This window comes from Mytilus edulis, chromosome 10 (assembly GCF_963676685.1).
Source record: "Mytilus edulis chromosome 10, xbMytEdul2.2, whole genome shotgun sequence".
Lineage (NCBI taxonomy): Eukaryota > Metazoa > Mollusca > Bivalvia > Mytilida > Mytilidae > Mytilus > Mytilus edulis.
Genome location: NC_092353.1, coordinates 51,753,573 through 51,894,898, shown reverse-complemented (window position 1 = coordinate 51,894,898; position 141,326 = coordinate 51,753,573). Strand labels below are relative to the sequence as shown.

General features: G+C 32.1%; 4 protein-coding genes across 4 annotated transcripts; 3 read left to right on the top strand and 1 right to left on the bottom strand.

Annotated features, from left to right (window-relative positions):
• Positions 1-5,727: 5,727 nt before the first annotated feature.
• On the bottom strand, positions 5,728-6,213 carry LOC139492821 (protein mab-21-like). The gene has a single exon (XM_071280974.1). It carries the CDS (start codon positions 6,211-6,213, stop codon positions 5,728-5,730), a length of 486 nt encoding a protein of 161 aa, XP_071137075.1.
• A 22,443-nt stretch (positions 6,214-28,656) lies between these two features.
• On the top strand, positions 28,657-29,796 carry LOC139492820 (protein mab-21-like 3). The gene has a single exon (XM_071280973.1). It carries the CDS (start codon positions 28,657-28,659, stop codon positions 29,794-29,796), a length of 1,140 nt encoding a protein of 379 aa, XP_071137074.1.
• A 14,500-nt stretch (positions 29,797-44,296) lies between these two features.
• Positions 44,297-63,785, top strand: LOC139491452 (serine-rich adhesin for platelets-like). The gene is made up of 4 exons (XM_071279153.1): positions 44,297-44,409; positions 45,912-45,972; positions 55,035-56,574; positions 58,361-63,785. Exons 3-4 carry the CDS (start codon positions 55,058-55,060, stop codon positions 62,739-62,741), a joined length of 5,898 nt encoding a protein of 1,965 aa, XP_071135254.1. The 5' UTR covers positions 44,297-44,409; positions 45,912-45,972; positions 55,035-55,057; the 3' UTR covers positions 62,742-63,785.
• Positions 63,786-68,112: 4,327 nt separating this feature from the next.
• On the top strand, positions 68,113-97,196 carry LOC139491451 (peptidyl-prolyl cis-trans isomerase-like 4). Its single transcript, XM_071279152.1, has 13 exons — positions 68,113-68,297; positions 69,013-69,080; positions 69,791-69,855; positions 70,275-70,392; positions 70,785-70,927; positions 71,589-71,685; positions 72,316-72,432; positions 73,423-73,547; positions 75,408-75,474; positions 76,143-76,254; positions 78,299-78,377; positions 79,097-79,196; positions 96,169-97,196. The coding sequence occupies exons 1-13, from the start codon at positions 68,228-68,230 to the stop codon at positions 97,102-97,104; spliced, it is 2,097 nt and encodes a 698-aa protein (XP_071135253.1). The 5' UTR covers positions 68,113-68,227; the 3' UTR covers positions 97,105-97,196.
• Positions 97,197-141,326: the final 44,130 nt, after the last annotated feature.

Sequence of the window (141,326 nt, the reverse complement as noted above, 5' to 3'; positions counted from 1 at the left end):
CTAAGTGAGAGCTTTTGTTATTACTTGGTGTTCGTCGTCAGGCGTCGTACATAATATAAACAAAATCAGCTCATCTGAAACCAATGGAAGCCATACTTCTTTAAATTCCATGTCATTTAACCTTGCATGTCGTCCAAGCTAATAGTGGAATATCACGAAGTGGTTAAAGAGATGAAATGAAGAAAAAGGGAAATAACACTTTCATTGCGTTGATGGACTCTCAGTTCTTCGGTACTGACATGATTTTCAACAGAACTTTTTAAAATTGTTTAAGATTTACTCCTCAAAAATGGAATTTAAAATTGATTTATAAGGAATGGCTGTAATATTTTTCCGGTCTATTCGAAATAGTGTAAAATATATGTTGTACACTTTTAAATAACCCGCGGGAATTCAGTGTGTACTACATTTTTTATGTTATTTCTTCATAGACAGATCAAATATTACAGTCATTCCGTAAGTAAATTTGATATTACTAAACATCATGTTTTATATTTTTATATTTACAAAAAAACACAAACCGATTTCGGTCATAGCAAATACATAGACAAAACTAACATGGAAAACTTGACAATAATAATATACATGTTAAAAACAGGTTTTGGATTTCTTTCCCTCAGTTCTAATGACTTTGATGAAACAAAATAATATTTTTTTATCATTTGGTGTTGATGCATTAATTTTTAGTATAATCAAGAGTTTATCAGTTAAGTTAGTGTAATAAAATTGACATATATATCTGTAATATTTTACAAAGATTTCCCGTTTAAAGAAAAATATGCAATTCATCGTGTGATAATTTCGTTTCTTGGTATTTTTGTAAATCGTACAGTTTTTATTGAAAGACGATGTTCGCTTATTCTAGATTTTGTTAGCATTTTTCTTGTTTCTTTTTATGGGTGTCATTAGATTTAAGAAATTTATTTATTATATACTTAGTAGTAAATACAGATGAATTGTATGTGTAATACAATCAATGGCAAGCGTGCTGTATCAGCCACCCGTGATGATATCGATATCAGCACGGTTGCAAAAGCTTTATCACACCTTTAATCTGAATGACGTCACGTCATCTATTGCAGTTACTGTTTCAAAGGCTGTTTATCAAAACCCTAATCTGTATGACGTCATGTCAAACCTCTATCTGTATGACGTCATTTCAAACCTCCTTATCTGTATGACGTCATGTCACATAAAAAAACATCTACTTGAGGTATATGTATATAATAAAGTGTATATGATATGGCTTTTTCAATATCACACACCGTATCAACCTCAACCAATATAATCCCTCGAGCAGAGCTCTTGGGATTATATTGGTGTCTCGGGTTGATACGGATGCGATATTGAAAAAGCCATATGATATTCTCTATATATTTATCTTTTTCAATCAAGCCACTTATGTGATCATCAATAAGAGTTTGAAAATACATTTGTAGTTAATATAAACTTTGTTGTTGAGTTTTTAACTTTTTAGTCTGTTTTAAAGTTACACTTTCTCCAATAAGTTGGATGTCAATATTTATTTCTTGTGACACATTTTTTGCAAAAGTATACCAAGAGTATGTTCCTTCAGTATCTTAATTTTTAGTTAGTTTAAAGGCTTCATTCAGAAATGCTGAATTTAGAAGTGGGTTTAGATTTTCATTATTTAATCTAGATAGTTACATCATAGTTTGGATTTTTTGAAACGTTTCTAATGGCAGAAGTCCTATTTCATTTCTAACAGCTAGATTTGTTGAGCTTCTTTGTGTTCCCAGTTCTTGTTTAACAGGTTGCAGCTGTGTTTTTTCTAATAAAGTTTTATCAATGAAATGAATAACATCTGGTGTTGAGCTATGTTTGTTAGCTCGCAGATTTAGCTCTATAAAATTGAATATAACACATTTCACTATTATATGTTAGTATAGGTTTAACCAATGTTTCAAAAAGGTTGCAAGACACTCTCACAGAAAAATTGTCCAAAGCCTGATGAGTAAGAATTGCATCTGTTCATATCAGGTTTTTTTTATGATTATTTTTTCTACATGCCATTTTATGTCATGGTCCAGTGACTTGCAATTAATTACCAATTTTTTTAACATTAAGTTTTTGTCTGTTATTGTTTGATGGGCACCATTTACAATAGACAACGATATTTTCTATAAACTTTCTGGAAGGCCTTATCTATTTTGTTTGGTAAATCATATCAGAAGTTACGGGTCCGGTTGTACAATAATTACGTGAGTTTTGGCCAATGGACATGCATACTTGCTTTAATTGAAAAAAAAAGTTTCTATTTTTATTCGGTATTACCCGTTTTAACTGATAAGTTTTTCAGTTACTCCTTTATATATTTAGAGATTTGTTCTGTTCGGGATATTTGTTTTAGGAAGTTATGACCATGGGACGTCTAATAACATTTTCCGTATTTTTTCCTGTATCGTCTTATCGATAAAATATTCAGAGATTTCATAAATACTCACAAACCATCATTAAGTATCGTACTGGTTTACCGATTTGTGCTGAAGTTTGAAAAAATACTTCGAAAAATCGGTTTCCGCTTTGATTTCTGTATTGCTTGAATCTTGAATCAAGCCCAAACAAAATCTAGTCTCAACCATTGAATCGTTTTCAATAATAATTGTTTTGCAAAAATGTGTGCGGTGGACACCCTTTATGTTTTTTTCCCAAACAAACAGGGATTTGTTTGCAATGTGGCCAAACTTTATGATTGGGAAGTATGATGACTGTGTCGATTGTCCCTGATACTGATTGACACCTTGGACGAACGATTTTTTTCATTTCGGTCAGAAAGCTGCTAAAAATTAATGTTTAACCATCATCCGTTGTTCAATGTTTAAATTTCAATCACAGTAATTTTTTTTCTTCTTCAGAACTATCGTCTTTATCAAGGCAGACTTCTACCCTGAGAGAACCACCAACCGTTGACATGATAGCTGGCAATCCATATTGTCTTGAAGGATTATGTACCCTTGTGTTGATTCAATGCTAAACATATGGAAATTTTATAGAAAATCCACAGTCTTTATCCCTGTACTCTCATATTTGGCAATTTGATGACTGATAGACATAGGATTATTGCATGCACTGCTAGCATTGATTTCCTTAAAACAAGTTTATTAATGTAGTTATTGGTAAAACAAAATTAAAATATTGACCAAATCAAGTACACCTTTTAGGGTGCGCTCGACTTAAGTGACTCAGCACAAGGTATTTTGGAATTAACAGGTTTTTAAGAAATTTTTGTAAAAAATAAACAATAGCACATCATAGAAAATTAAGTTAGTAGTCTATGTTTCAAATTTTATAACAAAAATCTCTGTATTAAAGGCTGTGGATTTTCTATAAACATCTTAGTTTATTTGCCACAAAGTACTCTTTTAAATGCAATGAAACAGTAAATAATAATGCTTTGCATCAAGTTTCCCCTTTGTATATGTACAAAATGGTCTATCTCTATTATTTATTATATCTGGAGTTTTGATACAATTGAAGTTCGAAAAGCTCGTAGAAAAATGGCTACAGAAGGGGTCATAAACCTTAATCGTATGTATATATTTGTCGGAAAGATATTGCTACATTTGTGTTTATTATGTAAGGTTGATGTGGACCCTTAGGCTAAACTAGCTGCGCTTTCATCGCAAAATTTACTTTGAGTACATCGGTATCAAAAGTACCAGGATTATAATTTAATACGCCTACATAAGACTCATCAGTGACGCTCAGATCAAAATAGTTAGAAAGCAAAACATGTACAAAGTTGAAGAGCATTGAGGACCTAACATTCCAAAAAGTTGTGCCAAATACGGCTAAGGTAATCTATGCCTTGGATAAGAAAATCCTTAGTTATTCGAAAAATACAAAGTTTTGAAAACAGGAAATTTGTAAAAATGACCACATTATTGATATACATGTCAACACCGAAATGTTGACTACAGGGCTGGTGATATCCTCGGGGACGAAACGTCCACCAGCAGTGGCTTCGACCCAGTGGTGTAAATAGTTATCAAAGGTACCATGATTATAATTTAGTACGCCAGACGATCGTTTCGTCTACATAAGACTCATCAGTGACGCTCATATTTAAATATTTATAGAGCAAAACAAGTTCAAAGATGAAGAGCATTGAGGGTCCAAAATTTCCGAAACGTAGTGCCAAATACGGCTAAGGTTATCTATGCCTGGGATAACAGATCCAGAACTTTTCATAAAAGGAAAAAAGGGGGGGGGGGGGGTTGACTGACCTTACGGGGGCCGCTCCAGTCATACTTTAGTGGTTCCTTATATAATCAACCAAGTTTTTCCCACGAAAATCCGGCTATGATATTAATCGAACAACAGTAAAACTTTTGTATTCTTTTCCGTATGAAGTGCTTACGTTTTGATGATGTTAAGGCCCTGTTATAGTTTACTATGATAGATTTATGTTGTCTCATTTGCACTCATACCACAAATTTATATATCTATATAAATATCAAAATGATAGACAGAAAATAATACGTTTAAAAAATTTACAAGCGTTGATATTTATTACAATACTATTTTTGACAACATTTCTACTCTATAAAGTTATCATTTCAAATATATATCTAAGACAGATATATATTGACATTATATAGTTATTTCTCTCATCATACATTTCACTTATACTGTTTGAAATGTTAGTTTTATATCACGTACATTCTTCACATGTAAGTGTAAATTCATTTTTTTCAATGAACATTGAATTAAAACAAACTATGATGTAATTTTCTTTGTGCTTCTCCGTTATCTTGGTGATAGTAATCGTTTAGTTTTTTTAAAGGTACATTGATCTTTCCAATCATGAATGACATTCCATTATGGGTGAAGCATTTTTAATTTTGAAACAAATTATCATTAAATGCTTGATAGATTCATAAACATTTTATATTAAACAGTCTTATATATATGAGTTTGAAATTTGTAATCAAAATCCTACAGAAGACTTTAGGGCCTGTATACCAATAGGGTACATTTCAAATTCAGGTAATATACATACTGCCTTTGCGTTTAACGTTAAGGTGATTTTTTCACAAATTTGATTGGCAGTTTAACTGATTCCATTGATAGATATTGAGTTTCAAGATTTATAGTGTTCTACGCAATATTAAGTGACCAAAATAGGGTGATATTGGGCTACACAAGAATAAAAAAGTTTAATATGGGAAACAAATCCATCTCCTCTGAATAAAGCTTTATCTTTACAAAATAATGCCTCTGTGCAGCATTCAATTAATGCATTGTTCAAAATAAACCTGTCTTTAGTAAGCGATGAAGGGCTTATACCGTATTTTGTTGCAAGTCTTTTAGATGTTTAGACATATATAAATATTTGTCATATACACACATATTTTTATGGAAAATTCAATCCAATCTTTGATGGGAATGGTCATTTTGTGATCATAAACATCTGTGTTGTGTTAAGATATATTAATGTCATAAATTGAATCATTCATTATTTGATAAAGGACAAATTATAATTCATTCAATGAATTTCTTTGCGTCTCATTTCTCCATCTTTACAAACGGAGAAAGCCTAAGTTTGTTGACAAAAATATATACTTAAAAGTCGTTACAGATTTATACAGACACTACTATAGGAAACAAAAAATAGTTGTTTATCCTTTGGAAGTTTGTCACAGTTCATAATACTTCACAATACTTTCGACCTTTTCTTACATTATAGAAAAAGCTGTAGGTGTTCTATAATTTTTCCTTAACATCATTTGTAAACTTGTCTAATTTTCTTGCAGCACGATTAAGTGCTCCAGTATCCTTATTTTTAAAAAGATTCATTGACCTGTTGAAATACTGCGGTAAATTCTTTTCTGTTAAATGTTTGAGTAGTCGCTCACACATACGCATGATTCGTTTACCCATTAATTTCCTTTCCCACTGCCAGTCCATTGGTAGACGTTCACATTCGAGGAACAATATGTTTTTTAAATGATATGATGTAAGACCATCTGGATTTTCAGCTTCATCACCCCAGAAAAAATCTCGGAGGCCTTTCATAATTCTCAGAGATCTTCTCCTCAATGTTCCAGACCCTTTTTTGTCAATATCTACAAGAAGTTCTCTTTCGCAGATGGCAAATGAAGGCTTCCAGTAAAGTCGATCGGATGTAACTAAGTTTACTTTGATATCTTTTAATTGTAGATTTTTCTGGCGCTGGCCACTAAGCTCCATGTTGAGGCCATTCGAACTCATCTTAAAACGGCAGTCTCATATTGACCATTGGCGCCAAATCTACACTAAGATCGTCTGCATAGCGCTGTTTAACGATGAAAGTCACAGCTGGTGAGTCGGATAAATATTCAACTTCAACCTTTTGGCCAATTAGGGAATTCTTGGTCAAGTATTCAACATTATCGCGTACCAGCTTCTCGAAATGTCTTTAGGCCCTTTCCATCCTAGTAGCAAGTCTGTTATTAGAAAAAAAAGTTTTAAAAAAAGGCAAGGAAGGTATTTGTACCAAGAAACTAAGACAAGCGTGCCAAATTTTTTGTATTCACGGGGTCACTTTCAGAATTTTTTGACACTATCTTATTGCTGAGACAAAATTTTACATATCTACTATTCTTACAAGTTGATAAAATACCTTTCTAAAAGGCATCGAGTAGTTTGCAGTATCATAAATGGAAGCCATCATTTGATTTTGTGTTCTATGTGGTTTTTTTTAGATGGTTTCTATTGTTTCCTTCCATATAAACATCATACAATCATACATAGGAAATAACGTGTATTACCGACACTAATCGTGCAATGCAGATTCAACACTAATATTATGCAACATGAATGTGTAAAAATAAATGTATCCATTTTGACCATCGTTAGTGTTCTCGTTTGAATTGTTCTGCATTCGTCATTTCGGGGTCTTTTATATCCTACTATGCGGTATAGGTTTTGCTTCATCGTACATCTTAAAAATATCAATTAGAAATATTATCTTAAAATGTTTATGAAACAGCCTTTAACTAATATTTTCTAAATAAAATCGAAAAAATATATTGTTATGATGTTATTGAAATATTCATTAGATATTACCATTTTTATATTTTTAATTAGGACAAGCAAATTATATTGATGTTACATCAAAAAGATATTTTATTTTACATTAAACCTATGCTTTACATAGATATTAATCAAAAATGTTTTATAAATATTTCTTTTAAACATCTAAAAAATATATATATTGTTATAAAGTTCACCTCACTTTATTACCGTATCATCTGTTACAGTAATTATAATTGACAGATCAGCAACTCTCACATGTCTGCACATTCTTAAATAAACATGTAGTTTTAATAGATCAATTGAAGTTCTTATACACATGTTGTCATTCTGTAGTCTGACCATCAAACGATGTACTTGTTAATAAATTAGTTATAGAAACTGGATTGTATTATTACATAGCAAATATATTACACATTTTGGCGACGAGGAAAAAACTGGATATTAAAATAAATGTGAATTTCTACAAGTGACAATGCCGAGTTACGGGAAATTAGACTCTTTTGATGAATCCGAAGATTGGACACAATATGTAGAACGTATGGAACATTATTTTAATGCTAATGAGATAGACGAAGAAGACCAGAAAAGGGATATTTTCTTAAGTGTATGTGGGAAGAATACCTACAAATTAATAAGGGATTTATTAGCACCAGCCAAACCAGGAACGAAATCACTGACCGATTTAACAAAACTAGTGAAGGACCACCGAGATCCAGTACCATCAGAAATCATTCAGAGATTTAAATTTAACAGTAGGACAAGACACAGCGATGAGTCGGTGAGGACATTTATTGCAGCACTAAGAAGTCTGACAGAACACTGTAATTATGGTGACACGTTAAACGCGATGTTACGTGACAGGTTAGTCGTCGGGATAAAGAGTGACCGCATACAGAGGAGACTGTTAGCAGAGCCGAATTTAACATTTGAAAAGGCATTGGAAATTGCTACCGCTATGGAGACTGCAGAGAAGAATGCACAGGACATCCAAGCGAGTGGGACAAATGGAACATTTCAGAAACAAATCAACAAAGTTTCAAAATCATATACAAGAAACAACTCTGGAAATTCGAAACAAGGAGATTGTTACCGGTGTGGAGGAAATCACTTAGCCGCTGAATGCAGGTTCAAGGATGCAAAATGCCACAGTTGTAAAAAGAAAGGACATATCGCAAAGAAATGCCGTGACAAATCTGCCAATGGGAATTTAAGTGAAAATCACAGAGAGTTTAAATCACGTTTTAAACCACGTGCTCATTTCATGGAGCAGGATGAAAGTAGTGAAAGTGAAAATGAAGTTTACTCAGTTTTTCATTTTGGAAATAAATCTAATGAGGCATACAAAGTGCAAATCAATGTAAATGAATGTGAAATAGCCATGGAAATAGATACCGGAGCGTCAGTTTCTATCATGAGCGAGGATACTTACAAGGAATACAAGTCGAAATTCAGAATCGAACCGACAAGTGCTAAACTCCGAACATATATGGGAGAGCAGATTCCTGTAATAGGACGTGCAATCGTCAATGTCAATTACAAAAAGGAAAGCGCAAAATTACCATTACTGATAGTGAAGCGTAAAGGTCCGAATTTACTTGGCAGAGACTGGTTGAACAAACTCCAACTGGATTGGAAGGATATTTTCTCCGTCGTTGGAAGTGATAATCAATCGAGGGATTTAAATGTGATCTTGGAAGCAAATAAGGAGGTTTTCAAAGATGAACTTGGAACTGTAAAAGGCATGAAAGCCAAGATTTATGTCGATGAGAGTGCCGTACCAAAATATTTCAAGGCTCGACCTTTGCCGTATGCGTTGAAGGAGAAAGTGGAGAAGGAACTTGAACGTCTTGAGAAGGAGGGTAAGATTCAGCAAGTGGAATTTTCCGACTGGGCCGCTCCGATAGTACCCGTAGTTAAAGAGAACGGATCTATTAGAATTTGTGGTGACTACAAGGTAACCGTTAATGCCGTTTCAAAGTTAGACAATTATCCGATTCCTAAAACAGAGGATTTATACGCAACGCTTGGAGGAGGACAAGAATATACAAAATTGGATTTAAACCAAGCATATCAACAAATTGAACTTGATGAGGACAGTAAAAGGTATGTGACTATAAACACGCACAAGGGTTTATTCAGATACAATAGACTTCCTTATGGTGTAGCGTCCAGCCCAGGTATTTTTCAAAGAACACTTGAAAATGTAGTTCAAGGTATAGCCAATGTTTTGGTTCGAGTAGATGATATACTGATAACGGGTAAAACAAGAGAGGAACATCTAAATACTCTTTCTGAGGTTTTGTCTAGATTTAAGAGAATCGGAATTCGGTTAAAGAAACAAAAGTGTGTGTTCATGGCCGAAGAAGTTGTTTATTTGGGATTTAAAATAAACAAACACGGAATCTATCCAGTGGAGAGTAAAGTTGAGGCGATCGATAAAGCACCAAGTCCGACAAACGTGACAGAACTGAAAGCTTATCTTGGAATGCTGAACTATTACAATAGATTCTTAGCGAATTTGTCTCACTTGTTAAAGCCGCTACATGTACTTCTACAGAAAGACACAAAATGGAGTTGGGGAAAAGAACAGGAAAAAGCGTTCATAGAGTCAAAACAGCTGTTGAAATCCGCATCAGTACTTGTACATTTCGATCCGAAAAAGAAATTAATATTAGCATGTGATGCATCACCATATGGATTAGGCGCCGTACTTTCGCATAAAATGGACGACGGCAGCGACAAACCAATAGCTTATACATCTCGAACACTTACATCAGCAGAGAAAAATTATTCCGTTCTTGAGAAGGAGAGTCTAGCCATAATATTTGGTATCAAGAAATTTCATCAATATTTGTATGGACACCCCGTTACAATCATAACCGATCACAAGCCGCTCATGGGTTTATTTCGAGAAGATAAACCTATACCTACAATGGCCGCATCTCGAATTCAAAGGTGGGCACTGACTTTAGCTGCATATGAGTACAAGATTGTATACAAAGAAGGAATGAAGAAAATCAAAGAAGGAAATATCCAGGAAAAGTTGAACCGTTTTCTTTTCAACTACCGTATTACGCCACAAACAACGACAGGACTGGCACCGTCAGAATTGCTAATGAAAAGGAAACTCAAGTCACGTCTAGATTTAGTTTTTCCAAATATCGAGAAGCGAGTTCAGGAGAGACAACAAAAACAGAAACATTATCACGATAAGAAATCTGTGAACAGACAAATTAATGTAGGACAGGGAGTATTTGCCCGAAATTTCGCAATTGGTTCAAAGATTAAATGGATTCCAGGAGAAGTTATAAAACAATCAGAACCACTTTCATTTCATATTAAATTGCAAGATGGACGTGTCATTCGTAGACATATTGACCACATCAGAGTACGAAACTTCGATTGCACAAACAACGAAAATGAAGAAAAATGTGACAATGAAAGTGATTTGTTTGAGCCAGAAATAACTATACCGATAAGTACTCCTGAGACCGAGCAACCGCAAATCGAGAAACCGTCAAACATGACTGAACAAATGGAACCACGCTATCCGAAGAGAATAAGAAAAGAACCATCGCATTTAAAGGATTTTGTGTTGAAATAAATGGTTGATTTATAAAGAGGCATAATAATCCTCACAACCGTTTGAAGTGCATTAAGTACTTCGCAGTGCATGTGTGTACATATCAATTAGTGTAAGAAATAACAACAAGACCAGTGCGAACATTTTTTTTTTTATTTTCATAGTAGGACATTATAGTTTCAGTGCAGACAAACTTTAACGAATGAATCGTTGTGATCTGACATTTTTATTTGTTTCAAACTGATATGGACTTATCAATCAGTAGCCGTGAAAAGACATTAATTTTCTGTAATTGAGTTAATTTGTTTTTAATTTGTTTTTATCTAAGGCCGGAGAAGTGTTATAAAGTTCACCTCACTTTATTACCGTATCATCTGTTACAGTAATTATAATTGACAGATCAGCAACTCTCACATGTCTGCACATTCTTAAATAAACATGTAATTTAATAGATCAATTGAAGTTCTTATACACATGTTGTCATTCTGTAGTCTGAACATCAAACGATGTACTTGTTAATAAATTAGTTATAGAAACTGGATTGTATTATTACATAGCAAATATATTACATATATTATATGTTATATAAAAATGTCCATCAGATATTGATTGAATATTGCAAAGAAATATCTCCTCGGCATACAATTGTTCTCATTTATAAAACTGTCTATTTAATGTTTTAAAAACATCAGCAAAGAATATTTATCTATTTATTTTAAAAAATATTTACAAAAAATGTGTTTACATTAGCAATCAAACATTGGGATGAAATATTATTGTTAAAATATCATTCAAGACATGCATAATTTCTAATGTAAAAAAAATGTCTATAAAATATTTTTTGGTAAATATTTTTGACAAACATATATATAACCAGTCAATAATATCATGAAAATATTATGTGTTAGCTGGGAGGACACCTTTAACTTAAACCAAGAAATAAGTTATAGCCGAAGTACATTACATATTATGTGCTATATGAGCTTCGTGTCGATAACTTTGATTGTTCTTCTTTTGAAGCCTTTGTTTTAAAAAAAAGTTAAAACGTTAAAACGTTAACTAAAGTTTGTTCAAGGTTTTTATATAGAGAAAAACACAATACACTAGGTACTATACCAATAGTTGTACATCGTTTTGAACTTTGCTTCAATTCCTAATACTTCAAATTACTGGTAAGTATTTGTAAGATATAGGAAACGTTGTCGTATTTCCTTAGGACAATGTAAAAACTTGTTTAGCTTTCTAGCAGCACGATTGGGTGTGATATGTTTAATGCAGCAACATGTAAAACGCTGATATGAATTTAATGAACCAGGATAAGACAAAGGAGGTAAAGTAAAATAGTATCCAAGGAGAAATCAAAAAGAATCATTTCCTGCTGCATGACTAAGACGCCGACCATTTTCTTGTGTAGGATTAGTGGTCTCGGGACACACATTTGTTCGATTCTATTCAAAAAAAAAATTCCAATCACATTCAGGAGCCAAAAAGTTTTATCTAAAATGAAAGTGGTATTTATCTTTTTATAATTTTCAATAGAAACTGACCATTTATTTAAAAAAAAAATGCCTCCTCCCCAACACACATAAACCATGCATTTCATAAAATGTTATTGTATTTCTGTCATTTTAGACTTACTAAATACAACAAAACTAATGTATAAACATACAAATGTATAAACATATTAATGTGCAAATATAAAAATGTATAAACATACAAATCTTTGTATATATTTCTCGTTTCAGTTGCTAAATAATGAATAAAGAATGAAGGAGGGGTACTTTATAAACTAGTGTAGAAAGAGGGTTGCTGATATATAGAACTGTCATAGAGAAACATGGCTTACAAATCAAAGAATAAAAACACAGAAATGGAGTCTCCTCCTTGCCTTCCCCTCCAAAAATATAATAATAGTAAAGCAGACAAATTTTGCGGCGCCTCCTGTCATTATCATAAGAAATGTACCATGCTATCGATAATAGTATATATTCCTGGTATCTATGATGAGTTTATTTATATATACAAATGTTGCCTAATGTTCATGTCAGCTAAATTTCGATTTACAAGTATTTATTTGAAGAATACATTTTTCAATTAACATAAATTAAAGACGCTCATTGACACATTACAAAATTCGAACGACAATATACATATCACAAATGTACAAATTACGAAAGTACATATCATAAATGTACAAAATTACGAAAGTACATCTCACAAGTGTATCAATGAATAACGGAAATTCAAAATTAGAAGTTTGAATAGTTCGACTTGCAATTCACACACATTTAATTGTCGAATTGCAAAGTTGGAATTTCAAAATTACCGAGCTACATACACACAAAATAATTGTTAAGTTGGAATTATGGCACATATGGCTTTCCATACAACTTTTGCGTGCCTCGCAAATACCATGTATCCGAATTTTTGATCTATCAACAAACATGGCCGCCATGGCTAAAAATAGAACATAGGGGTCAAATGCAGTTTTTGGCTTATATCTCAGAAACTAAAGCATTCAGGCCGTACATTGACCTATAATGGTTTACTTTTATAAATTGTTATTTGGATAGAGAGTTGTCTCATTGGCACTCACACCACACCTTCCTATATCTATAGAGCAAATCTGACATGGGGTTACGATGTTCAAAATGTGAAGATCTATCAGCACTGAAATTTTCAGACAAACCGAACAACCCATTGTTGGGTTGCTACAACTAAATTGGTTGTTTTAAGAAAATTATTTTTTGGTTATTATCTTGAATATTAATGAAGATAAAGATAAACTATAAACAGCAAAAATGTTCAGCAAACATATACCTACAAAAAGTTATATGACCAAAATTGTCAATTGACCTTTAAAGGAGTTATTGCCCTTTAAGGACAATTTCACACACGTTGTTTTATGTTTTGTAACTTTAAAAATCTTCTCAAATGAATCTAGTATCAATTTGTATGTCATTGCCTTGTACGTCAAGAAACAAAGACACTATGGCTAAAATGGAACATATGGATAACAAGAACTATCTTTAAAAAAGATATCCGACGTATTTAAATTTGAGTATATGTTTAAAACTGTCATTCCGATAAACTCCAGAAGCACAAAGATACCATTTAAATAGCGTTTTTCCTGTTTGTGTTCAGTATTCTCGGTCCTCGTATCTTTCTGTTTACATTCACCAAAACCCCGCGGAAATCTCACATGTGTAGGTGCGTTCTAAAAGTCATGTACGTTCTTACAACAAAGTTTACATTAAAAATTATATAATTGTCCCGAATAAACAGCTGTAACGGATGCAAAGAGCTATTGGAGAAACAATTATTTTAATAAAAATATAAATCTTTGTAAGATCTAGTTCAAATATTTATAGTTTTTCACTTGCTTTCCATCACGATATAATTAACGAGACGTTTTTTCAAACACAACCAAATCACCCACCATGACAGCATTTTGTCCAATCACAGAAAGGATTTTCGAGCATGCGTATTCTGTTGCCATAGTGAAGCGTCCTTAAGTTCAAAGGGCACAAACCGAAACTAATACCGACTACGTCGGAAAAGCAAAAATAATCGTTGATGAAAAATTTAAGCAAAAAAAAAGTGTGCGATTCAGGCTCTTGAGAGCCATTTGTTTCCTAGTAATAGACTTTATTCTTCACTAACAAACTGTTATCACAGTCTCGCCTTTTTGTAATTTTGATTACTAGTATGCCGCAAATGTTGTTTTTTTTTGTTTTTTTTCCAACGTAACAATATCTTTATTGCATATTTGCTGTAACAATTTACTAAGTTTACAGCTTTAACTTAGTATCCCTCATGTTAGCTTACCTAATAGTTAAGGGAAGCACTATTTGGCAAGGTATTATTTATTCATAATATTAGTATTCATAACATAAAATATGCCGCAAATGTTGATATTTAAATAGCAATACTTTAACATGTCTCATAAGTTATGCAAATATTCAAAATTAATGAACTATGACTGAGGTACATAGTTAAACAATCTCCATGTAAATAAGATGTGCCAAAGATAATACAAATGCATACCGAATACCATTGACTTATTATAAGTCGTTCCCTTCAAACAAACCTTAACACAAACATTAACGTGTAAACTATGTAAAAGTTTCAAAGTCAATGAGCCATGAAGAGGGTTGGGGCTATATAATCCTCATGGAAACGATATTGCAAATGCCAATAAATTTGCATAACAAATATCATTGACTTAACATTAGCCGTTCATCTTAAACTGATTTAATCACAAACTAATACATGTAAACTAAGCAAACGTTTCTAAGTCGATAGACCATGACTAAGGGGCGGGGAAAAATATTTTCCATGGTAATTCATTAAGATGTGTAAATGCTTATACAACTCAAATGATTACCAATTAACATTTACCTACCCTAAATGGTTCCCCTTAAGCTGACCTAATCACTAACTGATACAAGTCAAATGAGCAAACATTTAAAAGTCAATAGATCTCGACTAAAAGGGCGGAGCCAAAAAATCTCCACAGAAATGAGAAGTGCCAATGCTTTTACAAATACATACCAAATGTTATTGACTTACCATTAGAGTTTTCCCAATTACAAACTAATACATGTTAAATACGCAAAAGTTTCAAAGTCAATAGACATTGACTGAGGGGGCAGAGCCAGATAATCTCTATGGAAATGAGATGTGCTTATGCTAATACAACTGCATATCAATTTGACAAATATGATTGACCTACAACTTGTGGTTCACCACACCATACACTAGGACTTATCACAAACTAATACATTGTTGACGACACTGTCGCTGCCGACGCCGGAAACAGCATACATATGTCTCTCTTTTTGACCCCGTCAAGGCGAGACAAAAAAAAGTTTCAATGATGTGTTTAGGTAGAAGCTGTAATACCGTTTAGTGTGGTTTGATTACATAATAAATTTGAACATGATTTTGTAGAAATGAATACACGAATCTAAGTATAAGAAGTGTTATCAAATTAAAATTAATGTTTATTGGAACCACAGACATATATATTCCAAGAATTAAATATTGATACATGTTTTAACTTAAAACTAGTACTATTGGGAATTATCTGTGTATCATGTATATGTACATGTGAACGCACTCATTCATCTAACAATGCGGATTTAAATTGAAAGTTTCAGAAATTAATCATGAAAACGTGGAATTAAATGGACAGTAAATGAAGAAGAAAAAAGTAAGTGTTGTGAATGAAATAGTTGAAGACATCCTTATACATGTATGTGAACGAATTGGGTCCAAGGTTTAAAGGGGAATCAGAGGAAGTTTGAAGTTTTTATTCCTTCACAAAGGTTGCCAAGGCCGACGAATTTGACGAAGCAGGGTAGGAAGTATATTAATCAAGCGGCGTTTTATAAAACGGACAGTAAACAAGCATTGTATCGTCTTACTTTCCATTGCCAGTATTTCCAATGAAATACACTTTACATGTAGACACATCTGTCAATCAAGTATGACTAAACTAGAGTGAAGGATTTGCAAGTTAGACAGACATGCATTGTATTGTGTCAGTTAAAGTGAAAAGGCATTTCAGAAAGCTCGTAGTTCACGGGGTGGAGAATAACAAATTTAACGGACTCGCCGGCTATGAGTTTCACAGTTAAGCAGTGTAATAGAGTTGATGTTAATGTAAATTTGGCTGCAATGATCAATGTGAAGCTACCATTTAAAGATGAAATCGATTTGCCCTATAATGATGCTCAATGACCATTGTAGAAACAGTTCATCAAATTACAGATGTTCGGTGTTAATATGGTTACTTCCGATCCTGTGTTCTGGAAATTATCACTTGCCATTTACAAAAGAGCACTCCTGGTAGAGAGAGATAGGAATGAATCTTGAACATGAAAGATGACGTCTCTTAGAATCATGAAAAGACTTATAAAGATCGAGATGGACTTACATCCAATCATTTGAAAAATTTATGATTTTGAGAATGTGAAAGACTGCCAAATTATTATCAGTAGAATATGGTGAACGAATTATTGGTATGTGTGAGCATCTCCTCGTTAATTTATCTGCTAACCACTTGCCACAGTTTTTCAACAGGCGAAAAAATCTTTTTGAAAATAAGAAGGATCACGGGGCGCTGGAACTTGTTGCCAGAAACTTTTACCAGTTTTTGCATTGTCTTGAGAATTATTTATAGAAAAAACAAAAACTGTTTCTATATAAACTGACACAAGATTAAGTTCCAAACGATATACAATTATTACGGTTACAATATAATGTTGGTTCTTAATAAATCCGAAACATCAACAATGGCTTGCTCTATCAATCAGGGGAAACAGTTGATACATTCACTAATTGACACCCATAAATGCTGCTGCTTTGAGAACAACGAGTTATAAGAAAACAAAACAAACTTTTAAATTATACAAACGCTTTCTAATTTCTAATGACAACAATTTCCACAAAATACGCTCAACCTGAATATTAATCGACTCTTATGATTTTGGTAGTTTATTTGACCGATTGGTGCATATTTCATATACAAAGAGCTTTACACTGAGAGATTAAAAAAAAATCCAAAGCCCTATGTATATATATATATATATATGGATAAAAAACGTCTGCAAAATTCGCACTATCCTAACAGACTTCAATCATAAACAGGCATTAGCTTTGAGATATGAAAAAAATATAATATAATTTTGTTTTGGTTCAATCAATAGTCAAAATGAAATAATGAAATAATGATACGCTTTTAGCAGTCAAAAGTAAAATCACAAAAATACTGAACTCCGATGAAAATTGAAAACGAAAAGTCCCTAAACAAAGGGCAAACCAAAAGCTCAAACGCATCAAACGAATGGATAACAATGCAACTGTCATATTGCTAACTTGGTACAGGCATTTTCTTGTGTAGAAAATGGTGAATTGAACCTGGTTTCATAGCTAGCTAAACCTTTCATTTGTATGACAGCCGCATCAAATTCCATTACATTGTCAACGATGTGTGAACAAAACAAACAGACATAATAGGTAAAAATGTTAAAAAAAAAACATCTAGAAGTACAGCAGTCAACATTGTGTTATAATCGTGATCACTATAAAAAAAAATATGACATAGGAATAAAACAAAATTCTGGGTCACGTTGGCGCAGGCACTAAAAAAATATAAAAAATAGTTGTAAAATCACCTGCAAAATGAATAATAATTACAATATTTGAATAATAACAGAAAGTTAACCCCCTCACCTCACCCAGTTGCGAAAATTAGTGGTTTTGAAGTTCATCCAAACAAACTTCAAACGTCAGGGAATGTTTTAACATAATAAGTAGCTTTCCAAAACAGAATTCGAAAAATGAGAAAGTAGGGGGCCAAAAACAGGTATCATCGTACCTTGTCCTTTAACAACCTTGTTCATGGCTTTTTTTATTATAAGATTTTATTTATCTATGTTAAATCCACCAATAAAGGAGCGATTTAAAACACCAGGACCGAATCCCAACCATGACGGGTTCAATGTTGTAAAAATAAGTAAAGAAGCATCGCTGATGAATTATTCACTTGAACTTTGTTAGATACTAGTATACATTGTTGTAAATCAAACATGAGAATTCGGATCCAATCGTTAAACATGATTTGGACAGCTAATGTCCCTTCTTAACCTTCAAATTTGTACGATGTCAACAATTGGTGAAGGAGCGGAAGGAGGGGTGACATGAAAATGAAAAAGGGGACTGGCGAACTCCTACACTATTAAAAAGTAAAATCACAAAAATACTGAACTCATAGGAGAATCCAATCGGAAAGTCCATAATCACATGGCAAAATCAAATGACAAAACACATAAAAAACGAATGGACAAGAACTGTCATATTCCTGACTTGGTACAGGCATTTTCAAATGTAGAAAAAGGTGGATTAAACCTGGTTTTAAACAGGTCGGGACCACTACCTTATATGGAAATGCATAAATTAGCATACTTATGTTCTCGCACATGTAATTGTTTATTTACACGTGACGCAATTTATTTTTACCTAGGTTTTTGACCAATCCACTAAATGAGTCACAATGCATGATGGACTACTACGTGTTTACAATCAACCAAGAACACGTGTTATTTACTGAAATACAACACATTTTTTCGTGCAATGCGGGATTCACAATTTCGCTTAGTTTTTCATTTTGTGTATCCTCATTTATAGTTCGTGATATAAAGTATTACTTCCATGCTCAGATTAACGAAGAGTTGTTTCTATGTGAAGAAAAAAGGGTTTGAATTACCCGATATATAGCCATTAATTAACATGTTTGATGATGGCACAGAGATTTCATGTATTTGTCCACTGAAGCAACGAAACAACATCGAAAAAACAAAATTACCCATGAGACAAACTTACTGGTGTAAAGTAAGCCGTCGATAACAGCCGGTGCTTATATTCAAGAGTACAGCAATGTTCGTATAGATAATTAAAGGCAAATGTGGGATCCTTGAATTTTGTGTTCATAAAAAAGGCGAAGAAATATTTACATACATGGCAGTGTTAACAAAATTTATAAGTATTTTTGTTGGTCACATTTCAGTATATGGGACTTCCAAACTGTTCCCTTTTTTTTAAGGTAGTGAAGTCAGCAACTGTAGTTTCAGTTTGTTCGTTTTTTAACGAGCTCGGACATTTGCCAAATTGAATAAAATCATTACAGCTGATTTCTTAAACCTGCAAAGTAAAACTTTGGTTGGCTTGCTTGCTTTGTTTGTATAGTTGTTCATACAAGCTTTGAAAATAAGATTGACATCTTTAAACAATATATATATATAGGCATAGTTTAACTTGTATATTTTATATTTTGTACAATATACAAATGTACAAACAAGCAAGCAAGCTAACCAAAGTTTTGCTCCACATGCATAAAAAATAAGCTGTAATAATTTTATCAATATGAATGTGCGACAAGATGGAAAATTTTATATGTTTTGTGAAAATTGCAGCGTTGGATCTATAATAAAAAAAAAGGAGATGTGGTATGATTGCCAATGAGACAGCTGTCCACAAGAGACCAACATGACACAGAAATTAACATTTATAGATCACCGTACGACCTTCAACAATGAGCAAAGCCCATACCGCATAGTCAGCTATAAAAGTCCCCGATATGACAATGTAAAACAATTCAAACAAGAAAACTAACGGCCTTAATTATATAAAAAAAAAAATGAACGAAAAACAAATATGTAACACATAAACAAACGACAACCACTGAAATACAGGCTCCTATACAATATATATTTTTTTTTTGATGGGATAGATTTCTTGTCCTTTTATATATTTAATTGGGCCGTTTTTTTTTGTTTGTTTTTTTTTTGTTTGTTTGGATTGTTTTACACAAGTACTTTTAGAGTCATTAATAGCTTACTTTTCAGCATTGGACCTATGACCGCTTACTTTACTAAATTATGTCTTTGTTGGAAAGATGTCTCATTTGGCACTCATACCTCATCTTCTTATTTCTATATACAAAGCACGTTTTAGAAAAAAAATAATAGGTAATATGGCACCCACTATGATCCAGAGACTTTTAATATTGGAGATATTTTACATATGTCAACAGGACAGCAGCCGAACGATAAAAAAACCTCTGAGGTATATTTTGTGATAAAATTAGCAACAAACGGATATTATCGATGGATGAATTTTAACTATAAAAAATGTATTGAGCTATATACCGTACCCGCTCAGTGGCGGATCCAGGGGGCGGGGTTCCGGGGGATGGACCCCCTTTTTTTGGACGATCAGTGCAATTGGATGGGGACATGTAGTTGGAACCCCTCCCCTTTTGTCCAGGGTTAGGACCCCCTTTTTAAAATGGCTGGACCCGCCCCTGCCGCTTTTATAACACTTCTTTTTAGCATACTGAATATTATGATGTTCTTACTATTAGTTCAGGTCCTGATAAAAAAAAAATACACATTCAGTACAGAAAGAAGTGTTTCAATGAAAGTTTCGTGTTTTTCTAGGCAGAAATGATTTTGCAATGACATTATACAGGTTTAAAAGAGCTCTAATGATTTTCTTACTGGACAGTGGTCACTTCATTGGATATTTCACTGTGTCATGTCGTGAAATTAATGCAGGTTCAATTTATAACAATGCACAAAACCGGTTCAACTACTTTTGCAAGGCGAAAAAGAAAGTCGAATCGTGAAGCCAATAAACAATATTTTTTTAATCTGAGCATGCAAATTGAAGATTACGTTATTTATCCTGCAATTGGGTGTCCTACTATACAGATACAGCCCTACAGATATCGCTATGCTGTATCTGTATACTATACAGATATCGCTTTAAAACTCCGCCCACTGCCGGACTGAGTATTGTTTGAACCTTTGTGACCTCAGAATGTGTATTCCAGTTACATTCCAATGACGATGACAATTGTCCATTTCAAAACTTGAATGTGTATGATTGTGTTACAAAACCAACCATGTCAATTTCAGCATGCATGTTTAGTGAATGTCAAGTCCGAAGCGTAGGACAACTCGTACACTTCTGTTTTAAATTTGACAATGTTTTGTTATTTGTTTTTACTGTTGAAATTAGTTGTTATGTTAAAATAGATAATTATTCACCTTGAGCGATGTATTATTGTTGACTATTCGAGATCATTTTTTTTGCGAACCCGTCTTCAGCGTAATGTGTGATTTTGATATTACTACGCGGGCCTCAAGGGATTACAAATCGAAAATAAATGCTAAATATGTTAGTTTTTGTGTCTTTCAAAACACAAACAATATACAGAATTAATTGCAGGATAAAGACAATAACTGTTTAGTGTCTTTAAATATCAGCTGTATTTGTACTCGGCTCGAAACAGGTGTAGTAGCTCGCTAAAAGCTCGCATACACCTTGTTTCCTAGCCTCGTACAAATACAGCTGATATTTAAAGACACTAAACAGTTATTGTCTATATATTTTACATTAAATATATTTGCAAAATAAAAACTTGGGTAATGAGAGTCCCAGACAATATATTAATTGACTGTTTTCCCACTAATTCCACGTGTTTTAAGTAGTAGTTTACTCGTAGTAGCCCACAATGCATTGTAGTTCATTGAATCGATTGGTCAGTTTTTCAAGGCCATATTGGCCTTGTGTTTTGGAAATTACTATGCAAATATATTCTGACGTCAGAAAATCTAGAGTTCTCGACCTGTTAAAGCGCTAAATCACTCACTTTGATGACAGTCTCATCAAATTTCGTTATATTTACAATGATGCGTGAACTAAACAGACATAATAAATAAAATAGTCAAAATATGGGTACAGCAGTCATCATCGTGTAACATTTTTAAAAGGAACAATTTAACAGAACACAAAACACATCTATCTACAAACACATTCATTGAAACTATAGGGTAAATTCCTTAAAGATCGCCAATGATACAATTCCTTACCAGACACCAAATGTCAAAGAGGTTAACAACTAAAGGTCACCGTAGGCCTTCACGATAAAAAGCCCATTCCGCATAGTAAGCTATAAAAGGTCCCAACTGTAGAATGTTGGACAATTTCAACCAGAACACTAACGATAGTCAAATGGGATTCATTTATTATAATTTTCTATTTTGCATAACTTGCATAACGCAATTAGTTTTAGTCATGCTGACATTAATTTTTTTATATGATGTGTATACATGGTAATGTTTATATGACATCATCTGTCAATATAAATTCGAAATGGAAGAAAAAAAAATCTGCTTCTGTAAAAGTAAAATCACCAAAAACTGGCATAACAAAGGCTGACGTACATTTATGATACTGCAAACAACTCCATGCCTTTTGAGGCTTGTTTAGGGGGGGTATCAATATCCCATATCCCATTAAGTTTTTATCCCAATATCCCGTATCCCTATAATGTTTACCCCTAATATCCCAATAAATATTTTTTACAAATATCCCATATCCCTAAAACTATTTTGAAATATCCCAAAAAATCATTATAAATTCATTCCCAAGCCAATTTTTTTCCTCATCATCACAACGTCAACAATTTTGACTCTGGGAAAACAAACTGTGTTGAAGGAGATTTAGTGTATACTTCTAGTGCTAAATAAGAATATACAATGTATGTGTCAAAAAGAAGAAGTGTTCCATCTTAGAGCCTTGTATAACAATCTCTTTTATGTGATGTTAAACGATAAATTTAGTGTAAGGGGTCTAATTTCAGACTTTTTTTAATTGGTCAAACCGTGATGCATATGACTGTAAAATATAATTTTAAAAGCATTCTTCTTTCATTGATAAGAAACTTCATCCTACACGTTAACCTATGTTGGAAAGAACAGAAGGACTCAACCCTGTCTCTTGTCCAAGATTGCTCTGACATCCAACGGCTGTTTTGCCAGACAAGCTGGAATGTAGGACGTCTGATCACGTCCATATCAAAAAGTGGATATTTAGCATGCAAGTTCAATAACTCAAAATTTAACACAAGAAAGCTTTCTGCTAATGTACCTACATTACACTTAACTGAAAATTGCAATATTTTTACAGCAGGCAAAATTTGCACAGCCCTTGTTTTGCAAAGAAATAAGACAACATTTGACTCTGTGATCTTGACCTTTATGAATTACATAGATCCCAATATTTTTGTTACTTTTTTTTAAATTTCCATCCTCACAACACCAGTAATAGAAAGAAAATATATTAATTTACATTGATTATTTAGTAATTATTCGTTATTAACATAGTTTATACAGCGAAATATCTACTTTTTGCTATGGGACGTGCTCTGACGTCCCTCGGCCCCAGCTTGTCTGGCAAAACCAGGGTTGGCAAAGTATTACCCACCCGGGAATTCCCGGGCGGGAAAACCCGGTTTTTCCCGGGCTGGGCAATACTCCCAGAAATGGGTAATAGTGGGCATTACTGGGCAATATGATTTTTTAAGCTTATTTTAACACAAAATAATAAAGACTTGTTATAGTTTCATAGTATAACAGCTATATATATACTTTTTTTTACAGATAACCATTGACTGTTATTTCTAGAAAATTCAATTTCATTCTCTTCTCTATTAATTTTATATGTAGGCAGAATACAAGATTTGCACATTTAAAGATACCTTTTAATTACCAAGTATTGTTTCAATAATCCAAACTTTGAAAAATGCATTTTATTGCAGTGTTAAAGTGAATTGTTAATTTTAATTATTATACATTCATATTGCTAAGTAAACACCCTACAGGGTCATGCCATTAACACTTATAAAATTGAAAAGACTGATTTTTGTTACATAAACAAATCTGTGTTCTAATCTGAATAATTACTTATTAATTAGGGACACTACATATACATTATTTAAATGTGATGTTTCTTTATTACATGTAATTCTTAATTTTTAATAGGAGCTATATTCATTTGAAAAAAAAATTATTTATTTGCTATCTATTTACAGTTTGCCAATTTAGACAAATGCTAAACAAACAAAATAGGGTATAAATATCTTATTAAATGTATTGTAGTGTGTTTATCACTGAATCCTCTTTAAAAATTCAGAAAAATATTTTATATTACCCAGCATTGCCCAGTTTTACCCATTAAAACCCAGTAAAACCCGGGTTTTCCCAGTATTTCCCACTGGGCTGGGCAATACTCATAAAACCCGGGTTTTTCCCAACCCTGGGCAAAACAGCCGTTGCACATCAGAACAATTTGTGAAACGTGGAGACCTCTGAAGATCCTCGCCACGCCACGTAAAAAATAAGAGGTATAAAATATCCTGTAATCATATAAAGCATCAAAACAAATGAAAACATTGACAACAATAAGGCTTAACTCATCAGATGGATACATCTAACAAAAATCTATGAGGGGGAGGACAGGGGTAAGGGAGACAGGGAGAAAGGGGATAGGAGAAAGGAGAAAGGGGGTGGGAGAAAGGAGAAAGGGAGTAGGAGAAAGGAGAGGAAGGCTGGGAGAAAGGAGAAAACGTTGGAGAAAGGAGAAAAAAAAATATCTCTCCTTTTAAAATTTTTTCTAATATTTCAAGAAAAAATATCTCAAAAGGAGATGTTTTATTCTAATGGGAGAAAGGAGAACGGGGTAGGAGAAAGGAGAAGAGGGGTGGGAGAAGGGAGAAGGGTACCCCCTGTCCTCCCCCTCATCTATGATTATTTCAAGAAAATTATCAATGCATATGAGCATATAACATAAAAAAAGATGTGGTATGATTGCCAATGAGACAACTCTTCACAAGAGACCACGTGACACAGAAATAAACAACTATAGGTCAAAGTACGACCTTCAACAATGAGCAAAGCTCATACCTCATAGTTAGCTATAAAAAGACCTGAAATGACAAATGTAGAACAATTCAACCTAACGGCCTAATTTATGTATAAAAAAATGATAAAAAACAAATATGTAACACAGTGTAGCAGACAGAGTTATTAGTTAATTTTTAGCTCCCTTTGGTAAAACTCTAAATTTCATATTTGATGTATTTCATTGTTAATTAATTTACATGAAGCTTATTAGGGATATATTTGTTAAATTACATAGCTTTTGCTATTTGAATTCATTGGTTAAAGATATTTATTTATATTGTTAAGTTAAATATTTGCATCGTCGCAAAACCTTTGATTACCTTCTGCGAAAGATGATGTATTTCATTGTTAATTAATTTACATGAAGCTTATTAAGGATATATTTGTTAAATTACATAGCTTTTGCTATTTGAATTCATTGGTTAAAGATATTTATTTATATTGTTAAGTTAAATATTTGCATCGTCGCAAAACCTTTGATTACCTTCTGCGAAAGACTTATATATTTTAGATAATTGATTTGAAACCATTATGTTGAATTATCTAGGGACTGACATTCAGTCCAATCAAGGAAAGCCAGGCTTTCCAACCACCGTTTAGGTTAGTGCATTAGCCAGACTTGGGGTAATTGTAATTGTAATCGTTAATCAGCTGTAATTGATTACAATTTTTCAAGTAATCAGTGTAATCATTAATCAGCTAAAAATCTGATTACATGTTATTTAATTTAATCAATTACTTTTCAAAATACCCTGTAATTATGATTACTTTTGGATTACATTCTGATTACAATGAAAAAAAATCTAAAATTGTGTTTTTGGTCATTAAATGAACCTCAATGTTATTCATATTTGATAAATTTTTAACATACTAAAATGGTTTGGTTACTTTAAGCATGTCTACTTAAGTAAAAAATAAACTGTTACAGTATTGAAAAGTCATCTTTAGCCTAAGCAGAGACATATAATACAATTATATACCTTTTATCTTGGTAAAAGATATTGTACATGCATGTATATTCATCGTTTTATAATGATCTTCATATTAATATGTTGATAATAACTGTTATTGTTCAGGTAATACTTTTCTTTAACCCTGAATTATAATCTTTTGTTAATTTTTGTGATATTTGTCAACTTTGAATTGACAGGAAGGAGACTAATTAAGGTTTGTTTTTATTGCAATTACCAATTGAGTATAGCTGTAGGGAAATATATATGATAAAAGATAAATCAGACATGAAAATTTATCTAATTAGCACAAACTAAATTAAAAGTTGGACAAATATGTTGATTAGAATTTTAAAAAATTTGACTGGGCATGTAAAACGAATGATTTTTAGTACTTGCATATTGTTTACAATTTGGTTAAACATTTTTATTAAAACATAGTTTTAACCAGTAACTTTATTTCATCCATATTTAAACTTCCATAAACTGCAACTTGGAATACATATAAATTATGAAAGAGGTCAGAAGACAAACAAAAAACTCTTATGATATATCTTTATTAAATTTAATTCAAAATAATTCAGAGATCATTGGTGATAAAGTGTAATGTATATATATGTAGTTAAATTTGGTGTTTATTACAATAGATGAAGTTTAATTTGAAGTTATCATTTTATAATTGAACCAAATAAAATACTTTCTCAAAAATGCTATAGTTATATTGAACGTTTATCATTCACACCATTCAAAATGTTTTGTTTTTAAATTCATTGTAATCAGATGTAATCATGATTACTTTGCCAATGTAATCATTAATTTAATCAGATACTTTCAGAAATGATGTAATCATTAATTTAATTTAATCGTACAAATGACAAAGTAATTGTAATTTAATCAATTACATTGAAAGTAATCGGACTCATCTCTGGCATTAGCTACATGCCTCCTTAGTACGGGTTAATTTGAAGTCATTGAATGCTCCATTTCTACATTTTGGCATTATAAGACAAAAGTTGCATTTTGTTAATTAAATTATGTATTGTTTTCAGTTTTTGGTTTTCATTTACTTAGATATATTATAGCGCATCACTTTTGGCATCAGTCGCTTTCCGCACACATCAGTTTACAAACTAGAATTAGCTGTGGTCCGCATCCCCGAATCTTAGGCAGAATTGTTCCTGCTACAACAGCAACAAACGACAACCACTGAATTAAAGACTCTTGACTTTGGACAGGCACATACATACAGAATGTGGCGAGGCTAAACATGTTAGCGGGATCCCAACCCTCCCCTTAACATGGGACAGTGGTGTAACAGTACAACATAAGAACGAACTATACAAATCAGTTGAAAAAGGCTTAACTCATCAGATTGATACAAATAGAAATACATCTAAACAAAAACAGAGAGTGGACGTGACCGAGTACTTGTACATCCCATCAACAAAAAGACATTAAGTACATATCTGAGAGTACTTGCAGTTACTGACAGCTAGTTCAAAGCCAATTAAAACTAATAAAAAGTAATGCATCTGAGACTAAATTATCAATCATTACACATCCAACATCCAATGGCACGGTAAACAACATCTCCGTAAAAATGAGGATGTGCTATCCCGTTTGAAATAATTTTTTTACAGGTAGAACCAAACTTCAAAACCAAATCTAGAATTTAGTAAAGATTTTAAGTGATTTGTGGTAACTAAATTCCTGACTTAATATTATTTACCAGTAATACATAGATTTCGTTCATTAAAATCCAAATCGTCACAACAGGCATGGACATAGCGGAGGTGTTGTGATATACAAACACTGTAAGATAGTGCAAAAGGAACATCACCATCCAAAAAAGGAAAATTAACAATAAGGAACGAAGTATGGAAAGCAAAACAAATACTTTTAAAAGTATCAGTACATATGAGCATATAAATATCGAAAATAGATCAATACTTTTCGCTTGGGTTTGGATGACTTTTAAATAAAACGACCATTAACTCAATTAAAATCAACAAAGCACTAAAATGACCTTTAATATTAAACTTTTTGGGGCAATTTTATCAAGTGAGATGTAAATATTTCTGTACTTAACTTTTAAATTCCACTTATTTTTTTTCATGTTAAAAATTCAATATCCTTATAAATGCATCAATATCCCATATCCCATTTACTTTTAGGACAAATATCCCATATCCCTAAAATTAAAATGGCAAATATCCCGTATACCAATATACCCTATACAAGCCTCCCTTTTGGAAAGGTTATTTATTTACTTTTTTTTGTATGTCAAATATGTTAAATTTAACCTCATTTATTTTCAGCAATACGCAAGTGTCAATAATTTTCTGAATATGACCGCATGAATACATAAAAAAATAGATAAACAAAATACTCTTTTTAATTATTTTGTTTTTAATTTGCATGCGTGACTGAGTTGCTGCATTCAAATACCTTTTTACCTGATTTACCATTTGTTAATTATAGACTGGCTTCTACTAGGATATAAAATATGCATGATATGTGGGGATTTCCTCGTTTATCAATTGTCGTGTACTATCGATTATTGATAAGGATTTGTTATTGAAAGTTAGGAATAAAACCAAGTATCAAGTCGTCTATTTTCATTTACCTTATAATTGTGTAAACAAAATCCTTCTTTTGGAGATAAAAAAGGCAAGATTTCGAACACGTATTCACTTCCGGACGAGTGCAACATGTGCAAGTGAGAACATTCTGTTCTTGATAAGTTAGCGCACCCTTTAGTTACACAATGGCAAGAAGTAATGGGGATTTATATAGAAAGTTCCAAGCATTTTATCACGAAAATGTTCAAATGAACAGAGAAGAAACCAAGATAAATAAAAATGTTGTGAGGAACGTTGTTGAAAAAATCATTGGACATGTGAACGGACAAGATTCCAGATTTCAAAAGGAACCGGAAGGAGTTGGGAGCTTTTATTCATTAACAAAGGTTTCGCAGGCAAATGAATTTGACTACAGCATTCTCTATGATACTGATATTGTGCAGAGTTGGAGACACGTGAACCAACCTGCCTTTTATACTATGGACGCTGTTAAGAAAATAATCGTCAGTTCACAATATCCATTGGAAATTTTGCCATTGGAATACACTCTTAGATCCCAATACAAAGGGCCTTACAATGTGACGAAACGTGGTTGTCTAGTGCCTCTTAAAGTTAAAAGGCATTTCAGGGAACTTGTATGTAATGCCATTGATTACTGGACCAAGAAACCAAAACCTGATGAAAGAATTGAAATTGAAAATTTATCCGACTCACCAGCTGTGACCTTCACCGTTAAACAGCGTGATGGAAATGACTTAGATGTCGATATGGCTCCAATGATCAATGTACAGCTGCCATTTAAAGACGACTTTAGATGGCCTAAGAATGGAGCTAAATGGCCATCTCCAGAAAAAGTTCAACAAATTGAAAGTATGGGAGTAAACTTAGTAACGTCGGATCCACTGTACTGGAAGCTGTCATTTGCCATTTGTGAAAAGGAACTTCTCGTAGATATTGACAAGAAAGGATCATGCAGGCGGAGATCTCTTAGAATAATGAAAAGTCTTCGAGAACTTATCTGGTGTCCAGGCGATGAAGCTGAAAATCCGTATGGTCTTACTTCTTATCATTTAAAAAACATATTATTCCTCGAATGTGAACGACTTCCTATGGACTGGCAGTGGGAAATGGAATTGTTGGATATACGAATTATCGGTATGTGTAATCAACTACTCGATCATTTATCCAAAAAACATTTGCAACAGTATTTCAATAGGTCAATGAATCTCTTCGAAAATAAAGTTGATAGAACACTTAATCGTGCTGCCAGAAAGCTAAACAAGTTTTTACATTGTCCTGAGGAACACCTAGAACGTTTTCTGTAACTTACAAAAACGTATTAGCAATGTGAAGTATTCTAAACTTCAACAGAGATCCAAACGATATACAGATATTGCAAGTACCTCGTGTACAATTTTTACTCTATTTAAAACCTGGAACAAATTTTAGTAGACATTTTTACTATTTTTGTAAACAAAGACTTTTCAAAGGATGAACAATCAGAGATATCGACACGAAGCTCATATAGATAACATAAACTCATGGTTTATAGAAACGTAATGATGTTTGTACATCATCAGCACTGAAAGAAAAGACATGCACTTGTGACCAGACTTGGGGTTTATGTAATTTTTTAATTATTAATCAGTTGTGAATGTTCACAAATTTTCAAGTAATCATTGTAATCATTAATCAGCCAAAAATCTAATTACATGTAATTCAATTTCATCAATTATTTAAAAAAAAAATGTAATCCTGATTAATTGGATATAGGAAGATGTGGTGTGAGTGCCAATGAGACAACTCTCCATACAAATAACAATTTAAAAAGTAAACCATTATAGGTTAAAGTACGGCCTTCAACACGGAGCCTTAGCTCACACCGAACAACAAGCTATAAAGGGCCCCAAAATTACTAGTGTAAAATCATTCAAACGGGAAAACCAACGGTCTAATCTATATAAACAAAACGAGAAACGAGAAACACGTATATATTACATAAACAAACGACAACTACTGTACATCAGATTCCTGACTTAGGAATTGTTTATTACAATGACAATAAAATAAGACTGTGTTTATGGTCAATGTATGTTACAAATAGGTATAGGAAGATGTGGTGTGAGTGCCAATGAGACAACTCTCCATCCAAATAACAATTTAAAAAAAGTAAACCATTATAGGTCAATGTACGGCCTTCAACACGGAGCCTTGGCTCTCACCGAACAACAAGCTATAAAGGGCCCCAACATTACTAGTGTAAAACCATTCAAACGGGAAAATCAACGTTCTAATCTATATAAAAAAAACGAGAAACGAGAAACACGTATAAATTACATAAACAAACGACAACTACTATACATCAGATTCCTGACTTAGGACAGGTGCAAACATTTGCAGCGGGATTACACGTTTTAATGGATCCAAACCTTCTCCCTTTTTCTGAAACAATAGCATAACATCACAACATAGAAAACACACGATAAAATATCAATTGGCAGGCCTAACTCAATCAAAAAACGTAAATTAATACACTATGAACGAATAAATTTGATCGGCGATATCTGAATGCAAATGTGTAGCTAATAAAATATTAGGGACAAACATTCAAGGCCAAAAACCAAACAAAGCCATGGCAAGACACCACTGCGAAATATTTAACCCTTCGAAAATATTCACTTTAGAAAAAAAACGGTTTAGTAATACAGGTAAATCTTGAAGTTTATACAAATTTAGTAAGAAGAAGTGAAAATTTATATAAAATAACAAAAAAGCATTATAACCAGTATAAACAGATCGAATTAACAAGAAAATACGATTTGAGAGTACTCGCAGTTACTGACAGCTAGTTAAAAGCCAAAAACAATTAGTAATAAAAAAACCATGCATCAGAGACTAAAATCAACTAGAACATACGTCATGAACAGTCCGAGAAGACATGACTTGTGCAATGCCAAAAATAAATGTATCGACAGGTAGTAGGATAGTGAGGAGCGACTTCTATAGAGATAAAAATTAACGTGTCTGTGTCCCTATACATCCCGCCTCAAAAGAAGATACCATTTAGTTATGTTTTAATTTGCTAATGACAAAATCGATATTAGTGCCAATGTAAACTATATTCAGAGATCTAATTACAATTTTGGTACGATAACCCTTACTTATAAGTTTGTTTAAAGGTTCGATGAGTATACACGGATCACGTAGTGATTTCCTCGCTTTAAGTACAATATTACCATAAAATTTAGGATGTGAAATACCATTTTTAGTAAGTTTTATACAGGTATAGCCAAATTTACTAATCAAATCTTTGTATCTATGAAATGATGAAAGAATTTAGTAAAAGTTTTAAGTTATTTATGGTATCGAAATCCCTGACACAACAATTTCCCAGTGATGCATTGATTACGTTCGTTAAAATCTATGACATCAGAACACACACGGGCAACCCGAACGAGTTGGGATATATAAACATCGTATGATGGAACCAAAGGCACATCGCCGTCTAAAAAAGAAAAATTAACAATAGGAAATTAAAAATCGTCTCTTTTGTCGTAAATTTTAGTATGAAGTTTCCCGTTTGAAATTGAAATGTCTAAATCTAGTAAAGGACAACTGCTGCTGTTTATGTTAGATTTAGTTAAAGTAAGTTCTTTTGGGTAAATTTCTGAAGTATATTTAGAGAACTCTGGATTATTCAACGAAAAAATATCATCCAGATAACGGTAGGTATTTTTGAATGTATCAACCATATATAACAATGATGGGTCTTTACTGAGTTTGGTCATAAACTGAGATTCATAGCAATATAGAAATAAATCTGCTATTAAAGGGGCACAGTTAGTGTCCATAGGAATACCTACTACCTGACGATACACTTTATCGCCGAAACGTACATAAATATTATCTAGCAGAAAATTTAAAGCTTCAATCATATCCTCACATTTCCAGTAAGTGTATCTAGCATACTTTCCTTTTTCGTTACAGAAAAAGGCTTTAAACGAGTTACAGCAAATAAAATTACAATGGGATTTTTCGAAAGACCATTTTATCAAATACAAAAACTTTTTCTTTATAAGATTGTGTGGAAGTGTAGTGTACAGAGTGGAAAAATCATAACTGTCAACAAAATTGTAAGGACCATCGAAAGCATGTATTTTATCTAAATCCTCTAAAGAATTTTTAACACTCCAAAAATAATTAATACCATTATTTTCATAAGCTTTATTACAAAAGTTAATAATCAGTTATAGTAGTAAGGGAGGTAGTTAGAAGCACTGATAGATTAGTAGTAGAACACTTACTCGAAGCGGAGATGAAACGGAATTTAAATGTTGTTTTTTTTGTAATTTCGATAACCAGTACATGGTAGGGACTTTCAAATGTTCGGAAGATGCTTTAAGCTGGGTAGTGGCAGTGGTATGATTGTTAACGATTTGACTCTCTGTGGTGCGCACTGACCTGAAGGTAGAAGAATTGATGATTTCGTTTTGAAGAACTTCCGTGTAGTATATGCGTCACACCACCACTACATTATTGGCTGCCTAGTCTGTCGGTACGAACACAAACCGCTCTGCGAGTACCTTGAGTTCGTTTTTTTTTATTCTAGAAATAGGAATATCATGGTTCCTATTTCAGAATTGTTTTCTAAATGAGATATTCGAATATTAACAGTATTCATAATTTTATTCAAATAACTGTCTAAAGATTTTTTATCAGATTTTTCACGTTTGCACCAATTTTTACAGTAGGCAGACAGAGCGTCTTTAAAGGGAAATCACACTATTTATACTACTAATAATGATTTATTGAAATTTTGCATGCAGACAGATCATACTTATTACAACATTTTAGGCGGAAAAAAATTTGGGGTCACCGATGTTGTTATCGAGATATGACGTCATCAAAAAGTAAAGAATCGCGTTATAACGAAATATAGAAATAGCGCTCTAAGTTGCTAATTGAAGGCGAAATTATTGAAAAACGATCTTTAACTGGTAAAACTAAAACATTCAATTGTAACTTTTACCTTATGCACATTTATTTTTCTCAGTTTCCTTATTTTTCAAGGCCTTTGAACATTTCCCGCCATTTTTAATTTCTATTTATTATAGATTTTTCTTGAAATAAAAAAAATCTACTAATGTTTTTTCCATCAAACTTCTGCATAAGTTGCAGCTTCAGGGGAGATTTTAAAAGCATAACTAAAAAAGGGGGGTCACCGATGTTTTAAATCCGCTAAAACGGAAATAATCTTATTATCGATTTTTGGCGGGAACTATATAACAAACGCTGAGAGAACGACGTTGCTAACATAGGAGCATTTCTTGCAATGCTTGGAACTATTGGGTTGACGTAAACCTTTTCACTACAAAATATAATAACATTTTTTCAAGGTATTTCGATTATTAATTGATATTTTTATCAATCTAATGAAACGTTTTAACATTACATACAGTCTATTATAAAGTAATTGTCAAAGTTGAAGTCATCTGAATTTTTTAATTGCATTTGTTGTATAGGGAAAACGAATGTCTGCCTCATGCCGTATTAAAAATAATTTACGGATCCGGATTTACAGATTTAGAATCTTCTACTTCAGAATACTGAGGGTATCCGGGCTGAAAAGTAACACGTTCCATTTAGACTACAAACAGAATAAATTCACTAACTTGTCCATTCGCACAAGATAAAACCTGAAATGCTGTATTAAAAAGCCACAAACTCGGCACTTTTAAAAAAAGCCCTTAACGACACCATTTTCGGAAGAAATTTAAAATTGGTTAACATTTCCGTAATTACATAACGCTCCATAATCGCACCAACGTCAGTTCGACTTTCAGTGAAATTTTGAGTTAAAGTTCGAGTTTTATTTTGATTTCGAACATTTATTCCAGTACGAGTTCTAATCAAAGCTCGACTTACACTTAAAAACTTCCGAGTTATACTGTTAGATAGAGTAAAAATTCTCGTAAGAGTTAAAATTTTGAGATCCGATGAAATTAAGAGTAAATTACTAAGATTGCAGTTTCTAGTTTTCTGTGGGTGCACGTCTTTTTCTTTAAATGTATATTCTTTTATTACATTTATCTTTTATTACGGTATATGTACTTTTTTTTGCCAATACTGATTAATCATAGTTAATTTAAAAATAACTGATTGAATCTGTGTGCCAATTTAATCACTCTCTGCTATATCATATTGGGCATTTTTTTTTTCTCTCAAAAGAACCGAAGAATCAAGAGCTAATCAGCTACCTTTGTATTAAAACAACTGGTTGACCTTTTCAGTCATGGTCGGAATCCGACAATCTCACTGTGTCACTGTCTACAGCCAAGTGATCTGAACACGAACCTACATCTGAACTATTATTACTTGTTTTGGGTATTTCTTTTTCTCCATTGTTTTCTTGAATTTTGCCAAACTTTCAGTTGCAAATATTACATAAACATCAGCACAAAACATTTGTCTATATGAGTGGAATATTCTTTCACCAGACGGACCATTAATGTGTTTGTTACTATTTAGCAGTACTCTTAAGACGTGTAACTCTACATAAATACATGTGTGTGTGTGTGTGTGTTAAATATTTCTATTGATGTAGTCTAAGACTTTTAAAGCCAAATGTATAGTACGTGTTAAATTTGTATACGCTCGTTTACGGGACATATTATGGTATATCGTTGTCCGTCTGCCCGTCCGTCGTCATCATGTCGAACGCTTTAACCAATTGACATAAAACTTTGGTGAATTGTTTATATCTATTGACGTGAGCTCCCTTTCGTTTTTTATGAATTTTAGATTTTATGTTTCCGAGTTATAGGGTTTTATTCATTATAAAAGGGGGATTTTCCGTTTTCGGACAACAACTCAATATTGCTTTCAGCAGTTCTCATGAAACTTTGGTGTCATATTTCGCACAATAGTTTTTTATGACCTTCGACCACATATATTTTGTGTCAGAAACCTCTATTATGTCAAAAATTTGATGATCACAATCCAAACTCAGACAGTATCAAGCTTGAATATTGTGTCCAAACGTGCCCAAACTGTTCATGGTTCAACATCTGCGGGCGTATCAGGCTGCTCTCAGTGAAGCATTTTATTGTTGTTGTAGTTAATCAATAGTACCAAAATATAAAACTAGGCATAGTGTTTGATATTCCCAGATTATTTGACGTCTATAGCGGCCTTATTTTTAACTTGCTGGTCCTACAGTGCGTCAACGACAGTTTAAAGAAATACAACAAAATATGATTTATTTTTGTGCCAAAATTATGTTAGCCGTTAGCCTGAACAAACTTTAAGCATTAAAGAAAGATTGAGCAACATGTACAATATAATACGGTGCTAAATTTTCTTTGACTTCGACAGCCAGCAACCGATGTAAAGTTTTGGATGATTTTCAACTAGCGTTATCTTATTAACGTTTAATATATCAATAGACATGATTAATAGATACGAATAACTCATTTCCATGCTCCCCCTCCCCCCCCCCACAAAAAAAAGAAGAAAAAAAAAAGTAAGAGGCGTAAGATGTCAAAGGAACATTTGGGAACGATGGAAGACACTTTGATAATTTCTGTCGTCACATGTGAAATAAATAACGATTTCAAATAGCACTTCAAACATAATTTACGTCCAGTTGCAAGTTTAATGCATATTCAGAACTAGAACATATTAATTTTGACCCTGCTTTGTATTTACCCGATAGGCTGAGCCAGATAAATACAAATATGAAATGAGATTTTGGATGAATTATTTATACATGTAGCATAGAAGACTATAGTTATGACGTTTCCGCCATGTGATATGAAAAAAAATGAAAGTCGAAACTCATTGTTCTTTTTTACAACACTCTGATGAAAAGAAAACTACAGATTCCAGAAGCTATACGCTAACATGCTGTTACTCTTGATCTATTAATATCCCCCTCCCCCTCCCTTCCCCCCGGAAATATACACTGAACCCTACATACCGCATCGCGACGATACGCTGCCGAAAAAAAGTATATGTTACCGACTTTGTTTTCGAGAAAATGGTTCGAGAGGGTACTAAATTATATTGAATATGCTATGAATTTCCAACGTTATTAGTGTTGATTATGCATGATGATTATGTGTTTTGAATTGATATGTTCTTTTTATCATAAGGGTCTGGATAGAGGGTCATTCATTTATTAATATTTAGTTTGTGTTACCAATATTTTTTATTCTTTATATTTTAGCACCTCATCATTCTCTTATCTTTTCTTCTTTTTTTTGCAATTTATTCTGCAGTATTAACCATTATTCTGTATTCCGTAAACCCCAATACAATCAGACCCTTCCTTATGGAAATGTATTTTTAATCTAATTATCACAGTTGTGAAAAACATGATATGTTCATTATCATTTTCCTGCTTTAGTGGAACGTCCCTTTGAGCGGCACACTATTTTATAAATTAGCAGCCTTTGCGACGGACTCGAAAACGGCGACGTCATAATACAGTCACGACACTATAGCGGCGCCGAGAGCGATGCGTATAAACAATAGTGTGATTTCCCTTTAATGACCTGACGACACTGTTTCCAATCTATTATAGATGGAGGACGGTATTTCGGTCCTTTCTTTGGAAAAGTTATGACCTCACGGTCTTCGACGATGTTGAGGTCTCCTGTAATAACATGACTACAGGGAACATATTTAAAACTAGAAGTTTCGCAATCTCAAGTGGAAGGAACATTATTTTCTATATTGACGTCTGTTGCAATTGACGTATAATAAAAAATCAAATTTCTGCTCGTTTTTTTATAAGAAATAATAGCTTGTTCTATATTATTTAATATGGAGGTATTAAGCTATAGACAGAAGAGTCATTGAATATTCTAGACAAGTTAATAAAATCAATACCTATATTTATGTATTTTAATTTAAGAAAATGGCGTTTATGATTTTCAGGTTTATCAGTACTAGGAAATAGCCTGTGATGAAAAAAGGCTGTAATAATATGGGTGTATTCATAAAACGGGTTAAAAAAAGAAATTTTATCACACTCCAGAAAAATAGCAAACAATTTACTTATAGGTATCTGACCCAGTTTGCATAATACTTGATGTCTGCCATTATTCTTTATTATAGATAACAGATCAGCAAGTGAATAATTAATACAATGTTTTATGCGTTGATTACGGTTTTTGCGTTTACCATGAGACCTATTATTTCTAAGTTGTTTATCAACAATATTAATGACATCGATAGAAGTTTTAGATATGTTCCCTTGCCCTAATATTTTATCATTTAGACCGAGAGGTCAAGCCTTTTTATCCAAAACAATTCGCGCATTTCGCGTGATTTTTCAAATTGCTTGTGCGATTCTCCTGGTTGTTTCTGGACGTTTTCGAGGGGTTGGAATTTTATATATTTCAGATTATGATTATGCTTATCTAAATGCTGATATATACTAAACTTTTGAACTACTTGGGTCTACGAAAGCGGTAGAGATGTTCTTGATTTCTTCTGTAATACTCTCGTCCCGCCTGTCCCACATATTGAATACCACACTTAGGTTGGGTTCAAGTTACCACATGTATTAGGTTTTGATGTATGTCTTAAATAACATTTTTGTTAATCATTTTGTTTATTAAATAATTAGCATGTTAAAATATTTTTGTCTATTTTTAGCAAGTTACTCCATTAAAAAATAAACTGTTATGGTATTGGAAGGGCCACAGGTTGTTTGCGCTTTTTTACCAGTTAAACGATAGCACATTTGCGCTACAAACACTATGGACATTTGCGCTTTTAATTTTGATTCACCTGTATTAAATTGACCGGACATTTGCGCTTTTTTACCTGTAAAACGATAGGACATTTGCGCTTCAAATACTATGAACATTTGCGCTTTTAATTTTGATTCACCTGTATTAGATTGACCGGACATTTGCGCTTTTAAACTATATAGTCGTCTACCTGTAATTTTAATGAGAAGTAAGCATTACGTAAATAAATTTAACTTATATTTGTCATTAGTACGACAAATGGTTCAGACTCCTTCCATGCCCACTTCAATGGACAGTTCTACTCGACTCGTCCTGCTATTTTTATCTATTTGAAGAGTATCATTCAACCACAGTCTGTGGATAACATTAATATTCACAGACACCCCTGTCAAGAATGGAGAAAGAGAAACTTGATTATTTACTTGAAATGTTGGCGAAATACCAGTCAGTGATTTTTTTAAACTTTTTACCATAAAGAAAATATGACTTTAACTCTGCCAAGTCAAACATGCTGGTCCCAAGGCCGGAAGTCATAATAACAAAATATTGCACAAGCGCAAATGTCCTATGTAAAAAGTGCTTATGTGCTTTTTAAAAAAGCGCAAATGTCCTATGATTTAAAGCGCAAGTGTCAACAAAAATAAACGCAAATGACCTATAAAAAAGCGCAAACGTCCAGCGCCGATTGGAAGTCATTATTAGCCAAAGTAAATTTAAAGATAGTGTATTTTCACAATTTAAAGATGTGCATTGAAAAAAATAGGCAGGACAGGAGTTTAGAGTAAGAAAAAGTCAGGATGAGACACTTGCAAAAAAAAAAGTCAGGACGACAATTTAGGTAAAAAAAAGTCAGGATAAACTAAAAAAAAAAGGCAGGACCGAACAGAGTGAAAAATAAAAAGGCAGGGCAAAATTTTTCATCCTAGCCCCCCCCCCCCCCCATAAAAATCAAATGGTAGCTCCCTAACTGTTATACACAGGTAATACTTTTCTTTAACCCCTGCCCTATAATCCTTTGTTAATATTGTGGATATTGTCGCCTTTGAATTTTTATATAAGTTTTCATATTACCGACTTTTGACTCCGGATTGTATAATTTTTCAACAGGTTATGATTTCTGTGGTTGATGTAAAGACAACCAAAATAAGCAAAATCAAACATATATATAATCGGTGTAATTTGAGGGGAAAGTTTACTATTTTCTGATGATATTGTCGTGTAAAGAAAGCGTTAAGCAGCAATATATACAAGATAAAAGATAAATCAGACATGTAAAAATTTATCTAATTAACACAAACAAAATAAGCTTTAGTGATTGTATATATTTACTTAAACTTTCAGGAATTATGCATAATAACTAGAAAAATGTCAGGGATTATACATAACACAGCAGTTCCAAAAGGAATTAAAAAATGGGTCTGACAAATACAGACGATGCTATACCACTGTGTAGACAGCCACATACGGGGTGTCGGCTATGCATGACACGGGCGGCGGTTTTGAAGCGGAGAAAAACGATCACGGCAAGTTCAAGTATCAAAATTTTATTTTTGAGAATTGTTAGTACCGAATAATATACATATATTGCACGGAAAGAGGCTTCATATATGCAATTTTTATGATAAAATACTACTTTTGACGATTTTTCCATTGTTGTTAATATGGACAAGTCAAATATTGTTCATTTTAGAACACAATCTGTGCCACAAACAGATTTTGAATTTATGTTAAACGGAAACCAGTTAGATAGTGTATCAAAATATATGTATCTGGCAAAATTGAGAATGGAAATTGGGAATGTGTCAAAGAGACAACAACCCGACTATAGAACAGACACCAACCGAAGGCCACCAATGGGTCTTCAATGCAGCGAGAAACTCACGCACACGGAGGCGTCCATTAGCTGGCCCTTAAACAAACAGTATACTGGTTCAGTGATAATGGATGTCATACTAAATCCCGAATTATACACAAGAAACTAAAATTAAAAATCACACAAGACTAACAAAAGGCCAGAGGCGCCTGACTTAAGACAGGCGCAAAAATGCGACGGGGTTAAACATGTTTTTTGAGATCTCAACCCTTCACCTATACCTCTAGCCAATGTTGAATAAAGAAACACATAGCAATACGCACAGCAAAACTCAGTTCAAAAGAAGTCAGAGTCCGATGTCAAAATAGGTAACAAAAGAAACTAAGCAGAATGACAATCGGGTACATAAATGAACAAAGAACTACTAGAAGTTACTGACATGCCAGCTCAAGACCTCAATTAAACTGATTGAAAGATTATGTCTTCATCATATGAAATTCAAGTATGAAAGTTTGTATTATATATATATAATTTTTTCTCTTTACTCTCCTGTAAATATTTCTCTCATTCAAACATTGCTAATCAAACCATGGTTTGTTCCCATTTTTGACCGATTTTTTTCCCTGTACGACTTTGTTATAGCATTATATTTACCTAGAACATTATCTGCAGCATTAAAAATATGCTGTTAATAATTTTTATGTCCCATTTATGGGCATTATGTTTTCTGGTCTGTACGTCTGTACGTCCGTTCGTTCGTCCGTTCGTCCCGGTTCAGGTAAAAGTTTTTGGTCGACTTAGTTTTTGATGAAGTTGAAGTCCAATCAAACTGAAACTTGGTATACATGTTCCCTATGATATGATCTTTCTAATTTTAATACCATTTTCACGGTCCACTGAACATAGAAAATGATAGTGCGGATGGAGCATCCGTGTAATTGGGACACATTCTTGTTTTTGACTATTTCACAGTATTGTACAATAGCACGGTATTGCAAAATAGCTAGCACAGTATTGTGCAATAGCAAGAAATCTTCAATTGAAAATTCATACAAATCTCTTAACCAATTTCAATTGGATTATTGAAAGTCTTTATTTTTATTTTTTTTACCTTGTATTACTGTTTTGGATATTGGGGCCCATTATTAAATATGTCTACATTGAGGTCCAAAGGGTCCAATGTTAAACTTTGTTTGATTTCATCAAAAACTGATTGCGGCTGTATGATATGCTGAATCTTATTGTGCATTTAGATTTTTGATTATGGGCTGTTTTCAAATTTGTCCATTTTAAGGTTTGAAGAGTCCAAAATTAACCTTTGCCAGTTCTTAGATTCCTTTTGTTTTTCTCTATTGTATTAAAAAAATATTGATGTGAACAATTTGAGGCTAGTTAAATATTAGAGAATTTTGAAATAATGAACTAATTTTACAAAAGGTAATATATATTTTTTATTTACTTCCTATAGAAGTTTATTAAAAAACAAAAAACGGATGGAATGCAAAGAAAACTTACTCACATTACAATAATTTAAACGACTATGTTTTTCATGTTAAACATGCACATCCGGTTTTCCCGTTTAAATCGTTTTACACTAGTAATTTTTTGGGCCTTTATAGCTTGCTGTTCGATGCGAGTCAAGGCTCCGTGTTGAAGGCCGTACCTTGACCTATATTTTTTTACTTTTATAAATTGTTACTTTGATGGAGAGTTGTCTCATTGGCACTCATAACACATCTCTCTTTACCTGTTTTAACTTATTAACCGGATTTGTAATAACATGAGCAACACGACGCATGCCAGATGTGGAGCAGGATCTGCTTACCCTTCCGGAGCACCTAAGATCACCCCGGATTTTGGTTGGGTTAATGTTGCTTTGTATTTAGTACTATTATTTGTCTCTCTGTTTTTTTTTAATTTTTAGCCATGGCCAGTGGCGGATCAAGAAATTTTCATAAGTGGGGGCCCACTGACTGACCTAAGAGGGGGGCCGCTCCAGTCACGCTTCAGTAATTCCTTATATAAGCAACCAAATTTTTTCCCAAAAAGGGGGGGCCCGGGCCCCCTGCCCCCCCTAAATCCGCCTCTGATGGCGTTGGCAGTTTCTCTTTGAAAGAAATAAGTAGATATGTTTATACTTTCAACTATGAACCATGCTTGAATGATCAAGACACATAGTACATGTATCACATATTTTATATATAAATAATAACAAAAAAGTTATCAACAGCCTACCTCTGCAACTATACATTTTCACTAAATAGTACTGAAAAGGACTGAAGAAGATTGACAGGAATTGCCCAACCTTTTTAACAGTGCCATAGAGAAACAAGTATCAACATCCGCCTGCTCCGAAAATAAATGCTGACAATGAATTTTTAGATGCTACGTAAACAATACCTCGAGGTCAATAATTTTTTTGTGTTTTTTTATTTTTATTTTATAGATATTTTGGTCTTTGGTTTTCTTTTCTTCTTTTTGTTTACCTTGCTGTACCAAAGCTGGTTTAGATTCTGGAATTTTTAACATTATTAATTTGATCATGTTGATATTGATCGTACAATGTATATTATTACTGCATGGGTTCCGTATCTTAACAGTTAAGAACAGACAAGAATTTGGGAAGTTGATTTCAGAATTAGCACTACATGCAGTCGATCCGCTGATCATGATAGCAAAGGAGTAGGTTCAGTAAGACCCCTTTTTAGCCTCAAAATATAGCGGTTTTAGAAAATTGTGAAAATGTTATCGTTTAGATATTTATTGCAAAGTAGAATGCTTCTGCTACATAAATATGGGCTGTTTTTGACAAAACAATGCACATATATCGGGTACTATCATCATTAAGTCATGCTAAATTACTGAAATCTTCACAATTGTAGCATTCTAGTTAAATTTTAGACGGTTTCCGTCTGAAATGAAAGTGGCCGCATTCGTGTTCATTCATAATATTGAAATGTAAGTTGTATTTGATGATAATACATAATATATATAAAGGTTGAGGATGAACACGGATGCGGCCAATTTCATTTTTGACAAAAATCATCTGAAAAGTGACGATTTTTGGCATATTTGACAGATTTGGTCGGGTTGTTGTCTATTTGACACATTCCCCATTTCCATTCTCAATTTTATTTTCATATTTAAGCTTGAATCGGGGCATTTTAAATGACTTATTAAGTTAAAATCTTCCCCATTAACTAATTGAATCAATTGAAATAGACACTTAAGTGTTTAGAAAGTGTCTAAAATCTTTCGTTAGATGAACTTGAAAATTGAGGCCGAAATCGGCCATTACCGGACCTACTCCTTTAAGTATTATATATAATACCCAATAAATGTTAGCTTATCAAGGAAGAAAAAGAAACCTTTAAAACATTTAAAGATGGGGTTAGAAACTATTTTGAACAATTTCATACGTAAGTATACTTGTAGTCGTTAATTAAACTATAAAGAAACCCGATAAAATAATCGAAAACATTATAGTGACCAAATTCACACATCAAATAACAATTAAAAATAGAGTAACAAAACAAATACCAATCCGACATGCGTTAATTTGCATAACTATTCATAGTGGAATGGGGGGGGGGGGGGGGGGGGGGGTGTCTGTTATTCTGTAAACATTTAATTTTCACCCCTTTTTTCTCTAATCTTCAAAAAATTAACCACTTTTTTCTCTAATCTTCAAAAAATTAACCCCATTTTTTCTCTAATCTTTATTTTTTTGCCCGTTATTCTCTAATCTTCAATTTTTAAGGGCATTATTCTTTAATCATTTAACCCCATCCAAACCCTCATAGTAAAGAACTTGATAATATCATGTGCCCAATAAATAACAATTAATATAGAAATAAATCTTAGAGTAATATACATACTTAAAGTTTGGATTTGTTTCGTATTTTACATATTTTATCTAACTAGTATAAGATATTTTATTATTCAAGAAAAAAATACAACACTTAATACATCCTCTTTGGTTGTTGTATGATTAAATACAACAGGAAGTTGTGATGAATAAATAACTGCTCCCTACATGAAAAATAACCTGAAAATTGTTTTCTTCCGCAATTTATCAAGGAAATCAACATATCGTAAAACTTAATATGTAATCAATTCTATTCTAACTTCATTGTAGTGTGAAAACACTTCCAACTCAGCTTAGATGATCTAATTCTATGACATCTAAGTCAATAAGATTCTTGTAAATCTATTCGGAACACTCTTCACTCTGAAAAAAGGGAGATAATCAACACGAAGTTCCGGAATATTGCATTGTGGATAATTATGAAGTCGCAGTCGCAAGAAATATCAAATGCATTTAATTTAAAGCATAACTGTTGAAATTTCTGCACAATATCAGAGTAAATATAGTATTTATTTAAATGTCAATGTTTTTATACGGAAAATAAGGTAAAACGATTAAACATTTCCCTAATAATCTGTATATCATTTTGAACGGTCAAAAGGTAAATGTAATAACCGGAACTGTTTACGTCTAATGGAGAAATGCGTATTACATTTTATGTATATATATATATGTTTTACCTTTAACATGTTTAAACTCCTAATTTGATTAAATAAAAAAAAAATCTCGACGTATTACAATTTAATTAAAAAAAAATACAGTATGTTTTGAATTTTACGAACTTTAACCAAGGATTTGTATAGTACAAATCCTTGCTTTAACATATATAAATAATACCAGAGACATATAATACATGTATTATATGTCTCTGATAATACTTACATGATACATGTATATGTATGCATGTTCAAATTTAATGTGTTGATCTGATCCATATTTATAAATACAATTTTATCGTGCTTAAAAGCTTCTATAAATGGAGTGCTAAAAATATGCATCAAACATTGATATATTTGTATTTGGTTAAACTTTTTTTTAATTCACTGAACAGAGTGAGTATTTGTATGTTCATGATATTAGTACATGACTCTGTTTTGCATTGGAACTTACTACCAAATGCTGCCGTGAACTGTAAAACTGGAAAGTTTTAAGGCAGTTATATCGCGCGACTAGACATCAGTGGCGCACACACATTTCCTGGATAAGTTTTACTCAGTATTTTGAGTTTATTTCCAGTACTATACAGATACAGATACTCTGTTTTGCACAGTCGGAGACGCATGATATTTACGAATATGTCTCTGGTACAATCATCTCATCTGTGTCAAAGATGATATATTCTTTTCCAGCTATGGTGTTAACCACTCATCTATTGTGGAAGCGTAATCTTTAACCGATAGTAATTTGTTTTTTATTCTTTTTTCCTTAAGATACATTTACGTGTTTTTGGGAGAAGTTGAGCATAAGATAGTGAAACATAACTTGTTTTAGTTTGGAGAGGGGGAGGGATACGACATTGATTGTCGAAAATCATTGTTTTTGTTTGATTTTATAAAAAACGAATATGTATCTGTTACAATCATCTCATCTATTGTGGAAGCGTAATCTTTAACCGATAGTCATCTTAAGATGCATTTACGTGTTTTCGTGAGAAGTTGAGCATTAGATAGTGAAACATAACTTGTTTTAGTTTGGGGGGGGGGGGGGGGGGTACGACATTGATTGTCGAAAATCATTGTTTCTGTTTGATTTTATAAATAAAAACTAGTTTTTCAGTTAAAAACGAAATGCAAAAAAAAACGTGATTGTCCAGAGAATTCACCTTCAAAGATAAATGATCGGTGCATGCCTTAAACTACACATGTAACTTCAGAATAAGAAACGAAAACAAAGTATTGCCTCCAAAATAATTTAGAAAAAAAATCAAATGACTAAAGAAGGATATTATTATTTTTTATGAGATAACTTTACAATTTACATAATAACTATATTTTGCAGATAAAACAAGTGACAGTTTCTTTTGGAAAGGTTACTACAGAAACCGTTTGTCATGTTTATTGTAAGTATGGTTATCTCTCAATCTTTGGTCGTAATTTTTCGACTCATATCTTTTGTCAAAGTAATCGAGTGCTCCTATTGTTGTCGGACAAAGAAAAAATAGAAACTTTATTAGATGCCCCTTTAGTTCAGTGGTGGATCCAGAGGGGGGGGGGGGGTCCGGGGGTTGGAACCCCCCTTTTTCGGCCGATCAATGCATTTGAATGGGGACATATAGTTGGACCCCCCCCCCTTTATCCTGGGTTGGGAACCCCCCTGTTTAAAATGGCTGGATCCGCACCTGTAGTTACCTTTCATAATTGAACATTCTACTTAGTTGTATTCTTCTATAACAATTGATAGTTTTAGCTTGCTCTAAAGTCTGGTGGACTTTTTAGGGTTTTATAGGGCAATGACAAGTCTCTGAAAGGCAATACATGTGTGTTTAATATGAAAATGACTTGTAAATATAATTCGGTTTTTTTTAGCAAATATATTTTTCTGGATGTCTATAGATGGTGTGTATTTCGTGTTTATACAAAATGTTGCAAATTCACTGTTTTTTATAGAAGTTTTTTTTTTATAGATAAGTAGATGTGATATGAGTGCCAATGAGACAACACGCCACCCAAGTAACACTATAAATAAAATATTAACAATTATAGATCAAAATACGGCCTTCAACACAGAGCCTTGGGTAACACCGAACAGCAAGCTATAAAGGGCACTAAAATGACTAACGCAAAACGATTCAAAAACAGGAAACCCAACTGTCTAATCTATATAAAAAACGAGAAACACTTATGAACCTCACCAACAAAGGACAACTACTGAACAACTAATTGTGTTGTATATTAAATAAATCATGTTGCTGTTACTTAATTTCGGTCCCATTATAAACACATCTTTGCAAAAGTTTAAAATGTAACTTTTACACACACGAAATCATGATCATGATGATCAGAAAGATTGTTCTTGGAACATATTAGATTATTTTGAAAATTATTGTAAGGATGCCGTACATCTAGAACATTCCAAAAATATAATTTGAATTTGCCATCTCGCTCTCGTTTTCCGCTTACCTGCAATTTGTGCTATTATCATCACTAAGCATCCATCATTCGCCTTTTATTAGAATTTCCTCTGGAATTACGGGCACAAAACAGAACCAAACTTAGCCACAATAATCCTCGATATCTAACGGTTAGAAATCAGTCCAGTGATCCGGCATGCAAACCAACATGACCTCAAATACATAAAATAGAACAGCAGATTTGAAATGCAAATTTGTATTCTGGATTAATAATACGCAAACCGTTTAAAATAGGGAAAATCTCACGATGTAGTAATTTTTGGAATGCCGAGACCATTTTTTTTTTATCACAGATTGCGTAAATTCGTAATAATAGATTAACTTGGTAATAAAATTTTTTTTTAAATCCTGACCAATATTTTCATGAACGGTATAATTGGTTACAAGAATTATAATAAGTTATCAAGACATCTAAACTTTGGAACTAGTTATCACTCATTTTTATATGACCTCAAAAATTGAAAATTTTTTGGTCGTATATTGGTATCACGTTGGCGTCGTCGTCGTCGTCGTCGTCGTCCGAATACTTTTGGTTTTCGCACTGTAACTTTAGTTTAAGTAAAATAAAAATCTATGAAATTTAAACACAAGGTTTATGACCACAAGAGGAAGGTTGGGATTGATTTTGGGAGTTTTGGTCCTAACAGTTTAGGAATTAGGGGCCAAAAAGGGTCCAAATAAGCATTTTCTTGGTTTTCGCACTATAACTTTAGTTTAAGTAAAAAGAAATCTTAACAAATTTTGACACAAGGTTTATGACCACAAAAAAAAAGGTTGGGATTGATTTTGGGAGTTTTGGTTCCAACAGTTTAGGAATTAGGGGCAAAAAAAGGGCCCAAATAAGCAATATTCTTGGTTTTCTCACAATAACCATGATAACTTTATTAAACTTTGTTTGATTTCAACAAAAATTGAATAATTGGGGTTTTTTGATTTGCCAAATCTAACTGTGTATGTAGATTCTTGTTTTTTAGCTCACCTGACCTGAAAGGTCAAGTGAGCTTTTCTCATCACTTGGCGTCCGTCGTCCGTAAACTTTTACAAAAATCTTCTCCTCTGAAACTACTGGGCCAAATTTAACCAAACTTGGCCACAATCATCCTTGGGGTATCTAGTTTTAATAATGTGTCCAATGACCTGGCCATCAAACCAAGATGGCCGCCATGGCTAAAAATAGAACACAGGGGTAAAATGCAGTTTTTGGCTTATAACTCAAAAACCAAAGCATTTAGAGCAAATCTGACGTGGGGTAAAATTGGTCAAGATCTATCTGCCCTGTAATTTTCAGATGAATCGGACAAGCTGTTGTTGGGTTGCTGCCCCTGAATTGGTAATTGTAAGGAAATTTTGCAGTTTTTGGTTATTATCTTGAATACTATTATAGATAGAGATAAACTGTAAAGAGCAATAATGTTCAGCAAAGTAAGATCTACAAATAAGTCAACATGACCAAAATTGTCAGAGAACTCCTTAAGGAGTTATTGTCCTTTATAGTCAATATTGAACAACTTTTCGTCATTTTTGTAACTTGTACAAAAATCTTCTTTTCTAAAACTATGGGCTAAATTTAACCAAACTTGGCCACAATCATTACTAGGGTATCTATTTTAAAAAAGTGTCTAATGACCCTGCCTGCCAACCAAGATGGCCAACATCAGTAAATACAGTAACAGGTGAGCGACGCAGGCTCTTGAGAGCCTCTAGTTTTGGTCCCATTTTCAAATTGGTCTACATTAAGGTCCAAAGGGTCCAAAATTAAACTTAGTTTGATTTTAACAAAAATTGTATCCTTTGGGTTCTTTGATATGCTGAATCTAAAAATGTACTTAGATTTTTTATTATTGGCCCAGTTTTCAAGTTGGTCCAAATTGGGGTCAAAAATTAAACTTTTTTTTGGTTTGATTTCATTAAAAATTGAATAATTGGGGTTCTTTGATATGCCAAATCTAACTGTATGTAGATTCTTAATTTTTGGTCCCGTTTTCAAATTGGTCTGCATTAAGGTCCAAAGGGTCCAAAATTAAACCAAGTTTGATTTTAACAAAAATTGATTCTTGGGCTTTTTTGATATGCTGAATCTAAACATGTACTTAGATTTTTGATTATGGGCCCAGTTTTCAGGTTGGTTTAAATTAGGATCCAAAATTATTATATTAAGTATTGTGCAATAGCAAGAAATTTTCAATTGCACAGTATTCAGCAATAGCAAGAAATCTTCAATTACACAGTATTGTGCAATAGCAAGAAATTTTCAATTGCACAGTATTGCGCAATAGCAAGAAATCTAGAATTGCACAGTATTGTGCAATAGCAAGTTTTTTTCAATTGCACAGTATTGCGCAATAGCAAGAAATATCTAATTGCACAATATTGCGCAATAGCAAGAAATATCTAATTGCACAATATTGCGCAATAGCAAGAAATTTTCAATTGGAGTTATCTTTCTTTGTCCAGAATAGTAGTTGAATCAACTTAAATCATTGTTTTATACAATATACAATGTTTATCATATACTTAGAGAAAATAACATATGATTTTTACAGTATGATAATAGCATTAAATTAACGTAAATTCCATATTTTTCCGAAATAGTGTTTAACGGGTTGATATGAAAAATTTATCACAGGATTCGATTATTATCACATGCCTTTCCCTAATGTTATTACATGACATTCCAGCGATACTTGGCAAATTCCGGAAGATACACCTCAATGGTAATTTTTCAATGAAAAACATTACAAAGTAGGGTACAAAAAAATAATTGGATAGTGGAAAGTATATTGTGTAAAATGAAAAAAAAAACACCAAAAAACAACAACAAACATAGGATAAAATAAATGCATTTTTACAAGTTTCAAACATAATTTAAAAGAAAGTTACTTTAAATATGTTTACTTTTTCAAACAGTGTTCATTGTGTATATTGTTGAATTATTTTTTTATCGTCCATAATAAAATATATCATACTGCTTTTTTTTTCTCTGTTGAGGCATATGCTAGAAAGATTTCATATCGAATTTACTACATTTGGGGTCCGACGTCCATGAACTTTCCACTCTTTGAACTTCTTTTTCAGAACCACGTAAAAGGATCTGTAAATTTTATCTATAATTTTCCTCCATTGTTGAAGCATATGATAAAAAGATCATAACATGTCATTTTTCATATCGCATGAATTATCAGCCCCGGTCAATATCAGCCCTCTAGCCATGCGGCTCTTGGACTGATATTAAACCTAGGGCTGATAATACATGCGATGTGAAAATTGCCATGTAATAATCTGATAATATTCACTTTTACTACCAACTGATAAATTAAAACAATCTTAACCATTCAGTGATAACAAGCACTTTTTTTACATTTTAATATTTTATGATGTATTTAAATGAGTAGTTATTGTTGCAAACTCCATTAGAAATTTGAATTGAGATCAGTTTTGGAATAAAGGAAAGGGGCATGTGAAAAAAAAATTGGGTGTGGGGGGGGGGGGGGGGGGGTGTTGGGGGTGTTCAATTGTTCTCATTTCAGATTTCAGATTTCATAGATAAAAAGAAAATTTCTTCAAACATTTTTTTGAGAGGATAAAACAGCATAGTGAATTGCGCAAAGGCAAAAAAAAAAAAAAAATTAAGTTCATTAGATCACATTCATTCTGTGTCAGAAACCTATGCTGTGTCAACTATTTAATCACAATCCAAATTTAGAGCTGAATCCAGCTTGAATGTTGTGTCCATACTTGCCCCAAATGTTCAAGATTCAACCTCTGCGGTCGTATAAAGCTGCGCCCTGCGGAGCATCTGGTTGTTATTCGTTATCAAGGATTAAATCTTTCAAATTTCGAGTCAAATCTGTGATAGCAAAGTCCCTTCTATTTTAAATTTATTTTCTATTTGAAATTAAAGAAATTGTACTTACATTTTATTTTTTATTTCGTAAATCAGGGATTAAAAAAAAAAACCCAAAAAACCTTTTTATTGAATATAATCAATACGAAAAAAATCTCGTTATTAAGGGTTAAATTCTTTATAACGAAGCAGAGGTTTATGAACAGAGACTTCTGTTATTCATGATTACAGATGCAAATTCTTACTTGTCAGATTCAGATTCGATAGTTTATTAAAGTCTCACCACTTGTATAACATTATACATTCCAATATACATATAAAACATTGCGTATATATGTATATTGTGCCACGAATGATTGCAATTAGTTATCACTTGACTACGAATCTGTGGAACTAGACTTATTTATCACAGATTTATGTAATTCGGATTAAATAAATTATTATAAATTGTCGTAGTAGTCTAAATCTGTGTATATAAATATTGAAGTTTTTTTTTTCGTGATTTCGAATTCAAATAACATTTTTGGAAGTCGTAAATGTCCTTCCTTATAATTTGTTAGTCTACAATTGTAGAAATTTTTAATTGTATCACCTTATAAATAAATTTGGTGTTTTAACTGTCTTCTGATTGGTTAAAATTATTAGTTTTATTTTCAATGTTGTCAATTTTGTTGGCGACACGCCCACTTTGACGTTGTGTATTCATACGCCAACATGTGTGTACGTTGTTATTGTTAATATACATAATATAAAAAGTTCTTTGAGCCGTTTTTTTGATAGAAATTTATTTATAATGAATAGCAATAATTTATTTTGATTTTATTGAACCATAAAACTAATTTTTGACTCTTCACATTTTACATAATCCGCTTCGCGGATTATTCACTGTGAAGAGTCAAAAATTAGTTTTATGGTTCAATAAATTCAAAATAGATAATAGCCATTCATTAAATAAAATTCGTAATCACTGATGTTTGAAATATAGTAATTTCAAATTATAATTTGTGATAACGCATTTCGAGATCTCTCATCCAGACCAGATATTACGAATGTAATTATTAATTCGTAAACATGAATTCTATAACCTTGTGATAATAAACATAAATTCTAAAGTTAAGAATTTACGGATCAGCGAAACGAATCTACAATATGAATGAAAAGTGGCATTAAAAAAAATCTTATTGAATGCACATAAACAAGTGTGCTAGTTTAAACATATTTATTTACAGTGAATTGGGAAACAAATTATTGAGAGTGCTGCCTTGTAACGGCATTAGCCTGCTTTCAAATGTGTTGTTCCTACTGCACAAGTCACATGTGGTATTATCAATAGTAGACGTCCGTCCGCCTGTCCTTCCTGATTAATCAGCATATTCTTTTCTCCCTATCCGAAAATTTTATTTGTCAATTTTTACCCTTTTGGCTCACCGGGAACCAAAGGGCTCAATGTGAACGTATGCCATCACTTGGCGTCTGTCGTCGTCCGTCGTCGTAAACTATTTAAAATACTTCTCCTTTGAAACTACGTGGGCTTCGAACTTTAACTTAATGTTCCTTAGGGTATTTAGTTTACAAATTAATTGTATTCAATATTTTGACCCATCGACAAACATGGCCGCCATGACTTAAAGAAGAACATAGGGGTCAATTGCAGTTTTTGCTTTTAAATCAAAAACTAAAGCTTTTAGAGCAAATTTGACAGGAGTGATACGGATTGTTTGCTCTAAATTTATCAGCCCTGAAATTTTCAGACCAATCGAACAACCCATTGTTGGGTTGCTGCCACTAAATTGGTAGTTTTAAGGAAATTTTGCAGTTTGTTGTTATTATCTTGAATATTATTATAGATAAATATTAACTGTAAACAGCAATAGTGTTCAGCAAAGTACAATCTACAAAAAGGTATGACCAAATTTGTCAATTGACCCCTTGAGGAGTTATTGCCCTTTAAAGACAATTTTACACAATTTGTCCATCAAATTTGCTAACATTTAAAAATCTTCTCTTAAACAATTGTGCCTAATACTTTTAATAAATGTTCCTGTTAAACTATTGCACTATTTCCATCCACTATGACGTGCAAACAGCGTTTTAGTTCTTCTGAACATGCGGGTCCACTTGGTATCCGTCAACGTAAACCTTTTCAAAAATGTTCTCTGAAACCATTTGCCCAAATTTCAATAATAAGTTGGCTGACTAACTCTAATGTCTCTAGTACAAAGGTACTAAGTCTTTATTTTGGTTCTAATCAATCAACCAGCATGTCAACTTTGTATAAAAAGGTGCCACGAGGGTTAAATTCAAGTAAATACTAGTATATTTTGCATCTTAACAATCAACAAAGACGATACAATCTGACGGCTAAAGATTATTAAGATCTCTACTTTTCATGCAGTTTACCTCAACCACATTTTATGAAACTAATACACAATACTTATTACAAAAAACTCAGTTCAAGTACAAATGGCATCACTTTAACCGTTCTGCAGCTAAGTCCCTTTATAACTTCACATAAGAACGCGGTGGCATCATCTTTGTCCCATGAACACATTCCCTTTTTCTTTTTGGAATATTTTGCTTTCCTTGCAAATTTTCTTTGTAATCATATTGGTAAATATGAAACGTAATCAGATCAACTGATTAGCAAATTCTGGCAAAGAATCCGCGTGACAAAAATCCCAACTTGACTTCATGTATGAGTTAATTAATCAAATGAAAAATTTCCCAAATATGTAGATGTTAAAGGTATATTTAGAATTTCCAGTTTGAAAAATAGTAAATATAACACATGCACATGTTAAGGGTTTGCATTATAAAAGAGGGGCGAAAGATACCAATGGCAAAGTGAAATTCAAACAAACAAGCCGAAAATAAACTGATGTCAACGTCATGGCAAAATCCCCACCCAAATGACAAACATTAGTACAAAACATAACATAGAAAACTAAAGACTATGAAAGACGAACCCCGCCAAATCCTGGGAAGTTCTCATGTGCTCAAGAATGGCAAGCAGATCCTGATCGGCATATAAAACCCGTCTTGTTGCTCAAGTACAAACCCGTTGAATGAAAATATAATGTCTAGTTTGTATACCAAATGAGATATCGTATATCCTTGCGATTCGATATCCGAGAGTTCCTTTAAGGCAACCCCTTAAAAATCTAAAAAAAAGAAAGTAACAAGAAACTAAAATTAGATGCGAATTTCATGCGTACAAACCCAAATAAAAAATGAAACAGGATTCGCCGGGTGCCTGGAATGGATAGGTTTTGTTTTATTGTCGAGCCTGCGACTTTTGTCGCAGAAAGCTCAACATTTATATAGGGATAGTGATCCGGCGGCGGCAACGTAAGCCAACTTCTTTAAAGCTTTATATTTTAGAAAGTGGAAGACCTGGATGCTTCATACTGTGTATATAGATGCCTCATGTTACGAAGTTTCTGTCAGTCACATGTCCATTGTCCTTGATCTCATTTTCATGGTTCAGTGACTACTTGAAAAAGTTAAGATTTTTTGTAATGTTAAATTCTCTCTTATTATAAGTAATTGGATAACTATATTTGGTATGTGCGTACCTTTCAAGGTCATCATGCTCGTCAGACAGTTTTCTCATGACCTCGACCTCATTCCATGGATAAGTGAACAAGGTTAAGTTTTGGTGGTCAAGTCCATATCTGAAATACTATAAGCAATACAATGTAGGTCTAGTATATTCGGTATATGGAAGGACTGTAATGTGTACATGTCCATCTCGCAGGTGTCATCTGACCTTGACCTCATTTCATGGTTTAGTGCTCAAAGTTAAGTTTTTGAGTTTTTCTAATAAGATATGCAATAGGTCAACTATATTTGTTGTATGGAAGAATTGATAGCTGTACACGTCTGCCTGGCGTGTTTCATTTGACGTTGACCTCATGTTCATGGTTCATTGATCAATGTTTAGTTTTCTTGGTTAATGTTAAGTTTATGTGACAGTGTTGTAATAAAGCTTTATATGTTATAGGACTATCAACATAATATTAATGATCATTAGTAAAGAAGGCGAGACTTTTAAGCGTGTGCACTCTTGTTTACTTCAGTCTAACGAGTCAAATATTATACATATATATTACCTGGTTAATTATTTACCAATATTCTATAATTTCAGACTACCTTATAATAGCCATAAAAATGGAGGAAAGTGTGGTGTTGTTAGAAAAGACCCCAGTCCATCACTCATCTGAAGATGGCCCACCATCAATGCAAGCAGATTCAGACAAAATTGGCATAATATTAAGTTCGGCTAAGACAACTTCTTCGCATCCGGCTATTCGGAACTCGACTTCATCTACAGAGTTACCTAACCTTGCGGATATGGATTCAATCCCGGATGTTTGTCTTGTTGGTTCCACAGCTACAGTAACACTAAGTTCGTCATCACAAACATCGACAGATCAAAGTAATATAAACATGATAAAAGGATCTGCAACAAAATCTGAAACTTTACCAGCATCAGCTCATGTGTTATCATCCGTCAGTGGTAAGGCAGACGATCTGCCCGTTACTTCTACGTCAACAGGGATAAATAATGTGACGATTCCGAAAAAAGCCACATGTCACAATGAAGCATCTGTCAGTGGTAAGGCAGGTGATCTGACAGTTACTTCTAAGTCATCAGGGATAAATAATTTGCCGATTCCGAAAAGAACCACATGTCAAAAAGAAGCATCTAAACACCCACCAGTTGGATTGTCACTGGCTGTTATGTCTAGTTCTTCTTCTGGCGAATATATCTCGCGGAAAACACGTACATTTGCACCACCAGGATCATCACTGATTTCATCTACCAAACACAGCCCAAAAGGTAGTTTGACATCAGTAATTTCATCAAATATTTCATCTACACAACAAGGCTCATTGGTACCAGCAGGATCATCAAGTATTTCGTCTACCACAGGTACTTTGGCATCAATAACTCCATCAAATACTTCCTCTACACAACAAGGTTCAGTGGTATCAGCAGGATCATCAAGTATTTCATCTACCAAACACAGCCCAATAGGTAATTTGACATCAATAATTCCATCAACAGAACATTTCTCATCAGGTTTATTGGTATCAGCAGTTTCATCAAGTATTTCATCTACCAAACACAGCACACATGGTACTTTGACATCAATAATTCCATCAAATATTGCATCTACAGAACAAGGTTCATCAGGTTCATTAGTATCAGCAGTTTCATCAAGTATTCCATCCACCGAACATTTGACCAAAACCGAGGAAAACATTATGTTATCTACTGAAACTGAAAAATTATCTAGTTCACAAAATCCGACTTCTTATAAAAAGGAACATTGTTATACAAAATCTAGCCCAGAAACAATGTCAAATGCTAATGCTATGGAAACAGAAACAACAGTTGAAGTGGATACTACCAAAAGAGACGTTGAATTTGTAAGTGAAGAGAACGAACATTTTGCCCCAAGTCACGTGCAACTTGACAATAGTCAACCCTCGACACCAACATCTTTAGATTCCATAATGTCGTTCTCTTTGTCAAATAATGACAGTAATGATGGATCCTTTTATATGGAGGTGGATGTCATTGACAATGAAAGAAATGATGACAGGGAAAACAATGACAGGGATGATGCAGATGGAAGTCACCTTTCTGCTGAGTTGAAGACAAAATTGAGTAAAAGCAGGTATACATGATATCAATATATATATTTGTACGAAACACACGATTTTTAACAATGCTCATCAGATAAGTTCGAAACATACTCGGAAATTCAAATTTACTCCAAATCAATTAGAGCACAAATCAAAAGTGCATGACAAGAAAAAATCAACCTAACACTGTCCTTTTGAGTTATAACTTTTACATACAAAGTACATCATTTCTTCTTGAGTTTTGCTACTTACGTTAGTTGGAACATCCTGAAACAGACACTCGACACTCAATGTATAGAGGACAAACTTAGTTCCACGAGTTCCAAACAAATGAGAACAGGCTCTTTGTCAAAGTCTCTGTTTTGCATGTTTTCAAGTTTCAAAGCGATGGAAACAGGTCTTTAAAAAAATGGACACATTACTTTATTACTCTATAAATGTCAGTCCGAAGCGCTTTTCTGGATAAACCTTTATCATGGACGTTCTTATTTATAAATCTGTATATTTGAAATCAAAGGCTGCATACAAACAGAAATAATGGGGGATCTATATGACCAAAACGGATCAAAACCTTATAATAAAATCAAATTAAGGCCAACTTTGCCTGTTGGAGTTAAAACCTTAGCTTCTTAATATTTTTTAAGTTCATGACTGGACAATTAAGATAACGTTTTGGAATGCATATTTATTATGACCTCTTAAAGGGGTGTTAGCTGACAAATTCATATTCACCGATTTGTCTCAAATTCTCATATTTGATTTATAACATAATAAAATGTATATCCAAGTTCCAATAATTTTGAAATTAACAATTAACAATGCATGCGCATGTAGTCGACAATATATATCAGCATTTCGTGTATTATAGTCCACACGCTATATCTAAGTAACCATCGAAATGACATCCGAAGACATCCAACAGTCACATAACCCGATATAACTAGAAATTGTTTGAAATAGATTGAAACAACGTGCGATTGGATTGTTCTACATGTTCTATGTCTGTTTGGTTTCATGATAGGAGTAAATAAAATAAGTGAATCATCGTTTGCCTGTACCAAGACAGGAATATAACAGTTGGTATCCATTAGTTTTATGTGTTTGAGCTTTCGATTTGGTCATTTGATCAGAGATTTTCCGTTTTGAATTTCCTTGGGAGTTCGGTATTTTTGTTATTTTACGTTTTACGTATATAATAGATATAGGAAGATGTGGTGTGAGTGCCAATGAGACAACTCTCCATACAAATAACAATTTAAAAAGTAAACCATTATAGGTTAAAGTACGGCCTTCAACACGGAGCCTTGGCTCACACCGAACAACAAGCTATAAAGGGCCCCAAAATTACTAGTGTAAAACCATTCAAACGGGAAAACCAACGGTCTAATCTATATAAACAAAACGAGAAACGAGAAACACATATATATTACATAAACAAACGACAACTACTGTACATCAGATTCCTGACTTAGGACAGGTGCAAACATTTGCAGCGGGATTAAACGTTTTAATGGATCTAAACCTTCTCCCTTTTTCTGAAACAATAGCATAACATCACAACAAAGAAAAACATACGATAAAATATCAATTGGCAGACTTAACTCAATCAAAAAACGTATGATTAAACAATGAACGAATAAATTTGATCTGCGATATCTGAATACAAATGCACAGTTAATTAAATATTAGAGACAAACATTCATGACCAAAAAGCTAACAAACAGTTTAATTCAAACACAGGACATGACTGAGACATGACAACAGTGTAAAAACAAAAAACAAATCAATTAAAATAAACCAAACTTTGTTTTTTTTCAGCGATTCGTTTGTATTGCCACCAGCACAAAGTATGGAAAAGGACAAAATATCGACAGAGCTAAGCAGGTCGAAATTTTCTGTTGACGAGCCTATAGAACGAAAATCAATTAATAATGACAAAGATACACATAAAGATCAGTCAGAGGAAGCTTCAAATAGTACCGATTTTTATCTTAGATTTCCTGAAATTACGAAGCAGCTTGCTTGCAAGTTTCCATCTCTACCACATACCGACAAAAGTTGTGATGAGAAACAATCACCAGAAACACTAACACAAAACACATCTGCCGAATCAAACTTAGATGGAAGGGAGACCAGCACAGCAATAAAACAAAAAAACAATGACACAAACCACGCTCCAGGTGGTACAATATCACCAGAAAAAGTCAAAGTTGCTGTAGAAATATCATCCAAAAGAAGAAAAGATAACAACAGTCAAAGTAATGTAACTGGCAGGGTACAAAATGAAATCTGTATTCAGAAGGACGATGAAATTAATCATGGAGTTGGAAGTTCTGACATCGAGGAACTGAATGAGAACCAGTTATCTAAATCAGAAACTACCGTCAGTTTTACTAATCCAACACCTGTCTTTCTATTTGCTAACAAGAATAACAAAAAGTTTTACCAGACAGATATAAATGAATCAATAACACCAAAAGATTACGAAGACAGTCCAGTCTTTTCTCTTTGCACGGATTCAACTGCCAAAAAAGATCTTCAAACAAGACCTGGCTCAAAGACGAAAACAATAGCAACGTTGAAGAAAGTGTCCAAGTCATTAAGTAGCACAACGGATGTATCTACAGACAAAACAAAACGACCGAACACTACAGAAAAAACAACTGCAATCAAAAGCAACAACTCGAGTTCAATTTCGTTGATAAAAATTCACCACACAACTAGTCCAGTAGACCCAAATATTGTCGTTTTGCGTCCAACCTCCGTAGTTTCATCGACACAGACAACTTTGGTAGGTAATTCAGGAACACAAACCCCCCGTTTAATTGGAAACGCGTCAGTGTATCCTACCTGTGCTACAAGTTTGTTGAAATCGTTTGCTTCTGATTCTCTGAAGATATGCAACACTGATAATTCTGTAGGACAGTCTTCAAAACGTTCCGAAACCTCCAACGTCAACAATATTACGGCAAGTAGCAATCGCCCAATGCATTCTGGGAAATACAATAATAATCTCTTTAGGAACAAAAATGCAATTCCAGAAATTATTGTTAATATTTCGATGAATTCTACAAACGCTGGAACTATAGTAACATCAAATTCTTGTGGAGCACAAAATCTCAAGAATACTGACAGTAAACCAACTATCGCTGCTGCTGGTCATACGAGGCCGAATCTCTCAACACTACTATCAACAAAGCTGAATGTCAAAACTGCTATGCCCTCTCAAGTGAATGTATCAACTACAGTGCCGACGAAACACAATGTTGCAACTGCAGTGCCGACGAAACCGAATGTAGCAATTTCAGTGCCGTCTAAGGTGAATGTTTCGACTGTAGCGCCGAAGAAGCTGACTGCTGTAACTGCAATACCCTCTGACGTGAAAGTATCAACCGCATTGCCGACAAACCTAAATGTTCCAACTGCAGTGAGGACAGAGATCAAGCGAACATTACGACCAATGTTAATACCAACTTCTTCGTCAAATCCAAACGCAAACAATGTACAGTTATTTAAGTGTGAACTCCCAAAAGTCAATATTGTGACAGACAATGATGTTACCAACAAAAAAACTGTTGAAAATAAGACACTATGCTATAAACATAGTTCGACAGTCAGAAATCCAGTCTATACCAATGTCACCTCATCGGGACCTTATCATTGCCAGTTAGTAAACACGGGAACACACCCGCGTGTCAGTTTTAGCGATGTTAACAACGCTGAAAAAGTTACAAATCCTAACCAAAATCCATTAGTAATTACTGTGTATCCAACAAATTATAGTTTGTCATCTGCATTGGTACCATCATCGAAAAGTGTTCAAGATAAAACTGTTCCAGCTAAAACTGTTCCAGCTAAAAGTGTTCCAGCTAAAAGTGTTCCGGCTAAAACTGTTCCAGCTAAAACTGTTCAGGGAAAAATGTTGATGCAAACTGGAAAGTCTGCACTAGAATCTCCGACAGTTAACACTGCTGTGCGTAAATTGACAAGCCAAATAACAAGCTTTCAGATACGTCCATCTAACAATATGGGCAGTCAGATACGTCCATCTAACAATATGGGCAGTCAGATACGTCCATCTAACATTATAAGCAGTAGTAATGCATCGTTACAAAATTTCGGCAAACTAGTTTCTGTCCTTCCAAAAACCGTGCACAAACAAACAGCAACAGCGTCTGCTGAAAGTGTTCTCGAGAACACGAGAGAAGAACTTGAACAAAAATTACTAGAAATTTTAAACAAGACAAGTGATAAACCGGATGTTTTCAACCATACCAACACAAAGCTAGTAAGTTCACAAAAACAAATGTTATCGACAGCTAATCATCCTACAAAATGTGTTGTAAAAGAAACTTCTCCAGGTTATACCATTATCCCACCAACTATAACTGTCCCACCTAAAGAAGTCATTGTGCGGCCGCCCATTATTGTTAAGGTCATTAATCATGTTAATACGCAATCTAACAATTCGGTATCTATACTTCCAAAAGCAGGTGGATTACATCCTCAAAATACGACAATGAAAAAAACGACTTTTGTTTCGCCATTAAAAACATTTACCGTAAGTGATGCATTGAAACAATCGATTGGTTGTTCTTCTGCTAGACCGTTGAAAACGACAACTGTGACACAGCAACTTCCTGAGATGTACATCCGTTCTAATAAACAACCAACGGCATCTGAACAAAATAATTATTCAAAAACAACACTGGTGAGTCAAGATGTTCATTATTATGTTGAGAATGATTCGACATCAGTAGACCCACGTGATCCATTAAATCAACAGAATAGAGGTAATCTATCTGTCAAATTCCCTTTGATTTCGAAAGATGGCGAAATCATCAACTTGAGTAAAGTTAATGCGGCGTCTCAATTTAGTGTGCCAATTATCGGATCACATAGCAAAGGCATAAGTACCGTTAGTCGTTTACCTACTTCTCTTCCTACGGTGGAAACATCCAACATAGATTATGAGGCAAACTGCGAAGAAAATACAGAAAGTTCCGGAATTTTAATCGATTCTGTTTATTCGCTTTTGCAGAATGATCCTGAGACACCAAATGAACTTTCAAGGGAGGTAATTTGGCCTAAAGTCGATAAAGAACAGATTAGATACTTTGCTTATCAGTTTGATTGTAATGTTCAACGCGCAAACGTGAGATTAGATAAAGAAACTAAAGAAGATGATCGGCTCAGAGAACCTTGTTTTGTTGTTCTCAAGAGCTCAAACGACGGATCGACAGCTATTGATTCACGGTGTTCTCTGAAATGTAGGAGACCTTTTGTAAAAAGATTAAGTGAAAGAATTGTTCGAAAAGGATTGAAATCTAATAAAATATGTGTAAGAAAGAATATTTATAGATCGGCAAAAAGACTGCAAAAGAAGTCATCTCCATGTAAATCTGGTAAAAATACACAAAACGCCAAGTCTTTATCTCTTCAACCTAATGCTATTTCTTCTGCACAAAAAAGTGCAATTGTTCCACCAATATCGGTGACAAACACACCTGGAAGAATGTTGCCAAATCCACTTAACACAGATGCCACAGTTCCACTTAACACAGTTGCCACAGTTGATAAAACGATCACCGATAAACATGGCAACAAATTTATGATGATAAAGCTAGGCAGTAAAACTATTCTAATCCCAACTATCAATAAAGCTGATAAACCCAAAGCTTACGTTCTAGAATGTGACCCGAAAACATCGCTAAGTGAAGCCATCAAACTAGTAACAAAACAGCATATGGCCTCTTTTCCTGATAAAACAAATACATCCATTTTATCATTAGCCAGCTCAAAACCGTCGGCGACTGTTACTAGACAAACGCCTTATACTTCTAGCGTGGCAACCTCATCATTTGCGGGTTGGGCTTCCACTTCAACTACTTCTGCGCATACGATATTACCAATGAACAGAGTGAAAAGCGAACCTGTTACTGCAGGATACGGAGATGAACAAGAAAATGACGATTACGTTGTAACAGTTAAAACTGAACCCGGAATTTCTAGCGATAGAGATGAATCAAAAGATAATGACAGTGGTCCTTCAAAAAGCAAAATTGCCAGAACAGAAGATGCTGTAAAGACTGAAAGTGCACCTGAAAGAATAAAACGTTTAAGGGATGAACTGAAGACTCAAGAAAAAGCTTTAGAGGAAGTCAGACGCAAAAGAAAACTAGACACGTCTCTTTTGTAATAAATTTATATAAATAATTTCTCCACCAAGCTACGAGTCGACAGATATAAACTCGAAAATGAGAAAAAAAGAAGATAATTTTCATAATGTTCATTGAGTAAATATATCGGGATCAATGAAACATTTTCAATACCTAGATACAGTTTTTTACTTGCCAGTAAAATGTTATTGGCATTTTTTTTTTACGATGGCCTCAAAGTGAAACCAAGATTGTTTCTAATGAAAGACATTCTTTATCAAGCAAAACACGGTTTACGATATTATTCATAGGCGATATTTTAGGAGCCTAACAATTTATTGGTTTAAAAGTGGCGTACATTTATCATAAGGAAAGGTATTCTAGTATTTGAAATTACGGGGATTAGCAAAATACAAAGGTTAGAGCGGAATGTGTTGTAAATATTAATTTGTGCAATTTCTCACTGTTCATTTTTTTTAATTTGAATGTTTTTTTCCCCAATTGTTTTAATTTTTTTATGTATTTTAAATATTGGTCTGAATAAATGTGACTATATGAAAGTCAAGTGAGATTTCGTTTGAAAGAGACTTATAAGTACCGCTTTTTAAAAACCCCAATTTAAAGATCAGTGTGTGTAGTAGTTTTTGTCGCTCCTATAATTAATAAGATCAAATGAGTTTTGAGACTTGTCAAATGATTGAAAGATATTTTATCGAACAATGCCCGTACTTTACAACTACTTTTCTATTTTTGCTTCACCCATAAAGAGGTAGTGATAATGGCCGAGAAGTCGCGACTGGTGTTCAGTCGAGGTCTGAAGAATATCTGTCAATCGAGTATGACCAAAAGAGCTCGATCGTTTAATGTTAATATCGCGATAACAGGTGATCAGCAGTACCATCTATTTATACAGTACTGTATGTATTTATAGCGGTTCTTAGTGAAAAAAGTATGAAAAGGTTGAGTAAAAGGTGAATGCGGTCAATATTCTTAACTGTCATTCAATGTTGTACAATATAAAAAGCCTAGATCAGTTTATTTAAGTTTTTGTTTTATAAATAAATTATTTTTCCCAGTGTTAACAATTGTCTCAAAGAGTGACATGTTACAAAGAAAACACCATTACTTCAAATTACTGCTTCAGTAGCAAAAAATCACTAATAGAATTGGTTGATGAAAAAACCAAAACAGAACACAGCACACATATAATAGCTGGTGTTAACAGAAAATTATGCCAACATAACAAAATCGACAGTCTGGAAAAGTACCATCACGTAGATAAAACTCTTCGTTTATAACAATATATTACTAAAATAAAATTGAGAATGGAAATTGGGAATGTGTCAAAGAGACAACAACCCCCGACCATAGAACAGACAACATCAGAAGGTCACCAATGGGTCTTTAATGCAGCCTGAAACTCCCGCACCCGGAGGCGTCCTTCAGCTGGCCCCTTAACAAATATTTATACTAGTGCAGTGATAATGAACGCCATTCTAAACTCCAAATTGTACACAAGATACTAAACTTAAAAATAATACAAGACTAACAAAGACCAGAGGCTCCTGACTTGGGACAGGCGCAAAAAAGCGGCGGAGTTAAACATGTTTATGAGATCTCAACCCTCCCCCTATACATCTAGCCAATGTAGAAAGGTAAACGTATAACAATTCGCACATTAAAATTCAGTTCAAGAGAAGTCTGAGTCTGATGTCAGAAGATGTAACCAAAGAAAATAATCAAAAGACAATAATACATAAATAACAACGGAATACTAGCAGTTAACTGACATGCCAGCTCCAGACTTCAATTAAACTGATTGAAAAATTATTTCTTCATCATATGAATATCAGGCACAATCCTTCCCGTTAGGGGTTTAGTATCATACCATCATAACATACATGAGAAGAACATAACCAGTGACTGAGTCATGCCAACAACTGGTTTTTAGATAAATGTGTTTAGTTCCGATGCAAAGACCCTATAAGTGAATCAATATTAACGCCAACATATATGCAATATTTAGTGACCTGACAACAGTATCGTAACTATATCCCTTCTTACTAAGCCTATTTAAAGGTTTTGTTAGCCTCTGAGGTGAATACTGGTATTTTTGTGCTTTATAAAGAATATTTCCATAAAAAAATTGTATGTGATATATCTGAACGTATAAGAAGTCTGCATGTGGAGCTATATTTACGAATGATGTCCTTATACCGATGATGCAATTTAGAAAATGTTTGAAAAAGTTTGTGATATCGAAACCCATGCTGTAAAAAAAAATCAGTAATACATAAATGTCTCTCGTTAAAATCTAAAACATTGTTACATATTACACGAGCGAATCGTATAAGTTGGAGATATTTAAACACCGTAAGACGGTGGCAAGAGAACGTCACCATCTACAAATGGATAATTAACGATAGGAAATGAAAAATCATCCCTTTTATCATAAATTTCATATACACTATTCATATATAAAAACAAACACAAAATATTAATAAAGCTGTTAATTATCAAAAATAGTGCACGACCAAACCCAGTGTTCCTGTTATCAGACCATATGAAGAATCCGGCAGTATTCTACTAGCAATACATTACAAGAAGGAGGAAGATACCAAAGGAAGAGTGAAAACTCATACTAGTAAGTCGAAGATATTCCGTAAAATTCATAGTACAAACGACCAACGGAAGAAAGAAATATAACAGTATACAATAAAATTGAGAGTGGAAATGGGGAATGTGTCAAATAGACAGCAACCCGGCCAAACAGCAAAGAAAAAAACAAACAAAAAACCAAAAGGACACCAAGGGCCTTTAACACAGCAAGACAATCCCGAACCTGAATGCGTGCTTCGGTTACTCCGGGAGGGTAAGCATATTCTGCTCCGCATGTGGAATCCGTCGTGTTGCTCAAGGTACAAATGTAAGTACACTTTTGTGGTTGTCTCGTGTGTAAACCATAACTTCTCTAATCATTAGCAGATTACTTTATTACCCAACCGGTAAAAACAAGTTTTTATGAGCAACATGGAGTTCATTTGTAAAATTCAAATATGGTAGACTGTCAAATTTTTCAACTTAAAAAATAAATAATTGAGAGCACATCTTTTTGTAGATCAGTGAAATTCCAAAGGTTAGATGTCGTCTTCAAGATATGATTATTTAGAGAAACAGATTCCAACATCGAATCTTGTGCGAAACAATTTCTACAATATATAGGCAGTTACAATTGAAATCCCTCGATAAACATCGAAATTTAAATTTGAAAATAGATTTGTCGGAAGCAGAGAAATGGTACTGAGAGTTCTAGAAATAAGAAATTTTGATGCTTGAACTTACCTTCTTACTTTTTCGTCGCTTCAAAATTGCCACCCCATGTCAAACATAGCCGACACCCCGCATGTGGCGTTATACACGGTGGTGTATATTTCTTTTGGTGTTTCGGAGAAGTCGGAGACTGTTGGTGCATGGTTGGTGATATCTTTCCTAATTGGGGGAATTCCTGTTCTTTAAGAATTATGTAGTATTTGTGTGATAGTACTGTGTAGTCATGCATTGGATTAACAGATAAGAGAATGGTTACCAAAAAGAATAATGTTATGCTAAAATAGATAAATATTTTTGTCCATCTGATGAGTTAAGCCTTTTTCAACTGATTTTTATAGTTCGCTCTTATGTTATACTGTATTATACCACTGTCCTGCAGGTTAGGGGGAGGGTTGGGATCCCGCTAACATGTTTAACCCCGCCACATTATTTATGTATGTGCCTGTCCCAAGTCAGGAGCCTGTAATTCAGTGGTTGTTGTTTGTTTCTGTTACATATTTGTTTTTGGTTCAATTTTTTTTACATAAATAAGGCCGTTAGTTTTCTCGTTTGAATTGTTTTACATTGTCTTATCGGGGCCTTTTATAGCTGACTATGCGGTATTGGCTTTGCTCATTGTTGAAGGCCGTACGGTGACCTATAGTTGTTAATGTCTGTGTTATTTTGGTCTTTTGTGGACAGTTGTCTCATTGGTAATCATACCACATCTTCTTTTTTATAAGGTAGAGAATATTTGACAAAAATTATAAATGATAGAAAATAATACACGGGGAAATGAAGCACAGAACAACTTAACAGTGGAACCTTACCCGAGTGAATCAATTCTTCTATGGTCGCATGCCAACAATTGACCGTAATCTTATCATAAGATGTCAGAATCTTTTACTAATAAGGGCCAATAAGATAAGATAAAATAATTTTATTAACCAATCGTGGTGCCCAAAATTTGAGCTATACAATAAAATGAATTACAAAATAAAGCACAGAAAATGATTAGAAATTCTAAATGATTTAAAGTATAATTAAACTAAAAAATATGAATACACATTCACACCAAGTAACCTTGTTATAAACCAAGTTATTGACAAAACATAAAATTCTTTTCGGTGCCACTGTGACCTGGAGAAATTACATAATTTTTATAGTTCTAGGTCAATACGGTCAAATCATACACTATAACTACCAATCATGCCTAAAGTCCGTAAAATCTGACAAGGTCAAAGATGAAGCTAGTTATATACATCCTTGACCCCCTGCTGTTACACAAATAAGTTGATTTTAATAGCGCGCAAAAATGACTTAAGCCCTCAAAATCCTAGCTTAAGCCCTGCTTATGTCAAGACCTGTCCAGTTCGTTTTGGTCAACCTTAAAATGCATGACCACCGTCGAATTTTTTAAGATTTTCAAATAAAACTTTATCACAATATTGAACATCCAGAAGCCTTTTCAGATTATCCATAATTGATAGAATGGTAAATGCTTAACTTCCCGCACAGGAACTTGAGAATAATATTTGGGAGAGACCTGGCAAGTTTCAGTATACACACAAATTTTAAAATGACCCTTGCAAATAATGCCGGGCAAAACTTCAAAATTGAAACTTAAGCAATATGAAATTCCAGAAAAAATAGCGAGTGTTATCACATGTTCAGAAAAGAATGTATATCAATAACTGCCGATGATAAATAACCCAGGTACTTAGCATCTTTTGGCGTGTCCAAAAATGTTGAACGATGCCATCATTGTGAATAGTTTTGTAGTTAAAGGAACCTATTAAATCTGATTCCCCGAATTTGAAGAACAGACGCTAGAATTTGAGTTAGAGAAAAATATGATGGAGATAAATTAAAAGTTATAATTTTTTTCTTATTTTTTATGTAGGTACTGATCTATTAAAGTTTGAAATAAATGGAAATAAGTTAGTACCAAACTACATCTTTGTAAAATGTTTTCAATCTTATCAATAATAATGTAAATTGAAACTAAGCAAATTACAGCTTTTTCGTCTGTTGGGCGGGTCTCAGTTTTATTTACACAAAAAAAAAACTAAATACGGAAATTGCTTTTCCGGAATACGGTCCGATATTACATACATAAGTGTATTTCCGGTAAAAACTTTCAACAACGTTTTTCACTAAAAATGTTAAAAATGATAAAGAGAATAAAGTAACAAGATAACAGAACTAAAGTCTCACCATGTCTGTGATAATAGAGACATCTCTTGGAGATTTTACGATCGACCTGTTCACTGACGAAAGGCCAAAATGTAATTAGTTATTTAAACATCAGATTTAATACTGTAAACACAACCTTTACACAAGTTTGACTCGTCACTGAAATAGAGATCTCAGCTTTTCACAAGAAAATAATTAAATTTTTGAATTAAACAAATAAACAGTTTCATTTCCTCATTTCAGTTCAGAATGTGAAATTGAATGTCAAGGTGCCAAGCTATTTATAAATACTACCACTGCCACTGGAAATCTTACAATTTTTTTAGACACTTCTGTTTTTCAGCAAACTATATATATATGAGCTGCGTCGGATAGAAATCGACCTTATGCAAGTGTACGTAGATATGTAAATGCATAAGACCGGTTGATTTTGGAACATTCATATACGAAATATAATAAAATAAATGATAAAGTTTTGTCTGTTTTTAGGCATTCGATAAATAACTCAACTATAGCACAAAGCCCTAGACTTTCTGTTGAACTTCTTTTCAAAACCAAATAGGTTAACCATGTATTGTGTAGATTTGCATACGGTCGATTTCTATCCGACGCGGCTCATATGTTATTTTAACTTTCAAAAGCTTAAACAAAATTGATAAATAAAAATTCCAAAGTTAATAGATTATGAGCACATTATCATGTTTATTAAACCCTAATTAGAAGTCATTCTTTGTATATTGCAATCTTTTAATTTAAACATGTTGAATTTATGTCTAAAAAGAAAATAATTTTAATTTTTCGTTGCAGGTTGTAAAAATTTCCTGAAGTTATGCAAGGTCAAGTATTATAACTTTTGCCTATTCCATTCTGTTCAGGTATGTACAAATGTATGCTATAGTAACATAAATGTGTTCTGTTAGTACTCTTGGCTTAAAAATATTAAACTTCTATTCTGATATGACAGGGAAAAGTAACTTCTCCTATTCTGATGTGACAGGGAAAAGTAACTTCTCCTATTCTGATGTGACAGGGAAAAGTTACTTCTCCTATTCTTATGTGACAGGGAAAAGTAACTTCTCCTATTCTGATGTGACAGGGAAAAGTCACTTCTCCTATTCTGATGTGACAGTGAAAAGTAACTTCTCTCTTAGGCCTGGAGCCAGAAATGTCTCAAAAAGCAATTAATATATTAAAAATTGTAAATTTATGCCTATTTAATTTTTTATAGCATTTTTATCTTAATGTGTGAATTTGATGTCATATTATTATGAGACAGAAAATAGGAAAATGTTTTCTACAGCATTTGAATAGAAAATAACAGTCAGATGGACAACGTATGTTGCTTAAGATATACTTGATATTGGTCAATACATTGCTTATCTAAAAAAGGAATGTGGTAAAAAGAAACTTACTTGCTTATAAAATAAACAAACTGTGAAATATAATGATTCATCATGTTCGTTTATTCCTTATATCAACTGCAATGTTAAGATTGTATACATACATGTACTGAGAGACAAATTTTAAGAGAAAAGTTTATTTTACATGAAAACAAAAAAATAAATGCAAGTTATGCTTATTTCAGAGAAATTTCATAGCTCAGACTGGTGATCCCGATGGAAATGGTAGAGGGGGAGAATCTATTTATGGGTAGGTTTTCGTTTTCTTTAATTGCATTTATATCCTTCCAATCAAATGTATGAGTAAAGGAGAAGAATACCCTGTCTTTGTTCATTGGATTTACAGTAGAAACATTGTTAAACATTTTTAAACAGAGGTTATCAATTAGATTCTGCTGAACAGTTTCTTGTGAAGTTCTAAATATTCAAATTATATTAAAAGTACATATAAATATGTGTGTTTTAGAGGTTCTCAAAACATAGTATCTTTTTACTAAAAACCAACAAATCAAGTCAAATCAATTTATTTGAAAAAACTGGTAAAAGAAATTACATGATTAATATCTGAATTTTTAAGATTTTTTTTTTCAAATTCAAAACAATGTTGAAAAATGTATTTTGAAAATCATCAATTATTTCAGTAGTTATTTATTTCCTATATCTTTGTAGAACTTTATATGGAGAGCAAGCAAGATACTTTGATTGGGAGTTTGTGCCTAAAATAAAACATGTAAAACGAGGTCTTGTTTCTATGGTAAACAATGGCAACAATATGCATGGATCACAGGTAATCATTTTTTTAGCTTTACAGACAGTACTGGTACACATTATTAAGTAACGGAATACAAAAGCTCTGAAATAACCATTATATAAAAGGAACAGTCACTTTCATTCAGTGTGAAAGTTCCTGCGACATAAAGAGACAGAATTTGAAGAGAATTTTAAATTCAAACATATAACATGTATAACAATCATAACTTTATAAACCAAATATACAAAAAATTAAACAGATTTGAAAACATTAAAAAAAACTGAAGGAAAAAAATCAAATGAAGGGGTGTTTTTCAGTTTACTTTTTAATACATTTCAAGTTTTTTGTAAACAATGAATTCATACAAGGTTTTGTTAGAGCTGTTTACAAGTTATTTGTATATCATGTCCATTTTATGTTTTTTACAGTTTTTCCTGACTCTTGGTGATTCGTTGGACTACTTAGATGGTGTACATACAGTTATTGGTGAGATCACCGAAGGGTTAGAGGTCATCCAAAAGTTAAATGAAGCATATTGTGATGAAAAGTTCAAACCATTTAGGGATATCAGGTAGAATATATTTTAATGAACAAATAAAAGATTTTTTATACAGTTCATTTATAAAAGTATCACAAAAACTGAGCACCAACAATTTGTTTTTGCAACTTTGGCGAGTATCATTATCCTAATACAGGCCAGGAAATCCTACTTTCTAACCTCTTCTTTTTGCAGATTATATCCCCATAATGCCATTTGAAAATTTTGAATTATTTCCCTTAGGTCACACAATAATATACAATTACTGTCTTTTGGTGAGGTAAATGTGTGGTTTAATTGACTTTTGAAATCTGACATTCACTTTCGGCCAAAGTGGTTTCATTGACTTTTGATAAACTTATATTCACTGAGGCATCTCTTCGAGCTATCCATTAAGGTGTGACCGAGGCTTAAGGAACAACTATTATTATTATTATTATTACAAGGCAGTTTTTAATAGCACATTATATAACACTACAGTTACTCAAAGCCCTTTACATGTTAAAAAACATGTTCTTATAAAAAATATGAAATTTGTTGGAAATAATATTACAGAATATTTATTCCACTAGAAACTTCTAGTTCATGATAATATGCCTCAATTCTACAGTTTTTACAATAATGTAAACATCACAATCATAACACACCATTAATATAAGTAATGATCTATAAGTTTGAATTATGATTATTCCAGAATACACCACACTATCATATTAGAAGATCCTTTTGAAGATCCACCAGGCTTAGATATGCCAGACAGATCTCCTTCTCCCCCTCCAGCAGTTATTGAGGTAAGACTTCTCCCCCAAACATTGTTTCTCTGAGATATATGAAAGACATCTGCTTCCTCCACTTCAACTGATATTAAGGTTATACATCTGTCCCAGCAGTTTTATTTGAAAAATTCATAAACTGATCCTTCTCTATAAACAAAAAAAGTTGGAATATGATTTCCTATACTAAAGGATTTTGCTTATATATTATTTGGAGTTGGTACATGTACATGTATCTGACACATGTTTTCCTGGAAAGACAGATAACATTTATTGAAAATATAGATTAAAAAACACATTTTGATCAATTATTATAGCTTTTAATGTTGATAGTTGTTAGTGGAAAATTCCTCAATTTAAGAATTCTGCAATTTGTAAATAAAATAAAAGGTTTTAAACATTGCAAACTTTTTTGTTTACATTTTTACATCGTCTGGTCTTTTGTTTTAAAGATCTAGTATACTGTTTTCCATAAAACACAAAGAAGTCTTTTAATTAAAAATTATATAAATCAAAAACAGATGCAACAGATGAAACAAAGCAAGCTTAACTTTATCACGACATAATTTTAGTGAAGGATCGTTTTTACAATTTGTTTGACAAAAACAATAATAAAATAGTACTAATTAAAATTTTTATGTTTTACAGCGTGCACGTTTAGCTGCTGATGCTGAAATTGATGACTTGGAAGGAATGACAGAAGAAGAAATAAGAGAAATTATGGAAGAGAGAGAAGAAAAAGCTAATGCCCAGTTATTAGAAATGGTAAGACATTATTTCCTTATTCGTGGCCTCAAACGGAAATGAAGTATTTATGAACGAACACATATCTATCGGAAACAGCTCGCCTAGACAAGTGCAGCAAAGTTTTATTTTTCTTATAACACAACTGTCCTCAATCACTTTGTCAGCACACTAAGACTGCTACAGCATACATGTCTTACAAACATACATGTATCTACAATGAAAAATAATGAAATAGAATCTTTCATATCACAAAACAATATTTACATAATGTTCTTTTTAAGATCTGCATAAAAAACGTAATGTGTTTATAATGATTATAAATTAATACAAAACATGTTCACAAGGGGGAAGGAAGGGGAAACTTTACTGCACTAAGACTGAGCTTCAAATGGTCAAGCTATGAAATCTTATTTTAAATGTAAACTTTTACCGTGAATGACCAGTCCATGCTATATATACAAAGAACTTTAAACTGTTAACTTTGTTAAGGTGACTTATTGTTATGCTAAAATGATTTTAATATTATTGTAAACATGAACACATGTTCCCAATATAACAACAAACCCATGTGCTATTGATAGTTAATAAATACATAGTATATAGTGTGTCAGAATATATTTTGGCAACATAGGTAAATAAGCTTATCATAGATACAATGCTTACAACATTAGACATGCATTTAACCTACTAGACTCAATAGTGATACTCAAATTAAAAAAAGTAAAAAGGCAAAATAAAGACAAAATTTGGAGAGGATTGAGGACTAAACCAGATACTTTTCTTCTAAATTTTTTTTTTAATGCTGTAAGCAGGGCATTTTATTTTAGGAATTTAAGAATGTGCTCATATTAGAGAACAAAAAAGTTGTGAATGTCAGGTTAATTTATTTTTCGCAGTATTTTTCTACTTGTGTAACTTTAAAAAATTAATAGAATGAGCTGTATAAATTTTTTTTTTCTACAGATATTTTACTTGTTCTTTACACCAATACACATTTTATTTTAATAGATAGGAGATTTACCTTCTACAGATATCACAGCACCTGAAAACATTCTGTTTGTTTGTAAACTAAACTCTGTCACTACAGATGAAGATCTGGAAATCATATTTTCAAGATTTGGTACAATAAAAAGGTAATTTATATCTATAATCAGATAATAACAGCACAATTTATGCTTTTTAACCAGATTTTTGTGACAAAAATGTCGGTTATTGATTTGGGGATGTACGGCGGGCGGCCGGGCGGGCGGGCGGCAATCAAATGTTGTCCGTGCATTAACTCATGAACCGTTCAACCAAAGCTTTTAAAATTTTAATATGTTATTACTGACAACTATACGAAGGTCAAGTTCAATAATGGCGATTTTGACTTTTACCGTTCAGGAGTTATGGTTCTTGAAAGATTGAAAAATGGAGTTGTCCGTGCATTTACGCATGAACTGTTCTACCAAAGCTTCCCAAATTTTAATATGTTGTTACTAATGAAAGAATGGAGGTCAAGTTCAATAATGACGAATTTGACTTTTACCGTTCAGGAGTTATGGTTCTTGAAAGATTGAAAAATGGAGTTTCCAGTCGTGTCCGTGCATTTATGCATGAACTGTTCTACCAAAGCTTCCGAAATTTTAATATGCTGTTACTGATAACAAAATGGAGGTCAAGTTCAATAATGACGATTTTGACTTTTACCGTTCAGGAGTTATGGTTCTTGAAAGATTGAAAAATGGTTTTTCCCGTCGTGTCCGTGCATTTTCTCATGAACCATTCAACCAAAGCTTTTGAAATTTTAATATGTTGTTACTGATGACAAAATAGAGGTCAAGTTCAATAATGACGATTTTGACTTTTACCGTTCAGGAGTTATGGTTCTTGAAAGATCGTAAAATGGCGTTTCCATTCAGGTTGTTGCATTTACTCATGAACCATTCAATCTAAGCTTTTCAAATTTTAATATGCTGATACTGATGACAAAATGGAGGTCAAATTTGATATTGACGATTTTCACTTTCACCATTCATCAGTAATGGTTCTTGTGATATTGCCAGGACACAAATAAATGTTAATAAATCCGGTTTGCTGTCGTTGTGACAGCCTCTTGTTAATGTTGATTTTGAAATTGTTAAAAAGCATGTGCTGATCCTGCTGCAATGTATAAAGTGATAGCAAAGAAATTTATTAAAATGTATAACTTAATATGTGCACTTAAAAAAAATCAAGTTTCGCTGTCATTTTTAGACTTATGTAGTTCAGAGACATTATAGAATCCACTATGATGCAATTAATAAACTCAAAATGACAATATGGTCACTATAAGTCCTGTAAATTCATAAAGTATTATTGCATAATCCTATATATATGCATAAGACATATAAAACACAATATATTTATTAACTAAAATGTTTTTGCTTAGAAAAACGTTGTTTGGTAGAAACATTCAATAATACTAGCAATATCTCTTTTTATGCTCCATTTATGGGCATTATGTTTTCTGGTCTGTGTGTCTGTTCGTCTGTTCCTTGGTCCATCCCTTCTTTCTTCTGTCCATTCGTCCGTCCTGCTTCAGGTTAAAGTTTTTGGTTGAGGTAGTTTTTGAAGAACTTGAAGTCCAATCAACTTGAAACTTAGTATTGTGTTCCTTATGATATGGTCTTTCTAATTTTAATGCCAAATTAGACTTTTTACCTTATTTTCACTGTCCACTAAACATAGAAAATGATAATGCGGATGGGGCATCCTTGTACTTGGGACACATTCTTGTTTACCTGTAGGTTTATATGATAATAGAAATATAACATTGCCAATGACTTGAACTATTTACCCTAACAAGTCGTAATTGTCTTGACACAAATTTGTTCAATTATGAAATTAATCCTTTAACTTTTCAAATGAGGAGTGGATCTTACCTAATAAACACATGAGTAAAGCGATGGCAATAAGTTTTCAAGAATTCTAGTTAAATTCAGGCTGTAATATTTGATATTTATGTTTTTCAGCTGTGAAGTGATCAGAGATCAGAAAACAGGAGAGTCCCTACAGTATGCCTTTATTGAATTTGAAAAGGTATTAATTCTAACATAAAACTAGAGATTCTCTATACATGTATTAAAGTTGGAGTTGGCGTTAGGGGGGAGGGCAAAATGATCAGCTTGTAGTCTGAATGGTTTATATTGTTCCTTGCATTTGATAAGATTATAGTCATTATAAGCATTTGCATTTATTATTTTTACCAAAAAATGATATAAATGGTAGTGGACACGGATAAGACTTGAAAAAAAGAGCATAGAGCTAAGTCCCAATGAGCGTTTTTTGTCTTCTGTGTTTTCATGTCATGTACAATATGAACTTGATTTGAAGACAGGAACTCAATAACAGGAACAACCAAAAGACATCAAGGTCAAGCTCAACATACAGTCTATAACAACTTGAACAATATGTCCTTTATAGTTCAGTCTTTAGTAGTTAAATATAAAGCAACCAGAAACTATCAAATCCTAGTACTCAAGAGAGTAAAATATTTGAAGTTACCATTTAAGAAACTCGTTGATAAGGTTCCTTGCTTAAGCTGTTTTTTTATTCAATTGTGACCCTGTGTAAAGGTATGTTTTTTTTGTATTGCATATGAACCGTCAAGGAAGATAAGTTATTGTAACTTTGTAACTAAGTTATTACCCACTTTGTATAAAGAATTTATTATTATTGATATAAAGAGAAATAAAACATTTTTTTAGAAAAAAGATTGTGAGAGTGCGTACTTTAAGATGGATAATGTACTGATTGATGATAGGAGAATTCATGTAGACTTCAGTCAGTCTGTCTCCAAGGTCAAATGGAAAGGAAAAGGTAAGGGCTATTCCATAAATAAATGTAGGAGGGGGGGGGTTGGAAGGCACATTGGATTAATAATACATGGGTGATGGGTATCAGAGCAACTTTTCACACTATAATGCACTATATTTCTCAATGACAATTGTCTGGGTGGCAGGTGCTGACAAAAACTGCCTTCCAACCCCCCATACATTTTTTTCTGGGATAGCCCTAATAAATTTAAATGGCACAAAATAAATAGAGATTCTTCTGTTATATTTAGGTATATTGTAGTAATTAGCCAAACAAATATATTTTTTTGGGGTGACATGTCTTACATTGTGAATGGTAGAATTCAAATCCTATGAACAGTCTTCATTTATTTTTGCAATAATTTAAATTGGTGACATTTCTGAGTTAACAGATATATATATATATATATATATGATATTTACAATGGAAGTGGCAATGAATGCATATAAGACTATGCAGTGTTCCAGCTAGCATGAAATGGAGGGGCGCCGCGCCCCGCCCCCGAAATTTTGCGCCCCTCTGCCTTTTTTAAGCGCCCCTGCGCCCCTCTGTGCCCTTTTGAAAAAAAGTTTAAAAAACGATCTTTTTTCCTCATATCGTCGCCATTTTGTTGAGTTCTTTATACACACACTTCATTAAGACAACAGATTAAAATTGTTGACACTTTTTACCTGATTATAATCACCTATTTGATTAGAGTCAATTACTTAATCAGGTGAAATTTACGACCCTGTCTAATCCGGTTACCCTGAAGCACCAAACATCGAAGGTAAATGAATTGATTATTTTAACACCTGACGATGCAAAATATAATTTATAAAATAAATGTGAACGGTGTTCATTTCTATTGTATTTATTATTTATTATGTCATTTAAAAAGAATCATTCCAATAGGTCAAAACGCAAAATGCATGAAACATGATGTAACTTTGACCTCCGTAGCAGAGTTCAAAAAATTTAAGGGTCACTGAATATTCACAATTCAGATCGTTTTTGTTCTGATGTTTTTATTTTTGAAACTGATCTTTCAAACTAGTTTTAATCCAGAAGAAAGTAAAAACATTGCTTGACTGTACCTTAAGTTGAATATCTATATCCAAATTAAATTAATTAAAACTAATCCATGATCACAAATTGAATGCTTTGTTTACAATTGTTGAAAGCCATGTGCTTTTTGGCGGGAAAATTCGGGAAACCCCTTATTAACAGGAAACATTTACATTTAATGTGTCTCATAAGCCAAATGATATGGCTGGGTATTGATTGTTCTATGTATGTTTTAATATTGTTGTATGATATGTATGTCAATCAATATGTGACACAATAATAAAATAGATTATTATTATTATTATTATTATAGACAGTAGGAATTTCATTTTGGAAATCATTTTGATTACAACTGCTAAGATTTATTCATGAAAAATTATAATAATTTCTTGGGGTGAAACTGATAATACTTTTTTTATTAAAATAAATTTACATCTAGGGGTATTGTTTTTTTTTCAATAATATTACAAATATATATAAAGTTCACCAGTCTGAAAATACATGGTTAAATGGATTTTAATTCTGAAAAACTCATGTTTATTTAATTCCTTTATTATTTCCATCATAATAAGAAACAAGCTACATGTATAAGGTATTTCAAACATATATGTTTGGCTTTTATATAAGAACATTCAAGACTATTAATATGTATGTGCCTGCAGTAAAAACAAACCTGGTAAGGCCTAAAAAAATTCTACAGGGCCCTTAAAAAAACTTTAAAAATAATTCTACAAAACAACGCAGCGCATTGCGTTGCAAATTCATCTTAGACCCACCATGCATCAAGAAATATGTCTTTATGTGGTAATATTAAGTATTTGATTTTTTTCAGTGAGAACGCGCTAAAGTGCCCTTTTTAAAAACGCGCCCCTCTATTTTCAAATCCTAGCTGGAACACTGCTATGCTAATAAATTGTCTTCGTAGTTAAAGAATTTGTAACATTTTTAAAAAACATCCAAAGAGTAATTGCTATAACAGTTTGTTCATTCTCTCTTTCAGGTAAAGGTGTGGAAACAATAAAAGAAGATCCAAAGAAACCAAAATATACAATTAAAGATAAATCACAGAGACAAGACAAGTATCCTTTCAAGTCAAGAATATGGCAGTTGTTGTTCATTCGTTTTTTTTATGTGTTTTGTCATTTGATTTTGCCATGTGATTAGGGACTTTTCGATTTGATTTTCCTCTGAGTTCAGTATTTTTGTGATATTACTTTTTTCTGTTTCATGTTCCTTGGGTTTTTGTGGTGTTTTTTTTCTGTACATGTAGTGATTTTGTATCATGGATGAATACCACAAATCCTATCATAAAGTTAGAAGGTCAATTTCAACAAAAATGGATTTTTTTGTATACCTTCACCCGAAGAAATTATGCAATTACAAACATCCCAATATGACAGACTCAAATTCATGTAAATTTTATAAGGCCGATTTCTCCACTTTATCAGCTTATTTTCAGATTTTGTATTATGCCAAGAAACATTTTTATAAGCATCACTATTGAATGTTTTTTTTTCTTCTAAATGATGGAACAGCAACTAGAAGAAAGAAAATCGAGATACAAAAGTCAAATCCTAGATTTCAAATGATCATTGATGAAGATGTAACAAAGGAGGTTGTATTAGATTATTTTCTAGTAACCTCCTTGTGTAAGCTAAAAGTATGCAAACATGCATTATTATTCCAATTTTGGGAAAATACTTTAATAATGTGTCAATCCTTAGGATGAAAACTATTTAGTAGAATTAACAAGATACAAAGGAACATATTGTACATATTTATCTTTAACAATCCACAGTAACTATGAACTGGTATTTGAAGAAAATGGTGATAACAAGAGTTCTAAGAAGAAACATAAGGACAAGTCACATGACCGAGAAGATGATTACAGGAATAAGGTATATGAATTAAATGGGTAGTCTATAGATTATAGTTTGTGGGAGACAATTTCAACAAAACTAATGGCACAAAAACTAGGACCAAAGTGTATTTGGGTTAATTAGTCTTTTATACTAAATCAGTTGTTAGTTATGTTAATGTCTTTGATTTTTGTCGAGCCTTCGACTTTAGTCAAAAAAGCGAGACTAAGCGATCCTACATTCCGTCGGCGACGGTGGCGGCAGCGGCGGCCACAAATATTCACTCTGTGGTTAAAGTTTTTGAAATTTTAATAACTTTCTTAAACTATACTGAATTTCTACCAAACTTGGACAGAAGCTTGTTTATGATCATAAGAAATTATCCAGAAGTAAATTTTGTAAAAATAAAATTCCATTTTTTTCGTATTTTACTTATAAATGGACTTAGTTTTTCTTCGAGGAAACATTACATTCACTCTGTGGTTAAAGTTTTTAAAATTTTAATAACTTTCATAAACTATCCTTGATTTGTACCAAACTTGGACAGAAGCTTGTTTATGATCATAAGATAGTATCAAGAAGAAAATTTTGTAAAAATAAATTTCCACTTTTCCGTATTTTACTTATATTGAAGTTATAAATGGACTTTTTATAATGTTCTTAAACTATCCTGGATTTCTACCAAACTTAGACAAAAGCTTGTTTCTGATCATAAGAATATTCAAATTAAATTTTGTGATAAAAAAAAATCACTTTTTCCGTATGTTACTTGTAAATGGACTTAGTTTTTCTTTCAGTTAACATTACATACAGTCTGCAGTATAAGTTTATAAAACATTTATTAGATTCATAACTATCCTGGATTTTTTTACCAAACTTGGAAGCTTCTTTCAATCAAAAGACAGTATCAAGAGGGAAATTTTTATTGATGTTTTTCCTCGTTTTTGTTGAGTCTGCGATTAACAGCAAAAGTAGGCGAGACACTGGGTTCCGTGGAACCCTTACAAATTTTTTTCTAAACAAAATGTTGTGTGGCCCAACTTATCTGAAAAGGCAATAAATAGAATCAAAATGAGTTACTTCCCCTTTATTCATTAACATGCTTATGTTTTTAAGAAAATACTAAAATCCCTTATAAAATTCCCTTTTAATGAGGTTGTTGTCATACAAAAGCATACAGTACTCAAATTTTATCAAATGACTTGGATATTGTTTGTATGACATTTGAATTATGTTTATATCCTCAATATTTTGAAAGCCTCGGTGGCCGAGTGGTTTTAGTAGTTCTACTATTGTAATCACTAGCCAGTCAGCACTGGGGTTCTGAGAACAAACCCTGCATGTGTACCTGCACTTGACTTAAATTTTAATTTACTAGGATTGTCAGTCTTCCAATCAAAGGTCAGTGGTTTTCTCTGGGCATTCTGGCTTTCTCCACCCATAAAAACTTACCGCCACGAAATAGCCCAAACATGGCACTAAAAAATGTCATTTAAACTCCAATCAATCTGTGTAAATATTTTGAAAATAAAGTTTCATGCCACTTTGACATCTTGTTGTATAATGTTTTTTTTTAATTTTTGTCTATTGATTTATAAAAAATGGTGAAATACCAATCTTTGTTCAATTTCAATGTGCAATAAATTACTAAAAGTACAAAAGTTAATGTCTTCTTATGATTAGAACAGAACATACTATGAGTAATTTATTTATATTATTGTTCAAGATTAATAAATTATAAATGCTTATTAAAATCCTCATTAAAGTCTTTATTAATTAAAGTGTATGGAAAGATATGTTAACATGGATTGAAGTTAATTTTGCTCTTCCTCATGTGCTGATTTATTTCGTCAACAAAAACTAATGAAATAACAAATGGTTCATTTATTGTAGAAAAACAAGTTTTAATTTGCATATTTAAAACTTGTTTCAGGAACAAATTATAGATTTATCCATAAAATTTATTTTAATTGGTATTCAAATCAACAATATTCACACACTTCCTTACTTATAAATATTGTTTTGTACAAAAACACATTGCAATGTTACATGAGACTTATTTTCTTATTTTCTAGTTTAGGGAATATTATTTTAGTTTTTAGGGAAGATGAAATTTTAAATGAAAAATTATTTCAACTATCATGCATTCACAACTGCTAAATTTACATATGGTATTTGCATTAGAAGAAAACTTTATTAGTTATTTATTGGTAAGCTATATATCAAGATATATTTTATTTAGATAGCCAAACAACTTAAAAACCACAAAAGATATCTAAGGAATATTTTGTGAAAATGAATATTTTATTTGTCAGAAAAAAAAAATGAGTTACTGCCCTTCTTCCAGGATATTCTGATAGGAATATTTATAGAGTAGCCTTGTGAACATTGGAAAATATGATTAAATGGAGATACAAGGTCTGACTGTACTCTAACATATTACTCAAAGCACTAAACCATTAACTCAAGATTGTATTTAAATATTAAGTTTTGAAATTATGTATTTATATTTTCTAAAGACATTTCATGCTGCAACTGTACCTCTCTGTCAAATTTTATGGAAAGTTTATTCATTTATGTACTATTAAAAACAACTTGCTGTGTCCTAGATCTTGAAAAATTGTTGGTTCAATGACTGACAAAAATGCCAATACTTCCATCATTCAATATTATAAAAATGAGTTATATTTATGCCAGCCTATGATAGTAAATTAGTCCATAAGTTTTTGGTTAATGTTAAATACTATAAATGAAGTAAAATCATAGGTTTATTACTTTTAAATTACATGTTTATGCCAAGATAAGGTTTTTGAGCTAGCATTTTATTTTGTAATATTAATAAATCAAAACTGGTTATCAGCAGAATCATTAAAGTCTTTGTAAATCATATTGCATGTAATAATATGTAGACATGGATTGGGCTTTTCTGCATTTTTCGTCTATTTATACAAAACAAAAATAATAAAGTATCAAATGATTCATTTATTGTAGAAAAAGAACAAGTCTTTATTTGCATATTTAAAACATGTTTTAGGAATGAATTATTGCAATATTTACAAAATGCGATTAAATCGATGATAATTTTCATATTAAATGCATATTTTACATAAAATTTACAGATGTGCATTAGATAAAAGATTACATCAGTTTTGTATGGAATATGGGTAATATAATCTGTTAAACTGACTGTTAAACTAAATGCATTTTGAACATTTGCATATTACTGCAAATTAATGTCATGAATGTAAGGTTTTATTAATGGGAAAAATTTAACATTATACATCAATTTCTGAAAATACATCATCACAAACTGATGAAATATGGGAGAAAGGGGGAATTTAGAGTGAGAATTATTTCAACACATCTTTTGGACCACCATGCATGCAATGTTTTTCAATAAACTTAAACTGATTTTTTTACACCAGTGGTTGATTTTAAACTGAGAATTTAACTTAATATTTCAGTCAGAATATTTGTAAACAAATGTAAGGAAATTACTTCAAATTCCCTTTTAATGAGGTTGTTGTCATACAAAAGCATACAGTACTCAAATTTTATCAAATGACTTGGATATTGTTTGTATGACATTTGAATTATGTTTATATCCTCAATATTTTGAAAGCCTCGGTGGCCGAGTGGTTTTAGTAGTTCTACTATTGTAATCACTAGCCAGTCAGCACTGGGGTTCTGAGAACAAACCCTGCATGTGTACCTGCACTTGACTTAAATTTTAATTTACTAGGATTGTCAGTCTTCCAATCAAAGGTCAGTGGTTTTCTCTGGGCATTCTGGCTTTCTCCACCCATAAAAACTTACCGCCACGAAATAGCCCAAACATGGCACTAAAAAATGTCATTTAAACTCCAATCAATCTGTGTAAATATTTTGAAAATAAAGTTTCATGCCACTTTGACATCTTGTTGTATAATGTTTTTTTTTAATTTTTGTCTATTGATTTATAAAAAATGGTGAAATACCAATCTTTGTTCAATTTCAATGTGCAATAAATTACTAAAAGTACAAAAGTTAATGTCTTCTTATGATTAGAACAGAACATACTATGAGTAATTTATTTATATTATTGTTCAAGATTAATAAATTATAAATGCTTATTAAAATCCTCATTAAAGTCTTTATTAATTAAAGTGTATGGAAAGATATGTTAACATGGATTGAAGTTAATTTTGCTCTTCCTCATGTGCTGATTTATTTCGTCAACAAAAACTAATGAAATAACAAATGGTTCATTTATTGTAGAAAAACAAGTTTTAATTTGCATATTTAAAACTTGTTTCAGGAACAAATTATAGATTTATCCATAAAATTTATTTTAATTGGTATTCAAATCAACAATATTCACACACTTCCTTACTTATAAATATTGTTTTGTACAAAAACACATTGCAATGTTACATGAGACTTATTTTCTTATTTTCTAGTTTAGGGAATATTATTTTAGTTTTTAGGGAAGATGAAATTTTAAATGAAAAATTATTTCAACTATCATGCATTCACAACTGCTAAATTTACATATGGTATTTGCATTAGAAGAAAACTTTATTAGTTATTTATTGGTAAGCTATATATCAAGATATATTTTATTTAGATAGCCAAACAACTTAAAAACCACAAAAGATATCTAAGGAATATTTTGTGAAAATGAATATTTTATTTGTCAGAAAAAAAAAATGAGTTACTGCCCTTCTTCCAGGATATTCTGATAGGAATATTTATAGAGTAGCCTTGTGAACATTGGAAAATATGATTAAATGGAGATACAAGGTCTGACTGTACTCTAACATATTACTCAAAGCACTAAACCATTAACTCAAGATTGTATTTAAATATTAAGTTTTGAAATTATGTATTTATATTTTCTAAAGACATTTCATGCTGCAACTGTACCTCTCTGTCAAATTTTATGGAAAGTTTATTCATTTATGTACTATTAAAAACAACTTGCTGTGTCCTAGATCTTGAAAAATTGTTGGTTCAATGACTGACAAAAATGCCAATACTTCCATCATTCAATATTATAAAAATGAGTTATATTTATGCCAGCCTATGATAGTAAATTAGTCCATAAGTTTTTGGTTAATGTTAAATACTATAAATGAAGTAAAATCATAGGTTTATTACTTTTAAATTACATGTTTATGCCAAGATAAGGTTTTTGAGCTAGCATTTTATTTTGTAATATTAATAAATCAAAACTGGTTATCAGCAGAATCATTAAAGTCTTTGTAAATCATATTGCATGTAATAATATGTAGACATGGATTGGGCTTTTCTGCATTTTTCGTCTATTTATACAAAACAAAAATAATAAAGTATCAAATGATTCATTTATTGTAGAAAAAGAACAAGTCTTTATTTGCATATTTAAAACATGTTTTAGGAATGAATTATTGCAATATTTACAAAATGCGATTAAATCGATGATAATTTTCATATTAAATGCATATTTTACATAAAATTTACAGATGTGCATTAGATAAAAGATTACATCAGTTTTGTATGGAATATGGGTAATATAATCTGTTAAACTGACTGTTAAACTAAATGCATTTTGAACATTTGCATATTACTGCAAATTAATGTCATGAATGTAAGGTTTTATTAATGGGAAAAATTTAACATTATACATCAATTTCTGAAAATACATCATCACAAACTGATGAAATATGGGAGAAAGGGGGAATTTAGAGTGAGAATTATTTCAACACATCTTTTGGACCACCATGCATGCAATGTTTTTCAATAAACTTAAACTGATTTTTTTTACACCAGTGGTTGATTTTAAACTGAGAATTTAACTTAATATTTCAGTCAGAATATTTGTAAACAAATGTAAGGAAATTACTTCAAATAGGAATAAAGGATGATTGTAGGTAGTCACAGAAAACAGCTAGAGTATACATGTAAAAGAATACCAAGAGGCATAAAATAGTATTATATCTTGTTTTTGCCTAACTTGAATATTTTAAAAGATAAAGAATAAAAATGAGTTACTTCCCTTTATCCATGAAGTGTCCAATATTAGTGAAGTTGTTTAGATGCTTACAATACTCAAACTTAAAACCTTTCTTCGAATGTTAATCATTGGTTCAAGATATTATTTTGACATTAGATTAGGTTATTTATAAAGTGATGTTTTCCATTTTACTTATGCCAGTTTTACATTTTTGTGTCATTTGAAAAAGTTGTTAAATTTGAATTACAAAAATGCATACTAGGGTTTGTTAAATTCCAATGTCCAATACATTACAATACGTACCAAAGTTCATGTCTCCAAATAATTAGAACAGAACAGAAAATAAGTTGGGGGTCATTCATAATTGTCATCGAAACATACACTTTTTCAGACCCCCACCCTCCCCCAAAAAGTGTACATCAACAATTTTCAGATTTCATGCCAAGAATCAATCATTCTTAATAAAAAGAAGATAAAGTCTATTATAGTTTAGTTTGATATAGAAATTTGCATTGAAAATGAACTGAAACATATCTGACTGTTTTATTTGATAAAAAAAATAAAGTGCACTGTAAAAATGTTGAATTTTTAACCCCCTCCCCCAAGTGTATTTTTTATACACTTTGGAAAATGGTTAACAATTATGGATGACCCCTTTAGTAATTTATTTTATTTTTATTACATAATTGTTAATAAATTAGATGTGCTAATAGAAGCCCTATTAAAGTATTTGTAAATCATATTCTATATAATAACATCTAGACATAGATTGTGTTCTTCCTCATCTGTTGATTTATTTATTCAAAACAAAAAGTAATAAACATCAAATGATTCATTTAATTTATTTTATGAAAGCGACAAGTTTAAATTTGCATATTTGAACCAAGTATCAGGATCAAATCAATGCTATTGTAAATTTTGAAATTATTGTGAGGTTATTATTGAGGATAAAGTGACTGGGTGGGTATTCTTATAAACTTGCATTCTGATTTTCTAGAAATAAAAAAAAAAAAAAATCTTGCATTTTTGTCTATTCTTAAAAATCTCAATATATTTTCGAATTTATAGTGTCTATCACAAGCCTGTCTTCTCTTTGTAGGTGGTTTTATTTATATTTCAGTCTTGATGATATTAGAATTAAAGAACTGTTGCATGCTGATTCTTTTGCTTGAAAGTTATCTGTAATCAGCTTATTGGTTTCTTCTGTCCACAGGGGCCTCGGTGGCAAAGTGGTATCAGTAGTTCTACTACTGTAATGAATGCAATAATCACTAGTCAGTCTTCACTGAGGTTGTGAGTTCGAACCCTCTCTTTGTGGGTGCACTTGACTTCAATCTCAATTGACTGTGATTGTCAGTTTTCCTATCGCAGGTCTGTGATTTTCTCCAGGCACTCCCGGCTTCCTCCACTGACGCCACAAAATAGCCCCAAAATGGTGGTTAAAAGTGGTGTTAAAATACCAACAATCAATCAATCAATCTGCTGTCTACATGATATTTCCTTTAGTAATTAATTATCCAGTGGCACAATGTAGAATAAATTCTCCCTCATTTTTATCCAGGAGGCCCTCTTTTACTAGGCCTTCTTATTGTAATAATGTTAATAAATGTATTTACACTTTTGGTATTTAGCTGTATTTTGCCTCGGAATGACCTGATATCACCTCCGAATAACCTTTTGACTTCAAGCAACAATCACTTTTTAGTTGTGACGTCAAATATTTTGATTATGAAGTCAAAGTTTATGGGAACGTGTGTGATGTTATGTAATGGCGAACAAAATTTGCATACAAGTGTAAATACGTCTATTTGTACTTGTCCTGCAAATGCATGAAATATTTGTAGCTGGACATTAAGCAAGCAACAATCAATGGTATTTTCATTCCCATTATTATAAATTCATATAGAAATCTAGAACTATAACTGGTTTTAATTTGCATATTAGAAAGTTGCATCAGAAACAAATCATGATCATATTATAGATAACATTCAATGATTTTACTTTTAAATTTGCAGATGAGCAGATTAAATCAGTTTTACACACTATTTAAGTACTAATATTTGCTAAACAGACTGTTAATGCATTTGATTTTTTTGCATATCATTGTCAACAAGATATAAATATGACATTTTTAGTTTAGATCAGGATGCATTAATTTCTGAAAATGCAGTACTAAAAACTAATTGATTTAGAGTTTAAATTAGAAATATTTTTCTAAAATAAACTGAACAAACGGCTAAATTATGTATGTGATGTTTAAGCATGTTAAAGGGGAAGATATGATAATACCCTTTTTTTGGCCCCTTGAATTACAAAAAAGACTGCAAACTAATGTTAGTTCAGCTTCTTTGTTACAAAAACTACCAAAGTTTAGGTCTTCTTATTATTACATAGAACTGAAATTGATTGTCAGATTCATTTATTTTATTTTGTAATATTAATAAATAAGAATTGCTGATAAAAATCACCATTAAAGTCTTTATTAAATATATTGTATATAAGGATGTATATATATGTAGACATTGATTGTAGGTCACTGTGAATAAATAAATTTATTTATATTTTTATTTTATTTTTTAAGATTGATGAATAAGAGTACAAATCAAAATGCCATTAATGTCTATATTTAATTGTATGCTGTGTAGTAATATGTAGACATGCATTGTCTATTTCAATGTACTCTAAGTTCCTCATGCCATGCTTTATTTATTAAAAACAAAAACTAATGAAATATCACTTGATTCATTGAATGTTGAAAAACAACAAGCTTTAATTTGCATATTTGCACTTGTTTAAAGAGAAAATCAAGGCCATATTTACACATCTTTTTGGTTTTTTGTAGAGGCCCATGTAATTCAGTCTTGAAAGTAGATTTTTGAACTCTTTGTCTATTTTTTTTATGCCCCTACCAGCGTGCAATTAGTTTCCGTTCTCTAACTTAAGTTTACCTCAACCAGATGTCATGAAACTTAATATACACAATGCTTATTTAAGGGCCTTGGTGGCCAAGTGATCTAAGTAGATCTTCTACTGTAATCACAGCCAGTCAACACTGAGGTTGTGAGTTTGAACCCTGCTCGTGCGGGATGTACTAGACTCCAATCTTAATTGACTAGGATTGTCAGTTTTCCAATGGAAGGTCAGTGGTTTCTCTGGATACTCTGACTTCCTCCACCTATAAAAACTGACGGCCAAATGTGGCACTTAAAAGTGGTGTTAAAACACCAACAATCAATCGCAATGCTTATTACAACAACACAGATCACATTTGAATTTGGGTGGTGTCACTTTTAGCTTTCTAGAGGTAAGCCCCTTTACAAATAGAAAAATTGCTGAATTTTACGATTCATTCTCTGACTCAACTTTGCCTCAACCAAATGTTATGAAACTTATACCCATTGCTTATCACCACATAACTCATATCATGACAAATTCAGTTAGCGTCATGTTCACTTCTTGTTGTGTTATGTCCTTTTGTAATGTTATATATAATTGTGGGCATCAGCTGTGCTCCCATCCTCCATTTTTTTCATCTATTTTATTTGTTTGGTTCCTCTTTGTATTTTCTTCTGTTTTTCAAACTGCAGAAATAAAACAGTTTTAATTGGCATATTTTAAACTTGCAGTTTCAGAAACTTGTTTGAATTGTTATACATTTTGTTATTTTTGGTCTTTTATCACTTACCCAATGTAGTATAAACTATAATTGTCTCATTTGCAATCTTACCTCATCTAGTTATGTTTATATGGTCATATTTATAAATCAAATTCAAATAAAGGATAACATTTTTCTTCAAATTCAATGTAGTAGATCATGCTTCGATAACAGAGATTAAATCAGTATTACACATTAGCTAGAAATAAAATCTTTTAATGACTGTATATGCATTCGAAAATCTGCATATAACCATAAAACAAGAAATTAATGTAATAATATTAATAATTACAGGGTGCATTAATTACTGTAGATTCATTACTAGCTCACCTGGCCTGAAGGGCCAAGTGAGCTTTTCTTATCACTTGGCGTCCAACGTCCTGCGTCCGTAAGATTTTACAAAAATCTTCTCCTCTGAAACTACTGGGCCAAATTTAACAAAACTTGGCCACAATCATCATGTGGGTATCTTGTTTAAAAAATGTGTCTGATGACCCTGCCAACCAACCACCATGGCTAAAAATAGAACATAGGGGGTAAAATGTAGATTTTGGCTTATATCTCTGAAACCAAAGCATTTAAAGCAAATCTGACTTGGGAGTAAAATTGTTTATCAGGTCAAGATCTGTCTGCCCTGAAATTTTCAGACAAATTGGACAACCCATTGTTGGGTTGCTGCCCCCAAATTAGTAATATTAAGGAAATTTTGCAGTTTTCGGTTATTATATTGAATATTATAAAAGATAGAGATATTAAACTGTAGATAGCAAAATGTTCAGCAAAGTAAGATCTACAAATAAGTCAACATGACCAAAATTGTCAGTTGACCCCTTTAGGAGTTATTGCTCTTTATAGATAATTTTTAACCAGTTTTCCAACATTTTAGTAATCTTTTAAAAAAATCTTCTCCTCTGAAACTACTGTCCAAATTTAACCAAACTTGGCCACAATCATCTTTTGGGTATCTTGTTAAAAAAATGTGTCTGATGACACCACTCACCAACCAAGATGGCCAACATGGCTAAAAATTAGTATTGTCAACGGTTAACCGGTTAACTGTTCGAACAACCGAATACAGAATACCAAAAACGCTAAACCGGTTAACTGGACTTTTTTTTCAATTTTAATATATTTGATATAAATTTGTATTGAAATCATTAAATAGTGTTTTCTTTAAAAATTGTTGTCGTGTTTTAATTTGGCAGATCAATTGTCAAGTCGTTGATTGGTATTGTTAATCCAAAAATATAAAATTAAATAGAACTTGTCTCTCAGCTTTGGCAAGATCTTAAGGAAACATAATTAGTTTCATGTTTTTAACACTAATTTTTTATATATATATAATCATTAATACGATTAATTTTTATACGACCGCAAAATTTGAAAAAAATTTCGTCGTATATTGCTATCACGTTGGCGTCGTCGTCTAAGTCGTCGTCGTCCGAATACTTTTAGTTTTCGCACTCTAACTTTAGTAAAAGTGAATGGAAATCTATGAAATTTTAACACAAGGTTTATGACCACAAAAGGAAGGTTGGTATTGATTTTGGGAGTTTTGGTCCCAACATTTTAGGAATTAGGGGCCAAAAAGGGCCCAAATAAGCATTTTCTTGGTTTTCGCACTATAACTTTAGTTTAAGTTAATAGAAATCTATGAAATTTTGACACAAGGTTTATGACCACAAAAAAACGGTTGGGATTGATTTTGGGAGTTTTGGTTTCAAGTTTAGGAATTAGGGGCCAAAAAAGGGCCCAAATAAGCATTATTCTTGGTTTTCGCACAATAACTTTAGTTTAAGTAAATAGAAATCTATGAAATTTAAACACAAGGTTTATGACCATAAAAGGAAGGTTGGTATTGATTTTGGGAGTTTTGGTCCCAACAGAATAAGGGGCTCAAAGGGTCCAAAATTAAACTTTGTTTGATTTCATCAAAATTGAATAATTGGGGTTCTTTGATATGCCGAATCTAATTGTCATGACTGTGTATGTAGATTCTTAACTTTTGGTCCCGTTTTCAAATTGGTCTACATTAAGGTCCAAAGGGTCCAAAATTAAACTTAGTTTGATTTTGACAAAAAATGAATCAGTTAGGTTCTTTGATATGCTGAATCTAAAAATGTACTTAGATTCTTGATTATTGGCCCAGTTTTCAAGTTGGTCCAAATCGGGGTCCAAACTTAAACTTTGTTTGATTTCATCAAAAATTGAATAAATGGGGTTCTTTGATATACCAAATCTAACTGTGTATGTAGATTCTTCATTTTTATACGACCGCAAAATTTGAAAAATTTTTCGTCGTATATTGCTATCACGTTGGCGTCGGCGTCATCGTCGTCGTCGTCGTCCGGCGTCCGAATACTTTTAGTTTTCGCACTCTAACTTTAGTAAAAGTGAATGGAAATCTATGAAATTTTAACACAAGGTTTATGACCACAAAAGGAAGGTTGGTATTGATTTTGGGAGTTTTGGTCCCAACATTTTAGGAATTAGGGGCCAAAAAGGGCCCAAATAAGCATTTTCTTGGTTTTCGCACTATAACTTTAGTTTAAGTTAATAGAAATCTATGAAATTTTGACACAAGGTTTATGACCACAAAAGAACGGTTGGGATTGATTTTGGGAGTTTAGGTTTCAACAGTTTAGGAATTAGGGGCCAAAAAAGGACCCTAATAAGCATTATTCTTGGTTTTCGCACAATAACTTTAGTTTAAGTAAATAGAAATCAATGAAATTTAAACACAATGTTAATGACTACAAAAGGAAGGTTGGTATTGATTTTGGGAGTTTAGGTCCCAACAGTTTAGGAATTAGGGGCCAAAAAGGGACCCAAATAAGCATTTTTCTTGGTTTTCGCACCATAACGTTAGTATAAGTAAATAGAAATCTATGAAATTTAAACACAAGGTTTATGACCATAAAAGGAAGGTTGGTATTGATTTTGGGAGTTTTGGTCCCAACAGAATAAGGGGCCCAAAGGGTCCAAAATTAAACTTTGTTTGATTTCATCAAAATTGAATAATTGGGGTTCTTTGATATGCCGAATCTAATTGTCATGACTGTGTATGTAGATTCTTAACTTTTGGTCCCGTTTTCAAATTGGTCTACATTAAGGTCCAAAGGGTCCAAAATTAAACTTAGTTTGATTTTGACAAAAAATGAATCAGTTAGGTTCTTTGATATGCTGAATCTAAAAATGTACTTAGATTCTTGATTATTGGCCTAGTTTTCAAGTTGGTCCAAATCGGGGTCCAAAATTAAACTTTGTTTGATTTCATCAAAAATTGAATAAATGGGGTTCTTTGATATACCAAATCTAACTGTGTATGAAGATTCTTCATTTTTGGTCCTGTTTTCAAATTGGTCTACACTAAAGTCCAAAGGGTCCAAAATTAAACTTAGTCTGATTTTAACAAAAATTGAAATCTTGGGGTTCTTTGATAAGCTGAATCCAAAAATGTACTTAGATTTTTTATTATGGGCCCAGTTTTCAAGTTGGTCCAAATCAGGATCTAAAATTATTATATTAAGTATTGTGCAATAGCAAGTCTTTTCAATTGCACAGTATTGCGCAATGGCAAGAAATATCTAATTGCACAATATTGTGAAATAGCAATTTTTTTTTTAATTAGAGTTATCTTTCTTTGTCCAGAATAGTAAGCAAGAAATATCTAATTGCAAAATATTGTGCAATAGCAAGATTTTTTTTAATTGGAGTTATCTTTCTTTGTCCAGAATCAACTTAAATCTTTGTTATATACAATATACAATGTATATTCACTTTTTACTACCAACTGATAAATTAAAATAATCTTTACCATTCAATGATAACAAGCAGTTTTTTTACATCTTATTTCCTTATCTTATCTAAAATGTTTTTAGATAATGTATGTTGGACATTTGCCAGACATGACTATGATGTCATTTTCTATTTTTATTTGCCAATAACTTTATGTAAATAACTTCATTGGAAATTTGCATAATATAAAATGTTGCTGATGAAGTTTTTTTTATTGTTTTATACAATAAACAATGTATATTCACTTTTACTACCAACCAATCTTTACCATTCAGTGATAACAAGCACTTTATATTACATTTTAATATTTTATGATGTATTTAAAAGAGTAGTTATTGTTGCAAACTCCATTAGAAATTTGAATTGATATCAGTTTTGGAAAAAGGGAAACAGGGATGTGAAAAAAAGGGGGGGGGGGGTTAAAATTTTCTCATTTCAGATTTCATAAATAAAAAGAAAATTTCTTCAAACATTTTTTTGAGAGGATTAATATTCAACAGCATAGTGAATTGCTAAAAGGCAAAAACAAACTTTTAAGTTCATAAGACCACATTCATTCTGTGTCAGAAACCTATGCTGTGTCAACTATTTCATTTTAGATTTAAAAAGTTTGAAGAAGAAATCTTTAATTGTAAAATTTGTAAAATCTTGACATTTGTTTTGTGTTAAAAAAAACACCATGTAATGTCAAAAATTTGATCACAATCCAAATTCAGAGCTGTATCACGCTAGAATGTTTTGTCCATACTTGCCCCAACTGTTCAGGGTTCGACCTCTGCGGTCGTATAAAGCTGCGCCCTGCGGAGCACCTGGTTGGTCCTGTTTTCAAATTGGTCTACACTAAAGTCCAAAGGGTCCAAAATTAAACTTAGTCTGATTTTAACAAAAATTGAAATCTTAAGGTTCTTTGATATGCTGAATCCAAAAATGTACTTAGATTTTTTATTATGGGCCCAGTTTTCAAGTTGGTCCAAATCAGGATCTAAAATTATTATATTAAGTATTGTGCAATAGTAAGTCTTTTCAATTGCACAGTATTGCGCAATGGCAAGAAATATCTAATTGCACAATATTGTGAAATAGCAAATTTTTTTTAAATTAGAGTTATCTTTCTTTGTCCAGAATAGTAAGCAAGAAATATCTAATTGCAAAATATTGTGCAATAGCAAGATTTTTTTTAATTGGAGTTATCTTTCTTTGTCCAGAATCAACTTAAATCTTTGTTATGTACAATATACAATGTATATTCACTTTTTACTACCAACTGATAAATTAAAATAATCTTTACCATTCAGTGATAACAAGCAGTTTTTTCACATTTTAATATTTTATGATGTATTTAAATGAGTAGTTATTGTTGCAAACTCCATTAGAAAGTTTTAATTGAGATTAGTTTTGGAATAAGGGAAAGGGGGATGTGATTAAAAAAATTGGGTTCAATTTTTCTCATTTGAAATTTCATAAATAAAAAAGAAAATTTCTTCAAACATTTTTTTGAGAGGATTAATATTCAACAGCATAGTGAATTGCTCTAAGAGAAAACAAAAATTTTAAGTTCATTAGAACACATTCATTCTGTGTCAGAAACCTATGCTGTGTCAACTATTTAATCACAATCCAAATTTAGAGCTGAATCCAGCTTGAATGTTGTGTCCATACTTGCCCCAACCGTTCAGGGTTCAACCTCTGCGGTCGTATAAAGCTTCGCCCTGCGGAGCATCTGGTTATGATTTACTTCATTATTTCATTTTTGATCTTATATTATGTAGACCTACCACATCTGAATGTGCAATCTCAGTCGTGCAAGTCTTTGTCATACTTTAAACTAAATGCTAACTCAAAAACTAAAAAGCAAACTAACGTGAATGTAATCAATGTATACTTGATCGTACGAATATCAGGATTAATCAATTTTAATTGAAACACCTCACATTATTTTGGGAGACAACAAGAAAAAATGGAAGAATCCTCGGTTTCAGACATATTCAATTCTACGAGATCAAGACATGTTTTTTTTATTTTTCAATTTGAAGTTAGTACAAACACCAAAATTGATACTGTGTATTTGATTATTAAAAGTCAAACTTCCACAGGAATCTTCACAGACAAGCCTTATAAAACCAAAGGCCAAACTTCCGTAAATGTATGATTTGGATGGAATGTAGTCACATTGACACTTATACCACATCTTCTTATATCGATGGGTACTGTACATGTTGATAAGACCTTAAAACATTAACTTATACTACCGGTTAACCGGTTAATCGGTCGAAGGATTATACGAGTAACTGGTTAGGCCAAAGTGTACGATTTGACAACACTACTAAAAATAGAACATAGGGGTAAAATGTAGATGTTGCCTTATATCTCTAAAACCAAAGCATTTAGAGCAAATCTGACCAGGAATAAAAATGTTTATCAGGTTAAGATCTATTTGCTCTGAAATTTTCAGATGTATCAGACAACCCCTTGTTGGGTTGATGCCCCTGTATTGGTCATTTTAAGGAAATTTTGCCGTTTTTGATTATTATCTTGAATATAATTATAGATGAAATAAACTGTAAACAGTAATAATGTTCACCAAAGTAAGATTTACAAAAAAAGTCAGCATGATCAACGTGGTCAATTGACCCCTTAAGGAGATGTTGCCCTTTATAGTCAATTTTTAACAATTTTCATAAATTTTACAAAAGACTTTAACTACTGGACCAAGTTTAATATAGATAGAGATTATTGTAAGCAGCAAGAATGTTCAATAAAGTAAGATCTACAAACACATCACTATCACCTAAGCACAATTTTGTCATGAATCCATCGGTGTCCTTTGTTTATGATCGGCACATAGACCAAGGTTAGCAACACAGGCTCTTTAGAGCCTCTAGTTATTTCTTCAATACAGATTTTTATGGATTTAGTGGATAAAGGTGAAACTATTTTCAACAAAAAAACAAATTTTCTATAGGCTTATATACAGATATTGGTGGTGAAATCAAATATCCACAGAAAGACATGTATTTCTGAATCCCTAGTATGTAAATTGGTATCAACAAAAATGAATGAGTCTTCAGTTGTTAAACCATTTTTTGCCTGACATTAACCTTAAATTGGAAATCCCGAGATGTCACGAACTTGCAAGCATAACAAACTTACAAGCATAACAAACTTACAAAGATCAACAATAGCAGGGGAAGACAAACACAACACATTTGGGGCGTTAGCCCAGTTGTCCGTCCGAGCTATGTCCCTTGGAAACATTAATTCTATGGAAAGTTGTATCCTTAGTTCTCTCAAATTTTACAATTATTGCCATAATTTTAAGAAGTTTATATCATATTCATGTGTTTGAGCACTGTCTTGAAGAAGTTCAAAAAATTTGTGTCAAAAAGTATTTTCAAAATATTTATGGTCTTTAAGTTTGGAAACATTAATTATAAGGAAAGTTGCATTGTTATGTGTAATGTGGCTGGTGGACATTGTACCGTAACTTCCCTCTGTTGTCTTATATGAGCAAGTTTCAAACCATGTTTTGAATCAGTTTTGTTAACATTCATTTAAAATAAACTTTTATCTTTTGTTTATTGCAGAAAAACTACAGAAGTAGATCAAGAAGTCCTGATAGAAGAAAATACAGGTCACCAGAGAGAAAGAGAAGAGATGAAAGAGTAAGAAGCAAGGACAGGCGCAACAGGTATTCTCCTCAAAGATCTAGAGGAGATAGGTATAGGCAGAGGTCACCACCTAGAAGGCAAAGGTCACCACCTAGAGGGAGGGGAGACAACTACTTTACACCTCCAAGAAATTGGGATGATAGGAACTCTCCTCCCAGGCAGAGAGAAAGACAGACGGACAGACATAGGTCACCAGCACCCAGGGATAGAGGAAAGGAAGAGAGGAGTAAAAGCAGATTATCAGAAGTTAGGGACAAAAAGACAAACAAGAAAAAATATGAAAGTTCTGATAACGAATCATTAGATAGACAGAAGGACAGAAAGAAAAAGAGACATGCTAGTAGTTCTGATGATGAATCGAGAGATAGACAGAAAATTAAAAAGAAAAAGAGACATTCGGTTACTTCTGATGATGAATCATTAGAAAGAGAGAAAAGTAAAAAGAAGAAAAGAGTTTCAGTGAGTTCTGATGATGATGAAAGAAAGAAGAGCAAAAAGAAGAAAACTAAAAAAAATGACAGTTCAGATGAAGATGAACATATTCATAGAAAGAAGAAAAATAAAAAGGATCAGTTTTCAGATGATAGTGATGACAAGGAGAGTAAGAGTAGAAAGAAAAAGAGAAAGAAGAAAAAATATGATAGTAGCTCTGAGGAAGAACCAGTTAAACATTCCAAGAAAAAACAATATCTAACAAATTCAAAATCTGATAGTGAATCGCCTCATAATGATAGAAAGTACAGCTCTGATAGATATCAGTCAAAATCAGTAAAAGACTATAGAGAGAGTGATGAAAGAAGAGACAATCATAGAAAGAGAGAAAGAGATGAATATAAGGAAAAAAGAAGGTAGCATTTGATCTTGTTGTTTGATTGTGGCAGCTGTTTATAGAGTTAATCCTACATAAAAAGAAAAATGCAATAAAATAAAATATTAAACATAAATACAGATATTATTTCATATTTAATATGGATTATATGTGTTTAATGCATGTCAAATCTCCTCCCACTTTAGAAGAGAGATTTAAACGTTGTTTTATACCTATACACTTGGTCTGACCTTTTAAACATGTAAGAAAAGTATATAAATCAGCATCTATAAGGGGAGGTTCCGATAGCAGTAAAACTTGGTTCAACCCACCACTTTCTTTTGAAGTGTCATTACCATGTCAGAAATATGTCAGTTGATCACTAACTAATTCTGTGAATAGTTTACAAAAATTTCCCCCAAATTTGCCAGTTAAAATTGACAGATTTTCATTACTTATCTTGAAATATACTGTACTTTATTATCCAGACGTAATTCATCTTGCATAATCTTCAATTTACAAAGTTATTTTTCTGTTCTATGCATGTTCATATATTGGTATATAATGGATTGATCTAAATTAACAGTGTAGGTTTTGAGTAGTAAGATGTCAGAGGCCCAGGAGACCAAAATCTTTAAATTATTAACCAATTTCATTCCTGTTCCAGAGTTCTTGAAATCTTTTGAGTCCTTCAGGGAAATATGCGGGTTTTCACTATTATTTCTGTTGAAAAATACTGAAATTCTGTCGGTCCTTTGCAAATTTTGGTCGAAACCTTAGGACCACCACTTTTTGAGAACTCTGCTGTTCTTGGTCTTAGAATCTCATATTTCAAATACTCTTATATGAACTAACAACATGATGTTATTACCCATGTTTGTATAAGAAGTGAGAGCCTCATGTTTCAATTAATAGATGATCTTCATTACTTAAATTAGAAAATATAACATGTTGATATGAGATACATCTGTTGGTAAACTATCAGACTGTACTAAATAATCTACCCAGTTGACAATAAAATTGAGAAAGGAAATGGGGAATGTGTCAAAGCGACAACAACCCGACCATAGAGCAGACAAAATACATGATTTTAACTATCCACAGAGGTTTAAATGAAGTGGATGTAAGTAATAATAGGTAGCTACAGCTTCAACAATATAAAAATCCCTAAACAAGAAAAACATGAAACAATTTAATTGAGAAAACCAACTGCCTACTTTTATCAACTTACGACTGACAAGAACCAATAACAACCACATAAATACAGGTCCTGACTTGGGACAGGCACATAAAGAATAAGGCAGGGTTTAACATGAAGGCACCAACCTTCCCTAACCTGGGTCAGTGGTGTAACAATACAACATAGTAACTAACTACAAAAACCAGTTGGAAATGGCTGAACTCATCAAATCGATACAAAGCAGGAAAAACTTCTAGCAAAAACACAGAACGATGTGGGAGGGAATTTCAACATCCCTTTTAACAAAAAAGAAAACTCAGTTACTGACAGCTAGTTTAAACCCAATATAATGTATATAGGACTAAATATCAATCATTATGCATCAAACATCCAATGGATTTAGTGCAAAGACGTCATTTTGTAGTAAGGAGAAAACATGACCTTGTGCAATGCTTTTAAATTTGCAGTAATTTTTGGGCCAAATAAGGGCCTTGTCCCCCCTACTCCTTTAAAGGTATCAACATATTGTAGAATTGAATTTTCATATGTGTATTGCAATAATATTCAATTATGGATTTAAGTTTAAGAAAGTCAATATTTATACCAATAAAAACAATGTTCAATAATTTTATTAATTAGTATAGGGTTGAATTGGCAACCTTTTAGAAAAGTATTTGACAAGATAAAACAGGATTTCTGTTATATGAGATCGGTGTAAGTCTCGTTGAGACAGCTATCCCGCACTACATTTCAAAGAAAGGCGTCTGAAGGTCATGAAATAGTGGTCAACAAGTCAATAGACATGTGCTTTATTAAATCTTGCGGTTGTAAACAAAGTCATAAACATTTCGCCAGGTATAATTTAGTAATTAGCGGATCATATCAATACGAACAAAATAATATACAATCGATCTTCAAAAAAGGCAGGGCGCTCTGGAAACTAAGAAAGGGCACAGGGCGGCACTCCAGAAAGGGCGGGTGCCGCGCCCTCTGAAAACGGCCTAGCTGGAACACTGATTTAATATATATCAATGTACAATGTATTACATGAGATATTTGCAACTGGATTTTGAATTAAACAAGTTTAAAATCTAATTTCCAAAATGTCAAAAAATTAAATATTCGAGCCAATCAAACAATACAAACAATTTGATCGCATGTAGGATGATTAGCAATACCTCAGGCTTTTATCAGAGTGAATGGTTGCAAAACACATTATTGTATAGGATATATATGATAGATAAGATCTGTACTGAATCAGCTGACAACAAAAAAATGTTGTTTGTTTGCTGTCAATCAGTTACAAAGAATTAATTTTTCACATTTTTGAGCTATTAGTAACACGTGAGAACTAGACAAATCGTGTTGTTTCAGTACAAAAGAGGTTGAATTTACATAAAAATCAAAATTTCATTATTATAGATATTCATGAAATATCTGCCTCTGGATCATATATTTTAAAAGCAATAATTTATCAGTAAATCAAACCTAACATATTTTAGATAAGTACTAGTAACCGATTCGTTTAAATTTCAAAATCATAAGGCTTTAAATTTGTTTCAACTTTAGTGTTAAATTAAGACAATTAGAAAGAAGACACGGAGGATACCAAAGGGAGACAAAATCAGATCCTTCTCAACATGTGCACCACTCGTGTCACGTTAAATCCGAATCCTTCTCAACATGTGCACCACTCGTGTCACGTTAAATCCGAATCCTTCTCAACATGTGCACCACTCGTGTCACGTTAAATCCGAATCCTTCTCAACATGTGCACCACTCGTGTCACGTTAAATCCGAATCCTTCTCAACATGTGCACCACTCGTGTCACGTTAAAGCAGATCCTGATCATTATGTGGCACCCCTCGTGTCCCGTTCAAGCAGATCCAACATGTGGCACCCCTCGCGTCACGTTAAAGCAGATCCTACTCAACATGTGGCACCCCTCTTGTAACGTAAAATAAGATTATGTTCAACATGTGGAACCAAGCAAGTCCTGCTCAACATGTGGCACCCCTCATGTTGCTCTAAGTTTCATTCAGTGATGTCAAGTGATGTCACTTTCAAGGGAAATAAAAGAGGACGAAAGAATGCATGGGTGAGGTGATTCATTTCGTGTAAAATAAATCAGACTCTGTTAGAATCAGATAGTTATCCACACGACCCCACGGCGCTATCAATATTAGTACAAAAAATAAGTCAAAAGTACCCTATTGATGATAAACATGAAGGGGGTTTATAATCTCATATGGATATTTTTACTAAGTCAATTTTGTATAGACAAGTAGGCATGCTGGGGAAAATGTAAGAACATTTCAAGTAAATGCAGTTGACATTAATTATGATGTGAAATATTACACTTGATTTCGTTTCTTGTCAACATGATAGTTATAAATATAAACGTCGGATTTAATTAAATTTTTTGATAAAAAAATTGTTTAATAAAATAATTAATGTTTTTAAATTAAGATTTTCCGTAATCTATTTACTGTTGAAACCTGGCTTATAATGGTTCGGTCGTTAGGCCGAACACACGTTTAGAAGTTTCATATACTGGTTAACAATAAATTATGATTCACCAAAAGAATTTCTTAATGCGTTATTAATTGGCTCATCTCATATGTACTTTTGTGTAAATAAAGAGATGTACAAATATTAAGTTATATTTTTTGCATATGAATACAAGCCAGACGGGGATTGTCTAGGATAAGTCAATAAGTCTCAAATTCGTTTGACAGCCTCATTATTTATGTGTTCATTTTAACAATTAATTTTAAATTAATTTCAAAACCTTGTGTCACATAGACTCGGATTTGATTCCTCAGAAAAATAAATTCATAAAAGGTATAGTTTTACATTTAAAAAAATGTCCATTAAACATGCTAACGTATTGAGGTTAGCCTATTTCACGAAATATTGCTGAAGATGCTTACCACAAATGCGCACTTGTCCTGAATATTCATGAACTATTTGTCACTTTACATTAAGCAACCAACATGCAATCAATTGATCAAGCTCTCATTAGTTAAGTTAAAGTTTCATTCCAAAATTGCACCACTTCCTCGCCTCTGTGTATGGAAATATATGAACATCACGAAAATAAAACTTAGAAGATTCCCATGTCTACGAACTTCTTGTATAAGTATTGCAGATTTCAAATTTAAATTCAACTTTTTCTAAAAAAAAAAAATAAGGATGAAAAATTTAAATTAAAAAGAAAGATGCGAAGTTTTATATATAAATTACTTTAGATCAATAAATTTTATGAGAAAAGAAATACAAAGATTGATAATTAATTTGTCGAGACTTTAAAACTTTTAAAATAGTTTTTCCCCCCTCAGAATAATTTTAAAGGAATCATGTTTGAGGAATAGGACAAATGAGTAATTTATGTTGGTGCATCGCAGATATTTACATGTTGTTTACCTGTCTTAAATCCCTACAAAGGTCATATATTCAAGTGATCCCCTTTCATGTGACATAAAAACACCGGAAATATTTTTATTTGATATACCTTTCCGAGTTTTATTGGTTTCCCATGAAGGGAGTAAAATGCAGCGTACATAAAACGCGATCATCCCCTCGTTTATTTGTCGTCAGTGACATTTTTATATCGTACGTTTTGCATTTATTTCAATTTATATTAAAATTTATTAAATTGAATGCTTTAAAAAGCAGTATATGTCAGTTACAGTTCCTTTAAGGAGGAAGAATTCGAATTTCGATGGAATTTGTGATTTAAATTCAATTGAAATGTTTCAATTTAAGTAACAAAATGACTGTCATGTTTGAATTAATTTGTAAAAAAAGAATAGAGTTTTTTGTCAAGTTCGTTCTTGATTTGTGACCCACAACGCGATGGTATTGTATGGAGAATACAGATGTACAGTTGAATTTGAATTTAATTGTATTTTAGATAATCGAAATGCTTGTAATTGTATAATTAAATGTTTAATCTTTGGCTATATGTGTGACCTCTTTGTGATTCCTTTTATCTGTTGAACAATAGTGGTTTGACGTTTCAAAGTATTCTACTATGTTGAGAAACAGTGTTATCATTGGTACATTTTTATTGACTTCGTATTTCATTCAATTTGTATTTTACTATTTAAGGATCAAAGTCGGTTAAAGAAGTTTTAAATTAATTGTACAGACGATTTATGTTTACAGACTATATTCAATTTGTGACCCTAACATGCTTATACAGAGCTTTGCGATAGAACCCTAACATGCGCATGGAACCAATTTTCTCAGTTGGGATAAACCTAGTATACAAAAGAACTTGGTGTTACCAGTACCTTTCTTGACCTTAATTTGGACGTCGGTACATTCACGGCGTGGTTGTCAAGACATGTTGTTTTGTTTATAATAGCAATGTTGTACCAGAAGATCTATAGGCATGTTACTGGTTGTAAGCATGCATTTTATGGGATAATATGTCAATCTTATCTTCACAGACTTTAGCGGTTTAACTGTTGAGTCCATGGCATGTTTGAGTTACACAGAATTTGATATATATGTGAAATTAATACTGTGCGTACATGACTACTAAGTACCTAGTAAGTGATGGCACCGTAAATTCAAGCAAATGTAATAACCTCATTATTATAAAACAATTTGCGAAAATAGCGAATTGTGTAATCATAATTTATTGCCTAAATCGGATTATTTTTAATTAGAATAGTTTCATATAGAACTTTACAGTAATGACAATTTATTATGTCCATGGATAAGAAAAAAAATTCTTGTAACATTGAATAGACTCATTTTTTTAGCATATAGATCTATATAGATGGTGAAAAAATGAAACAGATTGACCTTTTTAATGGGTGTCGACATGAGTAGAGGGAGATAACTCCTTTAATCCCGGGCTAATCTATACTCAGTGCGTTTGTAATGGTAGTTTCGTCAATTTCATTTTAAAAGCATTCGCGAATCACGCGACTCTGATTTAAAATAATTTGTATTAATTAGAAACTTAAAATATTTTTGTTGAAATTGCTGATGCAATTTATCAGTGATTTCTTTACGTTCTGTCCCCTTAATCTAGGTCACTCTCCATAATAAAATATAATATGATCCCTAATAAAAATCATGTATATGACAGATGTCATGAAACTGGATACATGTCGGTTTTTTCTAAAAAGGAAACTGTGGTGTCACGTTGCTAATTAATGGTGATACATGTACATGAAGTTCAGTAAGCAGCAAACTCGACTATTGTAATACGAAAAAGTATTTTGTAATTGTAGATGATATCTAAAGGAAATTGTATACAAAGACCACACATTAGAAATTGACAATAATATATGACATAGCAAAATTCATTTTCTTTTTCCATCATTTAAAAACGAGTATAAGAAACTCGATATGTATTCTTTTAGGCAGTTTTCGATGCGTAAACGTAACTTGCTTGCTAATGGCATAAACTATGCACTTTTACAATATTAAAATTGAGAATGGAAATGGGGAATGTGCCAAAGAGACAACAACCCGACCATAGAAAAAAACAGCAGCAGAAGGTCACCAACAGGTCTTCAATGTAGCGAGAAATTCCCGCACCCGGAGGCGTCCTTCAGCTGGCCCCTAAACAAATATATACTAGTTCAGTGATAATGAACGCCATACTAATTTCCAAATTGTACACAAGAAACTAAAATCAAAATAATACAACACTAACAAAGGCCAGAGGCTCCTGACTTTGGACAGGCGCAAAAATGCGGCGGGGTTAAACATGTTTGTGAGATCTCAACCCCCCCCCCCCCCTATACCTCTAGCCAATGTAGAAAAGTAAACGCATAACAAGACGCACATTAAAATTTAGTTCAAGAGAAGTCCGAGTCTGATGTAACCAAAGAAAATAAACAAAATGACAATAATACATAGATAACAACAGACTACTAGCAGTTCACTGACATGCCAGCTCCAGACTTCAATTAAACTGACTGAAAGATTATGATTTCATCATATGAACATCAGGCACAATCCTTCCCGCTAGGGGTTTAGTATCATACCATCATAACATATATGAGAAGAACATAACCCGTGTCATGCCAACAACTGGTTTTTGAATAAATGTGTGTAGTTCCGATGCAAAGACCCTATAAGTGAATCAATATTAACGCCAAAATATGAAATCTTTAATGACCTGACAACAGTATCGTAACTATATCCCTTCTTAATAAGTCTATTCAAAGGTTTTGTTAGTTTTTGAGGTTAATACTGACACCTGTGTGCTTTGTAAAGAATATTTCCATAAAAAAAATTGGATGTGAAATACCTGAACGTAAAAGAAGTCTGCATGTTGAGCTATATTTACAAATGATGACCTTATACCGATGATAAAATTTAGTAAATGTTTTGACTAGTTTGTGATATCCAAAACCCTGGTGTAATAATTTTTCAGTAATACATAAATTTCTCTCGCTAAAATCTAAAACATTGTTACATACACGAGCAAATCGTACAAGTTGAGATATATAAACACCGTAAGATGGTGACAAGGGAACGTCACCATCTAAAAATGGATAATTAACGACAGGAAATGAAAAATCATCTCTTTTATCATAAATTTTAGTATTCAGCTTTCCGTTAGTGATATAGATATCAAGATCGAGGAAAGAGTAGTGGTCATTGTTAGTGTTAGCTTTATTTAAAATAAGTTCAACAGGATAAATTTCTTTAATATACATACTGAAGTCGTCATTATTGAGAGCCAAAATATCATCCAAATATGTAAAAGTATTATTTAGTTTGTTTATCAGATGTTGTTTCGATGGGTCTTTGCTTATTTTTGTCATAAATTGTAACTCATAGCAATACAAAAACAGGTCCGCAATAAGTGGTGCACAGTTAGTCCCCATTGGAATTCCGATAATCTGACGATATACGGAATCCCCAAAGCGAACAAAAATGTTATCTAGTAAAAATTCAAGGGCGTATATAGTATCAAAGCATGTCCAATTGACATAGTTTTTTTTGTTTATTGCTACTAAAAAATGACCTAAAAGAGTTTGAACATATATATTCACATTCTGATTTTTTAAATGCCCATTTAATTAGGTGTGTGAATTTTTTCTTAATGAGAATGTGAGGCAATTGGGTATACAGGGTAGAAAAATCAAAACTTTGAACAGATTCAAAATCACCAATATAAGCATGCAATTTATCAAGTTCTTGACACTCCAAAAGTAATTAATTCCACTATTTTCGAAGGCCTTATTTGAACAATTTATTATCAGGTTTTTAATTGTACCAAGTGTGCTGGTAAGAAGAATAGACAATTTAGTAGTGGATCAATGGCTTGAAGACGAAATAAATCTATATTTGTAAGGTGTTTTGTGTAGCTTCGGAAGCCAATACATAGTTGGGACTTTCATTGTATTTGGCTCTGCGTGTAAAGCGGTAGCTAAAAGTTTATGTTTGTTACAGATGTCGTTTTCTGAAAATGGAGTCAGTTGGAATGTTGGTGAATTGGTGATTTCTTTTTTCAGAACCTCAATGTAAAATTTACGTCAAACAATAATAATATTATTAGCAGCTTTATCGGCCGGGACAAAAACAAATTTCTTGGCTAGTTCTTTTAGTTTATGTTTGATACGAGAAATAGGTTTATCATATTCTCTATTTTCGCTGGAAGCCAAGTCGTAAGTAACAACACTGATGACGGCAACTAAGGCAATACAAAACAAACTACAAATAGGCCGTACGGTGACCTATAGTTGTTAATGTCTGTGTCATTTTGGTCTATTGTGGATATTTGTCTCATTGGCATTCATACCACATCTTCTTTTTTATACAAATAGTTATCAAAGGTACGCCAGACGCGTTTCGTCTACACAAGACGCATCAGTGACGCTCATATCAAAATATTTATAAAGCCAAACAAGTTCAAAGATAGCCAAACCCTAAACCTTTGTAGAGAAAGTTTTGAAAATAGAACTTCAAACATCATATGAGGACTTGTCTTCAATCACAGGGGAAAAAAACCAATGCGATGAAATATTAATATAAAGACCAATATGGTAGCGAATCTAAAGTCGTTTAACTATTTGTAAAACATTTCTACTTTCGCATTACTCTGTTTACGGAGATTGTCAAGTTGTTATGAATAGGATTTCCACAAATTTCCTCACTCATATTTAAATTCATTAACTGATAATTTAACCAAAACATATTAATAGATAATTGCCACTTGCAATAGACGAAAGTCCATTATCAACAACATGAACCACATTTATATCAACCCCTTATTAAATCCTATCATATAAATGCAGTAGTATACAGTGTGATTTCCTTGTATGAGACATATCTTGGTTCCAATCCATGGAGAGCCAAACCTAAGACTTGAAACTTTGGGTTTGCTGCTTTACTGCTATGCATTTGACATTTGGGGTAAGAGCAAATGTGCTGTCTCAAAGTCGGAATATTCTGTTAGGATATTATAACATGTCTCCCTGATGACGCTTTCATTGTTAAGTAGAAATGTAACATATTAAAATCCGATAAGTGTTAAGGTCTAGTACAAATCAGGGTTTATACTTATATTGTACAAACTTTTTCTCATCTTGTCTGAAGTAATATTTGTCGCTGGACGTTCAATTCATGATCATCAGCATTATAATACTAATTTGTATACGTAAATTTTATGATACTATAGAGCTTACAATATCAAGATTACAAAACATAAAGGAGGTTGCATAACACTTTGTAAAACATGTTGCGTAGTTTTACACAAATCTACATAATGGACCATACAAACTTCAATGCTCACGAAACATGTTTTTGCATGAGCTACAATTAGCACTCGAGAACAGGCGTTTTGAGAATTATACATATGTATATGATTAAACTGAAATGTTAGGTATACAGAAATGCAACCACAATTTTAAACAGCACAAAATTCAAAAATAGACAAGTGTCTCTACAATTCGCAAAGTATTTAAAGGCTTAAAAACAAAAACTGACCAAAAGGTGTTTAAATGAATGTTTAAATAAAATACATAAAATTACAAAAGTAAAAAACATGTATATTTGGGTCTGTTTAGTGTACATATTTTCGCTGTCCTAGTACACATTTTTAATGAGGGGGCCATCTGAAGTTCGCCTACAGATGCGGAATTTTTCTCGCTATGTTGAAGACCCATTGGTTGCCTTGTCACTGGACGTTCTATTCATGATCATCAGCATTATCATACTAATTTTCATACGTAAATTTTATGATACTATAGCGCTTACAATATCAAGATTACAAAACATAAAGGAGGTTGCATAACACTTTGTAAAACATGTTGCGTAGTTTTACACAAATCTACATAATGGACCATACAAACTTCAATGCTCACGAAACATGTTTTTGCATGTGCTACAATTAGCACTCGAGAACAGGCGTTTTGAGAATTATACATATGTATATGAATAAACTGAAATGTTAGGTATACAGAAATGCAACCACAATTTTAAACAGCACAAAATTCAAAAATAGACAAGTGTCTCTACAATTCGCAAAGTATTTAAAGGCTTAAAAACAAAAACTGACCAAAAGGTGTTTAAATGAATGTTTAAATAAAATACATAAAATTACAAAAGTAAAAAACATGTATATTTGGGTCTGTTTAGTGTACATATTTTCGCTGTCCTAGTACACATTTTTAATGAGGGGGCCATCTGAAGTTCGCCTACAGATGCGGAATTTTTCTCGCTATGTTGAAGACCCATTGGTTGCCTTGTCACTGGACGTTCTATTCATGATCATCAGCATTATCATACTAATTTTCATACGTATATTTTATGATACTATAGCGCTTACAATATCAAGATTACAAAACATAAAGGAGGTTGCATAACACTTTGTCAAACATGTTGCGTAGTATTTTCTGCTCATTGGTGGGGATAATGTCTCTTAGACACATTTCACGTTTCCATTCTCTTTTTTTTATTATCATAAAAACAAACAAATATTTTTGAGTTTTTTTTATTGTGACAATACCTTTTAGATGAGCGTTATGTAATAGTCATAAGTACTAACTATATCACACTATTTCTACGCACCTATAAAATTTAAAGGATACAAAGACTACCTTAAATGTTGGTTAGTACATGATACCACCCCAACCACAAATGTTTACTCTGTCAAAAAACAGCAGGCCTTTACCAACGACCAATCAAAACTATTGAATATTCAAATCACGTAACGCTTTTACGTAGTTCCTCTAATTTGGCGGCTAGCATTTTTATATATTACAGTCTATTTTCTACCATGTCAAATCTAAATTACTTTTTTCATTGGCATCTTTAATTAAATTAACAAAACAGTTTCTTATGAAGAGGACATTGCAGTGCCAATTATTAAACTGCCCTTGGGGGATTATTATTGAAATACACATTGGTAAATATAATGATTTTTATGTGCAAATGTCATGGTAAAACGCGCAACTTATATGCAACGGAAGCGGGTATTATCATTGTTTCTTTTAAAACTGCTGTCTTTTTGACAATCTACAAATAACGAAAGAACCGTTTTTATAATTTTGTTTGCTTAAATATGACTACTAGTACTTGTATACGCATACACAACGAATGGTTATTTGTTTCAATGTTTCAACTTCTCGGATACTTTCTTACAGAAACGACGTGTCAAATATCCTTCTTTATCACAATCGAGGAAGAGAAAATGATTGTGGCTTCGATTGAGTGTTGAGTGTAGATCATATTAAATGTCATCTACGATACAGATATTCCATAACTGTTAACCAAATTATGATGGCGTCTTCAAAACTTGAAGATATGAATCCATTCTTACCACTTTGGAACAAAGGCATCAACCGTCTATCAGCTTTATCCCTAGATAAACGTATCAATTTTTTTTTTATCAAAAATTCTATTTTATCCTTTGACACATCGACAAAATTTGATGTTGTTTACGGTTACATATATTTCATAACAAGATGGAATAAAAATACATCATTTTACCTGCTTTAGATATGCACTCATATCTACATTGGGAACAAAATAATTAAGTATTTTGGTATTTGCTTTTTCCGTAGTTACATTTGATGTTTGCATATTTTTACACCATAATCTGTGCAATATGAATTTATTTTTGATGTGCGAGCAATATGACATTTATACCAATGAATTTTGCATTTTAAACAGATTTAATCGATTCAAAAACTTATCAGCCTATGTCAGATGGTTTCAGATTACTCAGTTTGTTTAAACGATCGTGAAATACTGAAGATCTATGGCAGCCTAGAACATGAATTAAATGCTGTAGATTAACATTGGCTATATTAAATTAGATATTGATTTGTTATTTTCCAATTGTATTCGAATTCAGAGATCAAAAGCAACATGAATTTTCACATAGTATAAAAGGATGTTTTTTGCCAGGGAGCTTTTAAGTACATCATAAAATCACAAAATATAACAGGCTGAATTTAGTACACCAGACATGCATTTCGGTTAGATAAGAATTATCAATGGCGATTGAATTTAGACGGTCGAAATGCAAAAACAAACAAGAACTTTAAGCAGCAAATTAAACCAAGACTTTAAAACAAAGTTCAAGGCCATTTGTTGAACTCGAGATGTCTGTGATGTTTTGTGGCCTTTTGGTTGATATAACATTCCTTTTTCAAAATATAAATTCAGTTTTTGGAATTTGGGTTCTCAAAGCTCTTCATTTTGTACTTGTTTTGCTCTATAACTATTTTGATCTGAGCGTCACTGATGAGTCTTATGTAGACGAAACGCGCGTCTGGTACTTTTGATAACTACTGTAAATTAAAACCCATTTACACCATGACAACAAAACTTTAACTGGATATACTAGTACTTGTTAATTAATAAGAAACATTACAGCATAATGACATAGGTAAAAAGTGAAGAAATGCATTACTCATTAAAGCATTTGTTATTATTCCTACAATGTACAGTTTTATTATTTTTGAACATACAATCGATAAATCAGAAATTGCACTTTTCGTTATTTAATTTTTTTTTATCTCCGACTTAACTTTTAGTAAGTCTTTCCTTTTCTGTTATACTTTCCTTTTGAAGTCATAGAAATTGAAGACATTTATGTACTTACAAATTTGCATTTTGCAATTGATGTCAAAATCGACCAATGATCCAATTATTCACTTCAAGCTGGCTTTGAGTTTCTTTTTATTGAGCTACCGACTATTATTTTTAGAAATTTAATGCTGACCATAATAACAAGAAGAAAGGAATTTCTTGACAAATAAATATATGTAATCAGAGAAATAATGAACTCATTTGGCTGCTCTGTTTTAATCCTGTACACTACATTTGTTTGTTTGGCTGAATTGTGTGATGAGCCAATATGATAATCCTTGTATTTCAAACAGAAGGAATAAAGCCTATAAGATTGAAGTCAGTCAACTGTAAAACTAAAATATTCTCTTTTGGTATTTATAAAAGTAAAGAAGATATTATATATATAAGTTGTGTGTTCATGTAGTCACAGGAGACAATGCCTTGATAATTTATAAACTATAATACATGATAATATTAAATAATGACAGTACTAGTATTTAAAATGAACGTTCATGACATCCCCATTGTTTTCTTATTTTTTAATCTGTCTTTTATAAAGGCAACAGTAGTATACTTCCGTTCGAAAGTCATAAATCGATTGAGAGAAACACAATTTCGGGAAAAAAATTAAAACCGAGGGCAGCACACCAACCTCATGGGGATAACAACGGAACAACAAAAACAATGAAATAGAAGAACAAAAACAAACATCAATAGACATAGAAACAAACAACGGCCATACTCTTAACTTGGTACAGAACATTTTAAGAAAATTGGTGGGTTAAACCTGGTTAATGGCTAGACAAATCTCCCGCTTATAAGACAAGTTAAAAAAACTAAATGACAACACTATGTGTCACTGAAAGGAATACAATACAAACAAACACAAAATCACTCACCACACAGAGAAACGCATAAACAAATAACACAATAGTCGTTCCAAAAATGCAAACCACAGAATAACAATGCATATCGTCTATCTCCTTTTTAACACTTTCAAAGCTGTTTTATGTAATAAACATATTATCGGAAGAGAACATTACTTCAAATATATTACTCTATTTGTGTCTTCTCTTTAAATCAAACATTCAAGATATAAAAATCTGTCTATGCCAAAAATGTAGCTTGTTAGAAAGCATAATTTCTTTATTTAGAGTCTATCCAGCATGCTGTTATTTACCAAATTTTTGACCCTTCATCTCTGAAGAATAAAACATTGTAATGATTGTCTATTTGGTCTGATCCTGGATATACATTAGCAAAACCGAAACATTTGAACGTATGTGCTCTGGTTTGTATACACAATGCCAATGTAGACGAACTTAAAAATATCCCTTTCGTATAGGGGTACAACATGTATAATAAAAGTTATCACTGGAACATATATTTTATTAAGATTTGATGTTGGTGCAATCGAATTGTGTTTTCCTTATTTTTACATAAGGTTTTTCGTTCGAAAAACTATTCTTTTGACGTATAAAAAATATGACATTTATATTAATGAATTTTACATTTTATACATTAGAATGGACACAAAAATGTTATCAGTTAGTGTCATATTGCTAAGTTTGTTTGAACAACCTGACAATTTATAAACCAATCAAGATATATGACAGCTTAGAATATGAGTTGAACTCATTAGGAAAAGAACGGGTATTTGTATTTGATTGGTATTGCTTTATCCCTAACTTACACTTGGTTTGCTATTATATGACTTGTGTTTGCTTTGTAGTTCACGACTCTCATCATGTTAGTGTGAGCTTTTTCTTTAAAATCATATGGCATCTGTCATCTCTGGTTAACCGTCTCAGCAAAAACTTCCACTTAAACAACTGGTAAAATTTCAACTTTAAATGGCATTTATCAACGAAAGTCTGTAAATTCAAAGCACATTCTTTCAGTCTGCTTTGCTCAACACGAACACATGCATTTCAAGTAAATTACTAGCCTCACAATGACAATAAGCTGTGTATATACTTGTACACAGTTTTTTCATTGTTTTGTGGTCCCAGTCTTTGTGCATTGTCTTCAGTTATTTATAATTTAGTATGTGTTTATGCTGTAATAGAACCTATTCTAATGTTTGTTTTTTTTGCGATAAAATTTTTTACCTGCACAAATGAGGTATTAAACGTTCTCAATAATCTCCATGCTTACAAATAGTCCACTGAGAATTTTTCTATAATAGTACATTGAATTATTCAGATGCCCTATCCTAATTTAACATTATGAATGCATGATTTGTAAAGTTAGTATTACATATTTTATCAGTCTTTTTCCGTCTATTTGTTTATTCTTGCAATATACTATTCTTTTCGAAAGCTCTTTATTTTAAGCTGACGAAAAACTATTCGTAATTCATTAATATAAAAAAGATGATGTGGTATGATTGCCAATGAGACAACTATCCACAAAAGACCAAAATGACACAGACATTAACAACTATAGGTCACCGTACGGCCTTCAACAATGAGCAAAGACCATACCGCATAGTCAGCTATAAAAGGCCCCGATAAGACAATGTAAAACAATTCAAACGAGAAAACTAACGGCCTCATTTGTGTAAAACAAATGAACGAAAATCAATATGTAACACATAAACAAACGACAACCACTGAATTACAGGCTCCTGACTTGGGACAGGCACATACATAAATAATGTGGCGGGGTTAAACATGTTAGCGGGATCTCAACCCTCCCCCTAATCTGGGACAGTGGTACAACAGTACAACATAAGAACGAACTTTAAAAATCAGTTGAAAAAGGCTTAACTCATCAGATGGACAAATAATAAACTTACCGATTTGTATGTTTGAAAGACAAAATTGTGTTTATTTTTAAAACTACCAAAAATTTCTTGAAATATGTGAATCTTCAGTTTTTACTTCGAGTTAATATTATTCACTTTCACTATATTTCTCTCATTTTTGCAGACAGTTTGTTTATTAGTTTGTGTTGTTCTCTGCCATATTACGTATTTAGCTGGAACCTTTTCATCAAACAGAAAAAAACTATGTAATATAAATATCATTTTATAAATGGCGTTTCTCTACTTTAAAGACTATTTTTCATGTAGACCTTTTGTATACTATTTATGTATATGAGTGAGTTATGGATTCTTTAGATAAAAAAACAAATATGAGCATCAAAATTCGAAACGATTACTTCTCATATAAAAATATAAAACTGTGATGTTGTCACATTGACAACCATACACCATGGTAAACCAATATTTACATGTAAGCAATCCATACTACGTATACAGTCAGCTTTCAGGGGACACAACAAGACAAAATTTGAAACAATTCAAACAAAAAAAAAATTTAACGGCTTAACAAAAATCCAAAATGGCAGGTGGCGACCAACGAAATGCAACCCGTATTATGGCTACGATGAATGAAACACATATAACGTCATTTGCGATAAAGGTGTAATACCACAACTGATTTTCCCCTATTAGTCTTTGTTAAATTTGCACTTTTCCAAAAAATGTGCAGAATTTATCTATGTTTAAAATAAAGAAATACTTGGCACGAGTGAATTTTTATCCTGTCCAGAACTATAGAAAAAAATAACATATTATTTCATTGCATATAAGAAAGTAACCATCACTGGAAATTAACCAATCAAATTTCCCAATTATCTAACCTGTGTACAAGCTTTAGTAACCATGTAACCTCGATTCTCCAAATATTCTATATAAACATCAAATAACAAAATAATGGTGCTTTGAAATACCCAAGAGATATTTTTATGACCTATTTTCGTGTACAGCCGGTTGTGGCGTACCATGATTTGGTGGTATTACATCTAAAGATATTCCGAAACGTCTTATCAAATCATTGTGGAGTCCGTCAGAAGTAAAGTTATAACTTCGACTTTACCACTGCATGACCTAAGCAGCCACTGTATATACTGATAAACTGATCAACTGTTAGAGACATATACTAGAATTTCTTAAAAAAAGGTTGTGAATTTGCTACGAAAACATAAACTATGATGGTTTATAATTAAAAAAATTATGCCTTTAATGCTTCAACATAATTTGATTGTTTTGAAGGTGAACATATTTCATATTCAGAAGGTGAAAAATACACTTATATCTACCATTGGAACAAAATAGTTTAGTAGATTTGGTATTTATTTTATTCGTGGTTCCATTTGGTGTTAACTTATTTTAACATCTGAATCAGTCCAAAGTGAATTTATTTTTGATGTGCGAGTAAAATGACATTTATATCAATGAATTTTGCATTTAAGAGATTTAATTAATTCAACAGCTTATCAACCAATGTCAGATGGTTTCAAATTACTCAGTTTGTTCAAACGATCGTGAAATATTGATGATCTATAGCAAACTAGAACATGAATTAAATGTATTGAATGGAGATTGGCTATATCAAATTAGATATTGATTTGTTATTCTAATACAGACATAAAAAGAAATAAGTTTTGAAATTGTCAATGCTCTTCAACTTTGTACTTGTTTGGCTTTCTTTACTATTTTGACTTGAGCGTCACTGGTGGGTCTTATGTAGACGAGACGCACGTATGGTATATCAAATTATTAGCATGGTACCTTTGATAGCTATTAGCATGTCGAAATGTCCTATTGTAATGTTTATTTGTGTATTTATTATCTGTCCTGATAGTTCTTAGATTGTTTGTGTACTGTAGTCCTGTCATGTAATGTTGTCATTATTGTGTTATATTTAACATTGTCATAAAAGTGCGAGGTTTGGCTAGCCGCAAAACCAGGTTCAATCCACCATTTTTCTTTAAATGTCCTGTACCAAGTCAGGAAAATGTCAGTTGTTATCTTATAGTTCATTTCTGAGTGTGTTGCATTGTCGTTTGTGTTTTTTGTTGCACTTCAGTGTTTCTGTTGTTTCGTTGTTTTCCTGTTATAGTTGTTGTGCTAACCTCAGTTTTAGTTTGTAATCCGGATTTGTTTTCTCTCAATCGATTTATGACTTTCAAATAGCGGTATACTACTGTTGCCTTTATATAAGAATGATTTTGACATTTGACATAGAAGCAATGCAAACAAAAACTTTAAAACAACGTTGCTTGTCCCATATCTACATTATGCCATCTTCTAAGGGCCTATTATCCTCAGGAGAAGGAAAACCTGATCGTTTAATCATATTTACAATTTTGATTTTGGATTGAAGTTTGAAATTTCATATTTTTTGGACATGAATTAAATGTTTGTTTATTTGTTTTTCTTAATGAAAAATAAAACCATCTTAATGACCTTAACAATGAAGTTTTAATCAACATATAATAAACACAATATTTAGAAAACGAAAAAGTTTTCTTTGTAACTTTGGTGTGCCGTCTCACTCCTGTATAAATACAATAGAAAAAAATCTTTGTTGTTAAGCTCAAGAAATTTAAGATATAACTGAATATAAGTTAATGATATACAGGAAAACTAAAGAAATGTATTATTCATTGATTCATATGATTGTATTATTTCTTACAATGTATGTTAATTCTACAATTTTCATACAATCTATTAATTTAAAGTTCTACTTTTTTTTTATCTCCCGACTTTATTTTGATATGACTTTCCTTTTTCTGTTATACTTTCCTTTTGAAGTTCTGGGAATTGAAGACATTTGTGTTCTTTCAAATTTACATTTGCTATTAAAGTCGAAATCGATCACGGAAACAACTATTCACTGCACGCTTGATTACTTTATATTAAGCGACCAAATACCATATTCTTAGTAATTTAATGATGGCCATAATTAGAAGAAGAAACATAAACTATTAACTGAAATGTGCTCAGGAAAGCGGCTTGAACATTCATGTACATGAACATCTACAATTATATGACATTGCTTTTTCGTGCTGTCACTTCTACAAACGATGACATTCATTCGTCATAAGCTAATGCTTTTTAATCTGTACGAATCAGTTGTATATTTTGCTTAGATGTGGGATGGTGATCTCTGTGTGTTGCATGCAGAATGACCAACGCAAACAGGAAATATGTATAATGAGTTTAAAACCTTTTACGTATGTAACGTAAATATGATTACAGTAATGTTCATGTAGCCACAGAAGGACTTTGCCTCAATGATATATACTAAGTAAATATACATAAAAATTATATGTATTAAAAAATTAAAAAGAATGTACAGCAATAGTATTTATGAAAAAAACTTGAAAAGTGAAAACAGGATTGATTTGTGTTTAGTTTTGTCTACGACACTTACTAAGCTTATTGAAATAAAATATGTCTTTCAACGTTAACTCTTTTTTCTTTATCTAAATTCTAAATCATCAATAAATCCCCTTTATCAATTTCCTTTCTAACATGTCTATTGAATCAATGACGTAGACGTTGACTCCTTCAGTCCAGTGTTTCAGCACTTCTATATTGGTAAGGAATTGCGAACATTGTTAAATTGAAATATGTTGTTTTGGATCTAAGAAAAAATATCTTGAATAAGGAAATGAACCTCTCTCATGCAAAACTCTAAACCCTTGACGGGATTTTAGCTATAACATTGTTGTTCTTTTCGATTATGGCAGTTCTTCAAAGTTTATATTAGACATTGCATTTCACTAATATTCTGGCGTAGGGCATCACTGCACAAATATTCAGTGTAGGTCGAATTGCGCAGCTGGTGCAGTAAAATGGGTTTTTATTATCTGTTAATCAATTAGTAGGATAGTTGGAACATGTATGTTGACTTTTACTTTAAAAGATTCAACATATAACTAAGTTCGTGAACGTTTCAAGCTATCATTGTACATGGATATTACATCTTCTCCCTGAAAAAGTTTGATTCGGCTGACATATAATATTTCCATGTACAGGTTACGAAAGTAACCCGGAGTATAGAAATTGTGCTCAGTTTCCCGTTCGAGGGGTACAACTTCTATCAAAGGACTTCCGTTTGACTGTGTATAATGTAAAGATAGAATGTAACCAAATCTGGTAGGAATGTTGACGTTAAATCCAAAATCTTCTGTATGTAGAGTGAGTTACTATCTGTTACTGAGAACCTTGGAAGAAACCCCTGAAGATGCCTTTCTGCAAAGTAAAATTTATGTTTTTATCAATATACCCCGAATTTACACATTACAAATGTTACCGACATTTCCGATTTATTTTATCAATTGAGAAACTGAGACAACGGACCTGCTTACCCTTCCGGAGCACGTGAGATCACCCCCAATTTTTGGTGGAGTTCGTGTTGCTTATTGTTTTAGTTTTCAATGTTGTGTCATGTGTACTATTGTTTGTCTGTTTGTCTTTTTCATTTTAAGCCATGGCAATGTCAGTTTATTTTCGATTTATGAGTTTGACTGTTCCTCTGGTATCTTTCGCCCCTCTTTTACATGTATTATACATGTTATATGGTGTGTATCTTTATGTAAGAATAAAATCAAACTTATTGTTGAAACATAAATATCATGTATCAAAATTACATCGTTGTGTCATTGAATATGTGCTTTCCTTATTCTTTACATTAGAGTTCCTGTGTGATATTAAAATTCTTTTGATGTATGAGAAATAAGATTTTTAGATTAAGGAATTTCGTATGATTTGTATAAAAATCATCACAAAAAGTGTATCAGTGATAACGTGTCATTTTCTATGTCTGTTTGAACGAACTTGAAACTTTATAAATTAATTAAGATTGATGACAACGCAGAATATTATTTCAGCTTATTAGTAAGATAATAACCTTTGATATATGCTCTCGATTGTTTTAATTAATATGTATACTTGGTTTGCCTTAGTATGACATTGGATCTAGATAAAAGAAGATGTGGTATGAGTGCCAATGAGACAACTCACCATCCAAGTAACAATTTATAAAAAGTAAACCATTACATTGTGTGTTTTTCTCATCATATGAGCTTTTTCTGACAGAAATTCAGCTAACCTTGCCAATAAAAATCTTTAAAATACAAGCAAAATTCAATAATCATTCTGCATATGCTTTAACCGAACATATTCTTTTTTTCCAAATCGTGTAGAGTTAAAACAATAACAATTAGAATTTAAAAGATGAAGACAAAAGAACAGGTGAAACCAAAATCAAGAAGGCATGTCTTACGAAAAGCACGAAAATATATAAGTATTTAACAAACACTAAACATTAATGTTTGGACAGATTATTTACTTGTCAAAATCTCAAGTGGGATCATTGGCCAGATTTGCATTTCCTTTGTTGATTATAGGGCAATTGTTTCAAGTATATTTTAGATTTATTGGCACCTTTCAGTTTGTTGTTTTACGCAATATGTAACGCATCTATCTTGACTAGCAGAGACCTCTTAGCACCAGATGTGAGGTGGGAGCATAAGGTTCATGTTTGGGGTTTTACTTTGACTTTAAAATGATGGCCGTTGCTTCTGTTTGATACGTTATATCATTAAGGAAGAAAGTATATCATAGCTTGTGAAACTTTTACTTAAGTAAAGGCAACAGTAGTATACCGCAGTTAAAAATTCATAAAGCGATTGAGAGAAAACAGATCAACTATTAGAAGAAACCTACGGAACAACAGAAACACTGAAGTGCAACAAAAACAAACGCCAATTCAACTTACATAGAAACGAAATATAAGTTAACAACTGCCATATTCCTGACTTGGTATAGGATATTTTAAGAATGAATGGTTATTCTAACCTGGTTTTATGGCAAAATTTCGGTAGGGCTAACATAAACCTTTTAATAACACAGAATTAAACCAAAATAAAATCCCTTGCTTCGAAGTTAAAGTTACTTTCTATTGAAGAAGACTCTTCCTATGTTTTGTCTTCTAAACGAAGCATCTGCGATATATATACATCGTACGTAGGTGGAATATTCATATTGCTTCTATAAGAAAGTAAGTATACATTACCATTGAAAGTAAAATTATCACATTATGCTTACAACCTCAAAAGAAGTAGAAAGCTTGGAGTCCTTTTTAAAACAGGTATTAGAACTGAGGACAGGGGACTCTTGATTTATTTATAAAATATATGTATATATCATATAGATAGATTGTCTTGCTTTTTTACTTTTTATGTTTTCTTATGATTTTGTTTGTTAAATGTATTTTGTTTATGTTTATATTATTTGTCACAAACTTATTGTTCAGAGTTTATATGACAATCCATATTTGAACTTGAACATTGTATTGATTAAATCGGTAAGTAAACTTGAGCAATTGTGAGATAAGCCGAATATATTCATTTTTTAAGGTAAAACTGTTGACAAAATACTTTCCTATGGGATGCTTTCCCATTTTGTTTGCTGAGTATGAAGAAGAAAACGAACAGAATTCATGAGATGTAACTTACATTGTATCTAGGTTAAGACCGCAAATTCATTTTAACAAAGTATTAGAGATAAAAAATATTGCAGATTTTAATTGAATCCCATTAGAAGACAGAAGGACACTATATTTATCAGTAGAAGGCATGTCTTAAGCATAAGAACATTCTTTCTCCATAACTTTCATTTCAAAGTTACCCCAGACTATCTTCCGCATTGCATTCATTCCTACATTTAATCTTTATTAATTTTACTTTCGACCATACATTTCAATTGTGTGTGAACACGTTTCTTTTCACCTTTGAATTAAGTTTAAATTTGAATATGTATTTCCTTATTTCCCATGCATTTCTTTTGATGTCCTGGGACATTTGTGTTCCCTTAAATATGCATGAGCAATTAAAGTCAAAACAAACGATGGGATCAATTATTCACTGTTAGATTGTTTCTTCTTTTCATTAAATGGATTAAATTATAGTGTCGAGATATTTATGATAAACATCATTTAAATAATTGGTCATTTTTATATTGTTTTCTTAAACATACATCTTGTACATGTACATGTATTTTTTTTATATATATATTTTTGTTATCACAGTCTCTGTCAAGCTATGGAATTTTAAGCCACAGAAATACTTATATTCATGATTAGGTAAAAAAAAGTTCTTTGACAATACAAAATTGTCTTTATTTTCTTTAAATATTTAAATCTAATTTGTATATTTCTTTCAACTTTTATGATAATATTATAAAGTTGATAATATTTACATTCACTTGGAGACCGATTGCTTATAAGTTTGGTTTCTTCGTTGAAATATAATGTTTTCGGTCAGATAGATATAAAAAGATGTTGTATTAGTATCAGCGAGACAACTCTCCATCCAAGTCACAATTTATAAAAATAAACGTTTACCAAAACAGAACAATATCCAACAGAGCCGACTATATTGTATATGTTTTTCTTATTGCTGAAGCTGTACTATTGCATATAATAAAACCATTGCTTACATACACTACATTTCAACTTTGGTGGACAATTGTCTCATTGGCAATCATACCCTTATCTTATCTTTTATAAAGAAGCGAAAACACTTTTGGGGTAAATCTTTTTCTATGCCATTTTTTGTAGTCCTTTAGATATCGTCAAACCAATATACATTGTAAGCATCAAGTTTTGAAACGATTGCTTCCCATATAAAATGAGGATATGTGGTATGACTGATTACAAATAACAGGCTTTTATTTCAACTTAATTTAATTTTAATTATGGAATTTACATTATTTATTCTGCTTGAAATTTTTAATAAATTCCATGTTTATTCTGTACATGTATTATAATGTTCTGTGCGCCGCACAACTCGACCTATTACAAAGAAAATAGCACATTTTCAATGTACTGTGCCGCGCAAAACACTATCTATACAAAATACCTAGTATGAAAAGTGCTATGCATGGCTCAAAACATTAGAAGGAATGTATTAAAATAAAATGCGCAAACGTCCCGCACCGGACGATGATAACATAAAATATATGTTGCCAAAGATATGGTCCAAATTACATGTACTAGTCATACCCGATTAATCTAACTCAACTATAGCATAAGACCTATTACTTAATCATAAGGAATTCCATTAATATTTTCCCCTTATTTCTAGAAAGTTTTTTGAACGTGCTTGTATGTAATTTCATGGATCTATCTAAATGGTTTCATTTCGAATTCTTTGTATGTACACATGAAAAATTGCATTCAAATTGAAATTCACTAGTGTCAAAACCGTCATTTAAAAATAACAAAATTTCTTTTTGGTACTGTGTATTCAGTGAATGAGTTACGCCAATTTGTTTTGGTTTTTGACAGATATACTGCATATTCTTGTCAATTTTGTAAAATGTAGAAATATTAATTGATTAAATAAATTAATTTCATGCCAACATAAATAGCACAGGTGCGAATATCCATGATTTTATATTTGTAGAATGTTTAATTTGATAGCCTTTCAATATGCTGTCATGAAAAAAAATAAGCCTTAAATTCAGGTGTTGGATTTCGAGTTATTAAATCAATAATTTGAATTGCAAATATATTTTACAATACTGTGTAACGAAATCCATAAATTAGTTATTTTATGGATGTTTCAGCCCATCTAATTCAAGTTATAACATAATATGTATAGACCCTACATAGAAAATGGCATCGTAATTCACAAAAGAAATACAGGAAATTAACATAAAAATTAAATCAATTCAAATATGCTGCTTGAAATATACCCGATATTTAAAATGATAACATTCAGACTTTATGACAAATGGGCGCAGTACAACCAAAGACCAACATTTGCGTAAACACCGTAACGATCCAAGGTATACATATTTTAACCATTTTTAGTTTTTATTTCTGCTAATAAATTATTACAATGTATAGGTCGTATTTAGAGGATTTGCCATTAATATTATTTATGAAATAATTAACATAATAATTGCACACAAATGGTATTCGTCTGACAAGTTCGATTTGAATAAATTAAACACGTGGTCTTGAACTTACACAGGTGTGTTTTACAGGCATTCAAGAAGTGTCAAAGACACTTTATTCTTGTAAAGAAGTATGCACAGGGAATGCACATTACAGAAAAATACAAACAAAAGTTGCACATCTCGTACATCAAATTATCTACCTACAGCACACATAACACGTCACAAAAGTCTTTTTGAATTAACACAAGCAACCCAATCTTTTTTATAGCATCACGTCTGCATTGAAATCACCCAGACTTTCTCACATTTAGTAAAAAAAAAAAGGTATTATTTCTAACCATTTTTTGAAAAGCAAATCAAAATAAATCAGCTTTGAATTGACTTGTATTTGACATGTCCCGTTCAAAACAATAATGAAAAGCGTGATAAAAAGTTCACATATTTTTAAAAGAATGACAGCAGCCATCTTTGATTATTTCTTATACCGTGGTGAAAGAAATCCATACTGATAAAATGCGTATAACTTCTTTAATTTGATGGAGTAAGCAATGATAAAATGCGATTAAGAAAACATATTGAATGGGTAAAGACTTTTATAGTTCCTATTTAATTGTATGCTGCACATGATCCTGTAAAGTGTGTGTATTTCTTAAAGTTCTCCAAATATTGATAGAATGAAATTCAAAACAGTGTGGCTGTGGCCATTGATTGACACATTAAATTCATCCATTGACTGGGACAATTTAGGTGAACGTTTGTATGTAACGACCACTGCTCACTATGTACTTTTTAAAGACACTTAAACTATGGGGTCAACAAAGGTTCTCAACACCTTAATAAAGTAATTCGAAAAATTAATCAGAAATAACACGATGTTTTGATTTATATCAATTATATAAATCAAAACATAAAGGTTCCTGATTAATTTTTCGAATTATTTTATAATTAAAGGCGTTAAGAAACCTTTGGTGACCCCACAGTTTAAATGTCTATCGTAGGTACGTCGTGAACAGTGATCGTTACAGACAAACGTTCACGTAAATTGTCCCAGTCAATGGATGAATTTAATGTTTCAATCAATGGCCACAGCCACACTGTTTTGAATTTCATTCTAAACAGTTTGAAGAGCCAAATGCTATATACATTCAACAATAACCTGCTCAGAACAGCAAACACCGTAAGCTGTTTTGTTTTGACTGACAATGTCAAGATTCAATAACTTCATAATTGCTGATGGACGGATAGCTCTGATTGTTGTTATAAAGTATTTTGCTCTGTTTTTTTTAACATAAATTAATCAAATGTATTGCATCTTTGCTTTCACAATTAATTTAATGTACAGCTTCAATTAAGTATCACTGTAAGTATTTATTCTTGATATTTTAAAGGTATTTGTGTTTCCAATCCAGTAAATAGTCAACAAGGGCGTCCTTACATATCTCCTTGTCTAATTCATAAACCAGGCATTGAGTAAAGCCTTCCAATTGATATTTTTTCGTATGTTTTTCTATGTTGTGATGTTATACTATTGTTTCAGACAATAGTAGCTAAACTCATTAACAGTTTATATGGTCATTTTTATAAATTTCCTCTTACAAAACTTTGAATTTTTCGAAAAACTAAGGATTTTCTTATCCCAGGCATAGATTGCCTCAGCCATATTTGGTACAATTTTTTGGAATTAGGGTCCTCAATGCTCAACAACTTTGTACTTGTTTTGACTTTCTAACTATTTTGACCTGAGCGTCACTGATGAGTCTTATGAAGACGAAACTCGCGTCTGGGGTATTAAATTAAAAACCTGGAACCTTTGATAAACATTGGATGATTTGTCCTCAGCATATACATACATATAAAAAAGAAGAGGTGGAATGATTGCCAATGAGACAACTGTCCACAAGAGACCAAAATGACACAGAAATTAACAACTATACATAGGTCACCGTACGGCCTTCAACAATGAGCAAAGCCCATACCGCATAGTCAGCTATAAAAGGCCCCGATATGACAATATAAAACAATTCAAACGAGAAAACTAACGGCCTTATTTATATAAAAAAAATGTACTTTCAAATAATTTGCCTATAACATTAATTTTATACCTTTAAATAATTTTCATTAGTACACAAGAACACACCCGTGATATCGCGGGTCCGTGACTGAATTAAAGTATATAACTATGTGCAAGCCTTATTTTAGTATTAGTATTGTCAAGCCGATTATAAGATACACAGTTTTCTCTGCTTTCAAATCTTTCTGTTTGAACCCGTCGAACTGGAACTTATCAATTATTGGTAATATTAATTATTTGGAAAACAAAAGGTCCTGGAATGCAGTATTTTTTAATCAACAGCTTTGTCCTATATTAGTTATAATAAATAAAGTTGAATTCTTTGATTCGCTGTTTTACGTCATGCCCGCTAACGAATTGAAAACTGTACCTATACGCCTTATTTTTAGTCACAGATTTTTAGTATGCGTATTGTTATCTTAGAAAGTCTTACTGATTAAAATACTACAATAGGTAACAATTTGACAATTTAGTAGTGTCAACCCTGTGATTTTGACCCGTGTATATAGCATATTAATCCTGAATACACCGTTTGGTGGTGTAGTGCGCCTGTCAGATGTGGAACGTACAGATAAGGTAATAGGTAACAGGTGAATATACTTATGGTATCGGTATCGGACTCGACCCGGAACTTCTTAATTATTGGCAATATTAATTACGTGGAAAACAAAAGGGCCTGGAGTGGTGTAATTTCTAATCTACACCTTTGTACTATATTAGTTATATATAAAGTTGAATTCTTTGATCCGTCGTTTTTACGTGATGACGGCTGACAAATTGGACCTCGTAATTTTAGTATTATAGATGTATATTTTTTTTGTGTGTGTCTAGAATTGTATTTTTGAACAGTTTCTTTTTTTTACATGTATATATTTTGATATCGTTTCCTAGTATGTGTATATTTTTTAATAGTTTTCCCTCGTACATGTATGTCTTTGGATAGTTCTGATTTAAACATCCTTTTCCCTATAACATGTATATCTTACATTGAATACTAGTAGTTTACCTAGCACATCTTCCCTTTGATTATTCTCCCAAATACATACATTAAATCTTCTTGTATCTACATCTATAAATATGTTTTAGTGTATGTATTTCTCTTGTACATCTTTATTTGAGTATGATTTTCCCAGCCATGAATATTTTGAATATTTTTTCTTAACTTACATTTATGTCTTTTAATGATTTTTCACTAGTACATATATATATAAATGATTTGTTTTTGTCCTATTGTTGCATCAAGAAATGATCAAATGAAACATAGACCGAATACCGTGCGTAACGTCTATTCTTCGGTGTTTTTTTTAAAATAAGAAGTGTAATCGATTCTTGTCTTACTCATTTAATTTTTATATTCTTCTGTGAATTTTTTACCACCAACTTGACATGTAAACCTACCGTGCATATTTATATTTCCTTAGCAGTTTGCTTTTATCTACATTGTTTGCCTAATGTTAAAAGAACTTTTAGTGATTGCACATTTTTTAACAAAGACTTAGTTGCATACCATTAAAAAGGCAGAATTTGTGTGTTTTGGTGTGCCTCGGATCATATTTTCAATATATCTAAAAGAAATAAAGTACTCCACTTAACAATTTAAAAATATCAAATAGATTTAAACATTAAATAATAGTGAACCTTTTTCTCCAAAGGTGACGAAAAAAACGGTGATTGTACAATCATACACAATTCAATAATGCCGAAGTCTTCAGCGAAAAGATTAACCCCTCAAATAACGTAATAGTTACGCAAATAAACTAATACTAGACCATTATCTAGTACTTTGAAGTGTTTGTTATGTAATGTATGTAATAAAAAGCTACTTCTTAAATTTACGGTAAGAGGCTATAATCATATATTATTATGTTTTTGTATAATTTTAAAGTGTCTTGGCAGACGATTTGAGAGACCGAAGGCGCAATTTTATATTATGAAAATAGAAAATGCAGACATGATTTACATATGTAATAAAATTAGAAATGTCTATTTAATGCAGCTTTTTATATTGAAACCTTGGATTACACCTTGGGTGATATGACACACAACAAACGGGGGACAAAGGCTGGCTGACGTAAAAAAGAGTATGAACTGACTGACGGGTTTTTGAATACCAAAAAAACTATACAGCATTCAAAATGAATTGCTCGTTTTTGATAATCGTGGCCTTAACTATTCGTAAAGGTTATGAAAACTTAGACATAGACAAAACAGACTTCTTAGGTGACTTGGACATAAAAATGGCTGACGGTGATAAGTTGCAAAGCCACAGAAAATTTAAACAGGGCAAAAACACATTCCAAAGAGTCAGTATATGCCTGCCATGCAAAATAACAAAGATTTCAACAGTCGTGTCCTTGTGCTAAAAAAAGGCATGAGGACACGATAACATAAGGAATGTGTAGTCAAGTGGCTTAAATGTTGGACTTGATAAAGGATTTTTATTGCTCACAAATCCAACATTTAAGCCACTTGACCCTCCGTGACAAATAGACTATACAAAGTCGCAATGTTATGGCACATTAAGTTCCAAACGTTAGGTTTAGTATAAGCGGACTAGGATAAATTGAAATAACCCCCCCCCCCCAAAAAAAAAAACCCCAAAAAACAGTAAAACTGTAGAATTGACCAGACTTAAGCTAGACAAGTGATCAATGTTTATCTACTGGTCAAGCTAACTACCATTTGTAGCGAATTCACTATAGAATCAACAAGATAGAGAAAATAAGGAGGATTGAATAAAAACCACAAATTTAAAAAAGACGTTAAAACGTTCCGTAAAGGAGATAATTCCAGCTACAATTGTCGTTGATTCTATTGAAATAACATGAATTTGGAATTATTATAAAATATGAATGACCTTCTAGTTGTAAAGTGATCGTTCATTTTAATTGTTTCTAAAAAAAGAACAAAGAGTTCGCAATTTTGTAACACCAATAAGTGTTGACCTCTAAATTTCTCTATTTTAATGACCCATTTCTGGGTATTATGTTTTCTGGTGTGTGCTTCCGTCGTACCGTCCGTCCGTCCGTGCGTGCGTTTGTTCGTTCGTTTGTCGTTCGTCCGTCCGTCTATCCCACCTCAGGTTTGTTTTTGGTCGAGGTAGTTTTTGATGAAGTTGAAGTCCCATCAACTTGAAACTTAGTATATCTGTTCCCTATGACATGACCTTTCTAATTTTAATTCCAAATTAGAGTCTTAACTCCATTTTCACGGCCCACTGAACATAGAAAATGATAGTCCGGATGGGGATTCTTGTTTAACTAATGGTGCTTGGTTGTTGTCTTATTCGTGTTGATTTTAAGAAATCAATCGGTATGTCCAAGTCAGTCGATAAGTTTTGGCCATTTCTTTATTGTGTTTTTGTTTTGTTGTAAATTGTATGTTGTCTTCTTAATGCCCTGATTTTTAATTGATGTTGCCTTGCTGTTAGTGATGATTTTGAGAACTCGATTGGAATGTCCGAAGTCCGGAGCATGCTATTTTAAAAAAGTTGTTCTCTTTTGCTGCTGTCTGTCATATATTTTTCGTTTTATGTTTTGTTGTAAATCTGGCAGTTGTTTTGTGGATCGAGCTAGTTAACGTTTTGTCATGTCTGGGTCTTCTATAACTGACAATACGGTCTAGTTTTTGCTGATTTGCGGATGTTTGATGACCTCATGAAATTTGCTTACATTACGTCATTTGAATTCTGGTGGGTAGCTGTATCAATACAGGAATAACACATCTTCTTACTTTTAATAGATCGGTCTTTAATGCTGCAGCATAATTTTTTTTTGATGCTAATGCAGATTGATTCTTTTTTTACTTGTAACTCTCTAGTAACAAATAAGTCATGCATTTTCAAGAAGAGACCAAATATTAACAGTTGTTATATAAAATTGGTCGTATTGGGAATTTCAGGATGCCGCTAGGAAAGAGGATATCTTTTATAAGGACAGACATATTTTTTAAAGAATAATTTACATATAAGACCGCGAAAAACAAACTTGCAAGGGTTCTTGAACGTGAAAAAATGCTGAACAAACCGTGTACGAGGCTTTGAATTTAAAATCCGGACGTGACCGTGTATATACATCCCACAACGCAAAGCAACACTCCTTTAACATATCTAGGTACTTTTGTCGAAAGGAAGAGTTATGAACTATATGATTCATAGTAAACAATCTGATTAAAACAGCAGCTTCAAATATATGGAACAATTAACATATATATAGAACACAACTATCTCTTTTAAATCAGACGGTTCCCAATTTTTTATATATTCCAAGTCACAAGAAAGGTTCCTAACTTTTTTTTCATGACAACACAACATTTTAATTTGAAGGGTTTTGTTCGAATTTGGTTACAGGCATATTTTAAATTTTGAAATAATATAGCATATTTGAGTTTTTTTAAATTATTTTTTTTTGTTTTTATATGTTCCTTTTCTGTTTTTGCATGTTAAAAGAATAATTATATAAAAGGAGAGTCACCACTTATTGATTATCAAAATTGTCTTCTTTTTTTTTAAAGTTCCCAGATAGCAATTTGTTTTTAAAAGCTCCCAGATAGATTTTTGTTTTTAACATATTCAATAATGCTTTTGAATGTGATAATTAAGCCCTTTATGTTCTGGGTGTAATTATGAAATTAACATTTTTGTGAGTCAATCGCTGCAGTTAATTTGCAATCAACAAACAATTGAATAAAAGCTGACATGTGTCACAAAGCCACCAGATTATTAAAATGGACAGTGACCTATCTAGTTTTATAAATATTTATTTTATTTTATATTTAGAACTAATCAAAATAAAGCTCATCTGATCCGATTTATTTGTTAATCTGTAAATTCCATTGTCACTTTTTCAATCGATTCACGTTTAAACACTTGTTCTTATTAAAACCAGCTGATTTAAGCTGGCTTATAATTATTCGCATACTTCTTGTATTTTGGAATTTCAAGTGTCCAGTTTTGAATGCATTTTATTCGCCCACTTTTACATTCATTTTAGAAAATTTCGGTCAAAATAAATGAATAGTTTAATACAAAAATGGAATAAGTCAAACAGAACTTATGTTCAAAGACAGAGATATATAAACTACGATACCTAGCCCTGCCTTATATACTCAGTATCGAGTTCTTTGAAGCATTATTGAGTCATAGATTCGTTGGTTTTGGTGGGGTTCGTGTTGCTGTTGTACTCCTTTTTATGACATTTTAACTTATCGTGTCTGTTTGTTTTGTTCACACATCGTTTGCAATATAATGAAATTTGATGCGACTGTCATACAAGTGAAAGGTTTCGCGCATTAGAACAAGGTTTAAACTATCATTTCCTACATAAGAATAATGTAAATGCCTGTACCAAGTCAGGAATAGGACAGTTGTTTTCCATTTGTTTGATGTGTTTAAGCTTTTGATTTTGTCATTTGATAAGGGACTTTCCGTTTTGAATTTTCCTTGAAGTTCAGTATGTTTTGTGATTTTACTTATTACAGTGCCAATCGTTTCTCACCCCCATCCTTTCTTCCTCCAAGGATGATCAGATAGAAAAAGGTTCTTCCTGTTCTTATAGGTCCGTTGGTAATATTATATTGGTATCGTCTGAAAAAGCATAAACCTTAATTGATATTGTATACATATGTAAATAACTGCTGCAGTCAACTCGAATACTATAAGTTAAGGTGCAATCAACGGAAATGTCAAAATACTAAATGATTTAATGTTTGATGTTTATAGTGTGTCTTTCTATTTTGTGTTGTAACACTATTGTTTCAGGTTAGGGTGATGGTTGACGCCTATTAAATCGTTTTAGCCCGCTTTATTTGTTTGCACCTGTCCCAAGAAACCTGGTGTTCAGTGGTTGTCGTTTGTTGATGTGGTTAATAAGTGTTTTTCGGTTTTCATATAGATAAGATATGTTTTCCTGTTTTCTTAATTTGACATTAGTAATTTTTTAACCCTTTATAGCTTGCTGTTCGGTGTGAGCCAATGCTCCGTGTTGAAGGCCGTACTTTGACATAAAATTGGTTTACTTTTACAGGTTGTGACTTGGATGGAGAGTTGTCTCATTGGCACACATACCACATCTTCTTATATCTACTTACATAAACATTCATTTTTCAAATTGTTCGTCCTAGTCATGAGACTTGTGAATGTAAGAATTTTGATATGCAAATTCATTGAATGTAAGAATTTTGACATGCAAATTCATTGAATGTAAGAATTTTGATATGCAAATTCATTGAATGTAAGAATTTTGATATGCAAAATGATATAAAAGATACCAATGATGCAATAAAAAATCAGGATTCGAAAAGAACACCACGATAACGTTACCAAAATAATGAAAAGACTTACACAAATGCAAAACTATACAGCGAGAACTAAAAGATTGAATAATACGACCCCCGCAACTAGCTCATGTACATGCTCCAGAAAGATTAGCGGTTCCTGCTCCACTAGTGGCGACTGTCATGTTGTTAATATAAAGTAACAATTCGGTGAGAAGTTGAATTCTGTAATTTATTAATCGAGGACAACGAACAACTTCTCAGTAAAAAAATCAGACTTCTAATCAAAATCAACTAACAAGAGCCTGTAATTCAGTGTTTGTCGTTTGTTTGCCGTATCTACTGTTTGTCTTTATTTTTCGTTTATTATTTTCTACATACATCCGTTCGTTATTTAAATAATGTTTCTCGTTTGCCTTAATTTGCAATAATTATATTAAGAGCCTTTTATAACTTAATATGTGGTATGGGCTTTTGCTTATTGTTGAAGGTAACACAGACGTGTCGTCTACGATAACCTATAGGTCACACGTTTTAGCTTATATGTCATTTGGGTGAACTTTTGCAATCATACCACATCTTCTTTTTTTAGTTACAGCTGACCAAAATCTTTGAAGGTCAAGTAAGATATTAGGTCGTTATACGAACATTGATTGGACTTCAATAACGTACGGATTGTCTATTTTTCATACTGACCGTAGCCATACATAGTTCAGTGAGTAACGGATCGGCATTACTTTTTTAATTACAGATTCCTCGCTTATATCACACTTTAGTTTACATATTCAAATTCATAATTGTTTCAAAATGGCATCATGTCCTTGAATTGGTTCAAGATGATACGACTGGAGCGCGGTGTATTTCCCATTTTCATATTAAATTCATTTACATACAGATAAAATCTGGAATTGGATCTTCATCTCTTCAACAACTCGAATAGCATATTATGTTCACATTCATTTGAATATTTCTTGAATTTTTAATTTTCAATTTTGTTCTTTTATGACCGTGGTCTATCAACCGATAATTGCCTTTATATATATGGGAAACTGTCTTTTATTACACAATCAAAAACTGCATATCCAATTCAATTAAAAAAATGAAAGAATTTCATTCATTTTATTTATAGAAGATGATAATGTATGGCACTTCGAAACGCATTTTATTAAGAAAATGAGACAGTCTCGTTGCTGTCATATGAATATTAGGGCGACAAAATTGAAATTTGAAATTCACGTTTTATTTTTTAACAATTTGATATAAACATTCAAATTAAGAGAGAAGAAAAAATAGACGACGAATTAAACACGACATATTTGACAGATTCGTAGGAAGCCATTCGTGTCATGGGATAATGAAAAGAGCATCTAATTTCCTTTGATGTTGTATAAAAAATTAAATAGCAGAAAAATAAAAATTTTCATTGTCAAAATTATACGACAATTATTTACCAATTTGATCAATTTTCATACGCCTTTAATTGTGTTTTTATTTAAACATATGGAACCATTCTTATTGTTGTGTAGAGTACTAATGTTCGTATACCATTAAACTATTGTTCTCTAATTGTTACGGACACATTCGAAAAAGACAGCCATATGTCACGTGCCAAACACCGATAACTCCATCACAAAAAGTAAAATTGTTTTATATTACAAAATTACCCTAATAAAGCATATCTTCGTCGTATAACTAAAGACTATCCAGGTTAATTTCAAAGTACTAACAAAATTATTAAACTGATAAAAATCTACGGCATTTAAATCAACTTTCTCGGCTTTCACCGAAAACACCCGACTGACACCTTTATAACAAGTATACACAATCAACTACATTCAGGCTATTTAATGGATCATTTAAAAAGAAAAAGCAAACCATCTACGCTTCAAAAGTTATCACTTGAGCAATCTCCCAAAACTTGTTTAATAACTCTTAATTGATTTTAAAATATTTAATGTGTTCACAGTGTATTTTGCTTGAGCAGTATAAAATATGATATTGACAAATATTTTTGACAAATAATACAATTAAAAAATGTACCCTGCTGTGTTTTCTGTTATGTAGTTCTTAATTGAAAAATGCATAGAATAGGAATATGTCGGTTTTTAAAACAGCAAATGTTGCCTTATGTATGGTGGGAGACTAAAAACGAAATGTTCCGTATGACAGCAACACATCCATATGAAGACTTGTCTACTGTCAAGATCTTTCCATACAACTTTTTTTTTTGTAAAATCAGCATTATTTGAAGATATTAGTCTGTGGAAATTAAGAGAACAGTTTCACGTTTACCTAACCTGGTTAACTTTTCAGACAAATGTTGAAATTGTGATTGACCAAGGAAGTTTAAAGACACCTGTGTGGGTTAAGTTAACTGTGTCGTTTTATTGTGTTGTTCGTTTGCTGCCTCATGGACATACACCCCAATATCTCCGTTATCTCAAAGGGAATACATTTATCACAAGAAAACCTTGAAATACAAAACGCTTCCGCAATCCATCCATTTAGGTCAATAACAATGTGCCGATAAAATAGCAACGACCCATGCGGAGGTTGATAACAGTCACAAATTATAGAGCACATCTTAAACCGAATTACTCCATTCAAGTATATGTGCCTTACAGTATACTGTGTGTTGGTTTAACTTGTATTTATATTTTTTAAGTAATCATGCCTTTCTAAGGTTTTTTTTCACAATTAAGTATTGCCTTCTCTTGACTACTATCATATTATCTCATGTAGATAATATATATTCGATACTGATTTGCTTTCATTTTTGTACATGAAATTATTAGCGTATGTACGTACTTTCATTGTTGCTCAACATTTTCACTTTAAAGCAAGGATAAGCTTGTCATTTTTCACTCACGTAAGAACTGAATTTCAAAACTTGTATAGTGCCAGATTTGTCATAACTAAAACATGATACCCTCCCGTCATTGTTTTTTGTCTGCCGCATATTGTCTAAACTCATATAAAAAAAAAATTCTTCCACCAAAACTCGTCGAATACAATATTTCTCCACTCTCAATAGTCACGCTTTAAATTTGAAAATGTCACCGTTTCGATTGGAGAAATTTCGTATTGAAATATTTGCTTTGGTAGAATCTAAATATATATATATATATATTATATATTCTCTACTTAAATTTTTAGTCGTAAAATGTCAACCTTTCATCCTGTAAGCATATACTTGGGGTAAGAAAATCCTCATCAAATATAGCAACACGAACAGAGCTGGAAACCCAACATGTAAACCCCTTATTAAAAGAGGCTTCTGAAATGTGTAAAAAAATGCACTCAGAAGGAATATATATACATGGTATACTTACCTTACTGATATTTTAACAGAATTAGATATTGATCCAGAAATAATAACAACTGTACAAAATACAGGTTCAGTATTTAATAACATAAAAAAGCAAATCAAATCTAGTTGCAGTGTATTTTTCAATAATCTATTGGAAAAAAGATAAAGAACTTAAATGAAAGTAATAAAATTTTCCTATACAAAAATATTAAGATTAACGTGAAACAAGAATTTTACCCAAAACATAACCATTCTGACTCACTGAGAAAACTTTTAACAAAATTCAGAATTAGCGAACACACTCTTTTAATAGAAAAGGGTAGACATCTTAAGATCCCTAGAGATCAGAGATATTGCAAATTCTGTAATGAGATAGAGGACGAAAAACACTTCTTTCTCAAATGCCCTAAATATAACTTTTATAGAAACAAATGTTTTGACTCCATGAAAATCAATTCGGAGTGGACATGCTTAAACTTAAAATAATACTAAACCCACATCTCACAGTCAAATTAAAATACAGTTTCCTTGATAAGACAGTCATTAGAACTGAGGACGGGAGACCCAAAACAATAATTTGAACTGATACATTTTGTGTTTTAATATTGTATTGTTTATTTTTGTATATATGTTATTTTTGTCACAGATCATGTTTTTGATTTATATGGCAATAAAATTGATTGATTTGAAAAAATTATTTGATATATACCACTGCTTTTTTCGTTGGATACATTAACTTGACAGTAGGAGATATTGGTTACAAGAGTTGGGTGATTATTCTTCATTCTCTTATATTCGGGTCGATATTGCAACACAAAGTTTACAGTGGTGGATCCATGGGCAGGTCCCGGGTGTTGGAACCCCCCTTTTTAGTGACAATCAATGCATTTGAAGTGGGACATATGGTTGAAACCTCACTTTTAAAAATATGACTGAATCCTCCCATGTTCAAAGTGTATGTAGCTAAATGAAAGCTAAACACAAAACAAAAAAACTGTGATCGGGATCATAATACATAATTTATAGTTCGTTATAAAGTCAGTCTATTTATGTACACTGTTTCTTCAATATCATTAACTTAATCATTTTTCGTCACGCAAGTTAAGTTGCTACGAGTGCGAAAACAATTGTTATAATGTTCCGAAGTTTACCGCTTTTAAACGTTGATATCAATCTAGAAAGATAAATATGTCCTGATAACATAAATTGATATCCAAGATGGCTGCCTCATTATTCAACTCAACTTAAATGAATTACAGTACATTGTTTTAAATGACCCATTGAATCCGATCACAAGCTTTATCTATACACTTCGACATCCAATTATCAAACATGTTTTGTGTTACCTGGTTTAGTCGCTACATTATGTTATGTTCTAAAATGTATTATATTGAATATCTCCAATAGACGGGTATTAACACTAGGGTATCCTGCTCTTTCCAATAGAGATAACTTGTAGACAATTTGCTTTTAATTGGTGTTGCTCCCTGTACATTTATACGTTTCTTAGTATTGCCTATTAGAGATATCTTTGATTTACTACAATTGCAGTCACGTGGCTGTATATCTTTGAGTGTTTTATATATAGTCTATGTAATCACAATGATCGCGTGTTCATTTAGTCATTTGTTTCAACTTCCTCAAACAAAGTTAAGATTTTGACCGTTCTAATATATATGTAACTTAAGATTAAGGATATAACGAAACTAGAATCTCTTCTTCATATCTTGACCTTTTCTTCGATATGTACAGAAAGATGGACGACTTGAAACGAATCTAGTATGACAAAGGGGTTGATTTCAACTTTTCAATCGCCAACTTCCCATTTCGCAGTCGTAACATATCATTTGTCCCATTGATGGACCATGTTCTATGTATTGTATTGGTTGTTGTTTTGGCTTTCTTTTAATGTATGTTTTTCGAATGTTGGTGTAGTATTGTCTTACAATTATTTGGTAATTCATGTTTTTTTGTTAACGTATTTATAAAGTTAATTATCGAAAACATGTTGAATTGAAATGCATATTACATTCAACGAACAAAGCAAAACTATTCGAAAAAAAAGAACGACACAATTTTAGCAAAATACTTTAAATCCACGATGACAAACACTGGTTCCTTTTACGAACGATCTGTATTTTTGTTATTTCGTGCAAATCTACGCCGAATCTTTCTTTGATAACTAAAAGGTCATCACATTCAATTGAAGAAGGTGAATATTTTATCTAAAATCAATTCAAATTTCATATATCAATTACACGCAATTAAAAAGTTATTGTCAACATGAAACGCAGATAATGTTTTGGGTGTTTCCGGAATAATTCGCTCGTCATGTACCCTCGTGCACAATAGTTCAAGAATTCAGACACGGCATCATAAGGAAAAGAGCTAATTCAATCTACTAGTCCAGTCAATGTCAACCAAAGTACAGTTGCATGATTAAGTACAACTGAGTATTTTCTATCTTAAATAACTTCAGTACCTTTAAAGGGAAATTCCGCGATTTTTTACTTATCATCTAATTATGTTCATCTTAACATAACAAACACATTTGCAAAGTTTTAAATTTATATTCCTTCTAATAACGGAGAAAATCAAGTATTTGTAACTTTTTTGGTTGAATTCTCGAGTGGGTCGTGACGTATTAGCCCGATTTATTGAATTCTGGGAAAAAATAAAATCTGTTTAACTCTTATAGCTTATCGACAATATACGTAATTAAAAGCGCACAGCTGACGAATGGTCGTAGTTATTAACCACAATATAATAATGAACGAAAATGAATATGCATATACCGTTTTGTATTCATTGAATTAAACTCCTATAAAATTATATGTCTCTGTCTCTAGTAAATGTTTTTGAATAAATTTAATTAATTATTGTTGAGATTTTATTCATAAAATATTTATTGAACATTTTTACTATTTACTTGTCTATTTACCGTTATTGTTTTGATAATCATTTCAATGCAACTAATGTGTGAGCAGAGTGTGTATATTATTTTGTAAAGGTCACTGTATATTTCTCGGCTTGAGGTCAATTCGTTTACCTTGTAGCTATTTAGCCGCAGGTGTGAGTTCAAGCGTACACAGGTATAAATGTTGTTATTTGGAAAGGATATACAGAAAGGATTAGAAAGAGTATGATGTCACGATGTTAATACACTAAGATTTAATACACGATGAGAATAAAGATTCAATAATTAAATTGTGTAAATTAATTGAAAATAAAATTCAGATTCGTAAATCCGAAAATGTATAAAAATAAAAGGAAACAATTTTTGATTACTTTCTTAGCGGCAATTGGCGTAAAGATTCAAATATGAAGTAAAAAATAGTAGTTTTAATCTTTAATAAAAACTAAATGCAATATTACCCTATTTGATATACCATTGTACATCTGTTTGATATCATTGACTTTACCGGAATTTCTTAACTTGTATTCAAATCTGGCTGTGTTTAAATGCTAATGAAACTATTGCAATTTTAAAGTTTTTAATTGACAAAAAAATACAACATACATGGGTTTTTTTTTAGTTTCTTTTTAACATTTTATTCTTACATGATTAAATTCATTTGACAATCATTTACACGAACTTTTTGTGAAAAAATACCAATTATCTAAGCTAAGGCATTATTTTTTTTTAAGGATTTTTGAGGATTTTTTTTTTTAATTCTATGATAATAGTTGTGCAATGTTGAACATGATAGCCGTCATTAATCCAAATAAGTAATACAGTAGTTGTAATAAAAGTTATATTTTAGTCATGCATAACTGATATAGACGAATTTAGAATAGTTCATCCATACATCGTTGTTCTTAAAACAATCATTATTAGTATACATGTAAGTTTCCTGACGTATAAGAGCCATTGAGGATGAGCTCCAGAGAAAGCAGACTAGTAGCGTTTCGTTCGTTTGTTTGTTGGGAAAGGAGAGGAAATGCAACCGCTTGTACAGATAAACAACAGAATTACCATACAAGCATTTATAGTCAACACAATCAGAAACAGTTCCCATCGTTAGACGGGGAATATGAAGGCTTTCAAGAATGAACAAGTGACATGTCTAACTCGAACAGTTAGAAAACGGACTATCGACATCGACCGCTTGTTCTTGATAGTTGAAATTGTATGCATATATACGTATACGTTTATGATAGTGATGAGTTCTTGTGTCTGACAAAAAACTAAATTCCTTCATGGTTATATCTTGCCATACGTTTATATTGGTTTGTAAGGTGATTACTCAAAATCGTTATTTGAAAATCCTGTTTGTGAGATGTATATTCATTTCAATACAGAAATTTCGTCTATATATTTCACAAGTGTATAACACGGAGAAGCTCTGAAGGTCCATTACTCCCATTTTGTTTGGGTGTGAACCATCGATGTTGACAGCAATATCAAAGAATAAGATGATGATGGTAGAAAGAACTATGGGCGTCATGTGGCAAATATTACATGCATATCGGACAATGAGTTGTCAATCTGTATAAAAAGATTTCCAATACAACCATATTATTGAGAAGGAATGTTTACATGCTATACTCTCGTACTAGTATTACAGGGTTCTTGTGGCGTTCACCTTAGACACACATCTTTTTAACGATGTTTAAAAAAAAGACAGAACCAATTTAATGTCATATTTCCCTATTTTTTTTAAATATAACTAAAAGTCTTTCATCTGACAAGAATACCCCTATTTAGCGGACAAGTAATTTTTTCTTTTTTCTGTTATTGAATACCAAGAAAAAAAATAAATCCCGAAATTAATTTGAAACTTTGATACTCAAAAGTTTCCCAGCAAAATATTCACATCCCTTCGGGATAATTAGTGTTCGTCCAATGGCATATATAACAATTGTGATGACGAATTCCTTCCTTTGTTCGAGAACAATCTTCTTGAAATATAAATCTGTGATTTTACTATGTCCACAACTTCAATGTACCAAAGCAAAAGTTATACATCGACCTGTATTTAAATCAAATTGGTTCTCTTCTTGTTCTTCTGGTATACAATAGTCTATCGACATTCGATGATTACATACTGTTGGCATACGTGGACTAGTCTATTTACAACACTATTACCCCTATTTATTCAAAATATATGTTTTTTTCTTATGTTCAATGTATACATGTATATATTTTAAATTGCGCTATAGTTCCGTAACTTTCTATCCAGTCGTATAAACGAATCGTCGGCAAGTGCGTACATATTTTTAAATCAATATTTCTGGTATGTTCCAATCTGTCCTTCACTTTTGACAATGAGTATATATTACATTTTCCCAAATTCACCCTGGGAAAAAATATTTAAATAGATTTTAATTTCATCAAATCTTATTTTTTGGGTATTATTTATATTTTTATGAATAATATTCTTTACACCAGAAATGTTATTTATAAACAAGCGTATGAGTTTGGTAATGACAAGTAAGACAGAGTTGTATATTATACATCTGATAGTTCAAAATGGAAAGTTAAATGTTATCAGCCGTGTACACTGATCAATACCTGCAGAAGTGAAACGATGCGTGAACTTGCAAGCCCGACAGGAAATCGCTTGAATACCTGGACGTGTCACCTCACACCCCTCACAATACCTTTGGAAGTAATACCTTTAGCCATGCTGGTAATCAGAAGAGGGAAGATAAAAATTTATTTGAAAACGGTTTATTACTTTAAAGAATTATGAACAAATTAGATTTTCGAAAACAATTTTCACGGAACACTTATTTATGATTTCAACTTTGACTTTTCACCTAATTCCAATATCAAGTTTAAAAACAACAGACCATGGTTAGTTAGTCGGATAAAACAACCGTACGATTGACAAGATATCGACACGCAATTACGACTACATCGGTTACTGTAGTTTTGTTTCTTTGTGGTTTATAGACATATCGTTTCATTAATCGGGAAAGAAGGACAAAATGGCGGAACTCAGAGAATTAATACTCTAAATTTAAAATCGATGGTGATCGCTTATCTAGCGGAATAAAACTTTAATATCTATGAATTTGAGCATTTTTATACAGAATGAACATAGTATCAATTTTTGATTTTTTTGCGAAGTTTCCCTTTAAGTTTTACAGGTATACTATATTGGTTTTCTAGGGAATCTAAAGAGAGAAGAAAACATGGCGCAATACGAACATGCATGTGCTCAGTACAAATATAACACAGCGTGTGACCAATCCATGTTATGGCAGTCTCCGGCACATCATAAAATATTGCTTTTAGTGCTTCTTTTGCAGACAAGTTTCCTTATCTTTTAGTGTTAACTATATTTAGTTGTTACGTTTACCAATAAGGCAATTGAAAACTATGTTCAGTTTATGATACAATACAAAATACTGCATTCGTCATGCAAACCGGACAATATTTAAGGATGCAAGAGTTTGGCTATCAACATTTCAACGAGCTTGAAAGAATACCTAAGGTCATTTGATGCTTGATTAATATCAAAGATGATCAACAGTAATATGTCCATATACTTGAACTTGAAAACTATACAAATTACGCTTTAAGCAAAACATATAGTAATATTTGCATGTACAAAATTCTAACTGTCTTCACAAAAACCTGCAGAATAAAACCCAGCATAATGGAATAAGAATGAGTTTGAATGCATGAAGAAATACTAGTACTGTGAATTCATTTTTGTTTCGTTGGATACACATTTTCGTGGAAATCGCGAGGACAGGCGAACCACGAAATTGAATGTTCGAATGAGAAACTGTCTTCTATGTAGATTTCTAAAAACCATGAAATTAGTTATCCACAAACAGGTCATTTTTCCCAAACCACGAAAACTGGTACCCACGAAAATAAATGAATCAACGGTACACAGTTTTAAGTGTTCATCTCAATCTGTCACTGTGTTATCATGTATAAATGTTATCTCGTCTAGATTTACACACCTTCTATGATTTATATATTGATAAATATTCAGCAAAATAGGAAAGGAAAGCTAGGCAACGGAATATCTGTCTTTAAAGAAAAAGAAAATTGGAAACTATTCAAGATTAGGTTTTTTTTAAATAAAATAAAATAGAATTGTTTTAAATTTACTAGTGCAATTTGAAAAAATAAAACAATAACAATTTATATATTATGTTTTGATAAAATTTCAACTGTATATTTTTAATGAATTATTGAATTTGATAATTGAATCTTCATATTTAGGTTTCATTCTGTAAAAAAAAACCCCACTTATTGTTATGTAAAAAAGACAATTAGAATCATTAAAGTATTACTTGAAAGTACATGTAGTTTTTTAAATCAAAATTTTTGAGAATTAGTGTCAAAATAAATCTGGAATTATTGATCTTTTACCAAATCAGAATTTTTCTAGTTTTTTATCATTTTTTTTTATTCTGCACAAAAGTGATTATGTCATATATCATCTTATGTATTCATTCTTCTACAAGAGCCAATTTTCAACACCTGTTTTTTAAAAAAAGAACTATTTGTACCATGTTTAGAAATTAATAGCATGGAAGAATAAATCACTTTTAAAAGGGTATTACGAATAGTTGTACAATTATGACTTTGAATATAAAATTGGGATTAAAATGTTTATCAACATGCAATGTGTGAC

Coding starts and splice junctions, on each gene's coding strand:
- LOC139492821 (XM_071280974.1), bottom strand. CDS start 6,213: ATGGAGCTTAGTGGCCAGCGCCAGAAAAATCTACAATTAAAAGATATC.
- LOC139492820 (XM_071280973.1), top strand. CDS start 28,657: ATGGCAAGAAGTAATGGGGATTTATATAGAAAGTTCCAAGCATTTTAT.
- LOC139491452 (XM_071279153.1), top strand. CDS start 55,058: ATGGAGGAAAGTGTGGTGTTGTTAGAAAAGACCCCAGTCCATCACTCA. Junction 56,575..58,360: donor ACAAAATTGAGTAAAAGCAG/GTATACATGATA, acceptor GTTTTTTTTCAG/CGATTCGTTTGTATTGCCAC.
- LOC139491451 (XM_071279152.1), top strand. CDS start 68,228: ATGTCTGTGATAATAGAGACATCTCTTGGAGATTTTACGATCGACCTG. Junction 69,081..69,790: donor GCCTATTCCATTCTGTTCAG/GTATGTACAAAT, acceptor TGCTTATTTCAG/AGAAATTTCATAGCTCAGAC. Junction 78,378..79,096: donor AAATCACAGAGACAAGACAA/GTATCCTTTCAA, acceptor AACAATCCACAG/TAACTATGAACTGGTATTTG.